The sequence below is a fragment of the Phytophthora infestans genome, genomic scaffold (genome assembly GCF_000142945.1).
Source record: "Phytophthora infestans T30-4 supercont1.69 genomic scaffold, whole genome shotgun sequence".
NCBI lineage: Eukaryota > Oomycota > Peronosporomycetes > Peronosporales > Peronosporaceae > Phytophthora > Phytophthora infestans.
The window spans coordinates 165,469-308,745 of record NW_003303690.1 but is presented as its reverse complement, the minus strand read 5'-3'; the positions used below and the strand labels follow the sequence as shown (position 1 = coordinate 308,745).

Below are 143,277 nucleotides of genomic sequence, written 5' to 3'. Positions count from 1 at the left end.
AAGTGCATTTTCGGGTACAAGAACGTATGAAAAAACCAGAGTGATTGTCGGTGAGTGTGGCGGCAACTCGACTTTTTTAACTTATCTAAGCACCACTCAAGCGGCTTTACCGCGGTGTTCGCCTCGCCGCAATGTCACTCCCTGCTTCGTAAAGCCTTTCATATGTATGCACACCGGTCAATATCATTCTTTTTGGACAAAGAATCATTGACAAAAAATAACTACAAAAAAAGCTTACATTGACGATAATATAAGACTTAAGTATCTGTACCGGATGAATTCCATCGCTTGTCTGATCCCGCTTTCACTGTCCAGTCCAGTGACATCCACTCCATAACGCTGGAGCTCAACGAAAAGAAGGACAAATACGTAGGTTTTATTGTAGAACTTAAAATCCTCAGGGACTAGCTTGAAAGCAGACATATTTCTCTGCATTCTAGCGTTTCTTGTCCGCACTGGAGTGTTTGTTCGAATGGTGTAAATCTGATCACAGTAAGAATTTAGTACGATTTCAGAAACTGTTTCACAGGCTCAGACTGTTTCACAGTCTGAGCAGCACAAACCTGGAATGTTTTCCTGCTGTATGCCTTCAGATACGACTCCAACGCGCCCCAGCTGTCGAACGCCGTCACATCCAGATCCGGTACGTCCACTAATTCGTCTTGAGGAGCGATGTCACCTCCGTCGCATCCTTCTGTTTCCGAATCGGACGAATTTTGACTGCTCGCATCAGAGTCTGATGCAAATTAAGAATGAGATCCCTTCTCGTGTTCGCATTCTACTGACGAATCCTGAACGTTCAATGATTCTTCATTTCTGCGTCTAGAAGAGTTGTGGCGACGCGAGGATAAATGAGGCAATTGCTTTCTTCGCTTGGTTACCGCTCGATCTCGGGCGGTAAGATGCCTTCTTAACCTCTTCTTCTTCTTCCGTGAGTTTGAATGAACCGCAATGTCGCGGGACTCGCCGTCGCTGTTAGATTTTGACGCAACGCTTGCTAGGTCTTCGTCACCCCCTTCGCTGAAACGGGGCTGGTGGCGTGGCATGGCGGGCGTCGATACAGCAGACGCCGGACCCGTGCTGCTTTTTGGAACGCTGGGATTCTTTTGACTGGGGAGGGGGAGACTTTTGACAGCCATTAAACTTTAGGAATGATGGTCTGCATCCGGGTGAACATCCGAAGATCAAAATGCACATCCGAAGAAAACCAAAAGATTTGTCCCCACCGAAATGGCCCTTTTAAATACTGTGCAGGGAGACACTCTCGTGCAGATAAGCATGATGTACTGCCATCTGATCGCTCTAACGGCAGGCACAACAAATGTTGATGTTGTCAACATCGCTATCAAATACCAGCCAGCTAAGTCGCCCGATATGAACGTACTCGAATTGGGTCTGTTTAACTTGCTACAGTCGGCTCAATACCGCACACCAACGTACAAGATCGATGCTTTAATTGCGGAAGCTGAAAAAACTTACTGTGATCTTTCTAGTAGGACTATAGATAAGTGCTTTTTGACAGCACAAAAAATACCAGAATCTGTCATTGCGTGTGATACATACAAGCTCCCCCGAGTTTCGAAGCACCACATTCGCAACGGAGTGCTTCCAACCTCATTGCCTTGCGACTCTTTGGCAAAAAGGGCCAGGAGACACTTAATAAAATGAAGGGCCACCAACTCAAAATTAGTATCTTTTATTTTATGATGAACTCTTTTCTACACACCTTGTTTTATTTATTTTCACCTTTTGCGAGATCTAAAATTTGTCAGATTGTAAATACATAGATGTAATTGGTCAAAAGCGTTTTTCAGGCAAACGCGGCACAGACAGCAGCTTTTGAAGAACTATGTTCACATCTTGTAAGACCGTGGCAAAATCGATCTCTTCTGAAAACCTCAGCAATTTTCCAACACTGGGAAGCCCACTGCGAAACCAGACGTCCACTTTGTCAAAACGAATGACGCTCTTTTGCTCTGTACTTCGTTGCTGTCTGACTATGATCTACCAAAAAATACTGCTTTATAGAGCTAAGGCAGGGCTTTCCGTAGTGGCTAAATCACACCATTAGTTTAATAAATATGTCAGCAAAGGAGAAGTGTTAGATTTAAGATGGAACAGAGTGGTAGCTCACTTCTTTCCGCCCTCATCTAGCTCAGACAGAAAGCGCAAGCAAAAACAGATATCGAAGTGGAAAAAGCAGGCAGCGTAGATACAAGCCGTTTGCGAAGGTGGACATGGCGCGTCGAGCCTCCGACCAGGACGATCTCGCTCACCTGGTTCTTGGACAGTTTAGAGTCTCGTAAAACCTGCGCAACAGGATCCATGGTCTTGCGGAAATAATCGCTGCACAAGTCTTCGAACCGCGCGCGCGTGATGGTCGAGTTGAAGTCCACGCCGTCAAACAGCGAGTCGATCTCGATGTACGCCTGCGCCGAAGTGGACAGCGTCCGCTTGGCGCGTTCGCACGCCGTACGAAGACGACGCAGAGCTCGCTGGCTCGACGTCATATCCTTGCGGTGCTTACGTTTGAGCTCGGTCACGAAGAACTCGACCAGACGGTTGTCGAAGTCCTCACCGCCCAAGTTCGTGTCACCCGCCGTCGCCTTGACCTCGAAGATCCCGTCTTCAATAGTTAGCAGTGAGACGTCGAACGTGCCGCCTCCGAGATCGAAGATCAGCACGTTGTGCTCGCCTACTTTCTTGTCGAGCCCATAGGCGATCGCAGCAGCCGTCGGCTCATCAATGATACGCAGCACGTTCAAACCAGCAATATCTCCAGCATCTTTAGTCGCCTGACGCTGCGAGTCGTTGAAGTAGGCCGGGACCGTCACCTGGTTAGCTGCTGGATGTGGTAGTTGGTTTGATCACGAGAATGCACACGCCGTTCGCTTAGGACAGGGGGAAACCGGTATTTTGCCAGACTTGGAGCATCCCACTCACAGCAAATATTGTGTTATCTTCGGATTTGCTAGGATTTGCTGATATCTTCCATATTCGAACTCGGCACAGCGTATACTCTGCGTATATCCCTCGCACACAAATAATCCCTCCAGCAAATTCGTGGCGCCAACGGACCCAAATGCCGCCGCACCCACGCAGCGCTCCAAAGCGCCCCCTATTGGCAGACGCTAGCGACGGTTCCAGTGACGGCGCCACATCCAGCGGCTCTTTGCGTGAGTGGGAGCCGTCACTAAGCCCACATCGTGTGGAAACGACGGGGACGAGCAGTGCTAGCGAGGAAGCCGGACCAGTCTGTGTCATCGCTCCACCTCCGGGGAAGACGCAGTTCAGGTTGTGGGAAGAATTCGAGGCATACTTTGCGCAGTACCAAGCTCGGTCGTTCCAGGTACAGTTAATATTTTTTTTAAATTATATTCAGTGTTATCTAAGCTAATTGGTTGGCATGTTATCGATACAATATTAGATCTACCGTACCAGAACGAATACCTCAGTCCCAGTACGGCATTATCGGATAGATGCCCAGGGAGATAAGGCGTGTAAGATTCCCGACGAGTGGGATTAGTACGCAAAAACATACGTGTGTACGCATTACGGCAAATTCCGATCGCAAGCCACAAGTAAGAGGTCTCGTCAAGAGAGTCGAGCTTCTGGATGCTCTGTCTAGGTATGTTGCTGCTGCAAATATGGATGTCGGGTGTGCTGCGAAAGATACATGATCAATTGGACGAAGCCAGATTCATTCGGGCATGGTATGGTTCATTTGGGCATGGTCTGGTTCAATCTGGCATGGTCTGGTATGATTGGGTATTGACTGGTTTGATCGGACAAATCTACTAATATCTGCTGGCAATACTTCGTTGTTTTCAGATCAATGTGTACGTTCAAGAGATCAACAAAGCTACCCATACATTTGCTCTAATGATTACGCAGTGCAACCTTGAGCACAACCACACATTGAACGAGTACGCTTTCAAAAACCACTCGTCCAACCGTGTGTCCCTCGATGAGATGAGAGTGCTTTAGAGGCAGTGGACGAGCTCCGCAAAGCTGGCGCGAAAAAGACAAGCATTCTCAAGTTTATCAAGGACAATTTCGATAGCAATCCGAAGCCGCAGGATGTTCACAATTTGGTTTGCAAATTAAAGGCTCGCGAACAAGGATTAACCCCAACCTCTAGTTCAAAGTGGTTAACGAAGTGGATGACCGAATTTGGTGATGCTCCTGGCAGCGTGGGCGCATCTTCGTGGACGATGTGGGGGAAAAGGTATGATATACGACGTTTATGTTTCAAATTTTATTATGTTATTGCCTATCTAACCGTTTTATTATGTTAGAAATTGGCAACCTGTACTACGCCTCAAACCAAACACATGCGATCGACCTTCTCTCATGTTCCGGAGGTTCTTCTAATTGACGCGACGCATGGAACCAATCGATCCAAGTACAAGGGCTTCTCTTTCATGGCACACGACACTTTTGAAAAAAGGCCAGTTTGTGCAGCATGCCTTACTCCACAACGAGCAGTGGGGAACATTGTTGACTGCACTGGAAGAATTAAGACGAATAACCCGGCTTGGACGCGTCTTCAGTGCGTGCTCATCGACAAGGATTTCACGGAGCTTTCTGTTTTGAAGACATCATTCCCAGGCGTCACTATTCTACTCTGCCAGTTTCACGTATTAAAGTACTTGAGGAAAGGCAATTTTATCATCGGATTACGGCTCCAACACGTGGCAGAGGGATCAGCTGCGAGGGCTCATGAACCTCCTGGTACACGCGAAGACGGAGAAGGAGTACATGGGGCATTTCCGGTACATGCTGCATGTGTGCGAGGTTGGTCGTTCAAGGCCGGAGTCTTCAGATTCAATCGGGCAGGATAGGGCTACAAACAGATCGAATCCCTCTCCGGTCGGGGTGAATCTGGCTACAGTCGGGCAGAATCTGGCTCCAGACTCCGTTGAACCCGCGGATGTGGCTGCTGCGACAAATGAACCCACCACCCACCCATTTGCTGCCTATTTCATCAAAACCTGGGGTAATTGTCGTAAGTTATGATGTGCATACAAGCGGCAAAACACCGTCACTCTCGGCAATAACACCAATAATAGATTAGAGGCACCCTGGAAGCAGTTGAAAGAGTGGGTAAATTCGTTCATGGCTGTGGGCGAATGCATTGTGTCTATCATGTACTATCAAACGCTTCAAGAACGACGGTTCATGGATGAAGTCTACAAGAAGGTTAGCATTCATCATGTTGGATACGATCAAGAAATGACTCTCGTGGCTAACCTTGTCAGCGAACACGCGTGCGAGCTGATACAAGACTAAAACGTATACGCAACTTGGCCGTGCATCATACAATTTTTCGGAACGGAGCAGGGCGTCTATATTATGAAGAGCACAAGCACTGAGGAAGATGCCCTTGACGAGAGTGAGACCGAGTATACTGTTTCTGAGGCCAACTGGACTTGTTCGTGTCTCTTTATGAGCACGCGTTTGCTGCCGTGTCGTCATGTTTTCTTTCTGAGAAGACCAATCGGCAAAAAAACTGTTATCCCGACACAACTTCTCAATCGTCGGTGGATATTGTCTTCTGTTAGGTCCTCGATAGAGTTCGAAAGCTCAAGTGACAGCTGTGCGTCCATGGAATCTTTCGCTATTCGTCGGGTTGTGGCGACGGGTGATCGACCTTGGGACTCAAACCGCAAGTATCGTGAGGCGCTGCCTATCGCTAGTGAAATTCGTGGTTCGATGTCTGGATTGGGAATGGCACAATACCGAGAAGCGATGGAGTATCTGAAGAACGTTGCTCGTTGGCTCAAGCATTGTGACTTCGGCACCTTATCCAGTCAAAAACAAAACGATCAGCTATTAGACTCTCCTCCTTCTACCCAGCCAGCTGAAGCGAGTTCAGCTATTGAGAGCAGCCAAGTCGAGGAGTCTGTAGTCTGGCGAGTCTGGAACTCAGTCTGGCGAGTCTGGCACCCAATCTGGCAAACATCTCGAATTGAAAACCCGAGATTTGACAACGACTCTTCGAGAAGTAGGGAATGAAGAATTTCACGTAGCGAGCCCTCCTAGACCCCGCGGGCGCCCAAAGCAAACAGCAAAGTCGAAGAGAGCTGCTCGTAGAAAGAATGCCACGGTCGTCCAGGAGGACTCAGATTTGTACGCAGCGAACCTGAGCCTGGCTACAGTGCGAGATACTGTTGAAGGCGTGCCTACATACGATACATCTGCCGCTACCCTATCGCGATTCAAGCTGTATGAGTTCATTAAAACTCTCAGGGCTCCAGTAGCCCAGGAGAGAGCGAGCTTACCACCGGCGAAGAAAATATATCCTGCGGAATCCATAACCCGTGTATTTCGCAAAGACTTCATTGAGAAGTGCAGTGCCAAAGTCTCAGCCCTGCAGAAAAAACATAAAAGATTCATCGGGTGTTAATCTATGTGAGCAAGAAATTGCGGTGGAAGTAATCGGTGTTGGAACATACACTACCGAGACGTTGGGTGTAATGAAAAAGTGGCACAGGGCGATGAAAAGCATACAACACGTGGACAAAGCTATAAACTGGATCGAGACTATTGATTTCACGCTACAGATTCCCGAGCATTTCCAAGTTAATCCAGACCCAGATATACTTGCTAAGCTGAAGGCCATCCCACTTCTGTCCGTGCAGGTACAGTTAACGTACATTTATTGATACAATGGATTTACTAACGTTGATAGCATCTTTTCAAATATAGGCGGAAGCGCTGGAGCTCGTTGGCAAGTCGCCCTTGGGTGATTGTGCCGTTAACACTTTAGTGCTGAAGCTGTTTGCAGAAAGAGTAGACACGATTGGAGTCGACACGTCCATCGCGGGGAACGTTATGAATGGCTATTTATCGATCTATACGATGAAGGGCGTGTTTGTAGGTGTTACGGGTGAGAAGATTTTGATTTCGATCATCTACGGCAAGAATCACTGGTGCTCCGTCATGATTGACCTGACATGTAAAGACGTATTAGTCTACGACCCGATAAATTCCAGCTACGGAGTGAAGGTTCGCCCCCTTGCTGAAAAAATGGTGACGATGCTACCAGACTTCGCCCCAAGAAAGTACTGAGTCCGAATGTACGAAAGTGATCTTGGAGTGCAAGTCGATAGCTACGATTGTGGCATGTACATGCTGTTGGCATTCGAGATATTTGCCAGTGCTACTGCTACGCGTGCGCTAAGTAGGAAGGAGTTGCAATATCTACGCTATCGGTATCTCTGCACGTGCATTTAGCTGAACAAGTTTTCAATGATTCGGTCTTTTGTTTGTGTGTGTCGATGGCATGACTACCTCCGGGTTATTCACCCTGCACTTTGTCTTGAGAGTTAGATATCCTCAGCGCAGTCTGCTGAATGTCTTGCAGATTTCAGTTTCGAAACCGACAGACATCGAGTTCCGGTTATACGTATACTCCCGAAGACACATCAACTGATGACGTGTCCGGCTCTTCCCGAGTCTGGCATATTCGGGCATGCTAATCGGGTGTATTCCGGTGTAATTGTACTGTCTCTTGTTACCCAGTCTGGCTGAATAACGAGTGCCAATTCGAAAACATGCATGGTCGCCGTGCTGGGAAGCCGATACAGTATTACCGGAAACGACGATTACTGGTAGTTTGTCCTCTCTGCCAGTACCGGTATTGTAAATTCATTGCCGCTTTGCAGTGAGTCTACAGATCGTACTTAAGTGGGCATTAACTGAAGCTATAATAAGTCGAAAACAGATTTAGTCTGCAGACAGCGACGGTAAAATCCGCCCGATATCTGAGCACTATCTTTCATATAAAATAAAAATATTACGCCCGACAGGAATACCCGCCTGTAAATTTGATTGGATGAAAGTGGTACAATCCGATAGAGGATGAAGAGCAGCGCCTCGCACGGATCCTGGCGGAAGCTGACGAGGACCAAGTAGCTGACGCCCCAACTGCGGTTGGCAGAGGCGGCGAAGCGGACCCCCGAATGCATGGTGAAACCATAGCGGCGAGCGAAGTCTAGACGGACGAGCTGCCGAAGATCTAGGGGAACGATCGGCCCAAGAGAAAGACGAGAGCTTGTTTGGCACGTCACCGCGAGCAGAGGAGAATCGGAGAATGTTTGTGACGATGTTGGGGACGCCTCAGGGCAGAGCTAGCTTCCAAGCGCTCCTTGGGACTCTGGCTGATCGACCGACTCCCACAGAGGAAGCATCCACGGTCCAGGGGGGCGCAAGAGATCGAGACGACTAGTTCTAGAACGAGACGAGGAGTGGCGTTCTCGCTGGATTCGTCCCGACCGTCGCTGAATCCCGAAGACGAGACTGAGCGAGATGTGTCCTCAGCCGCGTCACCCGATTACTCCCCGGAGGAGGATTTTGGAAGACTATATGAGAGCGACGCCTCTGCGTCTTGGTCGCACTTTCGAAGTACGGCCGGATTTCAAGCTGAGCCTCCGAGCGAAGTGGAACGTCACGGTGCATCAAGAGCGACTTCGCAAGCTCCCACCATGACAGTACGCCGTGGAACGACGTCCGCAAGTCAAAGCGCGACGTCTGTAAGCCGAGGGACGACGTCCGCGAGTAGTGGAACAGCTCCTGCCTGGGATGGAACGACGCATACTAGTGGAGGGTCGGCGATTGTGGACCCTGGTCTTCAAGCCTTTATCGTCAACCTTATCGGTCAGGCAATGCAGCAAATCGCTATGTCGAGTGGATCTGTAGGGACACAACGTTCACCGTCGAAGGATCGAGGATCGAGAACGGTGAAGGCTTCACCCAGGTACTCTAGTAACGAGTTGGATCGACTGTTGCAGTCCCCGAGGAGTGGAACCCGTAGTCTTGGAGGTGGGAAGACCGTGTATCGGTCACCCCTTGAGACTCGGGCCAGCGAGCCTATGTCTCCTATCCATTCGTATGAGAATGTATCCGCTCGAACACCCCGAACGCACGGCGGAGGCGGAGCGTATGGCACGCCGAGATCATACTCGTCCTCCAATCCGTTTGATCCGATGTTACCGCCGGGTTGGAATCCGATTGAGATGACACCTACTTACCCATCTACGCCTATGGCACGCCTTCGATGCATGCCGGACTGAGAACGGAGGGAACTTTGAATTGGGGAACTAAGCCGACTAACAGGAGATCGTTCCAGGATTACAATGAAGATCCGAGACTCCTTGGAAACGCGGAACTCGACCGAGAACGCTACCAGAGGTATGCGACGCCCCGCCCGAACACTCCCACGGATCAATACGCTGAACGTGAGCCACAAGACTACATCCAAGGGCATGCTCATGTGGTTGGAATTCCAAACGAGTTGAGGAATGCAGTCAAAGTGATCGTTCCATTTTATTCGGACACGGCCTCGAGCGAGCGAGCAGCGGCGTTTTGGTGCTCGTTTGAGAAGTGCACGATGGGCATGGACGATCGACTGCACTTAACGGCTTTTGGACAGTGTCTGAAGGGTAAAAAGGGGCAAGAATGGTGGTACAACTCGAGGATCGATAAATTTGAGCTGCTTCATTCCAGGTTTCCCAACCGCTTCGTCTGTCTGGCTCCGGCGCAAACGTGGACCCGTCTTAAAACGGCGGCTAGAAAACGTGGCGAGTCTGCCGAAGAGTGGAGTGATCGACGCGAAACTATATGCGACGCTCTGAACCTGTCTGAACCCCGCATGAGGTACGAGTTTTTCTTTGAGGGAGTAAGGAACAAGTAGATGCGAGCGATGCTGAACGGTAACATGATCGGGTTAATTGAACAAGTCTGTCGCATTCTGTTGTTCAAGAATCTTCACTTGCCTATCGAAGAGGACGATGAGTTTCCTGAGAAAGGAAGGAAGCTACCGAGCACAAAGAATGTGCCCTCGACGGGTTTACAAGTACTTCAAGAGCTACATCAGCAGAATCGGAACGTGCAAAAGAATTCGGGGACGAGTGATGGATACATAGGCGCCGTTACTATGACCGATCTGAAATCGGCTAGTCCATCAAATCTAAACGGAAGTGTCGGTGCCGAACTAGGAACTCTCAACATTCGTATGGCCCTGACACCCGCATGGCGGAAGGAGAGGTTGTGTGTGGTCGCTGTGAAAAAAAGGTGTGTTGTCGCTGTGAAAAAAGGTGTGCAGTCGAGAGACGTGTCCTCGAGGGAGAGGCCTGTGTAATCGCTGTCACCAATTTGGTCACTACTCCATGGAGTGTAACTTGCCTAGGAGGACGGGTGGAAGTCGATATGGAGATCGTCGTGTCACGGACTGTTTTTGTTTGTCGACAACCGGGTCATAGTGTGACAAACTGTCCCGAAATCGAGAAACTGTGCAGTCTCACGAGGAACGCCGAAGTGACCGAGAGGGCTACCACACTAACTGGGACGTCCCGACCATGAAGGGGGCAAGATGAAGGGGAAAGAAGTGTCGCTCTTTCCTCTTGCCAGGTTGTCGACACATAGGGAGATGAAGGATCACGCTTAAGTGAATTTGGTGAGCATGAGAGGGCTTCCGGGGCTGGTGTGACTAATGAAGTAAGCGCTCGGAACGTTCTCGTTGCGAGCATGACGACTGAAAATGCGGATATTGAAACTGGGACGAGCAGTCTAACAGAACGGACTGGCTCAAGGCAAGATGAGAAAGAGGAAGGGTCTACGGAGAGACCTGAAATTGGAGCGGAGCGTGAGAAAGGAACTACGGAACGCTCCTCCATAACGATGAAAGGGGAAAGTGGGACGAAGAATCGTTCCAATTGGTCACAGGACGTCGATCGAGGGATAACGGAACGCTCCGAAGATGCGTTGAGGACCAAAGCGGAGTGCAGTAGAAGAACGGAAGCTGAAGTGCTGTCCCACAAGTCTACACGGGATGAACAGGCACTCGAGACTAAGACGGAAGACGTGATAAGCGTCAGAACAAACCAGCTTGCGGAAGTGATCGGATTGGTGAACGCTCTTCAGAAAGACGTTGACATTCCCGAAGCAGAGCTGGAATCGGAACGTACTAAGGCGACGGACCCTTCAGGCGAATATGATCGTCTGTTTACCGACGAGAAGCTGGATATGCTCGAGCGTTGTGACGATCCGGTAGTGAAGAGTGAACCCGAGGAGTACGACAAGGAACTGGAAGAGCGACGGTTTCCGCTGGACGACCAGAGGATTCGGTCCCGAGTGAAGCAGAATGCTGATAAGCAGGAGAAACCGTCACTTGCGGAGATGAGTGAGCTGCTGGGAATATCGGAAGAAGTGCTAAAACGCACGAAGGAAGTCCTTACAGGAGAGATGAGGGAACCGGCGTACTGGCGGGATTGGTACGAGAAGACACTAGAGAGCTCTACTGTGGTCAGACGGGCTAATCGAAACTTTAAAGACGAGACTGGAATGATGGAGACTACGTTGCCTGTCAGCTCCATTACTGAGGACGAGAACGTAGGCGTCGCATTGAAGGACGACCCCGCCGAACGGGAGTTCATACGGAGCGTTTGCGTTGGGTACAACGAGTCTCCAACTGCGGTCGATGGGAACGAAGAAGGAACGTCGTTATCCTTTAAGTGGCGCTCCGAACTCTGTAAGAGAGTGTATGTGATACTCAAGCAAGAGTGGATTGAGGACAAGAAAAGTCCAGTAGAAGAGACTGGTCCTGGGAGCGAGAGCGGAACGGAGGCTGACGCTCCCTGGCTACGAGGCAAGTCCGAGGTAAACGATTTGGATGAAGATTCCCTTCGTGGCCACCTAGAAAAAGTAGGTGAAACGATGACCCGATCGTTCCAAAATCAAGCGTGGACTGGGCTCATTTCTATTTCCGGACCGAGGCTTCTACCATCCGTGACAAGTTGCGCGACAAGCGAGGGGCGTCTAAAATAGAAGGACCCGTCGCTGTTGCCGTTGCACTAAAACGACAGAGGAAAGTGACGTTTGAGCTTCCAATCGAATCGTCGGAAGATGAGAGGCTGAAAATCGCCGGTGAACTACCCGACATCTATGCGATAAACGCGCGAAGAGCTCAGCGGGTGCGAAGGTCGCCGCGATTGCGAGCCGCGAGTGAAGACAACGCCTCTCAGGATGAAGCAGGTGTTGTGCCGGTTAGAAAACGCGTCATTTGTAGTGTTGGGGGACTGAAAGCTGTTACCGGGGGCTTCATCGACTGTTGTCCGTCGGAGATGTTAGCAGACACTGGAGCTGTGGCGAGTCTCGTGAACAGGCGGGTGCTGAAACGACTTGGTCGAGCGTCGGAACCTCTCAAATTCTACACCGGAAGCTTAGACAGCGTTTCGGGACATGAAATTCGTGTACGTGGCATGATCGAGCTTCCCGTGACGCTTGGGACGACCGATTTGACGCATCCGTTTGTAGTGGTTGACCATTTGTTCGTTGATGCCATTTTGGGAACGGACTCGTTGCGCTCGTTCCGAGCCGTATTGGATCTCGAAGACCAAACGATGACGCTGAAAGGGGCTGGAGATGTAATTGTTGGGCATCTCACGACTGGAAGAGACTTACGCGGTCACGACGACCTCAGCGGTGCGCTTAAAGCATGGACACCTAGCGCTAGTCAAGTCCAAGGTTCGGGGACGTTGAAAGATCGTTCCACTGTTTTGGTGGAAGGCATCCCTGGGACGGATGAGAACTTACGAGTGACCAGACCCCTGTGTACGGTGATGAACGGGATTGCCCTAGTATATATTTGTAATGCGTCTACGGAAGACGTTGAAACTCCGTCGGGTGCGTACGTAGCGGCTGTGCCTCTCGTTCCCAAATCGGCTTTCGGTGTGTAAGTCCGAAGTGGAACGACGAGCGAGATTAGCGCCGTGTTAAGTGCTACCGTAAGCAACAAGTGGGCGAAGGAGAAGACTGTCGAAGTAGAGATGACTGCTGCTATGCGGAACGAAGAGAACGATGTGTTTGAAGTAGATTTCCAGGATTCGTCGCTTGGAGCTGAACAAAGGAGACTGTTTGCCGAAATACTAAGGGACCTGAAGGATCTATTTGTCGAGACGTCCAAGAAGCCGGGACGTACGGACCTCCTGAAATTCAACATCGATACGGGTACGAGCGCGCCAATAAAGCAACCTTCCTATCGTGTCTCGAAAGCCAAAGGGGACGAAATGGAGGCTGCGATTCAAGAATGTTTGGAACTTGATATAATCAGACCGTCGAATAGTCCCTGGGCTAGTCCTGTGCTGATGATTCGGAAACTCGGCGGCGGAATTCGATTCTGCATTAATTATCGGAAGCTTAATGCGGTCACGGTAAAGGATAGCTATCCTATGCCGTTGATCGATGACATTTTGGACGTCCTTGGAGACGCTAAGCTATTTTTTACGATGGACATTGCGTCAGGGTACTGGAACGTTCCGATGAAACTGAGCAGTATGGAGAAGACGGCTTTTACAAGCAAGTTTCGGCTTTACGAATGGCTCGTTACGCCTTTTGGATTATGTAACACCGTTCTCGCTTTCGAACGACATGGAGAACGTCCTGATCTACCTGAAATGGAGGACGTGCCTTGTCTACCTGGACGACTGTGTGGTGTTTAGCGACGATTTTCCAGCTCACCTAATCCGGGTAAAACAAGTGTTGGAACAATTCCGTGCGGCAGGATTTAAGCTGAAAATGAAGAAGTGCCACTGGGGACGTGACAAAGTAGCGCTCCTAGGACACATAGTGATACATACGGGCACATTACTGAACCCAGAGAAGGCGAAGGCGGTGATGAACATTGAAGGCCGCATGATCTTCATCCTGTCCGTGCTTTCCTTGGATTAACGAGTTACTTCCGACGCTACATACCCGAGTTCGCTGCAATTGCACCTCCTTTGGAGCGACTGAAGCAGAAAGAGGCCGACTTCAAATGAAACGAATATCGTGAAACGGCGTTCCGACAACTCCAAAGGGCTTTAGTGAAACATCCTGTACTGGTATATCTTAACTTAGACAAGAGATATAAGCTCTATGTGGATTCGTCGCATTTGGCGATGGGGGCGTGTCTAATGCAGGAAGTTGCCAAACGTGACCGAGCGGTTGCCTACGCTAGCAAGATATTGGTAGGATCGCAACGTAACTGGGTCAACAAGACCTGTGGCACCACCGAGATTGAATGCTGGGAAATTATCTGGGTTACGCGAAAGTTCAAATGCTATATCGACCACGGCGAATTTGACCTGTTTACGGACCATCAAGCACTTATATGAATCTTTAGTGACAATACGCGAACGTCGAATGCCAAGTTGGCACGATGGGCTGCGGAGTTGTCACAACTGACGTTTTAAGTGTATCACAAGCCTTGAACGTCCATGGGGCATGCGGATTGGTTGTCAAGACTTAATCATCGCCCTGAGAAAGGAATAATGAGTGCTGTCATGATGAATGATCTCTTGAACGAAGAACGAGACGATCCTCCTGATGATCTTGGAACGTTCCCTTTGGAAGAGACTGATAACTCGAACGTGACGGACAGTTCAGCTCCAGTCGGGGAGCATGCCGAAGATGTGGTCCCTACCAGCGAGCTCACCTAGGAAGAACGGGAAGAAGAATTACAAGCAGGAGCCCCACCATTTCTACCTTCTACTATCGACGTGTTTGGGTTGGACTATGATAAGTTCGTGAAAGAACAGGAACAAGTACCGTGGATGCGTGCCATGAGAGCCTTCCTAATGAACGGAGCTTAAGCCTTGCATCCTCAACTCAGGGTGACAGTGCTGAAAATGGCTCGGCATCACTTAATGAAGAATGAAGTCCTACTGCGTCTCGTGTACTTAGGGGCTCGTGCCGGCCCTGCTCGGACCGTGACCATTCTTGTCGTTACATTACCGTTTATCAAGACAGTTCTGCATTATGGTCACGCGGAAATGTTCTCTGCTCATTTGGGGGAGACTAAGACCTTGGACAAAGTAAGACGCCATGCTTACTGGCACGGATGGCGGAAAGACGGGGTCAAATACGTGAAAGAATGTTCCATTTAAAGTGGGGGGTAAGGTCGGAGGCCCTGGAGAGCCGGGCTGATACAGAAGATGCCAATTCAGGAGCTATCGGGACCGTTCTCGCTACTGGTAGTTGACGCCGTCGGTCCGTTGGTGGTCACACCGCGAGGTAACACGTATATCTAGGTGTTTGTGGACTACTTCACGAGATGGGCTGAAGCTTTCGCGGCTGCGTCTCTGGATACGATCTCCTATGTGAACGCCACGATTGAAGGTGTTATTTGTAGACATGGCGTCCCAGAACGATTGCTTAGTGACCGAGGAACGAACTTCACGTCCGATTTGGCACGATCGTTATATCAGACGCTAGGGATTAAGAAGTTGTTTGGAGCAGTTTACCATCCCCAAACTCAAGGACAAGTGGAACGATTTAATGGAACGTAGTTGAGGATGCTCAACGTGAGCGAAACTCAGACCAACTGGGACATCTATTTGCATCGGGTCTTATTGGCTTATCGAACTGCTTACCATGAGACCCCTGAAGACACGCCTTTCTTCAGCTTGTACGGTCGTGACCCGGTCCTGCCGATCGACTTAGCCTTTTTCAATACTGGGAAAGACTGGAAAAGCAACGAGGTCGCAGCGTATCGGAGGAAGTTGTACCTGTCGTTACGTGACTCAAGGCAAAAATGGAACGACATGAAAGGAAACGACTTGGGTGACTCTGACGCCACTTGGGAAGGGGATGCCAGCGGACGACGCCGGAAAGATCCTTTAAAACGGGCCCAGTGTCATCCAGAAATGGTGGAAGTATTGGGGGAGTGGCTCTACGGAACGGAGGCAGTGCCGTCTGTCGTGAAGTTTCCCGAGATTATGGTGGAAGCAATGCTGATCTGTGCCGTGGCGGGCATGGTAGTGTGGGTGGTCACGACCCCTTACGCAGTGTGGGGTGGGCATTTAGTGCTAGCATGGTGGACGGTTGCTCCTCCGTCTGTTTCTTTTGGTATACTTGTAGTGACCGAATTGTCACTACCGTCCGAAAAGCCAGCGCTCAAGCGCTGCATCCTAAAGAATATGCGTGCATATTGGTCACGCTAACGTTCCTCGGCCCAATGGATGTATTACGGAACTACGAATCCCGCTTCGCCATCTTCGGACAGTTGTGCCTCAAATGGTGCGAGGCGTGGCACCAATCGATCTGTCTCTTCGTTCTCGATGTGATTCAACTCATTTGGACGTCGTGCTGCCGATATACAAAGGCGATAGCTGAAGCTGTGGCTGCCTCTATCGATCGAGTGGGCGAGTACCTGATCGGTACGTACCTTTTGGGACAACTGTTAGCGTCGCTCGTGTTCTACTTGCCACGGGTGGTTTATGAAGGCGTGGAAGGGGTGGATGGGCGCTTCTTTAGTTACTTTAGTGGTGAACGTGATACTGGAATTTTCGATCGTGTGTCTCTACGGCAACGTGTCTGTCCTGACACTAGGCTGCTATAGCCACGCTTCGAGCTACGCTTGGGCTTTGCGAGTGAATGGAGCCGACTGTTCGGGAATCACGACCGCTCAACGAGGTTGGACTAAGCACAAAAGCCGAAACGAGGGTCGGGAAGGGAGAGAGAGAGCTAGCCGCGACCTTTTGCCAGCAAGTCCTAATGGTAAAGTGTCGCCGGCCCCGGGAGATTCGAATTCGACCCCGATTGGAAGGACGTCGATCATTCCGGATCTGGCAGCTGACTCGACTATCGGATCTGCTGGAGAGGACGAGGCTCGGCGAGGACACCGAGTGACAGTCGGGGAGAAATGTCACGGTCTTCGGCTAGAGGAAGGATTCGCTATTCTGGACGACTGTCTACGGCACTTTAGTGCGCAGCGCAAGAAGAGCGTCATGCCCGACCAGTCTCGCTCCTCGACGCAGACAACCTCGTCCGTAGTCTAAAGTGACCAAGAGGTCCAGACAGGGGGACGATGGTGAAGTTCACAGCAACAACTGGAGGTATGAGAGCTGGTAGGAGGTACTTTCGTAAAGTAGAGAGCTGGTGAGGAAGCTCTCAGTCGTGAAATTCCTTCTTTTACGAGAATCGCTCAAGAAACAGAAAAGTAACAACTTTATTTTACTCAACTATTACGTCAAAGTTCCTACGTCGGCTTATATAAAATACACGACCCCGACAAGAGAAGGAGACCGCATAACTAGACAATGCTGTTATCTGTACACAATCAGATTATGCTAAAATGTGTGCTTTTGTCATGTATTAACAGCTCGTAAAAACTGTCGTTGGGTCGGTGTTTTTTTCTCCAGGATTTTGCGTCATCGAGTGACCGTCGTGCACCCGTCGCGCAACTATTTGCAAGTTTTAAAATTACCTGTTGCACTGCAATTTGCAAGGGGGGGGGGGGGTCTCACGTTTGATCATCCTTCGCATAGTAATAGTGCCACCTTTTGTCGTCGAACGCAGGGTCTCATTTGCTGGTCGGGCACATGGAACATGTCTACGTCACTCAATTCGTGTGGGCTTCGCAGTACGAGGAGGTGCAACAAGGTCAAGAAAGTAGTGGACAGACGGTTAAGCCGCTGATTCACGTATGAATGTGCGTGTCAATCAACTAACTAGTGACACCTATACTTCGAATTACAGCGCTCGTGGCTGAAGTAGTGGGATCAGATCTACTTTGCAAGCTTGGAAGTAAATGACGTAAGCGAGTAGAATGCGTTCCAGCTCGTCACGCGCGATACGAGCAAGTAACACTGCTGCGGTTTGTTCGTCCGGTCGACGAAGACCATCGCGCTCAACGTCTCTCCCTGGACCTTGTACACAGCTGACCCCACGGCGCATACGAGCAGATACTTCTGAAGCTAGACCTCGACATAGCGTCGCTGATGGGCGGGAGACGGCGGCAGGGAGATCATAGTTTTTTTTTAAATGACTCGGTCGCGAAGATGACAGGGAAAGGTTCAGCGTCGATGCAAGCACGGATTGTCACAGCACGGGGACACGGCAGTCGCAGCAGCGCGTGTCGGGGTGATGGCTTCGCATCTGGACAACTGCGCCGGTCGTGACGTCTTGCACCAGCCTGAACGTGGTTGGCGGTTCGCTCGGGAATTGCATGCTTTCAAGTGTGCCAAGCGTGCCGTTGTCAACACCCGCTACGATGCCGATGTTCTGAGTCACATGGACTGGAAAGCCAGCAATCAAGTCCAAATAGGGTGTCATACATCCGAAGCGATTGTCATGTTAGCTAAGCACGTATGCAACGTCGCTGCGACTGAGCTTGTTCAGCACGCCGTTAAAGCTGACCACGACGTGGATTGGAAACGCCTGCGCTAGCAGCCGCGTCACCGTCTAGGCAACAAAAGCGAAATTAACCATGAACCCCTTCGCTTTCTCGGGGATCACAAACCCGCCGGCCTTCAGAGTGAGCTCGGCTTCAACCTCAGCGTCCAACGGCTGACGACGCGGCTTTTAAGGACCTCTCGCGTCCACTCACCAGCACGCATCTTCGCGCATCCTCGACTCCATTAGGGGTCGCTGCGAAAGTAGGCTGACTCATCGAGTACGACCTCAGTCGTGAACCACCTCAATAGCTTAAAACCCTCTATGTCGGCCGTCGACGGGTGTGGATTGGTGGTTCGATCAAGGAAAATTGCGTCGGCACCGACGGGCGGCATTTGCAAGAAGGCGCCTACGAGAACAAAATGCACACCGCCGAATGGTACGTTTGGTACTAGCTTGTACCTGCGCAGCAGCTTATCCAGCTTCGACCACTCGATCTTCGACATCATCGACGTTTCATCGATGACGAGCGCGTCCAGCGTGGCGAAAGCTTTGTCATCGATCGCGTGCTTGATACGCATGAGGAAGCTTGCCAAGGTTTGTGCACCAATCAGAGTGGCAGATTTTCCGGTGAGCGCTGTCTTCGTCGGCGAGCTTTTGCCCGTTCCACCGACACCGCCGAGAAATATGCGCAGCTGTTCGTCTCTGAGCTTCGCTTCAAAGGCGTGCCTACCGCGGTCGCTGGTGGTTCCACTAACGAATTCGAGCCTGGTCTGCTCCTGCCGCAGAAACGTTTGAAGCAGCGCGGTCGCGATGATCGTGAATGCGGCGTGCTGCCGCTGATTCAGTGTGAACGTGCGTGTTACATCGGTGATTGTTACGTAATAGGTGACGTCCTGCTGGTGTTATCGACCACCCTGAACCGATAATACGGCTGCTGGGTCAAGAGCTATCGAGAGAAACTCGATTCGACTCTTCGGTAGGGCTCTCTTGTTGGTAATACTCGGACGGCTCCAATTCGTCTATCTTAGACGTCTCGACAGATCGATTGAGCTCCTCACGAGAAAACGCCGGTGCCTGGTGGAATGAGCCAATTGTGCTCACAGCTGTCTCGGCGACCGGTGCTAGCAGCGGGTGTTACATATTTGCGAGGAGGCAGCGAGAGCGCTAGGTCGCGTTGTTGTCGGAAAGCCTGGGAACTCGTCCCCAATCATGCAGGTGATCCCCTGAAGGATCCTCGCATGCCGATTCGCTTCCATCGCCCATTGCGTCAACTTCGTGGCGAGTCCCCGTGAGGTCATCGTTCTCGCACAACACGTCGGCGTCGTCGTGCTCGCGGGTAACAGCCTCTTGTGTCTGCTTCTCGACGCGGTGAAAAGTCGTCAGGCTTACCCGGATTTGGGAGACAAAACTCGATCGCGTGGGCTTCTCTCGTCGATAAGCATCTACCAGGCTGCGTCATTCATCAGGTCATCGACGCGATCTACTGCGGCACGAAAAGGGTGAAGCAACACCAGACATATCGATTGAGCTCCTCAAAAGTTAACGCCGGTGCCACATTGTCTGGGCCTCTCAATATTCGAACTCGGCGAATCAGCATCAACATTCGACATGCTGATGTCGGTCACGACCGGGTCACTATCGGTTCGGTGCGTGCCAAGGCAGTGCGTGTTGATCAATAGGCACGTAGACAGAACTTCGACGTCATTTACACCGTGTGGCTTCGCTTGCGCCGGAAGTGCCACATGACGAACTCATAGAGACTTACGCTGTCGAGTGCGTGCGGACGATAACAGTAGTCATTCAGCAACGACGCGGCGCGGTACACCGCGACCGAGGTGTCGCCGTCGGGCGGCTCGACGAGATCACACGAGTGCTCGTCATCGTTATCGTTCGTCAACTCCTTCAAGATGTAATGCAATGGCAGAAGTGTGCGGCGAGAACTCATATAGCAGCACAAGACTCGCACGAGATACAGTACCGCGAGCGAACCGACGATCTCGCGGCGATTAGTAGCCGCGAATGCGAGTGACGCCACACATCGACGCCCGGCACTCGCCCGGTCTAATTTCGTGCATTGGTCGAGCTGCTGTCGGGCCTAAAGTCTTCGGAAAGGAAGCTACCACAACGACCGTCCGGGACTCGATCATCGCTTACAGCTTTGTTACATATTTCGTCACATAGTATATCCGCAGGAGAGCAGCAGCACCACAAATCATGACTTGGATGGCATGGCTCGACTTAATGGGGACATCATAGCGGTGTTGAAGCCGTTCATGTACTCGTATACGAGGTCGTAATTCCTAGTTCATCGCTTCAGCCGGTTCCCCTCGAGCACTAAAGGTTTTTTTTGCTCATATGTTCCCGCTCCCCCTTTTCCGGTTTGTCCGAGGTCATCCAGGAGAAACGCGGCCAGCGGCCGGAAGCCTCCATTCGTCACTTTGGTATGCTGAGCTCGCGACGGTTTGCTTTTGCTGAAGACGAACTGTTCATGCTAGTTGCCTTCGACCACATATCGCTGCAGAAAAAGTACATTCAGGTCGCTCTCAATTGCAAGCGGGGCCCAGCACGTTTCAAGCCTTTCGGTGACATGTCGGAGGCGGACTTGGCGGAGGCGTCCCAACAGAAAGAGCCCCACCGACAAGGTCAAATGGCTGTGCCGCGCGGTGACCAGTCGACTGCAAAGAGATTACAGCACACAGTCGATATCAGCGGAGGTGCGATCTGGGGCAGTGATGCCGAGCGTGCGCAGTGCCGTCGACGAGCGTATGCCTACCAGGCACGCTATGGTCAGCCCACGCTCTTCGTCACACTGACGCGCAGTGTGACCGATTTGTTCATGATGACCCCGCACACCGGTCTGTATTCGGTTGACACTCTCTTCGACGCTGAGCTTGCGGGAGCGCCCGCCAAGTTGGTGATGCAGACTGCAAGCTTAAAGGATTTTTTTGTGAGCGCGCGATTATTCATGCGCAACATGGACGCTTTTGTTGATCATGGTCTTGGCGTGAATCCTGCGTCATGAAAGCCAAACCACTCGACGGGCTTTTTTTGGAGAAGTTGAAGCGGACTTCGGTATGGTCGAAACGCAGCGGTGAAACGCTGCACACCCATTTCCTCGTTTGGCTGCCAAACGAGCCGCCAAATTCCGCTGCATTTGATCGAGCCGTCGAGACGCACGGCGAGGAGTACTACCGAAACGTTGGGAAGTTTGCAAATAGCGTCGTGACGACATCACTTCCGCTGGGTCTTGCTGAGTTTTGTCGCGAGTCGTACGCGCATTTACAGGAGCTGTAAATCTCAATTGAAGAGGCATGACGGGAGCCGCTGCTGGTTCAATGTGGTCAGTGTGGTCGTAATGCGAGCTCCCAGCACGTTTTGCGTCGCGTGATTCTTCATCCTCGTCGGGAACTGTGGCCACCGCTGCGCCGAGATCATCGGACCGAACTTAGGGTGGCGGTTGATCGCGAAGTGCTTTGCCGAGGCTCGACCCCCCCCTCACCCCCCCCCCCAAAAAAAAACGCAATCTTCCGCCCCGAAAGCTACTTGGCGGGCCGCGAAATCAACTCAGACGCAGATGGAAACCAACTTCGGTCGCTGAACCGTCCGACACAGTGCAGCAAATGCTTTCAAAACGACCAGTTCCGCATCGACTCGGGCGCTTGAGCCGTGTTAACAGTGCCACCAGCTTTTGACGACGCTCGGTGGTCGTTACTCGTACATGCCTTTGCTGCCTCGGTGCTGGTGTACCTCGTCAACCTACGGAACAAGAGGAATTCCAGTACGCCTAGGTCGCCTCAGTACGTCAGTCGACCGTTGTCCTCAGGGATCTTACGTGCCGGAGCAAGCCCTACACGGTTGGTCACGCGGTAGCCGAGCGGCGTAGGGTTGCAGCGGACGAGGTTACAGGCACCCAGAGGCGTATGGATGCGGAAGTTTTTTTTTCCTTAAGCTCCAAGGCTACACCTATTACGGACAAGTCGTTGGCTACGACGGAACCACGCTGTTGGTGTCCACCTTCGCAGAGGCAAAAGCGAGCTCAATTGCAGACTCTGTCTGGTGATGTCTACCCTGTGGTGGCTATGGTTATGGGTCCGAGGCGCTGGTCAAGTCGAGCATGGCCACAAACTCTCCTCGATGATGTGCACGACTCGCTGATCGAACGTATCCTCGAAGGAGAGGAAGGTGAATGTAAGGGCTGCTTACGGACTTGGAGGTAAATCGGAAACTGACATTGATCGTTATGTTCTCTGTGTTTGCTAGCTACCTCGACATGCAGTGAACGGTTGGCTGTGGAGCACTGTCGGCTCCGCTGCGCAAAGCCTTGGATATGAAGCTGGCTGTATCGTCTTGATGTGTGGCTGGACTAATCACTTGATGTTCTTGAGCAGATCCTTACATTCCCCCCCGACTTGACTTAGCCACGATATCTTGAACCTTGAAGCCGCAATATGAAGTTGAAGTTGGTAGTACCGTAACCCTTCTGGATACGGACTAGTACCGAAAAGTCCCTAACGAAGAGACTTTTGCAAAGCACGAGCTGCGCTGTTGCGTTGACGAAGGTCCTTGAGTAAGTCCTTCCAGTGGCTCACATGCTTGATGTCACGCTCACGCTCCCAAGTGTTTTCATGAGAGGGAATCCCATGCCACTTGACCAAGTACTCTGGCTTCCGGTTGAACATGCGCTTCCGGATCAGAGCTTCGACAACATGGAGTTTTTTGCCATCCTCGTCGAACACCACCGGTGTTGACTTTGGGATCACACGCCCACGGAATTGGTCCGGATTGCTGTTGTAGACCTTCAGCTCATCGATATTGAAGCGCGCGCTGAGATGCTTGAGATTCGCGGGTAGATCCAGTAAGGCAACATTGCCATGTAGCTCCAGAATGGTATGGTAGATTCCCAAATGGTACGTATGCGGAACTGATCGGATTAGAGATCAGGATTTGAGACCTGAATTATGAACAGACTGAAACCAAAGAAAAACACTTTTAAAGGGGAGAAGATGAAGCATTTACCGAGGTCTTCTGGTTGCTACACGGACATATCTACAACGTAGCACTAGTGAGTGTACTACCGTCCGCTGCGGGTGTAGCAACTGCCTCCAGTTCCTCCAGTGGAGGATCCACGTCGCTGTCAACGTCAGAGGGAATGTCCACAACCTGTGGTAGCTGAATGACCTCGCGAGGAACACGGCGGGCTCGCCCACGAGGAACATCAGCAACGCGGCGTACGTACTCAGCTGATATAGCCTTGATCACCGTCACAAATGTCGCCATTGAAGGATGCGGGGTTGGGAAACGTGTATTAAGCTCCCTGTTAAACCTCTCCAGGGGATTATTCGTTCGTGCGACCAACTCGTTGTTCATGCCGAATACGTTCCAGACATCGATGGTATACTGCTCCAGCCAAGTGCGGTTGAAATACCCCCAAAAATCGGCCCATTTTTCAGTAGAGTAGGTCACGCCAGCTTGAGCACAGCGCAACTTGATCTCACGCTTTACCCACTTAATACCTCGCTCGATGTGAGCAGGATCAATCACCGTCAGGGTGTCTAGGACACCACGTGTCATTGCAATCAGACACTCTTCCTCCGGAATAGCATAGCGCTTCATAGCCCGTCGGAGTGCTTGTTTCAGATGAAACAAGCACCCCAACACAATTGCGTTCGGAAACTGTGTTTGTAGTGCGTCCAACAGTGGCGCTTCGAAGTCACAAACAATTTCGGCCGGTTCGAGTTGCTGGTCCGTTGATTGTACGATAAAATGAATCATATCCCAGTAGGCGTCGCCAGTACGCGAGGTGCTCAGAATGTAGAACACCGGCACGAACACTCCAGAGGCTCGGTCGTGGACCATGAACACAACGCACTGTGCGTAACCCGGCGGGACACACCGAAAAGTGCCATCCACAAACAACGTGGTACCATGATAGCGTAGTAGCGCGACCAGAGATGGATGCGCCCACCCAAGCAAGCGGGAAGGCTTGTTCAAATCGTTGCGGTTAATGGTGACGTAGTGAAACTGGAAAAAGGAAAGCTCCTCGTCTAGTGCCAATGAAAGCGGAGGAATTTCAATAGAGCCGTGAACATTGCTAGAGTAATGCGCGCTTCTTGCTCGGTGTACTCGTCGGACAACTTGTTGCTCTGACAACCCACGAACAACGTTGGGATTGTCAGCTGAGTAGAACTGGCGTCGCAATTCTTCCCACACTTGGCGCACAGGCCAAGCGACGTGCTCAATCGCAAGAAGGTCGGCTTGAGCTTTCATCTGGTCCTCAACGTTGATGACGACGTTGGCAATGGCTTCGATGCGGCATGTGTGCAGCTTTACAGCAGCATACGCCATCGATGCAATAGTAAACTCCAGCTTTCCTCTGCAACCTTGGCGAAACTTAGAGCATCTGTACACAATTTTCCTTGAGGACGACCATGCCTTGCAGTACTTATAGCCCTTGTAGAAGCATGTCGTCCGCTCACCACGTCGTGGCACAGACCCCACATCATTTGCGAGTTGCTGTCGAGCTTGCTCGAACAGCAACTCAGTGCTAACGACGTCCTCGACCGGCTCAGCTGGCTCCACTCCGCCATCCTCCGGCGCGCCCTCAGCCGGCTCAGCAGGCTCCACCTCGGCATCCACCGACGCGCCCTCGTTTGCCTCTCGATTCATCTTCTCCACTGACCAACGCACGAGCAGCCTCGAGGCTGAAGAAGTGCGTGAACTTACCAATCATTTTCAGATCCCATGTCAGATCTCCAGTGAGATAAATATCTGATCTAGAATCTGATCAGTTCCGTATACGTACCTTTTCGGAGCTAACCAATGGTATATGGGCCGATGAATCGTGGGATGAACTTGCGCGAACGTAGTGACGTATCAGCAGTAGCATGAGAGATGTTCAAGTCCTGTGTGGACAACAGCGCTAGATCCCCAACCTTGAAAGGATTGTCGGCGCGGCGCTTGTCATAGAACTTCTTCTGAGCAGCTTGAGCATCCATCAGATTTTGTCGAGCCCGCTCAATCACTTCCTGGCGATGATGCACGAAACGCGAAGCATACTCCACTCTCGACACTGTTACAGGTTCTCCATTGTCAACGGAACTCAGAGGATTCTTGGGTTTCCGACCGGTGTCGACAAAGAATGGAGACAGCTTGGACGAGCTAGACACTAAGGTTGCGTGCGCGTACTCAATCATCGGCAGATACTCGTTCCAATCGTTGCCGTGATATGAGATGGAGCATCGCAGCGAGTCCTCCAACGTCCTGTTTTGGCGTTCAGTCTGGCCGTCGGCTTGAGCACGGTGCGCCGTGGTCATCGCAGTCTTGATCTTCATCAAGCTTGTCAAGGCCGACCAAAACTTGGATGTAAACTTTGGGTCTCGATCGGAAATGATGGTCGACGGGATGCCATAGTATCGGATGACATTGTTAAAGAACAGCTTCGCTGTATCTTCCGCAGTAGCCGTTGTGTGTGTCGGGATATACACTGGCCTCTTGGACAACTTGTCAACAACCACCATAATCGCATCGAATCCATCCGATACTGGTAAATGCGTGATGAAGTCGGTAGAGACCACGTCCCAACATGCCGATGGCAATGTAATTGGTTGAAGCTTGCCCGCTTTACGACCTGTGCTAGACTTGTATCTCATGCAGGACTCACAGCTTCGAACGTACTCCTTGATGTCAATATCCATGCCAGGCCAGTAGTACCACTGCGCAGCGGCTAACTGCGTGCGGCGAACACCAGGGTGTGCCATGATGGCGGCATCATGAACGTTGTGGATGACATCCAAGCGCAGTTGTCGATCATTCGGTACGCACAAACGTCGAACGCTGTCACTACCCTTCAAGTAGATCAGTCCATCGAGCAACTCGTAGTCGCTGCTATTGGTCTTGGTACGCCATTGTTTCTTGTAGGCAGGGTCGCTCGTGTAGGCCTTCTGATACGACTTCTTCGTGGCCCTATCGAGTTGGATGGAACTGACCGTCGTCGTAGGGTCAACTGCCGCAGCGTTCATCTGGATCTGCTTCTGTGAAGCCCCAACAACACATGCAGGTGATGCCGGGTGCTTGGTGCTTAGCATAATCGCTTGATCGCGCGACGATATGCTCAGCAGCTTATCCGTCGTTGCCATGCGTCGCGCACTGGACTGCCGAATAGTTTCACATGTAGCGCAGGAAAATCGGAGGGCACAGACCGATATAGTCGTGATGGCATCCTTGTCTCCTCCCCCTGGCGTAGCTGAAGCCGTCGGTGGACGTGAGAGGGCGTCAGCTACCACGTTCTGTGAACCGGGCCGGTGATGTAGCTTGAAGCCGAATGATGCAAAGAAGTCAAGCCACCGAGCCAGTCGTCCAGAGACTTGGGGGTGCTGTAAAAACCACTTGCAAGCCGAGTTATCCATGACAACGTCAAAATGGGTCCCATGCAAGTAGTGGCGCCACCTTGTGAAGGCTTGCTTGATTGCAAAGAGTTCTTTTTCATGCACGGGCCAGTTGAGTTCGTGAACGCCGAGCTTCTTGCTATAGAAAGCCACTGGTAAATCATGCCCGTCGTGCATCTGCGAGAGAACACCACCGACGCAATCGTGGCTGGCGTCTGTCGTGACAATGAAGGGCCTGCTTACGGACTTGGAGGTAAATCGGAAACTGACATTGATCGTTATGTTCTCTTGTTTGCTAGCTACCTCGACATGCAGTGAACGGTTGGCTGTGGAGCACTGTCGGCTCCGCTGCGCAAAGCCTTGGATATGAAGCTGGCTGTATCTTGATGTGTGGCTGGACTAATTATTGATGTTCTTGAGCAGATCCTTACAGTGAACCTCTGATGCCCTCGGACCTAGCTGATCATCTACCCGAGGAGCTGTCCAGTATCACCGATCATCGCGTAAAACGGGTTGACCCTGGCACAGGTGAGGCGTGTACCGTCTCCCTTGCGTACGGCTTAAACTATGTCTTCTACACGAGTAAGAGATCGTCGGAGCAAGGGGCTCCCTTGGCAGATCATTCTGCATCGAACCAAACGAAGCCTCGCCAGGTCAGCACGCTGTCGCTACGCAGGATGGCTTCTTCGACCCCTTGGTGGACGACGACGAGAGCGTCCGCGTCCCGGAGCTACTAGACAGCACAAAACGCATGCTGCCAGAGGCAACGGATGTTCGGAAGATCCAGCCGAGAGGGGAGCAGATCGGATCAACCGGGTACTTCCGGCCGACTACGGCCACTGACGCTGCCCTCACGACCGGTCGCGAGACGGGTAGATGCACAACCAGAGCGAATACGCAAGCGTTAGAGATCATCGAGCTCATTAGATGCCACAGACCGCATCTTCTCGGAGCTTATCTCTCCCAAAATGGGCCCAGCGGCAGAATACCAACGCGACTTCGGGAACTTCCATCTCGGACCGATAATGCGGCCCCACCGGCGAAGCGACCACGGCTGGCTTTCTCTCCATCGGCAGAACAAGAGCGGATGCACCAGCTACTGACATCTACACAGCACGCAGGTAAGTCAAGCGATGTGTTTATTGAATTTGTTTTGGGTATGGACCAGTTTGCATGGCACCCGGGTACGCTGGCGAGCGTATACGACCTTTTGGTTTGGATACCATGGCCTGTCAATCTCTCAATTCAGACGCTTGGGAGCGTTCGACCAGTATAGGACCAATGTAATACCAGCTAGTTTGAGCTCTGACTTCTCTACACCTCCGCCACCCGCCCCGGTCCCAAAGACATCGAGCGAACTCGGCGCGGTGACTCGCCGTTTTGTGGTCTATACGCAAGCGATGTGCGATGACGCAACAGTTCAGCTGGCTGCGATTTCGTCACCGAGCTGGAGGGGTGGGGGCAGCTTGCAGAGGGCGATCTGTCAATGCTGGTCTGGAGGATTAACAAGGTACTCGAGAAGTATCGCAATGCCGCCTCTCATGACCTCGACTCTGGTAAGGGTACGCGTGTTAGCATCGGAAGTCTCCTCACCACTTCGAACTCCGAGCTTTATGGACTAGCGGTCGTGTCTTTCCGAGAGAGGCTTAGTGAAAGCGCTAAGACCCGAGACAAGGGACCGATGCCCAAAATTCAAAGCCGTCCCCGAGATTTTTCACGAGAGAAATGTTCCGAAGGACGTTATTGAGCATATCCTCACATGGGACAGCAAGGAAGTATACCTCCACTTTTTATCCAAAAGGGGCTGCAGCTCAAAAGACCCAGCAAAATGCACGTTTCAAGACCGACTTCACTTCTGACCTGCCGAGATACCGACGTGCGTACGTGAGTACATCGCAAAAACGCTGGGTGGTCTGCGTCAACGGCCGACGCAAGCCTGGGGAGCCAGCGGGTCCCACAACTGCGGCCAGTGTCTTTGGTGCCCCAAGAAAGCGTGCTGGAGCGACTGCGCGCAGCGTTGGGCGCGTCGGGATTGGACGATACAGTGTACGCGATGTGCAGTACAAGACCCACTACCGCACCATTGTCGTCTCAGTGTTTGTGTAAGTGAATGGCATTCGAAGGCTTTTTAGTAGTCGAAACGAGAATCTCTTTCACGTCTGAGAATGATTGTTCATACATGCTTAGTGAGCTCGAGAGCATCCTGCTTTTCCAGCGCGGAGTCGACCGAGAGAGTCTTGGTCTACACGTTTGCAAGCAGTGCGATGATAACTTGAGGAAGCGGGACATCCCAAAGTTTGCAATCAAGAACGGGTTTTGCATCAGCTCACTACCGCCCAATCTGCAGCAGGCGACGCTACCCAAAGATGGGATGACCCAGCTCGTTATTGCAATCGTCATCACCAGGGTCATGCGTGGATGTGCCCATCGCGCGATCTGTTTCCATTGGCTTACGTTTGACGCGACACCGGGACCGCCAGCGATGTTGTTGCCGACACCAATGCGCGGCTTGTCCTCGTATCGTGTCGTCATGGTGGGACCGTTTACTACCATCCAACAAACTCGGGTTCACAAGATGGATCGCGTGCGACAAATAATGGTTGAGGTCCTGCTACGGTTTTATCGCGCCCACATCTGGATGTACGCGCACGTAGCTGTCGATTTCTCGCAGCTAGCCGAAGACCAAGTTCCGGTCGATATGTTAGATGAAGGGCCCAACGCTAAGATCGATGCTGAAGCCGCTGATCTCGAAGATAGCCGGGTTGGGGGCGTCGCCGACAACGACTCTACTGTCGCCGAGGCCGAAGTGGTGGAGCGCGTGGTGGTCGCGTCTGACGACCGCGAGGTCGCTACTTTGAACGATTCTTCCGCCACCGACGCCCGCACAGGTTCCGAGGAGATCGCGCATACGGCTGTTGAGATTTTTAAAGAGACTTCATCAGCTCGACAAGCAATACTAACGTCATCCGCCGTGCATGTTGACCGCTCGACCCGCGGGTACCGGCATGTATCTGACGCAGCAGAGCGGTTTTGTTGACGCAACTCCCAACGTGCGACCACCAGTGCATGTTGAAGAGGTACACCAGCACCGAGACAGCAAAGGCATGTACGAGTAACGACCACCGAGCGTCGTCAAAAGTTGGTGGCACTGTCAACACGGCTCAAGCGCCCGAGTCGATGCGGAACTGGTCGTTTTGAAAGCATTTGCTGCACTGTGTCGGACGGTTCAGCGACCGAAGTTGGTTTCCATCTGCGTCTGAGTTGATTTCGCGGCCCGCCAAGTAGCTTTCGGGGCGGAAGATTGCGTTTTTTTTTTTGGGGGGGGGTGAGGGGGGGGTCGAGCTTCGGCAAAGCACTTCGCGATCAACCGCCACCCTTAGTTCGGTTAGATGATCTTGGCGCAGTGGTGGCCACAGTTCCGGACGAGGATCAAGAATCACGCGACGAAAAACGTGCTTTTCCAGCTTTACTTTCGCACGAATTGGGGCTGTAGAGTAGTTCATTGAGGCGTTAAGTGCCTCCAGCGGGGTGTAGCGTAGATGTAGCCCATTTAACGCAGTCTCGCTTAACGACGAATGAGCAGACCGTCAGCACGTTTATCAACCTTGGGTGCCAGCTTCTTGATAGTCGTTCTGTCCATGCGTGCGTATTGTTCGTAACAGTCGGAGCTCCACCGACCAAAGTGTTTGATCATAAGTCGATCGACTCCCTCCGCGAATAGCGCTGTAGGACCTCCGCCCCTGAGCGAATGTGTCCCGTACTCCAAACGCTGCTCGCCAATGTCCTGTGCCGCTTGCTTGATCGCCGATGACATCGCATCAGCAGAGAGCGCACAATCACGAGTGATTGAGCAGAGTAGATTATTATTGCCGAGTCCATTCCGGTTTCCGTGATCAACAAGGGACCACGCCGCTTTTACCGGGCACAGCCATGATGACAATGATTTTTCGAGCGACCTGGTTATGCCGAACCCGCGTTGATCCGTTTTACTGCCTCTAAACTTGACTTGGACGATATGAGGTGTACCCACAGACGATGTTGATTTGCTTTCTCTTATCCAGAACGTCACGTCTCGACGTTGAATTGTGTAGCTGTTCTGTTTTCCTTTGTCGACGAGATACTCGGACCGACGGAGTAGGAAGAAAAATCCCACGACCCCCCCCCCCAGAGAACGCGGTTGTGGGTGCTTGAAAGGACGCAGTTGGCACGGAAGCGTCGAAGTAGAATAGCGGACACTGGTCGTTTCCGGCGAGGAGCAGGCGACATCCGCGACATCCCCTGCATTGCCAGTTGGTGGCCAGCGTGAAGTCCGACTGGATATCCGCAATATCGCCGATGATACCAGCTGATATGGCCGAGTTTGGACAAAATGGTGGAGGTGTTGTTACCTTGCAATTTAGCGCAGGGTTGCCAGCATGGAGTACAAACGAGATGAGCTGGGTAGAATCCATTTTTCGGTCACCGCTAAGCCACTGCGAGGCACCGCGGCTGGTGCACCACTGGCACCACTGCCGCCACGTCGACTTGTACTTCCGATGGCACGAGCTGGCCAATGCATGGGACTGTAGCCTTGCGAGAAGGTCTTGTACGGGTACCGTGCCGATGGGGAAACTGGTCTTTGTGTCCATACACGCGAAAAAATAGTCCAACGGCGGCGAAAAGGATCAGACCACGCACGAGAACCCGCGTCTGCGGCGTAGTTCGCGGCCCCCGGGAGGTGGTAAGATGAGATGCGGAATCGTGACGTAGCCTCACACAACTCGATAGGACGAAGGAGCTCTTGTGCGAGGGGGTCGTCACTGCGTAGTGATTCGGACCAGGCCACGGTACTGGTGTTGGCCGACCACGCTCGAACGGTGGTGAAGGCGCACACCGACGACGGCGTCCAGTCACTTCCCCAGACCACTGCAGCCAAGGTGACACAAAAGAGCTCACGAACGTTAATTGAGAGTCCACTCTCGCCCGAGCTCGAATCAATCAATCGGCACTCGTCCTCATCGAAGCGAGCTTGAATGTAGCGCTCGCGTGCTGGGTCGAGGACAGCCAGACCTTGATTTGAGGCATCCATATATACGTGTACATCTGGCACTGGTTCAGTCCAGAACAACTGGGTCGGAAGACCGCGCCAGTCGCCACGCATGAGGATCGATCGAAGCCATGCGAGGGCTAGACGCAACGAATCGGAGACAGGAATGCGACCACGCCTGGGGGCACACTTGTAGGATGTGTGCAAGCGCTGATGAAAAGGTATCGCTGACGGGAGGCAGATACAGACGTGCCTTAGGCTACCAAGAAGGCACTCCAGGTCATGGCGACTCACATCACGACGCTGTGCCATTCTCTCGACACGCTGAAGAGCCTTGTTAATCTTCGCTATCGGCATTGACGCCGTTTTGAGCTCGGTATCGAATTCCAGCCCCAAAACTTCCAGGCGCGTCGACCATGCGGAAAATTTGTTCTCGTTGCTCGCGGCCCTAGTATGGCTCGTATAGCGAGACAAAGTGCTGTCACCGCGGCAGATAAACGTGCCGGTATGTCAGTTCTTACGAGGACATGATCATCCACCCATTCGTAAGGAAAGAACGGCTCTGAATGGGGCTCAGCTCCCCCACTGAGTGAACGGGGGCTATCGCTCCGCCGAACACTACATAATATGGTGGTGAGCCGAACCACCCAAACGGCGCGGACATCTCGACGACAAGTGCATCGCACTGGGGTAGACGCCCGCCCATCCACCGGACGGCCTCGCTCACCAGCATTAAATGCCTAAAGGAACTTTTGACATCGCCTTTCATGATGCACACGAGCACACCCGGATGAGCAGCAGTGCACTCATCAATGCGACGCGCGATCGTGGCCACTGACTTAAACTGGGTACCCGGGAAAGACGTCGAGTTGGAGGCGTCGTTTGCTGACTTACCCCGCGGGTACGCCAGATCGTGGATGAGTCGAACTTCAATGGACGGATCCATATCCTTCTTGGGTACGGCTCCAAGCGGACTAAAATGCAAGGAGGCGGCGATGTCATCGTCGAGCAGTAGGTACTGTCCAGCAGCTTGGCCCTTGGTTATGCTTGATAGGACGGCACCTAGGTGCCTGTTGGCAGACTGGTGATTGGCAGGTGGAATACATTCGTGCGGATCACGCTGCAGCCACCGTGGAGATATACCTTCCGAGGCAATTGATTGCAGAAGTTGTTGGTGGCGGTTACCCTGCAACAGGACCTCGTAACGACGAGGGTATATGGCCTTGTTTGGGCGCCTATCTTCTAGTGTCTGACCTCGCACTAGCTCAACCAACAGGACAAGAGAAATCCGTGGTCTCGCGCAAGGACGGAAAGAGAACGTTGCCGTACATAATCCACTGAGGCTGAGGTTGCTGGTTTTGTCAGCTCAACGGTGTTTGGTATTTCGATCTGGTAGGCATTAAGAGCGCAAGAAATGGCCAGGTCTCGTCGGGTTTCAGCTGCGCACAAGGCGTGTTCAAGCGATCCTTGCACAATACTTGGGTCCGGCAACCCGACCAGTCGGGAGAGCGTTTCCTCTGAAGATGTGGGTACTTCGAGCCGACGTCTAGCATGTACGGGGATGTGGAAAGCCTTGGCGCTGCTAGGTTGACCCGTCAAAGTCGGTCGTAGAGCCGCCCGTGTGGTACACGGGCCGATCTGAAATGTGGCCTTCGGTGAAGGTTCGGCAGACAATTACTGGTTCACCCGGTGGGTGACCATATGACGTGGCTTACGCCGACATCGTGTTGAAGACGCCGTGTTTACGATTGAGGGTGGACACTGTTTTTCACGGTGTGAATCAGCAGGTTCCATAACTTGTGCCAAATCCAGTTCGATCTCCCCTTCGGGATCAAACGGATGTGTTTCCAGTCTAAGCTGCGCTTGGCGAACGCATGTAGATGTTGAGCGCACGTCAAGCTCATTTACAACATCGGTAGCAGGTTCGGATCTTTGCCTATGTGCTGGCATTGGTGTCGAAGGTGCAGCCAAATGATACCGTCTCTCTCGGTGCCGTATGCGCTCTTCCTGTCGGTGCCTTTCGCGATCTTCAGGTGCTCGTTGAGCACGGTACCGACGCACGGCTTCGGCATTTCGGCGCCACCGGTCCGTCGCCTTCTGCTCCGCAAATTCAATGCTGAGATCTCTGGGGTCACCCATGCTATTTGCTGCAACGTGAGGGCCTCAACATCGCGTTGAAATGAAAAATCCCATCCTTACGCATACAACAATTCGTGCTGTGCAAATGAACCAGGGACGCGACGTTCTCATGCTGAGCGCTTTATTATGACTGCGAAGCTATCTAAAGATGTTGACCATTAAGAACACACCCTTTAATGAATGAGCGCCTACATTATCGGGTCGGTGTACAAGAAAACTGTCCAGTGTAGTCTGCTTTAAGCGCTTGGTCATTGTGGACAGCTCACTCGATGACCACCCACCGTGCTGGCGTTAATCTTGTCGTGCTTCAATGACGCCACGTCATGGTACAAATATGCACAGGCACGTGATGCTAACGTAGCAACAGACACATAAGCCACATAGTACACGTCCCCTGTTTCCCTCAATATTCAATCTAACGAATCGCATGATGGGAGCAGTCAAAGCAATAGTCGAAACTAAGCTAGTCACCCGCACTTACATTTTGAATAGTGAATACACCACATCGCTCCCCGCCGCAATGTTCTGCTTCTCAATCCTGCAGTTCAAAACACAGCAGTGGGACATGAACCGCAGCACGCCCCCTCTGTGTGTCGACGACCTCACCAGGCGCTAGCTGCATCATGTACCAGCATATCCAATCCGCATAAACCTACGGCAAGTCCGTCAGCGGGACAAAGCACTTGAGTCGTCAAATCCATTTCTATTCAATCGCCGCTCTGCACCACTGACAAACTATCCGATACTCGCCGACGAACGTATTATCTTCTCCAGCGTGAGCACACCAACGCCCTTGCGACCCCAATCGACCACCTCAACCGGCAATGCTGAGCCCACTCGGAAGCTACGATTCATGCACTTGCTCCCGCACGGGCAGTATCGGCGAATGAATTCGTACCCCGTCTACATGAGCGCAATTCAATCCGGTCAATATGTGGCTACGCGTTAGCACACTTCACGAAGCACTTATCAATCGATTCAAACAGCCATCGAGGCAACTAGCCACATCTTGAGGTCCCACCGCGCATTTGAAAATCCAGATGTCGTCTTAGAGCATGTCATATCTATTGCAAATCTAACGAGCGTTGATCACGTAGCCAAACCGCCATGGCACGTTCCTTGCGCTGTAGATAAATGCTTTAGGTGATGATCTCGATCAACCTAAATGCGCGGTCGATCAATGAATTAAATCATTCAACCTATGTATACGACGTACAGCTCCTCAAACGTCAAGAACGGCGCAACGATCAGCCCCCCTACTGGCAACAACACCGTATCAACGAAGCTGTAGCATTTACCTTGAAGTTATGAGTCTGGCCTTACCTCCACATCAACCACCCAAACAAAGTCTCCTGGCCCCATCTTGCACTGTACTTCTGATGGAGCGGTTGGCCATTCCGCCCCAACGCAAACGACCGCGTCGAACTCTACGACTCATTTTTTTTAATTCGTCAGCCACAAGCAAAAGGAGTCAACTGCACCGCCTATCGAATCCGATGAAGCGACAAAGGAGGTCGTCAAGAGCGCCGCCGACACCCACCACGCTCGAAATCACCCACACCAACACCATGGATCAATGTGGACGCTCCAATGTACGAACCCCCTTTTAAAAAAGTTGAACAAATGCACCCAAAGGAAATCTTTACTACAATCAATGGTACGTACACGCTTCAGCCGCCCCAGTAAACGCGCTCACTAACATGACGTACTGTACACACAGAGATTCGTGACTTCATTAACTCAAATGACATCAGCAACCTGGGCGTGAGCTCCAGCGCTCGGATCCGCGCGAGCCTGCTCTAGATGAGCGCAGATAGCGTACGACGCTTCGATCACGACAGGAATTCCACACACATGTATTTTCTCCGCTTCTACCTGCGAGTAGCGGGTGCCGGAGCCGATCGAACAACAGCAGCAGGTGCGACACCTTGCTCTCACCCTGGATGGGGTCCATGTTACCACCCTCACTCTCGTCACAGAAATACCAGGACACCCAGAGATGCAGGCCAACCAGTTTCTAATCACGACTTCATTGTACGAGATCGATCTAGCTGATCCACGCCTCCCAGGCGATGGATCGTGATCACATTATTACGAATAAAGACGAGAGCCCACCGCAGCTGCGTGCAGCTTGACACCAAACTGCACAACATCACGATCGTGACGAAGGCATTCACCCCCTGAATACCCGACATGTGCTACCTTTGTCTCTCATTTTTTTTTCTTTTCATGATTCATCCAATACCCACCTGCTCATTATCATCAGTCAGCTTTTTCTATCTATATTCACCGCTCACGTATACCAACCCTATCAATCTTGCTACGATAACAGCGACGCAAAAGGCTCTACACCAAGACGTACTACAGATCGAGTCAAACACGGTGACGCATTTCTTTAAATTCAAACTAGGTACAAAATGTCGAACCAGGACCATCGTCCGGTAAGCCATTCAAAGAGCTATGTTATGGGCCGTGAAAAGTTTGTCATCCTGCAACCTTACGCTTACCTCAGCAAATTGCGCAGCCAATGATGTCCGTCATTTTAACAACCTAGGGTCTCATAAAGCTTGACGTCCTGCAACGTTACGCCAACTGAGCAACGTTGCACAAACAGCGATGTCTGTCATCTGTTTTACAGTGTCAGCCAGCAACATTACTCTTTTTTCAAAGTTGCGAAACCAACTTAAATGGCATCGTGCATACATAAATCAAGTTGTATGTTACACACCTAACGCCAGTGAGTTTATACAAGCAGTAAACTGCTCGTCAACTTGCCGACAAAAAGCGACCTGTACTCCAGCCTCAAGGAAATATATAACATTGTATCCTCTGTTAGGAGCTCGGTAAATACTATGCATTGTCTTAAACTTTATTATCTTAAAATGCGATTTGCGTTACTGACAGCGTCTTATAATAAGCGTCGTGTGGCCCGGAGGTGATCTCGTCATGAAACTCAAGAGCAGGTATGAGCTAAATTATGTAAAACGCCTTCAGCTCGTAAATTATGTAGATTCAGGAGATCACGTAAAAGCGATAGTTTAACCCCTCTAACCCGAAGAATATTCCGGATTCTCCGGAATTGATAATATATGAATTAACGTATGCCTGGAAATCAGTACAATATATACTGCTACAAGCCTGTTCCCTCGACACGTGGTACATTTGAGGTGACTGATTGGATAATCTATGCTGCTGTGCAGGGTAAAACCAGGCAAATAAAACAGTCGATTAAGATCTCCCTGTAAAACCGTTTCTCCCTGGACAACAACGAGCCATTGAATGCACACCATTCAGCACAAAGCCATTCCCATTCAATTTTTACTCCTCGCAAGCGTCACTATCAACCTCTACGCGGCGCTTTTTCACAAAGCGAATCTTGTGCTGCAGCGCTGCTGAGATCGCCGTACCGTTCTTCCACGTCTGATGCCAGATCTGGCTGCAGGTGAGGTGGTTTCCTCGGTCCAAACCACGCACCTTATTGCAGAGCGTCACACTTCCCTTCTTGTCGCGTGAGCACGTCGCACAGTAGAAGCTAGATTCGTAGCTACGCGTACCAGCACCTGCATGCACCGAGCAAACGTTACAGAGCCACTGCCGCCGCTTCGCTCCGCTCATTTCTTTTGTTTTCTCCAGTGTGTGGGCTAGCTGAGGCAGTGGCTCTGTGACCAAGTCCTCTAAGTCATCGCCAGCAGTAAAGTCCTCCTTGGTTTGACTGAGAAGATCGGCGTGAAGGCGCCGCATGAACGCTGCGTGAGTTGGCACCGACTTGTTGCGTTGCTTCATTACCAGTTTGTGTACAATGAACGCATTCACCATTGCGATGTCTACTAGCCCAAGCAATATTGTCTTGTAGTATTTGCGCATTCTGATTGACCGCTGTATGGAGTAACGCTGCAGCCGCAGCTGGTTGTGAATGTCCACGCCCCCCCCATAGCTTCGTGGTACTGTAGTCACGGACTAGCTGCGGACAGGGTACCGTGCTAACAGAGCCGTCTACCTCCCTGCGCGATATATGGGCGAGCTGAGTGGAGCAACCGGTGGCGAGGAAACGCACGGGTTTGTTGTCCATCCACGTAAGCGCAACGATCTCTGGGTAGGTTTTCCACACTGCCAAACGATATATGCCTCGACGCATACGCTTCGGCCGTCGCTCCTGTTTGAATTCGATGCTCGTACACCACCCCTTACGGTCCTTTCTGATTGTACCGACATGCGAGTGCCCCATACTCAACAGCTTGTGTGACAGTGGTATTGAAGTATAGAAATTGTCTGTACAGATAAGTTGCTGTGAAGGCTGTCCACGCAGCACTTTGTTCAAATTCGACACCACGGATCTCTGTGCCACGTTTTCTTCGTCAGCATTAGCTTTACCGCAGTAGATCTCCAGTCTAAACCAACCAAACAGAATATAATCAGTTTTGCCCAGAATTAAGTACGTAACATCCGGAATATATTACGAATGATCCGTAACAAAAGGAAGCGCACCGTGAACAATACGCTGTCTTTGCACAGCATGTCAGGTAGAACTTCGTTCCCCGCTTGTTCGGCTTCATTGGCATAAACTGCCGCATTGGTTTGCGTCGGTGCTTCATAGGTACCATGCCCTCGTCAAACGAGATATGGGAGCCGAGTCGATATCCCCGCCAGAACGGCTTTTGTAATGCCTGTAACACAGGCCGGATCTGGAACGCACGGTCACCGCTGTCAGCTTGTTGAGCGTTATCATTGAAGTGCAAGTAGCGAGCAATGTCTTCAAATCTGTCACGACTCAGGAATTGTCCAAATGTTCCTCGCGACAACGCACCTTCAACTTTCGTAATCCAGTGTCTGCTGAGGCTCTCACGCCGTGTTTTAGGTGTACGGGCGATCAGAAGGCCGATGAATCGGACGAGTTCATGGGGTTGGACTGGGCGCTTCCTCAGTAGGTTTGCGTTGTACTCGTCCACGCTCAGCACCATCGTCGAGGGCGTGATTTGTCGCCGGTGCAATGTTTGAACTCGCATAGCTTCTGAAACCGCTGCGATACTTTCTTGACGATACTGGTTGGTTTCAGCTGCAATCTTTCTCCAGAGCTCTTTTGGTAGGAAGAAGTAGAAGATAGACAGCGGGTTTTCTGCGTAAGTGCAAGCACTCGTTCAACCGCAAGCGCTCCAAGTCATCACGGGTCAGGCCAAATTCAACGGAGGTGTCGTGGTCAGCGTCTTCCAGTAAGAGCAAAGGAGGCATCTCAAAGTCGTCATCACTCAAAACACCGGCTTCCAGTCCAGCGTCTTGCTCATCATTGTCTTCATCCAGCAAGATGCCTTCTTCATCGTCTTCCGGATCGGAGTCAAGAGAAAGCTGCCAATCGCCCTCACCAATGTTCAGATCATCCGTCCTTAGAGGACTTTCGCGCTTGAGCGCGTCGAGAAAGTCTCCAGCGTCAAATTCATCCAAAGCGACTAAACGAGCAACGCATCTATCAGGTTCCACCACAGCATCCGTCATATCCGTAACAGCTGGTTCCGGACCATCTTGAGCTCGCTCAGTATTATCCGTAGTAGATTGTTCAGTACGATCCTAAATCGTCATAATTGTTCTCGATGTTGAAGCACGGATCATCAATTCAACAGCGCTGTCCGTAGTTACCTGCTCCGTATCATCTGTTCTTGATGCGGTAACACCCTAATAACTTGATCAGGATCAACCTCAATAGCTTCCGTAAGAGCAGAGGTAGCCAAGTCTGCAATATCCGCAATAGCCACAAAGTCAGCTCGTCGTATACGTGTCAACGTATCACATTTCGTACCGGGACAGCGTTGCTTCTTGCCTGGGGGCCTCGAATCAGATGCGGCTTGGCGTTTATCAGACGCAGGGTAATCACCAGCTGGCTTCCGTGCCGGTTTTTTCTCTGCAGATGTGGGTGGCTTTCCGGATGCGGCCGACGCCAAAGTGTCCAACGAAGTTCCACCAGTAGTCCCTGCGACAGCGAGTGGTTCAGATGGATCATTCAAAGCACCAACGGCGGGCTGTCTGGTGTCGTCAGGTTGAGATTGCGCCTCGGTTGATGGGGTGGGTGGTACCAGCGGAGGAAGATCGAGCCATCCTTGGCTCCGGCAATACTGCAGTTGACTTGCTTTTCCTGATCACAACTCAGTTAGCACTCACATGTAGCCTTAGTCACGATACACTCACCTTCAAAGTAATCGACGCCTTCGTCCCTTTGACGTTACCCTCCTTCGGTACATAGCGGTTGTCGCTACTCAGTCCGGTTGGTTTCTTGTATTTCCAGCCTTGTTGACTCAACTCGCGCCATATTTGGCGAAACGTCTTCTCCAGTACGACAGCCAAGTTTTTAAGTGCGAATGTGCTTTCCGGGGCGCTGATTCCGTAATGAAAGGCTGGGGTGCATTCTTCTGTAGATTTATTGCAGCAAATCTAATGTCGCAGGCTTCAGCTACCAGTACAATTGACCTGTCGAAATTAATCCCATCCAAATGGGTATATGCGGAGTTTTCTCGAACGTTGCTCCGATATGGACATTGCGGAGCCATATTAACTCTATAAATTGTATTTCGGATAAATTTGCTGGAATAATCAGTTTATCCACGTTACTCGGACGACACTTTTGGATTTTTTCTTTGTTGCCCTTGCAGCAGAGTTTCCATTGCTGCCGATGCATCCTTGGCTAAGTCCGAAGTGAAGCTTTCTGGTCAAGAGCTAAGAGGAAACGAGCTGCTAGTCCATGTCTCAAAATCAACCAGATTGTCGATCAGGTCAACAAAACTCAATAATAAATTTGTAAGAAATGTGCCCAGCTCGAGTGCTACGAAAGTGTGTTGCAAATCCAAAACAACGTTATATTCTGCTTCTGCTGTCCCCCCCCCGCCCCTAATTAATGATTAACCCTTTTAACCCGGTGTTACGGAACCCAAAATATAGCGACTTTCGTATTTGGAAGACTTTTTAATGTATATTTTAGCGGATGAGTCAACCGACGCTAATCAAACAACAAATCTATCCGAAATTGCATTATAGCAGGTAAAATATTAGCTTTAATAGAACTCTATATATCGAATTAGTAGGGGCATTAAAATGCAAGGATTTAGACGAAGCGTGATCATATAAAACCCAGAGAACTAGCTGCTACTATCTGTATTTTATTTCACCACCACCCCCACTAGGGACACCAACTTGGGACTAAAGGAAGGCTGGCTTGAGCCATCACACAAGGCATTATAAGTCATTCCAAATTCTTGAAACGGGCTCAGCCCGCACTTGTATTTGCAATGTCATCACCAGTCTGGACAAAAAGCTACGCTATCTAAGGTCATCAAACCGCAAAATAGCAAAGGGTCTGGCACGCTTTTTACTGGACATTGTTCCGGTTTTTGTAAATTCGGTGATTCTGTACGTACTTCACAAGCATCTTTGCGACAGCGTCGTTGCTCATTTCTACTTGGCCTATCTTGAGCTTGATGTCCTCCATCCTGTGGTTATCCCACCTCTTAAACATTTCGCCCCGAACACGTTTGCTTTTAAGCATTGCCCGGATAGTTTCCGGGGCGAAGTCGAATGCTACACCCTCAGGAATCGTCTCACCTCTCGTGCTAAGCCCTTTATGGGGCCAATTTTTAAACGGCGCCTTGAGCCACTCCCTGAAACCAGAAAAGTTGACGACGCGCTCTTCTTCTGCGGCTTTAATGCTCTCAACACCATGATTTGAGCTGTAGTCTTGCACACGCTCATCGTAATCGTCTTTCACACGGGAAAGCTCGATTCTTAGGTGTCTGGACTTGCCAAAAGCCGCGGCGTTTGGATAGAATAACCAGGAAGGTGCTGCCTAGGCGCATTGCTGAATACAAGTATTGAATATTGACGCGAATTCCAGCTGGAAAAGACAAGCTCAAAACTAAAGGCACTGGTCTTATGACCGTCGGTGACGATTCACCTGTTTGTGATTCGGTGCATGCGTCTATCTGCTTATCTATTTTTTTTTGTCCCGTACATCTAAAAAAATTGATGACGGTAAATTTGGAAATGCCCAGTTGGTATTTTTGTACCGTATACATGTCCCCAGTACTGTGCATGTACGACGGACGCTGATTGACGATTTTAAGACCAACAATATTTGTGTTCATAGACTATTAATGGATGCTGCGCCCAACTGCGAATCGACACAAACTGTTTGCAGTAATAATGGACTCGGGTGTTAGCACCGTTACATTTTTTTTACATTGCGAACCTTGCCTGGCCTATCCTTAGTTACTGCGACCCCATCTTAACCTTAATTACCAGAATTAAAGATAAGTTGCAGTCGCAAATGTGTTAACTGTAAATACGTGTAAGGGAAAATGCAAGTTTCGTTTATGTGATCAGTTTCGCTCACTACCCCTTTCAATTAATTATACATGTAATACGATTCTGCTCTCATTCGATTTGATTGGTTACTCCTCAAAACCTCTATCATTTGATGTGCATTACTTTATTTGAAATCATGCTGGTGGCGTCTGCAGAAAGAAACCCACTGAGCGGCAGACTACACTCCTGGACACAATCATACGCCTACCTCGTCGAGTGCCCATAATGTTTATCCCTTTTGTGATACACCTATCTAAATACACACCCAATATCTTTATTTTCCAGAGGGCGCCCCAAGCGCCCTTAAGCGAAATCACTTAAATAGTTTGGTACCATCTCTTGTAAGATGCATTGACGCTACATCATGATAGAAAAATACATCTTAGTTAAACCATGCTAGACAATTACGAATCGCACATTTGTCGTATTTTTATTGACGGAGCACAATGAGTTAAAATTTTACAAAAGTGCACACCAGGCGACCTAATCCGGTCACTTCTTTTGCAAAAACACTCTAAGGGCGCACTTGTCGCCCTTATGTCACGAAAGGGTTATTATGTGGTACGGTTTTTACACAAGTTGCAAAACATGCTTCGAAACAGCAAGGACGTGCAAAGGCTCGCGTTTTTTTGCACTTCAACCCCTTGACCTCCAACGTTGTATCTTACGACATGTTCATTTTACAATGTTGTAAGATAAAATATTCAGCGACTAGCAATAGAAACTGGCTCTACATCAGAAACCCAGTATTTTAATCTAGTCAAATGAAAACAATAAGGTCCGAGAGGTAAGATAAAAACAGAAACGGTACAGAGCAAAGGTACTTGTGGAAAGAGAGGGAAAGAATCCAGTCGATTTGGTCTACACTGCAGTGCAGACCCACATAACAGAATTTATCCCAATGGGACGCCACGGTCAACGAAGACCCCCACCACTGCCACCGTCACACACGACATCGATTTTAGCCATTTGTAACGACAACTTGCTGCAGTGGAATGGACCACCCGACACCAAGAGAGATCGAGATGGAGTGGAAGTACAGAAGCTCGGATGGATCGACAGTGCTCTTTGGAAAGAGTGCAGTCATCGAATCCGGGCGTTTAAAAGAAGTTGATAGTGGGGACATGGAAAGCACCGTCCACTAGAAAAACGTGACGCCAAGTGCTCCTTTGATCGATAATGCGTGTTCTGAAGAGACTTTTCAGGTAGAAGTCGCGCAAGAAGTCGTGTAGACCGCTGATCGCTTGGCTTCAGCTGCCGATAGTGTCCGTAAAGATCATGTGGAGACTGCTGACGACGTGATACATGCGTAGGATGACATGGATCGGTAAGGGTGTATCAAAACGATACTAATGCCCAGTAATCACAGCGCACACTGAATGACCTGTTCAGACTGTCAAGCGGTTCTTAAGTAGATCTGTCGCAGGCAACAGCCACGAATTCCTCCTATTTGACACTAAGTCAGATGGAGCAGCAGTACGACGCTGCAGCAGGTCTTCAATTGCTATCAGAGGCATCCGGCTTAGCGAGTGACACATAACTCGACCTGCCACCTGTTCCTACATCAGACCAAGTGCTACGTCCGTGTCGTGAGCTGAAGAGAGATGTCAACTATATACCTGACACGGAGAACATGCACGCGTACGAAACTTCAGAACGAGGTCGAGTGATGATAGCGTCGAGGACCATAACGACGCCAGAGACGAGCTCGGTCGAGGTCGTAGTGATGCTCAAGACGATGGCTTTTCAGATGAAGATGCTGTCGAGATGGATGAAGCTTATGCTCAGGCACTTCAGATCGGCACTTACTCGACAAGATGTACAGCAACAAAAGGCGACATTATGTGCTACAGACTGGGCTTCGTTGTCATCCTAGCTCGATATCGGCGTGCAAGAATGTCTAGAGCTAGTTATTGATGAAGCCAGACCGGTCGCCGCCCCACGTGAGGTATGCCGCTTACCTTTTCTTACGCTATTCTATTTCATACCAAAACGCCCTTTGAGAGATGGTAAGCACCGAGACCAATAGGTATGGATTGAAACAAGTCCTCGGCGTGCAGTACGGATACGTGGAAGACAGCCTGATCGTTGGTGCGAAACTCTAAAGCAGATCCGCCGATGATTGAAGGCTAAGCCCGAGTATATTAAAAATAACGAGATTTCTCACGTGATCGGTTTGCTAGTTGCACGGATGTTTTGTCCCCAACAGCGACGCTTTGCTGTACCTTGGACAATGGCACAAGATACTGATATACCTGCCGGGAGGTTTTGTCGCTTTATGAGCCGGAAACCGGGTGCCAATACATCCTGAGGGATCTACACTTCGTTGATTACGAGAGCGACCGCTCATGGGATAAGTTGTGGAAGCTCCGCCCTGTTCTCAATAGGCTGCAGCAACGCTTCCTCGCTGGTTGGACTCTTCCTTCTGTTTTCTCCTTTGACGAAGGGGTGCTACCGGCAACCTCCAGGCGGAACATGACGCGGATGTTCATGTCCGACAAACCGCATCAGTATGGATCAAGAATGATTATGACCTGCGACTCGAGGACTACACACTGCTACATGTACTGAATTTGCATGTCGTAACTTATGGTGTTTGTGTGAAATGATTTAGCACCGAATGTCGTATGTTATCATACTCGATATGTACGCTGGTGAACGAAGAGATCCTGACGCTGCTTGACGCAGTCGACCACAAGACTGGTGCTACTGCAGTTGTAAGCAACTTGAAGGTCGTGCTTGACTCTACTACAAGGCATTCATGGCACGTAGCTGTCGTTGACCGATTCTACTCTTCGATCCGGCTAAATATCGAGCTACTTGGCATACATGTGTATGTCATCGGCACCATTACGCCCAATTGGCTTAAGTACGACAAACGCGTCAAGTAGAAGCGTCAAACACGACCACGTACTATACAAAGCGGAAACTTTACCTTCTCTCGCACGGTCGCTATTCCAAGCATGGTGGCTTTGCACTGGTGGTACCGCAAGCAAGTACCATCGGCGCCGCTATGGCAGAGTCGAGGATAGTCCGCAACGTTAAGCAAATTAATCCAATTACTATACCCTGTCCTGCCGCCTTGAGGGACTACCAGCGTTGGATGGGCGGAGTTGACGTCCACGACCAACTCCGCCTACAACACTATTTACTCCAAACGTCTACCAAGTTCAATAAACACAACAAAAGTGTATTTTTGGGGCTTGTCGGCCTTGCGCTAGTCAGCGTCTACGTATCCCAAAAAGAGGCTGCGAGAATCACCGGAACGGTTGCGATGAAGACCGGAGAATATTACAGTTCTCTCCAAAATCAACTCCTTCAGCGCAAAGCAGCAGACGTTGCTGGCGTCGTGGTGCCCCTCGCCCAACAAGCTAGAAGCGCAAGTGCACTCCGTTGCGCCTGACCCACGCGCCGGAACAGAGTGATTACTGGATTTCTGTAACGGGACGCAAAAACGTCGTCAGCGATCGTGTAGGGTTTGCGCGCTTTTGCGTACCGACACGAAGAAGAAATCTTTTGCTACCACCTACTTCTGCGAGCGCTGCTCTATCGATCTCTATAGTGAAATTATAGGTAGTGACAATATGCCTATCCGCATGTGTTTTAACGATAGTAGATCATATGGAGAGCACTGTGTGGTCGTCGCGATATTACTTTTAGACATTCTCCATCAATATCGATCAAGCAGAGGTGCGAGTGCAACACGCTACATATAATAACATTGTGGATACCCCTATGCAGCTACTTTGTGCTCTCGATCCCCAGTGTCTATTTCCATGTTAATCGCCCACAGAAACTGAACCCTACAATTTTCTAGTCAAAAATGACACATGTTTTATAAAGGTTTTTGTATTGGAGCGATTGTGGCCGTAAATTGTGACCAGCTTGACAGGCCTCTTTTTTATGCCAGCCTACCTTTAAAGAGGAAAACACGAGCGTTAGCACATCCATCTTATTTTGAAGGATGCATTATCCTTTTTATTTTTCTACAGCTACCATTATATATTACTACTAGTCATACTCAGTTCATATTACCTCGAAGTATGCATTAATACTTTGTACTTAGTAAAATCAAGAAAAGTAATGCATGCGTAAACTGTACGCGCCTAAGTATTTAGCCCAAACAGCTGTTTTTGCGAGGTTTTATTCTGATTCTTGGGACCTTGAGGATTTATATCTAGGTTTTGGGAGAAAAAAAACTATTATGGCCTTGTCTCCAATTTAATGGTAGAACTTGTTTTCCACGAAGCAGCTTTTCTGATTGATTCGATGCAACTACGTCGAGCTCTCGATCCCTAGTGTCCATTTGATGGACCACAGAAACTCAGCTGCCTTTTATGCCTTAATTGGACACCTGCTGCCGGTAAATAGTGAAGGTCTCACAAAAATGAACGAAGCTGGTATCTTCCCTTACTTGTAGTGGTAACGACCATTTCAGAGACAGTCTAGCTTCGCGTATCAGCTCCTGCGTAGCGCTGTGTGTCGAAGTCTCCTCCAGATCCACGTTGTTTCTCAGAAGATGAATGATGATGATTCCTAGGAATGAATGCGCATGGCGCCACGAAGTCTATTGACAGTCAATACACGACCATGTTGCGATGTCCGTCTCGGGGTAGCAACACTCTCTCACATTTTAATTGGCATCCGACTACACCCCACGAATCGCCATGAGCAGCTTCTCGATGTTTGAATCTGTAACCTTCACCATCACCAAAGCCGTCACCCCATTATTGAGTGGGAGATGCAGCGCAAGTACGTTGTGGCTCACACTGAAATATCTACCACAATGCCAATAGCTAACCTGCTCTGCTCGTTTGTAGCTCAGCTGCGTGCTTCGAATTCATCAAACAAAATGCCACTCGAAACGACCCTGCCTCTGTAGTTGCTGCTATCGACACCTTCGCGGCGAACAACACCATGATGAACGTTGGCGCAACTAAAGGCGCCATCATTGACGCCAAAAATCGACAGAAGACACCACGAGCCATGGCCGAGATCGGCGCTTACACGGGCTACAGTGCCGTGCGCTTCGCTAACACCCAACGTGAAGCAGCGAAAGCGGCTGGCGTCGACTCCCACTACTACTCTTTCGAGTATTCACCGGAGTTTGCAGCGCGTGTTCGTGAGGTACCTTGAATGAAGTGTATTTGCGCGTCACTTGATAGACTTACACTTTTTGTGTCTTCAGATTGTCTCGTTCGCCGGATTGGACGATCAAGTGACGATCATTCAAGGCGCATTTTCGGACCAGCTGCACCGTTTGGAGGGCAAGTCTGTTGACGTGGGGTGCGGCTTATCTGCTATACAAAATCGGATGCTTTTCAATACAATTTCCATTGGATGGAAATCGATACTTCTGTATGTATTATGCAAAACATGTGGTATTAGAACTACTATGGCTATCACCACGATGTCGTGAGTCACGCTTCGACTAGAAAAGACGCGCTGTAACGTTTAGTCCTTCGTGGTGGCACTTGTTAATCAGCGCAGCCAATTGATCCACTTCCAGCAATTCCCTAGCACCATTGTTGAACTCAACCGCCCAGTTATAGACACCTCTTGGCCCAATACAATTTTGCCAATCCACAACTCGGCCAGGTACATTTCTCAACGTGATTTTTCCTTCGGTGTCTTCAACGGGAAGTTGTTTGGTCACGTTCCACCCAATTGGAAAGGATGGTTTTTGAACGAATTGTTTTTCCAGTTTTCCAACGTCGAAGTATCTAGAGTCGTCCTTGCTCAGACAATTTGTTTTTTTCCGCTGACCCCCACTCTGTTTCCGAACAGGCATGAGAGCGGTTGCTGTTTGCAGGTCGTATTGCTCCATCAGGGCAAGTGTTGCAATAACATGACTGCAAACCCAGATAGTAGTCCAAAACCCCTTACAATCACAGCGATATCGTGACCGAACAGCCAGAATCTGTAAGGATAAATTGTAAAAATTATTTTTTGCATCTCAACATTTTACACAATGTTACCTGATCCGACGGTACTGTAGGGGTCAAGCTCAGCTGAAAGTCTGAAGTAGGTGCATCTGGATGTACTAAAACCTCGTGCAATGAGGCAAAACAGATTAAAATCAGGAACTTTGGACCTCTTCCGTAGTTTTCCTTTTTTCGAGTCGAGATATCTGTATGACATACAAACATTGAAAGTTATGCTGATATATTAAGTTGGATAAATGATGAAAAAAAAAACCTGGAGACTCGGGCATCGGTGACTTCCACTCCATGGTTTTTAGGGTAAACAGCGTATTCCCAAGTATTGAAAACAATGGAGCTCAGCTTTGTTGGGGAATCCAAGATGAGGTATTGCTTCCTATGATTTTTTTCACGAAAAAACACTCGTGCGTGTTCAACCATTTCGCTGGGAACAGGACCTAAAACAATTTTTTATTTAGTCAAACATATTATGATGGAAAAGTTAAATATTACCTTCGCAGAAATGACCGTATCGGGAAATCTTTTTGTCACTGTTCAGCAAAAGGATCGCTGGGAGAGTGTCATTCAAAACGACTGAGGTCGCTGCATGTAGCTGCGGAGTACACACCGTTTTTATCACTTTGTTGTGGGATTCGATGGGGGTTTGTGACGGCAAAACACCAGGCACAGCAGAAGTAGCAAACCATGTACCCCATAGAGCGCCCAAATACTGGCTTTTGAACCAATCCGCGTACGCTTGTTCGTTTTTGTCGCTCCAATATGTAACTATACGCTCAGCCATTGCCGTAAATTGTTCTTCGATACGCGCTTGCTCGAGGAGGTATATATTCATCTCGACGTAAGAACTGTAGAATCCAGAGTCATTCAATAGGCCAGCTTTTTCGAACGCTTTTCTGAAAAGGTTTGGATAACAATTAAGTATTTTGATACCAGGCCAGATGGAGGAAAAAGCTGTAGCAATGTAGGAAGCATGATCTTGGCTTCCGTACTTTAAAACCAAAGAATCGTTGAAGTAATCAGCGACGAATCGCTTAGCTGTAGAGAATAACGTTTTGTAGGCAGACTCATGCTCCGTACGCACAAATATGTACATCCAAGGTACAAATGAATGTCGGTAACGTTTTCTTTCATACACAGAGCAAGAACTGCCAAGTGCTACCAGAGTCCAGCGATCTTTAATAAACGTGAATAATATACATGGGTTAGCAGCTGTAATAAATATTTTGTAATTATTTAGTAATAGCACTTACTGAAATCGATGCGGTAGGTGCCATCGGTAACTCCAACGAGACCGGTCTCTCTTTGATCACAAATACATCGGTACAGATTTCGAAAAAGACGTCGCGATGTGAAAATAACACCAAACGAAGTTTCTTTCCCAGTGTCACCATCAAACTTGTGATCAAATGTGTTCAATATAAGTAATTCATTTTGAAAGTCGAGACTTTGTTGAGTAAATGCCGCCAAATCCATAAACCCATAAATCCCCAAGCTTCCGAAAATCTTGTCAGCCGTAGTACACATGTGCAGGTGGGCCCACTCCATCAGAACTGAAAAACTTGAAATATCCCAATTATTTTTAGTTTCTTCTTCATTTCTGTTCTTCAGTTTGATTTCGTCTGGAATCTTGGCTAGCATGGTTGGGTCAAGTTTATATTTCTTCTGTAGTAGAAGTACGCATCGTTTTGGACCTGCTCCACCTTGAAGAATGCTATCCACCTCTGGTTTTATCTGCATGTCAATACCAGACCTCTTTCGGTGCGTTAGCAACTGGCTATGGGTACCACTAGATTCTACTTCGTATGAAGAAGTCGTTATGGAATGAGAAGAGTTGATCTCTGAAATCTTAACGATCCGTAGCCGACGAGAACACGCCTCATGCGAAATGCAAGTGTAGACACTCTTGCGACGTTCTGTCGGCCCATACGTGCGTAGATGGCTGTATTCAGATGTATCAGCACTGTGTAGCGCTGTTACAGCAGCATCTTCTGTAAAATGGGTTGAGATAAACCGGAATGAACTATGTGCGACGTTAGAAGAATCACCCTCAGGCGGCGAGACCTCTGGTTCTTGTCCATCGTCGCTCATGACTGCGGTTCAGCGTCTGTTGGCGAATGCGCCGTCTCGTGTCATACCAGGATGTCTAAAAATATCAATACTGTAAAACATTTGTGCATCCGGACCTTTTGTCCATCCGGACGCCAGAATTAGCCAATCATAATGATGTAGCTATTTGAAAAAACCTTACTATGGAGCATTTGTCCATGCGGACCTACCTATTTATACCCACTCTACTATTTATGCACAGGATAAAGCCGCGGTGAAACTACTAGCAAGCAGACAACCAGCCTTTCACATTCAGAGCCTGCAAGTGCCAGCATGGCAAGAGGGCGGAGCCGCGCTCCTGGTGGCGCTGGGCGAAAGCCAAACGGCTACAAACGCGAGTGCGAGAGCTACACTAAAAAGCTGGACGTAATAAATTTCCTTCGTGACAACAATGATGACATGGATGCTACTCTCGATAGATTTTACTGCCAACTCATCCCAGCAAAACGCGTATCAAAGCGCAAGCGGATCAACGAGTGGTCGAAGCAGCGTACACACATTGAAGCCATGGTTGCCTCCACCGCTACGGCAAATTTGAGGTCTTACAGAGCCCCAGGAACAGCAACAACAATCAGCAAGTCTGGAGAAGAAAGCATTGTTGAGTGGATTAATTCGCTACGTGGTGAGGGTATCCCTGTGTCCCGTCTAATGCTTCAACTTCAAGCTCAGGAAGTTGCCCGTGACGAAGGCGTAGCAGATGGCGTTTTCACTGGGAGTTGGTGCTGGCAGCAGGGGTTTCTGTCTCGTCATGGCTTGTCTTTGAGAACAAAAACTCGTCAAGGCCAGAAAACCCCTGCTGCCATGGAAGACGCTGCCAACAACTTTTGGCAAGAGGTAGAGCAAGCAAAAAATGATCTTGGTGTAGATAAATTCTACAATGCAGACCAAAGCGGCATTTGCTTCGAGTATCTTCCCAAGCAGACGGTGGACAGAAAAGGTGTCAATACAGTGTGGGTCAGATGTGGTGGAAAGGACAAGGAACGCCTGACAGGCATGTTTCTGGCAGATTCGACTGGAAAACAGTATGACCCTTTTTTCGTGGTTAAGACTGAGCCCTCGCGCAACCCCGACAAAGCGGCCTACAACTACGTGGCCCAACATGGCTTTGGAGACTCCTTGTGGAAAACAATGCAAACAATTCAGAGTGATGCTGCTCTGCAAATCTATGGCAACAGCTCTGCGTGGTGGAACTCAGGCTTATCCGTCGCTTTTCTGGACTACCATTTCGCAAATCGAGATGAGGCACAGCCGGTACTGTTGCTTTGGGATGATTTCTCGGCTCATTGGACTGATGAAGTGCTTGAGCATACAGAGCTGCTAAATATGCACCTTCTTAAAGTTCCTCCTGGATTAACTTCTGTGTGCCAACCAGCTGATATATCCTGGTTTCGACCACTTAAAGAACGCCTTCGAAAGCGCTGGGCTCAGCACGTGTCGGAGCAGCTACAACAATTCCGTCAAGGAAATTCAGGCGGCAAATTTCAGCTTAATCCTCCCTCTAGAAGCGATGCTATCTACTGGGCTACGGCAGCGTGGAACGCTCTCGGCGCTTCGGTGATTCAAAGAGGCTTTAAACGCCAACTTGCGGTAAGTCCGGCAACTGAGCACGAAAACCAACTCGTTGAAGCGTTGGAGCGACTGCAACTGGTTGAAGAGACCGTCAGCGAATCTGACGATGTCATCAACCAGTTCATTAACGAGACAGATGATCAGCAGTAGTGGATCTGCAGGAAGATTTGCATTTGGCATAGGAGTAGAGAAAAGGTAAGCTTCAAATCATGAGGTTTTTCATTTGTATGCAATCTTGTGCGTCCGCATGCACAAATGTTTTACAGTATGTTGTAACACACACAGCTGTAATATAAATAAACGGGACAGAGTACACGTTTTGTTGGTATCTGATCGACAATCTGATTGGTTTTGAAATCAGGACTAACATCTTCATTTTCTTTGAGGCCTTGGCCAGAAAGCTTCACTTCGAAATTAGCCAAGGACGCATCGATAGCAATGGAAACAAGCTGTAAGCGTGTCTCGGGCTTGGTGCCATCTTAAAAAATAATAATCGGAAACATGTATTCGAATTTACACCTTTTTTTAAATTGTAATGGTTATAGCATTAAATATTGGTGGCTATATTTTGAATGCTTTACGGCACTAATTTTGTGTTCTCTGCACCTTCTTCGGCCCGCTAACTTGTAGTTAGAAGATTAATTGGGCGCTAAAGACTGTTTTGATACCCACCGTCGATTGAAGCAGGGATGCGAATTCGAGCACTCGTCCAGTACAATAGTTGATTTTTGCAGGTGAGGTATTTTGTGCTCAGTAGTATCCGGCTGTGATCAAGTTACATAAAACTAATGATAAATCACTAAAGCTACCGATAAAATCTAGTTTCGGGCTCATCTTTTGGGCTACTTTAAAATTGTCCAGATTATTATTTAAAAATAATTCGAAAGTACTTGCCCGGCCCACTTCAAAATGATGATTTTAGTTTTGGGCTAAAAACTCTTAAACAAGAGCTAGCTGGTAGACGCAAGGCACACCACGTCATAGCCCGGAGTACGGCGCACAGGAACATATTTTTTAGGTTGTAAGAATGGTAAATATGCGCGTGGACGCTGCGATCAAAACCGCCGTGCTCAGAAAGTCAATAGTTTTTTGTCGCAATTCATTCAATATTTAGCGATATTACACCGTACTTTAAGAGTGGCTAAACCGGGCAATTAACAACAGCTGGACGCAGTTTCAGACGCATGGACTTACTAGAAGCACCGCGAATAAGATGTGTTTGGGGCGAGGTTTATTCGGGAAGTCGAGAGCATTTGTCTAAACCAGCTATTTGTATTGATTAATCAGTGATAGCCTAAAAATTATTTCTAATTTAGGCATACAGCTGACTGTATCCTTTCGTAACCGCATCGGTGTCGACTACAACCGACATTGGCATTCGGGCATTACGTCCAATGTGTTTCCTAACGCGCGGAAGCTTGAAATCGTTACTCCCACCACTAGCCATTTTAGACTCCATCACTTTCTGCAAAGTGATAGAACACTTGTCAAGTGTTTGCCACCTGAGCTCGTCGAAAGCTTCCTCAACCGCCGTAATAACTTGTCAGAGTCGTAGGTAGCTTTTTGATACTGTATAGCTTGAATAGCCGAGAAGTAACCCAAATCAAGTACATTTAGGTAAAGGTGACCGAGGTGGCTGATATCGTATCTTTATCCTTCAGCCATCAACCATCCCAGCATGTACTAATTGAGCATCACCTTCTAATACGTGAGGCCTTGCATTATCCTGCTGGACGACCACGGTCGAGCCTCTGCGAACTTAAAACAAAAAATAATTATTGGGCTACTACAATTAAAATTACATTTAAAAAATACATGTCAGTTTGGATCGAATTGTTGGAAATACTTTTTCGACAAGTAGTTCGCGGTAAAGAGCTTGTGTCATCGACACACGCTTCGTAATTAGCGTACCGTTAGGACGATTAACGGAGCCACGAACCGCCTCGACCCTTTTAACAATAGGCCAAATGCCAATCTTACCATCAAAGTACTGTTTCTTGTAAAAGTCGTAGCGAGGACACGCGACAGCGGCTAAGAACATGATTTTACCTATGTATCGCTTGTTTGCACAGGATTGATAAGGCAACTGCTTATTGGCTGTCAGGTAATATCTCGTGGCCACTTTGTTGAGGTTAAACTACTTTTCATCTACATGCACAGTATTGTACGTATGATGCATGCGGTACATTTGGGCACCTAAGCCAAAACAATATAAGCAAGATAATTAACACCTGCAACAATTAAAAGGTTGAGTAATAATACTTTTTGAGATGTTACAGTACCTAATGCCATCTCGCCATGCGATAAAACCCATTGTACTGTAGTCGTTTTGTCTTGTGAGCATCAGTAAGAGTAGGTTTAACACGAGAAGATGCGCGACGTAGAGTCCCATCAGCAAGATACCGCTGTAGCGTAGTGCGTGGTATACCAGATGCAGCCACCAATGCTCGCTGGGTTTGCCTCTGGCAAAGCGGCACCCCTTGGACGAGCTCCAGAACTTCTTGTACGGACAGGCGCCTCCCGCTCTTGAGTTGCACTCGCTTCTGGGCGAATATAAAGCTAGCCTTTTGGTGCGACTTCTTGACGCTGTTGAGACACATATCAAAAGCCTCCATGGCTGCACAAACTGCCGCACTGAGTTTACCGTCGACGCTCCGTTCAGCAATATAAACAGCTACATTGAGGCGAGTTTCAGGCGCAATGTCTTGTTTCCCAGGCGTTCTGGGCATCGTGTCAAAACCCAAACTGCGCGGTTAGCTTTACGCTAGGCCAACCATAATTTTAGTGGCCCGTAGCCATGCAAAACCAGAGTCCCTTTTGATCCAATAGAAATAATTGTTTTAGCTATGTGCGATCAATAAAAAAAACAACTATCATGTTGAACGGGCCGGAGAAGTACGACGTTTTCTCTGTGTTGGACTCATCCTCTAAGTTTTGATCAATAAATGGGCTTGGTGCTCGTAGTACTAAGAATAAAACAATGATGATACATGTACTTTCCAAAAATCGACTACTTTACTAAGCATAGTGATTTAGTAGCTAGCAAATAAAACAACATATATTGTGTCTTTCATTATTTCTGCGGTCATAATTCTGTCGCAATTCCTATATCTCTATCATTGCTAAAACCGGCCGCATTTATTTAATTCCGCCCTAAATACGTTTAAAAGACGGGCCTAAAACAGCGCCAACGGTTGGCACACAAAAATCAGAGCGCGCCAAGGTAAGAAGAACTGATACAAGTGCGCATCAGTGTTAAAGGACCGCGGTAGTACTGACCTCTGTCTTGGGTCCTTGTGTAGCAATATACTGCAGCCTGAACGTCGCCGCCGTCAACCACTTTGACAGTCAGTCGCTGTGTGTTCTCCGCTGTGTCGCTGAGCGCTATGCCGCCCGGTAATAATCCCCCCCCTCCCGATTGGTAATCGGACTCAGAGTGTCAGCCTAGCGAAGCCCGTCCGCTAACCTCGGCATCCTTGTGCTGCCCCCCCCCCTCCCCCCCGTGCGCCCGCCGGTACGAGCTGTTCTTTGTATTTATACAAGGATAAACATCGTACATCGTACGTTGTACATTACAACCTTCTGAAGCTGTGTATCTGTGTAAGGCAGAGAGGTGTGAGCGTGATGTAAGTAATTTACTTAAGAGAAGAATGGTATGACCTCTTCAAATAACAATTGTGCTAAATTACACTCGCGTCTCTGCTTCGTGTGTCATCACTAGTGCGTACTAACAAATCGAGAAAACTGTGAATACAAATAATCTAACTGACGTTGTTTCCATCTAGGTGTAGTAATTATGGCCTCGCCGCTGCCTACAACAATGGCTGTCGTCCTAACGCTAAAAAGGGTGGGCGCGCCATTTGGCAGCAGCAGAACAAGCTATGACACACCTCATACGATGGAGTTCGTGCTCAGTGATGGATACCTCGGCTTCCGTAGAGTTGTTCAGTGTGCTACCAAACTTTTCCTCCACTGCCTCCTGCAGCTCCTCAACGTAAAGACACGGATGAACACGAATATAATCCTCTTCAAACATTATCGCCTCTTTAGACCATCTAGCCGATTTGTTCTTGCTATCTTGTGGTAACACGTTTCCCTTTGATTTAAAGAGACCGTTCCACCGCTCAAAATATCGCACTGATACTCCTAAAACACAGGACGCTATCGCTATACTAATGTCGTACATGTAAACGAGGACGATTGCCCGCCACCAGATCTCGAGACCGTCATGGCAGTCCGCGGACGAAACAAAACTGACATCAAACTGAGATCGAAATACCGCAATCAGCTTTCTAAACCAAAATGTAATACTGGTTAGAAAAAAATTATTCGCTCATGCTAGGAGAGACTTCATATATTTTCTACTGTCGAAGTGAATTTAACGTCGTTAATTGAATAAAAAATTGAGACGAAGTCGAGATCTGCTTTCAGTTCTCAATTTCAGCTTCAATGCAAAAAAATGTTTCAACGGCCAAATACATGTGTAACGATCGGAAAATGAAACCAATATTTACGGTATTTAACATAATTGATTATTGAGCCTAGTCGTATTGGAATGATCATTTTTGTCCTGTCGAGGAGGTTCTAGTTTTACAAACATATAAATCTTGAGTCAAATACAGGCAGTACAACATTATTTTTGTATCTTCAATTTAATAAATTATTATTGAGGTCGAGCATATTGAAAAGATTAGATCTGTACAGGGTAGCAGACAAAGTATTAACCAGTGGAGCTGTCATTGGAGGAACATCGTGGTGACGTCCTCCCAGTATGAGCACAGCTCCCAGTATGAGATGCGCTCATACTTGGACTAGCCCGTTCGTAGCTTTATGTGCTTTGGCCTTAATCTCACGGACAGCACCAGAAAGTTGCTTTACCCAGTATCAGCGAGCAATTTACCCAACAGTGTTTAAGCTAGGCAAATGCATAGGCTAGCATTGCATTCCAAACATTAAGCACTCTCAATTATCTATGTGACGGCTGTCAAAAGCTACCGTGGACTAAAGGTCTCTTACATGTCATATATCGTTACTTATAACTCGGTTAACGTTTTGGGACGAAATAAAGTCTGCGTATCCCTCCCTGCAATTTAAATCCTAATTGTTTTTACTGTAATTTATACAGTGATTTACAGATGGAGCTAAAATACCGGTACTGGTCAATGTATTTAGTAGACGTTGATGCGCACATAGCTTAGAACCGCTCGAAGCGTAGCAATATTGTACCACTTGATGTTTGTAGTCCAAGTTGAACTCTGCATTCCGAGCACTTTCTTTAATATAATTAACTACAAAGTAGAATTCATACTTCGAAGTAATATGTATTAAACTACTACTAGTAGTAATATACTTGTTTAAAAGTAGCTGTCAAAAATAAAAAAAGATAATACTGCTAGCAAAAACCAAAGAGTTTTACTGTAGTATATTAGTACTACGTAGTTCGGACCGGTGTCACACAAGGCCTTCATCATGGGTTATCTTTCTTTGCAAGGTGCAAGTAACCATTCTTCTTTAGCCAATCATCATACTTCGTCAGGAACCGCTTGAACCCTGACGGTGTCGACCACCTGCCAGTGTATAATAGGGTGGACCATTGGTTCTTGACGTCGTCATAAGATTTTTTCTGCGCAACTAGCTCCTTAAACCTTCGCTCGAGAATTTTTGCCTCCTTCCCCAGGTACCATGCTTTGATACGTCTCAGCTGTTCTGCAGCTTTCTTGCCAAGATGTTTAGGTGTCTCAAGGGTTTTCTTGCCGATGGACTTGGTTTTCTCCGTTATTGTATGGGAGACACCTCGCTCTTCTGCTTCATCCCTGTCTTCCATCTTGCCTTCACCCCTCAGGACTCTCTGGTCATGCTTGGAAAGATTATTGACAACACCGCTGCGCGAAGTCGACTTGCTGTACAGTGTGCGCTTCTGTGGCTTATTCGTCTCGAATGAAGAGGCTTCACCACTTGAAAAAAAGACGACCAGAGTCGCAAACAGCGCCCACAGGATCAGGCGCATTATTGTAGTAGCCTTGTTGCAGATACCGGTGAGTTCCAAAGTGGCTATCATTCCGGCAGTTGATAGTTCCATTCGTCACTATTCATAAACATTATGGCACATGAACAAGAATAGTTGGTTAGGGGTGAAATCAAATCAATCCAGATTTTTTGTCATCATAAACATTATGGCAAACTCCAGTCTGACGGTATAGAAACCTTCCAAGCGATATTCTTTGACGTTGCATCGTACTACGGAGTAGTATTGAACTGCTTCGAACATTCTAAAATAAAATACCATTGCATGTGTAGAAAATACCAGTTTCAAAAATTAAAACGAGAGCTGCAAGGTGAAGTATCTTTGCATTCCCTATTTGTGTTCTTAAAACGAGGACATTCTTTAATACAGTACATATGTACTAATCGCAATCTTTAAAATGTGACGCAAAGTAGAAGCACGCAGCACACTGATAGCTTTAGCTCATAGGTTCGCATTTGTAGAAAATCAGCTCATTGCTAAGTACGCATGCGAGCGTGCTGATTGGATTGTAAGAAAGCAAAGAATCTCCGATTTTCTTTTATAAATTACATTTTATTATAGAAAATTGGACAAAGTTTCTGTCCTTTTAGGCAACAACGAAATTGCATACGTGAAAGCAAAAAGATGAATGAGGAGATACATCTCTACAAACCCATCGTTATTAATAGTAGAAAAATTGCTAGATTGTCGGTGAATGCGAAGCAAAGAATATTGAAGAAACATACGTGCCATTCAAGATTCTGCAACTTATGTAGCCACTTTGCGTTTCTTGCGAGCAGCACGGAGGTTCGCTTCGGCTTCCTTCTGGGCCGCATCCTCTTGGTTGTCGTCTTCGTCATCGTCTTCGTCCAGCAAGTCCATCTTGAGCTCCTGGCGGTTGCCGAACGTCAGCGCCACGTACACCTTGACTCGGACACGGTCGAACACCTGCAGCTTGCGACTCTTCTGCACCAACGTGAGTGTGTGACGAGCTCCGTCGAACTTGACAACATCTTGGTCGTCCTGCTCGTCCTTCCCACACAGGAAGATCATGCCTTCAATGCCGAAACGAGGCAGTAGGACGCCCACTCCGTTGTTCTTGACCTTGGTGATGACGGCGTCTGTGCGCGTGGGATACTGCTGGAAGTAGAGCACCGTGTGCAGAGTCACGGACGCTCTTCCTGCCAGTTGCGCCGCGTGGTGTCGACGGTTAAGTTGGTCGCTGATCTCGTGCAGATGCGACTTGTTCTCGAGGTAACTGGGCAGTGGAGCCACGCCGATAGCGGCAGCCAGCAGGCGATGCACCACCACGTCAGCGTACCGACGGATAGGCGACGTGAAGTGCGTGTAGATGGGAGCAGCCAGACCGTAGTGATGGAACTCGGGAGGCGCCACCTCGCCGGAGCTGAAGTAGCTCGCTGGCATCATACAGCGCGTCGTCATGATCCGCAGCAGCTTGTTGAAGTACGGGTTCGCCTTGTCGCCGTGTTTCCTCTTGCTCCCAGCAGCTTCCTTGTCGGCCGCATCCAGCGAGTCTTGCAGTTGCTTGGACGTGTCCACGTGCAGCTCCACACCCACAGCCTTGGCCTGACTGCAGAGCAAGTCAAACTGGCGCTTGGACGGCGCCGGATGCCGACGCAGCATCGAGAACGTCGGGAAGTGACGCACGATCTTCTTGGCCACTGTAATGTTGGCCAGCAGCATGAACTCCTCCACCAGAGCGTTGGTGTCTCGCAGCGTGTACATCTGCACGTCCAGCGGGTTCTGCGTCTCCGTGTCCAGCACAAAGCGCACTTCAGGGGACGCCAGCGTCAAGGCGCCGGCCTCGATACGCTTGGCGCGTAGCCGCGTCGCGATCGTGTTCAGCGTCTTGATGCCGCTTCCCAGCAGCTGTCGGCGCTCAAACTGTTCGTCACTCTCGCCCTTTTTCTTCTTCTTCAAAGTCGAGTCTTGGCCGTACACGCCACCAGCCTCTGGGTCGTCCAAGAACTCCTGCGCTTGCTGATACGACAAAGACGCCACGGACCGGATCAGACTCTTGCAGAACTGTACGTCAACGACCTGCACGTCGCTCTGTCCCACCAGTTGGAGCTCCCACAGCACACTGAAGGCAAAGTGATCTTCCACGTCCGTCAGCGAACAGAGCTTGGTAGTCAGCAGACCTGGCAGCATGTCGAGACGCCGATCCACCAGATACGTCGACGTGCCGCGGTCCGCTGCTTCTTCGTCCAGCGCGCTGCCAGGAGCCACAAAGTGCGTCACGTCGGCAATGTGGACGCCCACTTGGAGGTTCCCATTGGGCAATAACTTGGCATGCAGAGCGTCGTCGATGTCCTTACAGTTGGGCGGGTCGATGCTGCACACTGGCAGGTCACGTAGATCTCGGCGTCCTGAGGCGTTCTCGGGTGTAATCTTCCAGTCCTCAGCAGGCAGACAGCGCATCACTTCGTCACTGAACTGGTCGCACGGGATGTCGTGCTCCAGAAGCAGCACAGTCGTCTCCGTCTCCTTGTCGCCAATCACGCCCAGTGTACGCACGTAGTGGCCCAGAGGGAACTTGCTGTATGCCGGCCACGAGTCAATCGCCACCAGCACTCGCTTGTCCATCAACGCTTCCTGTTGCCGCGTCTGGATCTTGATCTTCGGCACCTTCCGGTCCACCGGCACCACCAAGCAGCTACCCGACGCATTCAGCGTCACACCATCACGAGGAGCCTCCAGAGAGCAGCAGAACTTGCGCCAATTGCGCTGGATAATGCCCACGACACGCCCAGCAGGCTTGGCGTGCTGCGACGCATCACTCTGCACCAATGCCACTTGTTCCAATGACACGGTAGGCTCCGCCACGCCCACAGGTTCCGGTTGGGCATCTTCGTTATCCTCGTCCTCCTCAGCAGCTTCCGCAGCCGCCGTTCCATTGGCAGCAAACGAGTCCGACGGCTTCTTCCATTGGTCTTTCGGTAGCAGTTGAATCGCCACCAAGTCCCCATCAATCGCACGGTTAATATGCTCTCGTCCCTGTAGCAAAACCGGGATCTTGACGCAGTTAGCGCCGTGAATCAACACGTGACACTCGAGCCAGTGGTCTCTGTTGCATCGGATTGTTCCCTTAAAGAAGCGCTTGTTCTTAATCCCCGCCAGTATCTCAGCAGCCGGTAAATGCTCCGGGTACAGCTTCTTCTTGCCTCGTCCTTTGGTTGTACTCACACCCTCTGCAGTCAGCGCCTTCTCCTCCGCAGCTGAAGCAGACAATAGATCCAGAAGCTCTGGGTATTTATCAGCTACAGGTTTCAAGAACTCTGCGATGGTTTTGCCTCCACAAACACCAAACTTCTCAGCCTGCTTGAGATCTTCAACGTCATTGGCTAAAAATTGGACCTTGACATCCTGCCGCTCAAGCTCGGCTAAGTGGCCGGCGTACCATTTCCAGGCAGTGGCTACAGCGCGTTCATTACGTTCCTCTTCCGTCTCTACAAGAGTGTCCTCCGAAGTGTCCTCCTTGTAGCCTCTTGGCAACATCTGCTTCTTCTGGACAAAACACGATCTATGGTGCTCGTTAGCGAAGACCACGAAGCGTCTGTCTGCGTTCATTAGTAGAGCGCGTAGACGGTTGTAGACGCCCAGGTCTTGGCGCTTGACGAACTCCCAGACCGTCTCTAACACTAGAACGTCCGCAAAGACTTCTCGTTCTGTAGTGTCTTTCTTTGTTTTCTTCTTATGCTTAGCACTGAAATCCAGAGCATCCATCTGCAGCAGCACTGTCTTCATGGATGGCAATAGATACACTCCATCGCGTGGATTGTCGGCCAGAAGCGTCTTGGTCGTGCCTAGAACGTGAGTGGCCGCTGATGCATCGTCGTCGGCGCTACACAGCGAGCAATGAGGCAGCGAGCAGCTCAAGTCGTCGCGCAGGTAGCGCTCGCGCACTTTGCGCACTACGCGACCGCGACGCGTGGCCACATTCAGCTCGTCTACACACCAGAGAAGAGGTGTCTCGACGTCCGCCATACTCGACTGGTAATGGTGCAAAGTGCGGTTGGTGGTAAGCCATTGGGCTTTTTTATTGGGGAAAATTGAATGGCTACACTAGTGAGATTGGCTGAAACCTACTTGAAAATAATGATTGCGCTGTCCAATCAAGATTCGTGTTGGGTAGAAGCTAATTGTTGCCAAATCCGGCTCACAATACCATTTCAAAAGGCACCTAAATAACATATTATGTGGTTTCACAGCTTATTAATAGCTCTCCGTGAAGTGTCTACCTGTTTGTATCAAAGAAATGATTTTGAATCAGATAATCCACCGCAAATTGTGCAACACACTCCGAGATGGTCAGTGCCGACAAAGTCATCTCCCGCGCTGTGGGATCGTAACGCTCATGCTGGTCCCATCGCGCCACTTGAGCCAATTCGGGGCCAGCAACCCCTATCGAGTCCAGTCACGACGATATTACCACCGCGCCTTTAACTTGTTGGAAGTGTGGACAACAGGTGATTTCGAAGAGACGATATCCTTCTATAAGCCAGGATGAGCTTGAATGCTCTAGCCATTCGAGAATTGCGACGGCGAGGGACAGCTCTCTTAGCTTCGAGGTGCTCCAAGCAACGCAGAACATGAGTGATCATGAACTTCAAAGCAGTCATGTCGGTACGGCGTTCCTGCTCAATGCTTTAGCAGCCTTGGCGACAGTGGCGGGTGGATTGATCATTTGTAGCCATCATACACTTCGCTTAGCCACCCCGATGGCTCTGGCTACCACACTCAGCATCTCGGGAGGAGTCACGATCTTCTTGTCCATCGTGTTGAGCTTCGGGTACTCCGTGCTCGATTTCACCAAAGCTTTTGAGCCTGAACACTTGGACGGCTACAATTCCCTCAGCGGAAAGTCCTGGACGGCAGCAACAATCTGTATGGGCGCTGGGATAATGGTCGTCTACGGCGTGGACTTCATCGTACAAAAACTCGCACCGAGTATTGGTCCCGACACACCGAAGGAGATAAGCAGCAGGAGCGAAACGAGAGTGTCTGACCATGCTAGCGTTCACGACAGCATTTCGCTGGAATCGCCCCCAGACCAGGGGTTCGTCAAGATGGACGAGGCTGCCAAAGAGAAGCTACAGCGGATGGGGATTTTGAGTGGAATCGCCATCGCGTTGCACAATATCCCGTCAGGTATCGCCACGTTCACCGCCGGAATTGAAGACCCAGCGATCGGTCTATCCATGGCAATTGGCGTCGGGCTCCACAACATCGCGGAGGGTGTTGCGGTGGCCGCACCAGTGTACTTTGCCACTGGTAGCAAGTGCAAAGGAATCATGTGGTGTATCGTAGCCGCCATCGCAGAGCATGTCGGGGCCTTTATCGCCCTCGGCATTATTCGTAAAGATGACAACGATTTCGCCCAAGCAGCTCTCTACGGCGTTATCTCCGGGATGATGTCTACCATTACGATGAAAGAGATTTTTCCAACTGCCTACACCTACGCGAATGGTCGCATTCACCTCGTTTCCAATGGTGCCCTAATGGGCATGGTCCTGATGTCCTTGAGTCTTTACTTCTTCAGGTACGTGGGAATAGGAAAATAACAAAAGTAGTCCATGCAAAAAATGTACCTAATTAAAATGTGGAACAATTCTCCATTTTTAACTTGAGCGCATTTGCCACATATTTTATTTAGCATCTAAAATACTTTCAATATTTACGCAAAAATGGACAAAAGTGTTTTAACGATGCGCGAGTTGTCGTCTCGGGCGTGTAGCTCACCCTCCAAGGCTCCATCAGCCCCACTGACTGGCATGCGGTCACCCACGAAGATCCGCACTCCAACTAAGTTGGTGCGGTCTGGAGAGGCTCGCTGGGCATCTAAAGCAAAGGACGTGAAGAAAAAGTTATTGGGGACCGGAGACAACACATTAGACAGCGCCTGGCCACCTCCCAAACGCGTCAAACTGAGTACAACTCTGGGCACTATTCAGTCAGAGACACAGACGTCAGCTAGTGACGCTAATGATGCTGTAGAAGAGTCACAGGAAACTACGGAAAGCACAGGTATTGTGGACGATTTACACCGCCAAGTCCAGGTAGCACAGTGCCTCGAGGAAGACCTACTGCGAGACAACGCCCGTATGAGGCTCAAGGTGCTGAATTTGCGAGATGAGGTGGGCTATTACTACAGCCTTCTGGGCAGAATTGAGCTCATAGCGGCTGACAATAGTAACCAGGAGCAGGAGCAGGTTACACAACTAGCAAGCCAGTTGCAACACATTGTCAGCGGGTCGAAGTCAGTGGACGCGGTGGTAACAGTGGATAACGGAAATGATGTGCGACAGTAATGCTCTTGTTATGCTGGGGTTACGCGGTGCTGATTGCCACGGAGTTGGCATCCGGGACCCACGTGAACAGTCCAGTGGAGCCTTGTGGAGAAGAGCCTTGGACTATAGGTATTCGTCGATGAAAGTAAGCTATTCAGATGCTCTTGGGTCATCTAATGAGTAACGAACCTGACTTGATGGCGCCCCTGGCGATGATTTTCTCGGCGGTGGACACACTCTTATCGTCATATATTTAGTGGAGAAGAAATGGTGAGTAGGACGAGACATGTAGTAGATGACGCCAGCTATGTGCTTCACATTGGATGTTGCAACAGAATTGTGACCCATGTAAACTATGGGGATCTCAACGTACCGTTGCCCGCGCCAATGTGGTAGTGTTGACTCCACGAGAGCGTTCTAAACTAAAACAACACAGTTTTTTTTATAAAGCAAGCTCTTACCGTACCAGGAAAAATTGCTTCGTGTTTGAGAAAGCTGGCTGAAATCGTGCTTTGAGCTTCTGCTTATAACATGATACACTTTTCAAGTTCTTGTAAAACGTTATCACCCACTTGGCCATAAAACGCCTGATAGTCCATCAACGACACATGGTCTACTATATGACAGCCTCCAACGTGTCTCGTTTGGCTGAGGGAAAGCGCTTGTTTGTCCAATCCATACTCAGATTTTTAACAAACTCTTGCGTGAGCTGGCCAATCAGCACTTTTTAAACATTTTGAAACATCTTGTACAGGCTACCTACCTTCAGAGAAGTGTTTCCAGTCTTACAGTCTGTTAATACCAGCAATGGCCCTATCTTCATCGACTGGATCACCCTCAGTGCCACGACGCGTCGGAAACGTCTCTCGTACTTGTAGCCCGTTCCCTCTTGTTGCCCAGCAACACCATTCAGTTCCACTCGTTTTGGTGTTCGAGTGGTAGCTGACCCAGCGATGTCCGATGAGAGAAGAGCCGCTGTAAGCACTACGGAGAACGTATGTACTCAAGACGCATTGAAAATTAGACAGATTGGAATGCCAGTGAGTCACCCTGGGAAGCAAATTGCAAAATGACACTGTGCCGCGAAGGAGGGCTTTCAAATCCTACGATAATCCAAAAGCGCTCTTCAACGCATCGATCGATAAAAAACAGCAGTGGACAAGGTCATTCTATGTAACCTATTATCGTACATGTACAGTACACACAGTGGCAACATCAAGCAGCTAATAGACAGAAGTTCATTACATGTAGCTCTAAACACTGTACGAAAACAGTAGCCAAAAAAAGTTTAGGCCATGTGTACTGTATTCGTACCGAACCAGGTACTATTCGTGACCGTATCTGGAGCATAAGAGCGATATATAACCGTACAGTGTAGTAGAAGAAACTTGTCGTTCATGGTTAAATGCAATGTGAATTCAGAGTAGAAGAAACTGTATCGTTGGCTAACTGCAATGTGAATACTGTACATGTACTGGTATTGTTAACTAGAGTTTACAGGATGCCTACGTTTTCATTGCACGAGAATTCGTCCTGTAAACCATTTTACCGTAAACCGTACCCACGATTAGTCCAAACTTGAGCCCTTCCCGTTCTCTTAAAAGTGCCGTAACCATCGGTACGGATGCGTCAGGCGATTGCGTTATGCTGGTTAATGTGAATACATGTACTGCTATTGCTAACTAGAGTTTATCAGGATGCCTACGTTTTCACTGCACGAGAATTCGTCCTGTAAACCATTTTACCGTAAACCGTACCCACGATTAGTCCAAATTTTAGCCCTTCCCGTTCTCTTAAACATGCCGTAACCATCGGTACGGATGCGTCAGGCGATACGTATGTGCTGCAAAACATGCGTTATTCTGGTTCTGATTAAATACAGCGCCGAGTAGATCGTACTAATAGTCTGTGAATTACACACAGGGCCTTGTCTGTTACTGTAAAGCTTGGGGTCTGAGAAATGAAGCGCAGTACTGGGCCCCGCTCCCAGTTCTTGTGTTTCTCACTTTACAAATCTCCATCCAGGCCTAAGGCAGCCTAGTCGACAGTAATTCTCCAAGGTGTGATGCGTCTATGTACGTTTCATGGCGGTGGCTGCTGCAGTGGTATATTTCACGCAATGCGCTGCCACTGATCAAGCTCACCAAGCTCCCAATCGTCTGCTACGGAACTACGACGGTGCTGACACTGAAGAAAGAGCTCCAGGCGTCGTCGGTAAATGGCACTGGGGGCCCTTTTCCAGTGCAACGTGGGAGATAATGTTGACAAACGAGGAGTATCAACGTAAGATGTTCGTGAAGTGGAACAAATATAAAATGGACAAGATCAGGGAAGAGATTGGAGAGGATGTTATACGGGGGAACAGTAAGCTTGCTGAGATGATTGTGAAACATGTCCGGACGCGTAACTACGACTAGGACATAGTTCTGGGAGAAGGGAATCATGGTCGAACAGTGTGTATGCCTAGTGGAAACATGTATTACGCACGAATCTCGTCATTTCTTACATTGAAAGCCTTCTAGTATGTGACTCAGAAGCACCTGCAAGCCTACAATGGTCGATATTTGCTGTTTACATTGCTACAGTACAACGTGTTGTTGCTCTCTGAATTTTATACCCTGAGTTTTAGGAGGTGACCAAAACCTATCTCATTTCTTACTCTCAGATCACAGTAAATTACGACCGCCGAAGTTATCAAATTTGCGTGAATGTTGTCCGTAGCTTACACCTAGCGCAGATGATTGCAGGGGAGCTGAAAGTAACGAAAAAGCAGCTGGGTATTGGTGTGTTAACCCTTTCGTTAAAGCCATGCACTCGATAAATAAAGCCCTTAAAGGATATTTAACCCAATAAAGGCCGTATTCTGTATTCGACAGAAGAAGGAATATTGCAGGTTGTAACCCCTCTAGCCCCGCGATTTAGGGCAAAAGTTACCCTGTATTATACAGGATAGTGTTCTATCTTGATTTTACTATTTGCGGAGTTTTGCGAAGCTCACAATCCTTACTCCTTATCTACCCTGTTCCGTACAGGTTATCAGCCAATGTACGGGATCGTGTACTCTATATTAACCAGGATTAACACAATGAAGATGTAGAAAAAAATTCCAAAATTCTACAAATGCATTCACTCAAACGGACTACAATCATTCCTAGTGTAACGCGGTTGACACTTCATACAGCTTTGTATTAGATGCACGCAGTTTCAATACTGCCTACGTCTCCTGCACTAACCTCTATTTCTGCCTCCCTTGAAGATTCGTTGGCCGAGCTTTCTTCTTCATCGCTGTCATCAATATTTTCTCCAGTGCGGAGCGAGCTTGAGCCGCTTGGTGAGCGCATGCGAATTGTCTTCAATCCAGGGGGTATACGAGCACCAGCGCCCCAAAGGTTGTGTCAAATCTGGCTGCAAGTTGCTGAGCTTATTGATCCCGACGGGTCGTGCTGGCGAACCTTTTGGCCTAGGTAAATCTTTCCTCGTGCCCCCGACTGGCGATTCATCCTTTCCTCTGAGCACTCAACGCAGTAAAACGTAGTCTCCCACGGTGTCTTTGCCGGGCGAAGTAATGAACACACTTTGCATCCGTACTGACGTCTTTTGCTCGATTCTTTTCCGGTTTTTGCTCTTGTCGTGCGAAAAATATCCACTTGGCGAGGTGTGTGATGGGCCGGGAGTGTGTAGCGAGGGTGTGTCGACAGCACAACGCTTGTACCAGCCAAAGCTTCGACAGATGGGTCTCCTTCGAAGTCGGCAACTCCCACGTTCAGCAATGCGACTTGCATAGATCTCATGAATTTTGCGTGCGTGGGTGGAGCACGACCTGGGTTCAATCTTGCTTTGACGTGGCGATGGATGATGTAGGCATTGACTAACGCCATGTCAATGAGTCCGAGATAGATAGTACGATAGTACTTCTTCATTTTCATCGCTCCCTGTAGTGTACACGATAACAATTGTCAATATGAAACTAAAGTAATGTAGGATACAAATGGTAGTACCTGTATTGAATATCGCTGGAGCCGCAACTGATCTTGTATATCTGCGCCTCCCATGCCTTCTTGGTAGTCCTTGACGAGCTGGGGTGATGGGACGTCAACAGTGTCAGCACCTGCACGTCTTACCAAACTTACCACACCAGTACCGCAGCCCGTGGCAATGAAGTGAACGGGTCGGTTGTTCATCCACGAAACGGCCACCATGCTTGGCTCTACCTTTGACTGTGCAATTAGATACAGCCCTCTCTTCATCTTCTTTGGCCTCTTGGCTTGCTTGTATAGAATCGTGTTGCAATATCCGCGCCGGTTCGTCTGAATGGTGCCCACGTGATAAAGACCCCGTTGTAGGAGAATCGAAGACAGCAGCACGCTCGAGTAGAACCGATCCGTAATGACGAGTCGTTTTTTCGGCAGTCCGTCGAGCACAGCATCAAGGTTGTGAATTACCGCGTTTGGTCCCTGGTTCAGATCAGCACTCGATCTTGAGTGCTCTCGTGATTGTCTGCACCATGCGCTCGGCCGATCCGTTAGCTTGGGGACGATATGCCATGGTTGCTCGCTGTCGCTGCCCCAGGATCCGGTTGAATGCTCGAAAGAAATCGGACATAAGGCCTGGCTCCCGATCATGCCTAATCATCTCGCTAGCTCCAAATCTTCGGAAAACGCACTCCTCGTACGATTCAGCAATGGTTTGCGCCCTTATTGGCGCCAAGAGAAAGCGAGTAAATGATTTAATGAACGATGACGCGAATCGTAGTAAGCAAAGGCTTCAGGATAGTTTTGAGTTTGATAATTCGACCTCCCCACAGTCTAACGAGATGAGTAGTAAGCTCAAAATGTTTTGGACCATTAGTAATAATTGGCACTACGAATCCTACGTACTCAAGGAGAAGGCTATGATGAAGAAAGTGTAGATGAGAACGGTGCTAAGCTCTACGATAAGGTGACTTCACGGTGGATTCAAAGTTTTATGGAGAATCATGACATCGTGTTGCGAGTTTAAACCGGCAAAAAGCAGGTCAGTGTAGCTAAGCAGGCTGCGATAGATCAAGAAGTTGCGCGCCACCTAGGTAAGGTGAAGCGTGCATTTGAAGATGGGAAGAAATTGTGGAAACTATCGATGAGCCTCACTTTGTAGTCGACTTTGACAACAAGAAGACGCTCGGGTTTGTCGGCGACAAGCAAGTTAAGTACGCGGATGATGTTTCAGTCGGGGAGGGCATCACGATGGCCGTGAGGATATCAGGTGGTCCTGGAGCACGAATTATGCCTCCAATGATGATCTTCACTAACAATGACTCCAAATATCCGATCCGCGGCGTGAAGGACGATGTACCCGGAGTTTGCTATCGTACGGGCCCTAAAGAGTGTATGGATAGAGAGTGTCTCGGCAGTATATCTCTGAGAAGATAGCGATGAAAACAGATCGCCTAGGCCGAACGAGGACCATCTTCTTGGACAATTGCGCATCTCATTTAGGCGAAGAAGAATGCAAGGTCGAGCTGGCTACTCTTAATGCCAAGCCACAATTCTTTCCTGCCAACGCCACGGATCTGTGTCAACCAGCGGACTCTTTCGTGATTGCCAAGATTAAGGATGTTTGGGATAGCCTGTGGAGCGATAATAAGATTGACCTTATCGAGGGAGAGCAGTGGCAGGATACAGTCAGAAAAGATGGATCGTGGTCGGGAAATCTGCGGAATCCGGGCCAGAAGTTTTTCCTGTCTCTTGCTGATCAAGCTGGACGCGAGGTCAACTCGCACAGAGATAAACCGGCATCACCTACGCTCGCAAAGCTATAACAAGAAGTGGTCTGTCCTTGGACCTTGATGGAGTACGGAGAACAACACAATTATTTCCTCATCTGCAAGAAATTATTCGAAAATACCCGGATCATTTCGCTTGAGACGTTGCTGGAAACACAGAGTTGAACACAAGCGACAAAGAGGAAATACCATCGGCGACGGTGATCGGTACTCTACCTTCTGATATGATATATGCCGACATTTAGATGTGAGATTATTTTCAGGGCTACATATAACAGCTATGAAATATATTATGCCACCCACTATTTAATGGGAGTTCATTAATACTCTCATGGAGATCAATTGCTGTGTGAGATACAATAATTTCAATGAGATTCATTACCGTGACCACTGTAGTTATCGAGAATATGGCACCGTCAGCAGCAATAACTAACAAACCTTCTCGTCGTTGCCGCGAAAGGCGATTTCCTGTTTAGCTAAGAGGAGGCAAATATTGAGTATTAAAGTAAGTCGCGCTCGGTTCTGAGCTCGCTGACTATTCACTTGCTCTTGTAAGGCGAATCACACATCATTTTCAGCCGTCCTACGAGCTTCAAACTCTAGAGCAGCTGAATGGTGTCTGGAGGATCTTTGACCAACGTGCTTTGTAAATCCATCTTTGCCCGTGGCTTTCTTCCAGTTTCGATATCCTTTGTTTGGTTGAGCATAGACCGTAAGCTCGCGTTCTGTCGTCATCACTTCTCGGCTAAGATAACAATGCAAACAGTAAGCTGCATTTGATGTGGCTGAATATTCAAGCCACCGGTCTTTTCAAACCAAGAAGCCGAATATGACCGTAAGCACCCGCCTACCTTGTGTCCAGGATAGTGGGGTAAATGTGGTTGGTGATGTCCCATCGAGACATAGGCTTGAATCACAGACCGTAAAAGACCGGGATGCTCTACTAGTTGCTTAACGAAGAATATATTTGGCGGCCTATGAGCCGGGTCGCACTTTACGAAATCTGCAGCACTACACTCCGTTACATTGTTTTAAAAAAGGAAAATTTCGAGCACCAATCAGATGCCGCACGATGGTGCTCGGTGTGCAGTTCCTCTGGAGGAGGCAGCACGGGGGCTTGGCGAAGCGTATCGCCTGTGGCTGGTAGTACTACACGTGACTTCTTGTTGAAGTACGTCGTGATCGCCGGCTGATGTCGCTTGCTTGACATCACTGGTTGTGCAGCACTTAACGTATGAAAGACTGCCAAAAAAAATTCAACTCCCCCATTTTGACCCTCGGTCCGCCCCTAATCCCCGGCTCGCTCTTCATTTGCGCTGTCTGGAATGGAGCGGTGCGTTTCTACTGCAGCTCAAGCGAAGAACAATATTGCAACTTAATCTACCAACCCTATGCTACATCTTGCTGTCCATAGATTCATCGCCATGCACTTTGCGAAACATCCCGAGCTGATGGAGGGTCAGAGGATCGTGAAATTTGGCGCAGCTTCGTGGTTTTTTCAGTGAAAACGACATAAGATACGAGGGAACTTACAGACGATCATTGTTAATTATTCTACAGGGTGCTGCCGTCGCTTGTGGTACTCCATTTCGGTGCAAAGTTGCATGTGATGACAGGTGAGAGGGGATCAATAAAAGTGTTTCTAAATCTCTTTACATCTTGGAGTGGTCTTTTGCAGATTACCCGAGCGACTCATTGTTGAAAAATGTTGAAACGAATATCAAGCGTAACGCACATTGATTGAGGACTGGGAGACGTGACGTACGGGAACATCTCTGGGGCAGTGACACAGCTGCGCTGCTGAAATGTCTTGATGCTTCGCCGTCTGCCGTGTTGGACGAGCAACAAGCGTTTGAAGCCCCAGACGACTCGACAAAGCTCGATTTGAAGTGGCAGTTGTTGCAGAGTGTCTATGGCTGCATGGCCTGGTAAGTTTCGAGTGCTGACTTGAAGTTTGAAGATGGTCCTTTTTATTGTTGGCTTCCCAAGCATGAAGACTTGCTGAAATTTATCGACGCGTGTCTGTCACCTGGAGGAAAGGTGCGACACGTTCTTCTTCTATGTGAATCGCATTGGCTGTTAATGTTGTGATCGAAATTTTCTGTGTCTTAACAGGTATTTGTAAGTTTTTGCCCACCACGCCCCAGGCCACGAAGAGCACGATTTATCGTTCTTTATCGAGGCGAAAAAGCTGTTCGGGTTCGACGCTGTCCATCTGGACACGCTAGCTTCCCCGCATATCTTCAATGCCGACAAAATCGTCGGCCAGTATTTGCACATGTTCAGCAGGTACAAATAACAGTGCAATTATCTTCCAGATCCCATTACATGGCGAAAAAAATGCATTGATATAAGTACTATAAAATCAATAGAGAAAAGTACTTGGAACTCACATCCTAAAACAATGTGGATATCATTATCCCAAGAATGTGGCGATGGACAGGTCCGGCAGCAAAAGGCCGTCACGTCCACAGCTGATTGTGTGACGCTCAGTCGAGAATTGAGGGTTGTTCTCAATAAACTCGAGATAGTCGGGCGCACCAAGTCTCACCACGCTTTCTGCGGCGATAACAGAGCTGGGAGCCAACGTTTGACTGCCGATAATCATCTTCAGATCGGACAAATTGACCGTCTTCTCGTGGTCGATGAAGTACAACTACACAAAAAAGCACTGTTAGCGAAGTACTGCGACAGCTGCAGACAATTTAGTCACGTACGTCGACGGTCTTGCCACGCAGCACTTGATACTGCTCTGAGAGCGCCCCAACATACACCGTCACTTGATTTAACTAGCCCCGTAATCTCTACCATCTCACGTACGCGAGCAGCGAATACTGGCGAGTTTTTAAACGAGTAGTAATGCGACTCCTTGCCGACGACCTCACTCTGCAGACTCGCGGACCTCACGGTACTGTAGCCAGTGTAAGCGCCCAGTTCTGCCATCACGACTGACTTTTTCTTGCGCATCTCCTCGTCAATCACGGCTCGCTTGACTTGCCCGGTAAGCTTTTTATTCGGTCGTAATTGGGTATGGTCTAATTGTCAGGTCAGATGGAAAACCAGACCGCTAATCCAGGCCCTACCAAATGCTGTACCTTTTGTAAATGCAATTTGGATTAAGTGTAGAATATAAGGTGCATCCCTCCGGAGCGCATTGTTACTAGCGCATATGTCGTTTTCTAGCTGTCCTACTCACCTGTCATATCGTCGTCGCCGCCATTTCCAGCCTCGTCGTCGTCATCGCTGACGGTACCGTCCGTTTCACCTTCACTGGATGCACCGTCATCAACATCTTCTTCGCCTCCACTTGAGATCTCTTCTTCAACAGGAAGTTCAACCGGTTGCGGTAGCTGGATTGACTCGCGAGGACATCCGCGAGCGCGACGATCACGAATGGCAGCAATAACAGCAACGTGGCCTCTAGCCAATGCCTCAACGGTGGCAGCAAAGGTCGTAAGACTCGGATGCGGGGTTGCAAACGCCCTGTTTAACGCTCGGTTAAACCTTTCTAAGGGATTGTTAGTCCGTGTAACTAGTCGCTCACTCATCCCATGTACATTCCACAAGTCAGTCTTGTACATATTGAGCCAAGTACTTTTGAAGTAGGACCAAAATGCTCGCCATTTTAAGCGGGCGTACGCAACGTTAGCTGCTCTACAGCGGTTTTTAAGCTGCAGGTAATACCTCCAATCTCGATTTGTTCTTCTGGCACTACTGTGAGCATATTCATTACCCCGGGGTCATTGCGATTGTTGCAGCACTGTTTGAAATACCAAGCTTGCGGATTTTACGACGAACTGCCTGTTTGAAATGACACAGGCAGTCGATGATGTCTGCTGCAGGAAACTGCACTTCAATTGCGTCAATTAAGGTCCTCTCAAAATCGCATACCACCTCCCTAGGTTCCTGTTGCTGGTCAGTAGCTTGCATGATGAAATGGAGAAGATCATAATACGAATCCATTGTTTGTCGTGTAGTTAACACGTAAAAAACAGGACAATAGTACCCCGTAGAGCGATCGTGCACCATAAGTACCACATATTGGCAAAATCCACGGGGCATACATCTAAATGTGCCGTCAATAAAAATCGTAGTCCCCGAGTACTTTAGCAAAGCAATCAGCTCCAGGTGAGCCCAGCCGATGGTTCTGCTGGGATTGCCGCTGTCATCAAAGCCACTAATATAGTGGAATGAAAAACGTTTAGCGGTTGGTCTTGAACGCGTGAAAGAGGTGGAAGCTCAATTCATCCATGAATGTTGCCGCCAAAATGACGGTTGCGTGCACGATACACACGACTTAGCACTTGCTCGCGCGATTGTCCAACAATGACTTGCATTTGGCCTCCTCCGTAGAATTGTTCCTCTATTTGAGACCAAATAGTCGTGGCAGACAGCGCAATTTGATCGCGGGCCAATTTATCGACAGCGACTTGTATTTTCCTCACATTATCCACCGGGTCGTTAGCGACTACATCTGCTTCTGCACGGCATGTATGTGGAACGAAATTTGTAAACTCCATTGTGTTTGCACGGAGCTCAACTTTACCGTTGCACTGTCTGCCACGGTAATAACTGCATCGGTATACAATCTTTTGGCGCGATGTCCAAGCGCAAGTGTACTGGTACCCGCCCAGGTTGGCGATTGTAGCGTAGCGATCACTATGCACATCAGCTGAGTGAGCTACTACCAAGGCTGGTGGGGAACGAGCAGCTGGTTTTGTTTCGAAGATCATGTTTTCACCAGGAGGAGCTCTTATTGGGTGAGTAGCTTGGGTTTAAGGAGACAGGCTGTGCACAGCGGCGGGATGCAGGCTTGGATTAGTAGAGGACATGGTCCAGAGCAGTAGCGGATTAGTTGTTGAGTAGGAGAAGTAAGGATTGGAAGTGTCAAACTAAGAGCCCTGCCCGATCGAGAGTGCGTAGTGGTTACAGAGTGCGTAGCGGTTACAGTTTTGATTGGGATGCTGGCAACTTCTCTTCCCTACACACTCGCCACTTTTAAGTGGTTACACAACGGACTACAGCTACCTGAAACATAGCTCTGACCAAAGCTCAGACCCCGCTCATAGTTGCTCACCGTTCCATTTGTAGATCCCATGCCTCAAATCCAGGCCCAATCCGGACGCAACCTCAGAAATAATTTACCACTTGTCCAATGTTCATCATGTGGTTCGTGGACGCGAACTCGTCGATGCAGTTAATGACGAAGGCTGGATTGCCGCGCTCTGCGTGTTGTTTGACGTATTCAAGGCACTTGGCCGAGCTGGAGTAGTCGGGTCATTCAGTTAGAGATAATCATACATTTCACAGAGCAAAGAATAACGCACTTCTCGTCCGTCCAGCGGTCAATCTGCTTCTTTGTGGGCCTGAGGCCGTTGCCCCACGGCTCATTGAAACCTGGCTGTGCACTCATAATGGCGGTGAGCTTGCGTGGGGAGATGGTGGAGGGGGGGGGTGCTTGCAGTGCAGATTGGAAAATGAACAACGACTCATTCATCCGAGCCGCTGCTTTGAAGGGGGCAAAGCACCCTAGTGCATCGACGCATCAACAAATGCTTCAAATGATTAGGACTAAGCCTGAATGCTTGCCAACTACAGGACAGGAGATCGCAAATCTAAGATGAAATTTGTACAGCTGTACGACACAACAAAGCTGATCTCGTTCTGCTGCATCAGGCCAAGTTCTTCTGTGCATGTAGCCATTTTGGCTTGGCTAAGTTAGTTAAGAAAACAGACCATTTCTGTTTTTAACGCAGCGCAAAGTTATTAAAAGTAGCTTATTTCAGCGCAACAAAATTAAAAAGTGTCTTAATGATCCACCGTTTATTGATGTTTGTCAATTTGCCGGCTAAATCTGGAGCTGTCGGTATCAAATATCGGACAGCAGCATGTACAGCGTGAGTATCCCGACTCTGGGTTTCTACTCCCCGTTGCCAGCGCTCGTGATAGGACGAGTCGTCCGTGTCAAGTCGATGGGAGGCAGCATTCTAGCAATCACGACATCATTAGGTGCACGATCGGTACCGTTGCGAGACTTCTTATCGAACAGAGACTTGAGAAACTTCATCTTGAGCCGTAGATCTGGCGGTTAAAGCGGACGACACGCGGGAGATGTAAGAAATGAAGATGCTGCTTGACGTATGCAAATTTGCGAATGATTCAATGGGGCAGCAATGGCAAATAAACATTTACATGAAGTCCATCGGAATGCATGTAGATCATGCGCAAATGTTTGTGGCAAGGGAATCTTCCCGTCTTGATACCGGTACATGTACCGCGATCAGCAATGCATGGGCTGTCCGTGCTCAAGCTGGAGCCACGAAACGGCACTAAATTTATAACCATTAGTGGGTCGCTTTGCATTATTAGAGCGTCTCTAAAGGTCGGTCTCCAAACGATCGTGTACATCTGCTAATGAGAAGATGGCGGAGCGGAAGCGTTGGGACAAACAACAGGACTTTCATTCTTTCAGTAGCTCCTCCGCCCTTGAGGCTAAAGCAGCCCATGTCCTCACAAAGCAGCTTCAATATATAAAAGTACTCGAGGAGAGGAACCGAGTGAAGAAGCGGCTAGCCGCCGCCTCATAGAAGTACGATCATCTTCACGAACGTGAAAAAGCTTTCGTAACGGCGTTTAACGTCCCAACACGGGCTGCACAGTCCACTTCGTCGTCCTCCATACACTCAAGAAGCACCAGGTTGGCCACGACGATTCTACCCACAAAACTACACGGAAATGTATCCGATTGGGTGATACTATTATCTTATTGCAATGGGTTGTTAGTAGTACTATGGTATGTATAGTATTGTAATTAATATCCAGGCAGATATAGGACGGCTGTGGAAGCTTCTAGAAGCTTCCATCTGTCTGAGCTGCGGGGGCGGCACTTTTCTTTTGACGCGCTCTCCCCCAAGCTCCCCTGACTTGGATAAACTGGTAGCACTAGCTGGTCCCAGCAACCTGATAGCAAAGAGCCCATGCCGACGAGCGCGCAGCTTCAAGCCGAGATCGACCGGCTGAATCAAGCGATGGCGGAGCGCACGCGAGTGTCCAGCAACTTTTTCAAGTTCACCGGCAAGAGGGGGGGGGAGACGTACGCGAATGGCTGTTCTAGATCGAGAACGCCTGCCGCATTAACGGGATTGCGATCGACGACGCGAGCCCACGAATACCAGGTCGGCGACGGAGAAATTGGCTTCGGGGTGGTTCCTGCACTGGGCTTCGACGACGCAAGTGGAAGAGCACACGTGGGGGGTTTCCGTGGGCATGTGCTCCAACACTTCGAGGCGTCGAATTACCTGTCAGTACTATGAGAAAGCTCCAGTGTCTGAAGCAGACAGCGGATATCGAGACTTACAACGGTGAGTACTCAGCCCTCACCTTCCGATTCGAAGGTATGAGCGTGCTTGACCAAGTCCTGTTCCACGCAAACGGTCTTAAGCCTCGCACGCGAAGCTACGTGAAGCTCGAGAAATCCTGAGACACTGAGTAACGCCGTGGACTTAGCTGTCAGGTTTGAGGCGACATACTTTGTGGAGGACGCTAGTGAGCGCAAGGTTCGTCATGGGAACACAAAGACCTCTAATGACCAATCCCAAGACAGCAAGAAATCGTCCGATAGAAAATCCTTCCGAGGTTCAAAGCGATCTCGAATTTGAAGAGCAAGGAGACTCGTACCTGTCACTTCTACAACAAACCTGGCCACATCAAGACCAACTGCTTTGCGTGGAAGAAGGATCAAGGGAAGCAGGGAAACTAGAAGCCACGACAGTGAAAGAGGTTCCTGTCGTGGAGGAGAAAGTAACCGGAACAGTTAAGTTTGATAATGTCAGCCTTAATGCTCTGAGTGAAAACCCTCTAGTCTACAAGTCACGTCCACTGTTCGCCGTCGGCGGTGATATCAGTGTGGCTGGCAAGATGAAGAAAAAATTGAAGATGCTTCTAGACTGTGGTGCAACCACGATCTACGTGTCGCAGCGGTGGGTAGAAGAACACCAGCTGAAGACAACGAAGTTCAGCGCCAAGAACATTCGATTCAAGCTAGGAGACAACCAGATTGTGGAGGCCCAGCTAGAGGTACTACCTTTATGTATCATTGTCTCCGGATTAGACGATGCGTATGAATGCGTCGCAGTTGTCTACGCGATACCTGAGGAATTTGACTACATCTTTGGAATACCATTTTTCGAGGACATGCAGCCCCAGATCGACTGGAGACGTCGACGAATCGAAGGAACAAAAAAGAGAACTTTGCGCTAAGAACGAGTGGGTGAAACCTGTGGGCCAATCGAGGAAGGCGGACCGGTAATTGCCTCCGGGCATCGGAGATCTGTCGGAGCGAAAGGCCTGTCGGCGAAACGATCCGATTCCTGTCGAGGTGCCGCGCTGGAAACGGGTGTGAAGCCCGCGGTCAATCCCGTTCGCGACTCAGAGCAGAGTGAGACCCCACGAGTTGCTTGCGAGCGACTGGAAGACGCGTCAGCTGGCAAGAGCACAAAGACGAGAGGAAGTCGTCGAGACGCGACGGTACCGCTGCTGGGAGCAACGATGCCAGGGAAGAAATGTTCGTCGTGGAAAAGTTGTTCCCGATGGGAATCACGGATGAAGCTGGTGTATAGACCAAGTTCATCATGAGAAAAAAAACTGCGAAAGTTTCTGAGAATCAAGACCAAGTCGATCGATGAACCAGACATCATGTTGGTTCTGACAAACGAAATGATCAAAAACGTCGCTCGGTCCTTGGAGCGGCGAGACCAACCCGACAATGTCGGATCAGCAAACGCTCAACGTTATCTGGAGACAGACCGGCAAAGTTTCCAGGCAAATTCTGCCTTTGACTTGCTGACGAAGTACCTGAACTCCCTGGAGGCCTTCCGGAGAAGCGTGAAATCGAGCACAGGATCAGCGTGAAACATTCCAACCTTGCAATGTACCAACAACAGTGGCGGCAGTCACCTGAGCATCAACGTGAGATCGTGCTCTAGATTGAAGACATAGTAAAGAAGAAATTTATCTGACCAAGCATCAGCCCACACGCGGTGACAACCTTCTGCGTCCGGAAAACAGTTGGGTGTCGGAACGTTCACGATTATCGGTACGTGAACTCCAATACGATACGGCAGAGCATACCGATGACAAGGAAAGGAGACATACTGGACGCCATGGCCGGAGGGTACTGGTTTTCAGCGATGGACTTGATGTCCGCGTATTACCAAGTTCGTATGCGTGCAGAAGATATCAAGCTCACAGCGTTCCAGGCGCCCAACGGACTCTGGGAGTACCTGGTACTGCCAATGGGAGTCTGCAACGCGCCAGCGACGATGCATCGATTGACGTCGAAACTCTTTCGCGATCTGAAGAACACAAAGTCGCTCTACGATGACATCTACATCTTTACGAAGACTCAGAGATTGAAGATCACTTGAAGGCTCTTCGCAAAACATTGGACATCTTGTGAGGCAACAAGTTATACGTGCAGTTGTCCAAGTGCGTCTTCTGTGCCGACGAGACTCCATGCCTTGGAGATTTTGTTGGAAGAAACGGCGTGCGAATGGATCCAGATAAGGTGCAGACCACCAAGGACTAGCCAATTCTAAGAGCGCAAGAGGGGCTTCACAGCTTCCTCGGCTTAGCTGGATATGTCCAACGATTCTGTCCATACTACGCGAAGCTGACAGCAAGTATGTTTACTTTGCTCAAGAAGAAGTCCAAGCGCAATGCGAAGATTCGTTTCGACGTAGAGCAATTGAAGAGCTTCAAGGAGCTGAAGAAACGGCAGTGCAATTCCCCAGTGTTGCACTTGCTCGACTTCAATAGCCTATGCATTTACGTACGGACGCTAGCAAGGTTGCAGTCGGGGGAGCCCTCTTCCAGATTGTCGATGGTGTTGAGCTACCCATTGCTTACACCAGTAGGAAAATGAAAACCGACCCGACGCAGCAGCAAGAACTTCTGGCAATTGTTCACGCGCTGGCAGCTTTCCGGATTTACTACTTGGACAAGCCACCAATCGTGAAGACGGATCACAAGCGTCTTGAAGGTCTCTTTACTCAGAAGATGGCGAATCGTCGTCTTCCGCGCTGGTACGATATCCTCGCGGAGTATCAGCCAACATTCTCATACCTTCCAGGTAAGAACGGAATCGCAGACGCGCTTAGCCGAAGACCAGACTTGCAACCGGAGACGAAGTACTTTCATGACTTGAGTGTGACCAGCTTCAATGATGTGTCCTTCTGTTTTGCAGTCAGCGATGTGACCACTGACAGCGAGCTGATAACCAAGATCAAAAAGGCGTACAAGCGAAATCGGGTAGCAAAGGCGATGTTCACAGCAACCTAGCGGCGTGCAGATAGCCAGCAGCCGAAAGCCAGGCGACAAGAGAAGAAACAATATCGCTGCTATTCGGAAGACAGCGGCCTGCTGTGGTACCAGACTCCATCCAATGCTGGTCCACGTATCGTCATGCCCAACGATATGAAGTTGAGGCAGGTGGCATCAGTGAGTGTCACGATTCCAACTACAGAGGCCATCCGGGTGCGGAGCGGACGTACTTGACACTGACTAAGAGGTGGCACTGAACCAAGATGTTGAAGTCAATCCAATCGTACATTGCCGACTGTGAGCCTTGTCGACGAAACAAACCGAGGCTAACGGAGCCACCCGGACTGCTGGAACCATTGCGTGTTCCCGACGAGCGGTGGAGATCGATTTCTATGGACTTCATCACCGACTTGCCACGAACAAAGCGAGAGGTAGATTCCATTTGGGTCGTCGTCGACCGACTGACAAAGCGATGTCACTTTGTCGAAGAAGGTAGATGCCGAAGGCGTTGCCCGCCTCTTCATCGACCATATCTGGAAACTTCATGGAATACCAACAAGCATCGTGTCCGACATAGACAGGAAGTTCGTTTCGATCATCTGGCAACACGTCTTCAAATCAATCGGAACAGCGCTCAAGATGCAAGATGACAGTAGCACATCGAGCTCAGGGAGACGGCCAGACAGAGCGGATGAACAGGCCACTTGACGAATATTTGCGGTGCTTCGTGGGACCTGTTCAAGACGACTGGGATATTCGTCTTGCCAATGCTGATCTCGCAGTGAATTCAACCGTGAACAGTAGTATCGAGATGGCGTCTTTTGAAGCTGATCTCGGATACGTCCCACTCAACCCGCTTCAACTTGCGGCGGAGAATCGTGGCAAGGCCCCCACAAGTCGACGTTGTGCTGCGTTCAATGAGCGACAAGAAGCTCTTTTTCGGCGGTGTCAGGAAGAACTAGCGGAAGCGCAAGAACGAATGTGCGATGTGTACGACCGAAACCGGGAGGAGCAAGTCTTCGAAGTTGGCGGCCGAGTGTATTTTAGTACGAAACACTTAGATCGGAGACAAACAGGATTACCCAACTCAAGCAAGCTTGGTTCGAAGTGGATAGGTCCCTATACGGTGGTGAAGAGGTTCTACTGTATAATTACGCGTACGAGCTCAACATCCAAGTCGGACACAAACTTCATCCAGTCTTCAACACCGGATCTTTGAAGCGTTACAAGGACGCCACTCGGATGTCGAGGCCCCATGATGTCGCTCTAGCCGACGGCGCAGCTGGACAACTCATCCAAAGCCTGCTTGGTAAACGAGCTCACAAGCAACGAATCCAATTTCTTGTGGAGTGGGTGGGTGAGGAGAAACGCACTTGGGAGCCGGTCTAGAATCTCTCACAGGTCCCGAATCTCATTGCAAACTTCGGAGCATCCAGGAAAAGGAAACGGCGAAGAGGATGAGCGGCAAAGTCAAGAGTACAGGGGCCCGAGAGCCTACATGTATCCCACATTACATTTCCTACAACTTCTGTTGCTTCTTCTTCTCGCGGCGGGCTTTCTTTCAATTTGGCCTGGACTTGCGTTTCCCGCGGCGGCAACGATACCCTAGATTAAGCTTCATCATTCCCATCCATTTGACCTTGTCGAGATACTCCAAGTTGGTCAAAGGTTCCGGGGTCACAGGCGGTTCAGCTCCATCCAGTACGGAGACAGCAGTGGCTGGAAGCTTCGCGAGAACAGCAACGCAGTGTCCGACGAGGGCATAACCAATACTCGTGCGATGCACTCCTTCACGCAGTGTTTGGACAAACTTCTCGAGCAGTTTCATATTCGTGTACGAAGTATCAAGTGGACTCTGGAAGAGAAGATCGTAAATCCAACGAAAAATCGTTGCGCTGAAGAACGCGAAAGAATTCCGTAGCTTCCGCATGAGAAACACCGTCGACAGTGCTTGGGATCACGCACGAAGTCTACCCATACCTCAGTGGCCGTGGATGCAAGACCAGTATCACCAAGGTGAGAAAGTGCCGCGCGGAACGCGTCCATGAAGCAGCCACCAACAGGAGAAGCCTGGTCACGACGCGCAAAATGCTTCTTGTAATAATAGGCGAAGGCACCTGCCCACAGATCGTCACACCATTTACCACTTGATCAATGCGCCGAGCAAAGCGTTGGTCGAGTTGCTGTTTCCATACCCAGCTCAACTGAAGCGGAGTAATCTGCCATTCCACCAGGAAGCAGCGATGCGGAGATTCACCGCGAACGTCGTGCAGCTGCTCAATATTGACTGGAACCGAGTAATCCCATGGTGCCGCCGGGTCGTAGTGATTGACACGACCTGCTTCGCCGGAGCTGACGGCAAAGCATACGGATGCCAGTTCCATAATCAGCGCTGCGCTTCCAAGCGATTGAGGCTACCAACCGGTACATTCTCCCCATCGCTGTCATCACCCAACAGGCCGCTCACTGAGGAAGTGGAGGATGGTGGACGCGCCGCGTGCTGACCGTCCGAGCCGCCCTACTCTGATTTTTCATCTGAGCTGCCGAAGAGCGGACCCAATGCAGTTTATTCAAGCGGGTTACAACTGACTCGCCAGACACATCCGACGCGTTCTTGCCGTCTGCAATCGTCACCTCCATGCTAGTGTCCAACGACTTGTACTCAAACAGGTCGTTCCGGTGTTGGGTCATGTGCGACGTCGCACCGCTATCAATCAGCCACCCGGCCGAGCGTTTCCCCCCAACTGCAAACACTGCATCGTCTTGGCTACCCTTCTTCGTAGCAGGACAGTCCCGCTTCATCTGACCCACTTGGTCACAGTTGAAACACTTGCCCTTGAAACCAACGTTCCGTTTCGGACCGTTCCATTTTCGATCGTTCCATTTTTGACCGTTCCCTCGGCCGTTCCGGAACTTGCCTGCGTTCCCATTCACTTGGAACGCCTTCTCCATGGTTTCCTTCTTCTCGAGTCGCTCGTACTCCTTCAACAGCTTTTCCTTGGCCTCGATGAGCGTCACACCCTTGGCGTTCTCTACGATAGACGATATGAGCTCATATTCGGCGGGGAGGCTGCTCAGCAGTACCACCAGCTGACGTGCCTCGTCCATGGGCTCTCCCAGCGTCTGCAAACCGACGATCAGCTCATCAAACGCATCCAGATGCTTGGCCATAGACGATCCGCTCTCCATCTTGAACTCGTGCAGTCGACGCGTCATCGTCACGCGGTTGTGGAGCGTGGTGCGGTTATAGAACTCTCGCAGCGTTCCCCAAGCTTCTATGGAACGAGTGGCCGACCGAATCTTAGTCTGATGCTGGAGTTCCACTCCCTGAGCGATGATGCCGAGCGCCTTGGCATCATTGACGAGCCACGCCTCGGTGATCTCGTTCTCCGGCTTGACGGCTTGAATATGCGCAAGCAGGCCCTTCCTGGCTAGCGTCATGCGCATATTGTACTCCCAGTGGAAGAAGTTCCCACTCCCGATGAGGACTTCGGCGCGCTTGGTCGTCGTCATATTTTGGAACGTTCCAGTAGAGTTGAGCGTTTGCGGCTGTTAACCTGTTGTTGTTGTTAAAGGCAAATGCCGAAGTGAGTAGATTAAAGTCAATTAAATCTGTCCTCTAAACTTCAGTGCTCCTGGCCATCCACCAGATTAACCGGTTTGGGACCGGTCCAGTTTGGAACGTCACGCCGGTTAGCCGAACCGTGCAGAGTTGGTGCATATCAACAGAAAGCCACTCGCATCTAAGGAAAGAAGAGTCGGTCAATATCTTTAGCGTGGTGTTGTCTATGTTATGCATCAGCTATATCAAGATTGACTTTTTATCTGCGAAAAAATAATTAATTAGCAAAGTTCGGTTTCGGTGTTAGGTTCGCTTTCGACACTTTCGTTAAGTTCGTCTTTTGGCTTTGGAACGAATGTAATCTCTGTTCTTATCGTCGTAGCCTTTCTGGTACGCTAAGCGAGTCTCGCGCGTCTTCAGGTAGTAGCGCTTCTGAGCGGCTCTGATGCGCTCCTTGTGCAGTTGATACTGTTCAGGTGTGTATGTCATTGGACTTTATATTATACTAGAACATTTTATTTGTCAGAAATAAAAAGAATTTTATTAATGCAGAATGCCGCAGCAAGAATCAGCTGAAATAACTCAAAGTAGGAATAGATCGAGCAACCTGGCTAGCCACAGCACGCGCCATCTCCAAGTCGGGACCTAACATACTGGCGATGTCATAATATCGTTCGATGCTCTCACGGATCCCACTACTCCCACTAGCCTCGCTGATGGACGGCAGCAATTGGGATAGCTTCTGACGCTTCACAGGTTTTTCAAAGCACGGAAGGCTGACCTCGGCACCTGCACTCGGTGACTGGTCAAGCAGAGTCCTAATCACCGCAAATGCTTCACCTGGCGCGATTAAGGTTGTAGTCTCTATGATGGCACGGTCGTCGCTCTTCCTGGAGACCCAAAAGAATTGCCAATGGTTTGTCAAGTTCGTGAGCAGTGCCATCACTGATTCTTCAACGATGATATCCAATGCAATCAATTCCGACAAAGCCTGGAACTCGGACGCTGTTGTCACCACCTTTTTCACTTCGATCAACATCCTCACTCCAGGCAAATGAGGCAAGTAATGTGGAAACTTCTGGGCTATATCACTCAGCACAATCATATCCGTGCGACCAGCAAGAACAATATCGCGACCAGGGACTTCAACGGTGAGGATGTTTACGCCTTTTTCCACACCAACCACGCAAAGCTTGTTATTCGTCAAGACATCGCCAATGTTGGCTACCACGTACTCACGATAAGGTTCCTTTTGCTGCTCCTCGGTACGGTCACTTTTCCACTTGAATTCCTTTGCTGGAGTCGGAACTCCACCGGCAAATTTAACTGTGTCCACAGGCGAAATCCGAATTTTCAAATCGTTCAAAAGGATGTTTCCCTTGGCTGAGTTCATTTCTAAGTGGACATATCGCGTACGCTTGGACAGCACAGTGTGCTCATACACTTTGTCGACCTTATCGAATAGACGATCCATCCTGGAAGTGTCACTCGCTGAACCACCAGCCCCATCTGGAACCACCACCAGCACGTGGATTTCATCGGTGGATGGCGGCAGCATCCCCACCAACACTTTCTTGAGGCCGGACTCTCCCTGCAGCTCCTTTTCTTCTTGCGTTAGAGATTCGACGAGAGCAGTCTTCTCCCCCTTCTTCAGCTTTTTCACATCTTCAGTGACGCTCGACAGCCACGCGCCGCCCTCCGTCTTCGCCAGGAAGAGCTGCAGGTTCTTGGCGTCGCATGTGATCGTCGATGCGTTCTCCTTCTTGATCTCCCTCTTCAGCGCGCTCACCTTCGCACCATCGCCGATCTCCACATCGAACGAGCTTCCTGCCTGGCCTACAACCGCGCACTGTAGTGAAAGCAACACCATCTTTCCTTGAATTCTGGAATGAAAGAAAGAGAGAGTACTTAAGCGAAAAATGAGGGTGTGACGAGGTGGTGTCATAATGTACTTTGCCACCTGGTTGTGCGGACGCTTTACCTGCGACACTTGCGCTCTCGCTGGTCGAGTAGTCGCCTCGTTAGAAACTGCTCCTCGCACTTAGAAACGATTAAACCTTTTCTCCTTGTTAAATTTAATGTAGAAAAAAAACTGGCTGAGTTTTCTGCTGGATATTACTACTTATGAAGTAAATTTACTTTCAGTTGAGTTTTATTTTTGGCATGTTTTAGAAATGCCATTAGCTGTACAGCTCGAAATGTATGGCGGTGAGCTACAAAGCAAAAACGGAAAGTGGCTCAAAACTGGAAAACACTACTTCGAAATTGTACTTGGAACCATCCATTTCCTGACTACGAAGTGTTCATGAATTAAATACAATTAATACTACTAAACGAAGTTTATTTTTAGGAGGCGGCCTTAGCATCAGGGGTATCAATGTCATGGCCAACTTACTACTACTATGCCTGATACTGATTCTGCAGTGCTACAGTGCTTACCTATGAAGAGAACACGGCTAGATCAAACTGCAAAGTGATTATTTATAATGCCGATGCGACACTTGACTTTCATAATCGTGAAAACGTGTTCGGATGTGGGGCGATAAAAGGAAACGAGAACGAGCTCTAAGTATGGGTTTTGTAAACGTCGGTCATTGTTACCCATATGTACCATACCGTATTCAAGTTCTGGCTCTTTTCGAATGATGCGATAAAAGGAAACGTGTTAATTCACACCGAATCTGCACGGTTCAGCTAACCGGCTGAGCGTTCCACGATGGACCGTTCCCAAACCGGTTAATCTGGTGGATGGCCAGGAGCGCTTGACAAGAGGACAGATCTAATTGACTTTAATCTACTCACTTCGGCATTTACCGCTAACAACAACAACAGGTTAACAGCCGCAACCTCAACTCGACCGGAACGCTCCTCGCAAGAACGCTCAAGACCATGACGACTACCAAGCGCGCCGAAGTCCTCCTAGGGAGTGGGAACTACTTCCATTGGGAGTACAATATGCGCATGACACTAGCCAGGAAGGGTTTGCTTGCGCATATTCAAGTCGTCAAGCCTGATAACGAGATCACAGAGGCGTGGCTCGTCAACGATGCCAAGGCGCTTGGCATCATCGCCCAGGGTGTGGAACTCCAGCACCAGACCAAGATCCGGTCGGCGACGCGTTCCATGGAAGCATGGGAAACGCTCCGCGAGTTCTACAATCGCACCACGCTCCACAACCGCGTGACGATGACGCGTCGACTGCACGAGTTCAAGATGGAGAGCGGATCGTCTATGGCCAAGCATCTGGATGCGTTTGATGAGCTGATCGTCGGTTTGCAGACGCTGGGAGAGCCCATGGACGAGGCACGTCAGCTGGTGGTACTGCTGAGCAGCCTCCCCGCCGAATATGAGCTCATATCGTCTATCGTAGAGAACGCCAAGGGTGTGACGCTCATCGGGGCCAAGGAAAAGCTGTTGAAGGAGTACGAGCGACTCGAGAAGAAGGAAACCATGGAGAAGGCGTTCCAAGTGAATGGGAACGCAGGCAAGTTCCGGAACGGCCGAGGGAACGGTCAAAAATGGAACGATCGAAAATGGAACGGTCCGAAACGGAACGTTGGTTTCAAGGGCAAGTGTTTCAACTGTGACCAAGTGGGTCAGATGAAGCGGGACTGTCCTGCTACGAAGAAGGGTAGCCAAGACGATGCAGTGTTTGCAGTTGGGGGGAAACGCTCGGCCGGGTGGCTGATTGATAGCGGTGCGACGTCGCACATGACCCAACACCGGAACGACCTGTTTGAGTACAAGTCGTTGGACACTAGCATGGAGGTGACGATTGCAGACGGCAAGAAGCTGCACGTCGCAGGAACTGGAACGGTCAAGTTGACTGGTTTGGACGGTAGACGCATCCGTATGGTGGACGTGCTCCACATCCCCGGGCTCGATAGACGCTTATTGTCAGTCGGGAAGCTCGCGGAACGCGGTATGAGTGTGGAGTTCCAGCGTTCCAGTTGTGTAATTTGGGGACGGGACGCTGCAATAGCGTCAGGGAAGAAGGTCGGTAAGGCGTTCCTTTTGGACTGTCAGCAGGAGGTGGCCCGTTTCGTGGAATACGCCGATGCAGACAGCGAGTGGGAGCTTTGGCACGCTCGCATGGGTCACCCCAACAAGGACGCACTGACGAAGACCCAGCGTTCCACGACCGGTATCCCGCAAGTGAGAAGGAGGTGCGAGACTTTGTGCGGTGGATGCATGAAGGGAAAGCAGACCGTGACGGCGTTCCCGTCACGATCACTGACGAAGACAACGCGTGTGTTGGAAGTAGTACACACGGACGTTATGGGACCAATGAGAACGCTCTCAAAGGGGGGTGCCAAGTACGTGCTGACCTTTGTAGACGACTACTCAAGGTATGTCGTGACATTCTTCATGAAGAGCAAGAGTGAGGTGGGCAGCAAGCTGAAGGAGTTCAAGGCGCTGTATGAAAATCAGTGGGGGGAACGATTGAAGTGCCTGCGTTCCGATAATGGAACGGAGTTTGTGAACAAGACGGTATTGGAACTCTGTCAGCGGAATGGCATCGTGCATCAACGCAGCGTTCCATACAGCCCTCAGCAGAACGGTGTTGCGGAGCGCATGAACCGTACCATCATGGAGAAGGCACGAAGCATGCTACACTACAAGTCTATGTCGACGGAGTGGTGGGCTGAAGCGGTGAGTACTGCAGTGTACCTTATCAACCGTTCCACGAACACATCCAACTCGGATGTCACGCCATATGAGTTGGCGCTCCAAGTGAAGCCACGGATGGAACACCTACGCGTGTTTGGATCACAAGGGTACGCTCACGTGGATGACGTGAAGAGAACGAAGTTGGAACCCAAGAGCTTCAGGTGCACGTTCCTCGGATACGCAGAGAACGTAAAAGGGTATCGTGTCTACGACTTGGATGCATCCAAGGTCAAGGTGTCACGATCGGTAAAGCTGGACGAGCGTGAGGTGGGCGGTATCTATGACACGCCGTCGCCAGCTTCTGGAACGATCATCCATGTGACAAGGAACAATGACGATACCGTGGTTCCGGTTTCAGAAGTGGAACGACAGTCTGTTCAAGATGAACCGATGGAAGAAGCGGAAGAACCTGCTCAAGACATTGAGATGGACGATGTTGAACCGGAACGGAACGCCGGGCTACCACAGCTACCCGCACCGGAGGAACGCCGTTCGAGCGGACTGGAGCTGGCAACGTACCGCTCACAACCTCCTGCGTTCCAAGAGGACCGGATAATTTTCCATCCTGAAACGGAACGCTCAACCCGACCTCGGGAACCGGTGTTTCTGCTTGGGAACGGCTACGATGACGATGTGGAACGCCAGTCTGAAAGAGGTAGTGATGGACCGCCGTCTCCGAAGCGTCCTAGGATCGATGAAGACTGTTTACTCGCAGAGGCAGTGTTGGCATACGCGGCCAGCATCGGAGGCGTCCCGGATACGCCGAACACGTACGCAGAAGCTATCGCCAGTGATGAAGCAGCTGAATGGCGTCGGGCTATGAAGGCTGAGTTACACTCTCATTCCCAGAACGGAACGTGGACATTGGTTCCATGTGGAACGGCTACGCGTTCCATTGGATGTCGCTGGGTGTTCACCAAGAAGCGTGACGAAAACGGTCGTGTTATCCGTTACAAGGCACGCCTAGTAGCTCAAGGGTTCAAGCAGAAGTTTGGAATCGATTTTTTTGAGACGTATTCTCCTGTTGCAAACATGAACTCGATTCGAGTTGTACTCGCTGTGTGTGTGGCATGCGACTACATTATGGAGCAACTGGATGCTGACACAGCGTTCCTAAACAGTGGTTTAGTGGATTTGGTCTACATGGACGTTCCACTTGGTCTCAAGAACGCTGAAGGCATGAAGTGCAAGCTGCTAAAGGCCATATATGGTTTGAAGCAAGCTGCAAGTGCATGGAACAAGACTATCCATCGTGTGTTCCTGCGGAGCGGTTTCAAGAGTTGTGGAGCCGACCAGTGTGTCTACGTCAAGCGTTCCAGGGACGCATTCGTGTACGTGTGCCTGTATGTGGACGACATGATCATTGCGGCGAAGACACGCGAAGAGATTCGCGAAGTAAAGGGCGCTCTGAAGAGTGCCTTCAAGATGAAAGAGCTTGGCGAGGCAAAGTTCATCCTGGGGATGGAGATTGATCATGATAAGGCAGCTGGAACGCTGATGATCAAGCAAACTCGGTACATTGACGACATTGTAGAACGCTTCAACCAACGGAACGCCAAGATGTTGGATAACCCATGCGCGTCAAACATGAAGCTGTCGAAGATGATGTCGCCAGCCACGGAGAAGGAACGACGTGAAATGCAGTCAAGACCGTACCGTTCCTTGATCGGATGCCTGATGTACATCACAACATGCACTCGACCGGACATTGCGTACGTTGTAACGCAGTTGTCACGCTTCCTGGAGAATCCTGGAACGCAACACTGGAAGGCAGCGATACGGGTCCTCCAGTACTTGAAGACAACTTGGCAGCACGGTATCGTCTACCAAAGTGGAACGCAAGGTGTCAAGGCAGAGGCGTTCACGGACGCAGACTGGGGAAGCAACATTGACGACAGGCGTTCTGTATCAGGTGTCATGGTCATGATTGGGAACGCTCCGGTTGTGTTCAAGTCCAAGTACCAGAGAACGGTTGCACTCAGCTCAGCGGAAGCAGAGTACATGGCTCTGAGTCTGTGTACGCAAGAGGTACTGTGGACACGTGCTATTCTCAAGGACATGGGTCACGAGCAAGTGGGAGCGACGCAGGTCTGGGAGGACAATCAAGGTGCTATCGCTCTTGCAAGTAACGCTGGGTATCACGCTAGGACCAAGCACGTGGACATCCGACATCACTTCATTCGGGAGAATGTGGAACGCTCTACGATCAAGGTGGACTACGTCGACACGAAGCGCCAACTTGCCGACATGCTGACGAAGGCGCTTGGAACGAAGTCGCTAGCGTTCCTTCGCGAGGCAAGCGGGATCAAGAAGAGGAACGCCGCTGAGTAGCGATCCTTAACGAAGACGAACGCCGTGCAGTAGCGGTGAGTGGGAGTGTTAATTCACACCGACTCTGCACGGTTCAGTTAACCGGCTGAGCGTTCCACGATGGACCGTTCCCAAACCGGTTAATCTGGTGGATGGCCAGGAGCGCTTGACAAGAGGACAGATCTAATTGACTTTAATCTACTCACTTCGGCATTTACCGCTAGCAACAACAACAAAACGAGCTCTAAGTATGGGTTTTGTAAACGTCGGTCGTTGCTACTCATATGAACCGTACCGTATTCAAGTTCTGGCTCTTTTCGAATGAACCATCATATCCAGTACAGACACATACAGTACTGCACCCCGTTTTCGGGAAGGTGGACCATATAGGATTTGCAAATAAATAAGATTTTAGCATACAAAATATGGTTCATTTAGATTCAGGATCATCATATCCGGAAATTTATCGAAGGTCCAAGGGCACGAAAACGGGGTGCAGTTCTGTACCGGTACTGCGAAATCGACTCTCACCCAATCGTTTCACAATAAGTATTGGTAATCAACGCATGCAAACTACATGTACGCATGCGTTGTTCAATCCCTTGCGTACCGCTCGTTCGCGGGGGGCCGTCGTCGTTTGTGGAAGTGTTTGTAAGCAGCCACTCATTCACTGTGCAAGACAAAGAGCACCCCGTAAAACAAATTAAATAAAGGAGAAACATCAGTCCCAATTGTTAGTCTCGCATGACACATTTTCCTACAAAATTGTTACATGTACAAACATGGATCTTAATTATTATACTAAAGCATTGGTGTACCGTAACCTCACTGCTAAAAAGCTCAATTGATGTACAAAACGCTGGTAAATTTTGCACTTTTTAAAAGTATTCTGGCCAGAAAAATGCATGCATGTGGAAATTTGAATAATAAGTCTGTGGAAATTTGAATAATAAGTCTGTAGAAATTTGCTTACAGACATTAGTTTAAAAATGGTGTGTAATCATAGTAAAACTTGATTTTCTTTTCTCGATTTGAACAGTGTTGTATTATTGGTAGCGCGTGTTTGCCCTGTGGCCATAAATTACTCTACCAAACAAAAAGGCAGTCGTTTTCGGACAAGCACATACGGTACTTGAGTCTTGCCCAGGAAAAATGGTATGTTTCTCGCTGAGATCCTGGTATGTATTTACATGTTGATTTGCGCATGCAGGTTATTTACAGCGAGAGTGCAGCGGTCTGTGCTGAGCTCTCTTCGCATGTGATTATCTTGATTGTAACCACCCTTTTTGGAGGATACCCCCCCCCTGGGGGGGGGGCGCATCCTGGGGCCTTCGGGTTTCTAATACCTAGAGCGTAGTACCTGGTACGTCGGTGGAGTGTAGTATTAATAGCTTAAACGATTACACATGTGCACCTTGACCGTGCGAGTGCGCGGTGCCGTCCATTACCTATCGCTTAATAAAGCTACCGGTATTGCCGAGATCCATTCTTTCGGACAAGCACATACGGTACTTGAGTCTTGCCCAGGAAAAATGGTATGTTTCTCGCTGAGATCCTGGTATGTATTTACATGTTGATTTGCGCATGCAGGTTATTTACAGCGAGAGTGCAGCGGTCTGTGCTGAGCTCTCTTCGCATGTGATTATCTTGATTGTAACCACCCTTTTTGGAGGATACCCCCCCCCCTGGGGGGGGGGGGCGCATCCTGGGGCCTTCGGTTTTCTAATACCTAGAGCGTAGTACCTGGTACGTCGGTGGAGTGTAGTATTAATAGCTTAAACGATTACACATGTGCACCTTGACCGTGCGAGTGCGCGGTGCCGTCCATTACCTATCGCTTAATAAAGCTACCGGTATTGCCGAGATCCATTCTTCAGAATATCACGGATACCGGTACATGCAACCAAGCTCTCGTATCACCAGATGGTGCGATAAATCAGTGCTACAGTACCTTTTGGGAAACAGACTGCATGCACCCTGTACAACAATACTGTACATGTACTGGGTCATAGGATAATCAAGAGAACAAATCCATTTCTAGTATCAGACAGAAGAATGCTGCCGAATACGTACTGTACACTGAACCCAAAATGAGCAGCTTTAAATGCTTAAAGTTTGTACCTTGACGCTACTTAGAACAAGCACTGACTCCAAATCAATCTGGAACATTCTCGTAAAAAAACACTGTTATCTTGAACCAGCTCGTAAAAAAACGCTTTTACGAGAATGTTCCAGGAGTCTATCAGAACGAGATTTTTTCTCTTGATTAGAAATTAACGTGTCCTTACATTGAACTTATCATCATTTTCTGCACTAAACTTTAACAAGTACCGTATTCGGTTTTTGTCATCATTTTCTGCGTTAAACTTTAACAGGTACCGAATTCGGTTTTTGACATCAACGTTTGAACAAACTTGGTGCACAGGTAATTTGCCAGAAGGTATTTTTATGCGGGCCCTCATCCGGAGGGCCCTCGCATAAAAAGAGCAGTAAGGAAAACTACAGTTTACCGGTATCTGTACTTGTAAATACCAGTATAAACCGTTCCCGTTGCAGAGACCGTTCCCGTTGCAAATCGTTCCCGTTGCAGAGACCGTTCCCGTTGCAAATCGTTCCCGTCCCAACGACCGTTCCCGTTGCAAAAACAAAAACGTTTTTCGCATTCACTTTCAGATTCTATGCAAACTCATGAACTCGGTCACCGGGCCCTTGCTGCCGAATGGATATCTGGCCGTGGGCCTCGTCCTACCGGATCGCGTTATACCTACACTACTAGCCGAAGCTAAGGCCCGTACGTACACTGGGGTTTTCAATTGTGTCGGAGGTGGCGACGACTCCTACCGCCAACAGTCTCGCGTGGATAGTGCTGCGTTGTCGCCAGCTCTCTTGGAGCTGCGTAAGGCGCTGGCTGTAGTCATTGGAATGCTGCACCCGGGTTGGAAGCCAGGCGTATTCTCGTTCATGCGCTCGAAGCCAGGCGAAACAGAGCAGGAGGCCCACCAGGACTACCAAGGCGACAACATAGCTCGTGCCCGCGCAGCCCATCCCGGCGGTGTTCCAGCAAGCATGGTGCTAGCTTTGCAGCCCAATACGAGGCTTCGAGTCTTCGACGGATGCTTCGCTGCCAGGGACGACAGCAAAGAGCGCATTGTGGAAATTCCCGTGGGATTTTGCCTAATCTTTAGAGGAGATCTCATTCACAGCGGTGTTGCTTTCATCAAAACTAACTACCGTGTACACTGCTATCTAAGCTACGACGACGTGCACTGGACACCTGATGTGGTCCAAAATGTTCTTCCGAGCCATGGTGTGTGTGGTTTCTGCGGTGTCAAGATGCTAAAAGGGCCTGGGCTGCGCAAACATCGGTATTTGTGTGAGCAGAATCCCGATGGAGCTTCGAACCGGTTGAAGCGAAAGCGCGAGGGCAAGGAGGGTGTCTTCAAATGCGAGTTGTGCCCCAACGTCGAATACTCCGTGGCGAGTAGTTTGCGTTCGCACAAGAGCAGAGTCCACGGTAGCGGCCAGTAGGTAGAGTAAATCTCATTACATCGCATTAGGGTTTAGGGTTCGGCTGCTGGTCAGTAAAGGGGATACGGCCGGCAAAACCCCATGAACGCGGTGGTAGGAAAGCGTCTTCGAAACTTAAAATTACGTCTCCTTCGTAACTGCCGAACTGTTGCATATCAATCGGGGGCAGACCTACCATTGTAGGTGGAGTAGCAGGATGACTCAAATCCATGCGCTCACTGAAACTTGGCTCGCGTCCAGTTCCTCTTTTGCCTTGATTCTTTCGATGCTGGGCTTGTCGTTTTCCCTTTCTAATCGTGCGGATTGTAGCTGGTTCTTGAATTCTTGGCACAGTGTGCTTATCTTGATCCCTATAAATCCACCAATGCCTGTCGAAATCATGAGGAGCTAAGAACCGTTGCCCGTTGGACTCGACGATCGAAATTAATTCGTGCAGGCATGGTCTGCCGTGTACGACACGGAAAACACCTGAGCACTTGCTACGCTGAACCCCGCTGTTTACTATCTTCTCCGCATCTTTCCACAGCCTCTCTGTTTCTCCAAGAGCTGCTCGTGTGATAATACGAACTACTCTGGAATAACGGTTCTTCTGGAATATGTGAGGTGCAGTGACTGCGTTTTGCTCCATAAGTAAGCGCGTCTCCGACGCCGCGATCGTCCACCACGCTCTCCGCCACTCCTGCTATGGGGAAGGAGGCCATAAGGTGAAGGACATGGCCTTTGGAGACTTCTACGACGCTCTTGCTGTGTTACGTGCTATCAACACTTGCCCATTCTCAACCGAGTGTATTCGTCGCATGCGAACAAATTCTCTCTTATGATTGGTTAAAGGGGAAAGTGGTCGCATGTAAAAGAGATTATAAAAAGGCGTCAATGCGACGAATTCGTCGCGTGTAAAAATATGATCGCATCAGAGCGAATTGGGTCGCACGGAAAATCCTCCAATCAGAAGCATGCAGTCTTCTGGTTTCTACCGTATTCTACATGCTGTGTTACGTGCTATCAGCACTTGCCCTCGTTTAGCTCTACATTTCCCGTGCACCGATGGTGAAATGAATGTTGCCGCTGCTGAATTTCGCACGATTAGTGGAGGAAGGGCAATTACGGGCTGTATTGGAGCCATTGATGGATGGCTGTGTCCGATTCCTGAAACAGGGTACGTAGCCCTAAGTGTACCCTGGTTAAATGAAGTGTATGACACGTCATACCTCGGAATATGTGGTACAAAGTACCAAGGTCGTTCAAAGCCAACCATTGGTTAACGACATTGCATTTCTATAGGTGACTTATAGTTTGTATTAAACCCAAGCTTTTATCTACCCATAAATATACTCAGTTTACATTCTACCTTATTTAGGTCACTTCGCTCTCTTTAATTAAAGAGGGGACCTGTGAACTGCCGTTCACTGAGAGTTTGTATACTCTCGGAAGATAACTTCCTCTAGCGCAAGGTGCTGTGTGACCCCGTCACACTTGGTAGCACTCGTAGTCAATCCACGCCATCGCGGGTAGACTACCTGAACCTCCGAATTTCGTTGCCATGGATAGGAACGACTTCTCCCATATGAACGACTCTCAGTTCGAGTCGGTTCGGAAGATGGCAGGCATCTTCGGGATGGAGGCCCTGCAGAGCCTGGTGGTATCAACACCGGCTGAGCAGCTCGATCGCGTCAATGCATTCGACGCGTACGAGCAGGGCCTCATCGCGCATGTGCGGGAGAACCTGCAGGCTCCGGCGGCGGAAGCAAACCCGCCTCACCCGAAGCCAATACGGCTGAAGGTAGAGCCGTATGAAGGGAAGGAAGGCGAGAACCTTCACTTCTGGGTCCGAGAAGTAGAGCTCGCGATGGACGCGGCTCTGATCTCGACCGAGCAACTGCGTGTTGCTTTTGCACTCTCCAACCTTAGCGGTCGTGCTAAGAGTTGGGTGTACACTCGGGAAGCGACATCCCCTGGGTGTTTCACATCCTGGGCTCAGCTGTGTGAGCAGCTTCGAGCCGCGTTCTTCCCGGCGAACTACGAGTACCGCCAGCGTTCGCGCTTCCTCTCGTGTAAACAAGGGAGGCGCGAACTGACGACGCCAAGCACTGCTACACCCAGGAATGAGGACGGGTCTGTGTCGATTCCGTTATTGCAGCAAAAAGACGCCAAGATGATGTGTGGCATGTGCTTCGGAGATGGCTCTCTGCATGTGTTTTCTCTCCCTGACTTTAAGAAGCGAGGCGTGTTCCCCTACCTCACGTTTGCCCCGCAGTCTTTGGTGATCACACTGGAACACTTCCAAGGGGGAAGGAACAAGACAGTCAAGTTGTCAGCCCCCGTTCTTGGGCTCAATGCGTCGACGTCGTCAGCAAACGACGGCCCCATCAAGAAGTCGCACACGATCAACTCGCCAGTAGCAGACATCGTCATTCATCGTGTGGGACCAAGTTAAGGGCAGCACAACGCGCAGTATCTTTCTCGCATGGTAATGCTGATGTTTCTAGCCAATGGTGACTTGCTCATGTACTCGACTGCACCAAAGTTCGAGAGCACGAGTACGTGCAAGAGATACGGGAGCTCACGGTGTCCCTATTGGGAAATCCACGCAACGAACACGTCATGATGACTGTGTTCATGGACGGCCTTCGAGTGGGCCCCGCACACACTCAGCTGTTCCAGGTGCAGTCAAGCACCCTTGAAGAGGCGATTCAAGTGGCTCTTCAAGAAGAGTACAGCCATCGCCAGGCGCGTACGCCGGCCTCAGCATGGCCTGGGAGTTCCTTGTCGGCTCCCGGTCGAACAAGCCCCAACGGACCAGATCCCATGGAGCTCGGGTCCACCGAACAGCGTGACATCCGCTGCTTCGGCTGCGGGAAGATGGGCCATTTCAAGCGCGACTGGCCCGCGGAAAGACTCCGCAGACGGTCCTTCCCCAAGCCCGTCCTTAATCGCTGGCAGAAGCCAGGGTCCCGGGGACAGGGGAACGCCGGGAGCCAGTAGGGGCGAAGCGCCCTACTGGGGAAGAACTAAGTCTTCGGGATGAGTGCGCGTACCACGGGGACTTAGCCCCTGAGAGTCTTCGCACTCTCGAATCGGCGAAGAGCAGCGGCGGGTTGCTCGTAGTACACGGATGTGTACGGGGATACGATCATCCCTTTAGAATCTTGATCGATTCTGGGGCGTCGAAGAATTTCGCACGCCGCCAGACGGTTGCTCGCAACAGCAACAAGTTGTCCGATGCTTTGAGAGAAAGCAAGGACAACGGAACAGTGTCAGTGCGACTGGCCGACGGGAAGGTCGTCATTGTCCCCAACGTCCAAGTGGATCTGGCCGTAAGTTTGTAGACTTTGACAGCCTCGAACAGTTCACTGCTCGCGATATGGATCCATATGATATGATCCTGGGCATGCCCTGGCTTGAGAAGCACGAGCCCTGGATCGACTGGCGAGGCAACCGCCCTGCGCAGTCCGACAGAGCATTGGTGAGTCATGTTTCCACCTCTGTCAGGACCCGGGGCGCCCGCAAGGACTGCCAGGGTACCAAATCATCCGGCAGATGCTTGGGAGTCGTCGACGTATATGACGACTCCGAGGATGTTTTGATGGCGGCAGCGCCCAGAGGAGACGCTGGCCAAGTGGGTAACTTAGGTCCACAGGCGGGTAACTTAGTTCCGCAGACAGCTGCAGCTGTCCCGAACACTGAGAACAGCGTGTTCAGAGTGGGTAACAGAGTTGCACTCACGGTCGCCTAGACCTATACTGAAGAGGAAGATGCCGGACAGGCTTCCTGTGTGGGTCTCACAGTGCCACACGCGGTCGCCCAGACCTTAACTGAAGAGGAAAGCGTTGAACACGCTTCCTGTGTGGGTACCACAGTACCACACGAGGCCACGAGTGCCTCGGATTCCGTAGAGACGACACCCCTAGACGTGGGCAGCAAAGCTCCACGTCACGGTCGCCGTCGTCAACGACGCCGCCGCCGCCTCAAGTCGGATCCGAACTTCGTTCCGATCGACGTCGCTTTAAGCGACTCGGAGTCCAGGGCCCGGGCTCCTCCAACAAGGCCGGTGGAAGAGTGTTATCACATCTTCGATAGCGAGACGGGTTTACCCGTCAAGGCATCTGGTGTCCACTTGGAGCCGTTGCCAGAGGTTACCGAGATACTGAACCTCGAGGAAATGACGGCTGAGTCTTTCCTGGCCAACCTTAAGGCTGGAGAGATTGCTGATATGGTACTCATGAGACATGAGACCACTCGGGAGGAGTTGAACTCCTCCTCTGTCCTGGACGAGAACGTCCTGGAAGACCTGAACAAGCAGCGTCAGACGCGCTTGGGTTCTGAGATTCTTAAGAACCCCAAGGATCCGGTGTATCCTTTGGTGACGGAGTATGCGGACGTGGTGAACAAGCACCCACCGACCCAACTCCCACCGGATCGGGCGTACGGCAAGAGATCGATCTCGTGCGTGGCACAAAGTACTGTGTCACAAGACAATGGCCCCTTCCACTCGAACAGAGCGAGATCATCGATGCCTTCTTTGCTGCGAAGGCGAAGGTAGGCATGGTGCGAGAGTCAAAGTCCCCGCACTCGACGCCAACTTTCTGCGTTCGGAAGCCGAACGAAAAGCGGCGTCTAGCTCACACCTATAACAAGCTGAACAATGCGACGGTGTCGTCCCAGACATCAATCCCACGAAAGGATGTGTTGTTGAACAACATGGCCGGAAGCGTACTGTACAGTGCGCTGGATTTGGTAGACGGATACTACCAAATCCTGATGCGAGAGAGCGACATCCCGCTCACTGCGGTAAGCACTCCAAGCGGCATGCTTTGGGAGTGGCTCTTCATGCCGCAGGGCTTGTCTAACGCCCCGGCGACGTTCAATCGCCTGGTGATGCAATTGTTCCGCTCTTTGCGTACCTGTGTACAGACGTACTTCGACGACATATTCGTCCATAGCCGTGCCGAGGGAGGCAAGACGGCCACGGAGGTGCATCGAGGACACCTCCGTCGAGTGTTGGACGTGATGCGGGCGAACAAGCTCTACGCCAACATCGACAAGTGCGTTTTCGTGTCAGAGATTAAAGTTTTCAGTTGCTTCCTAATCAACGTGGGCGTTCGAGCTGACCCAGACAAGGTCAAGGCCATAGCAGCATGGCCGACGCCCAGATCCCAGAAGGATCTTCGAAAGTGGTTAGGCTTGGCCAACTACCTTCACAAGTACAGCGCAGAGTACACGGGCCTCGCTAAGCCCTTGTCGAGCCTCCTTTAGAAGGTCGTCGACTGGCGCTGGGAGCAAGAGCACCAGGATGCTTTTGACAGCATCAAGGCCAGTCTCCAAGAGGCCCCTGTCCTGGCCCTGCCCGACGAGATGAAGCCGTTTAACGTCGTCTGCGATGCCTCCGATTACGCCATCGGATGTGCATTGCTGCAGGCCGACACGGCTGGACATGAACGAGTCATCTCGTTCCAGTCCAGGCAGCTCAAAGCCGCCGAGCGGAACTACCCTGTCCACGACAAGGAGCTCCTGGCAATAATATATATGCCCTTGTGAAGTTTCGTGTTCACCTTCTGGGCTCTCGGCCCTTCGTGATCTACACAGACCACGCATCCTTGAGGACGGCGACTAACTCGCCTCACCTCACCCAACGAATGGCGAGGTGGCTGTCCTTCTTCGCGGGGTACAACTTCCGCATCGAATACAAGCCGGGCAAGCTCAACGTACCTGCGGACGCCCTCTCTCGGCGTCCTGACTATGAGTTGGCCCACATCACGCGGGTGACAACGGATCTATATGATCGGATACGCATGGTGTATCGGGACGATGAGGCTGTCGCGCCTATCGTCAAGTTCCTTATGGTAGGAACGAGCGCGAAGTCCGACTGGCTCTCGTCGCGACAGCGCTCACGGCTCCACCGATATGAGTTGAAGGATGGCCTCCTCTATTACCGGGTGGAGCCCAGTGAACCTCCACGGGTGGTCGTACCCAGCGACGAGGATCTGAAGTTCGATATCCTTGCGGAGGCGCATGACGCGCCCTCCAGTGGCCACTTGAACCCCGAGAAGACCTATCTGTAGGTATCTCAGACCTTCTGGTGGACCCACATGTACAAGTGGGTTGCCCGGTACGTTAAGACATGCGAAATATGTCAGCGGGTCAAGCCCGCAGGGCACTCTTCGGCTCCACTACAGAGCCTGCCTGTACCGGCTGACTGTTGGAAGTCGATGAGTCTTGACTTCATCTTCGGGCTTCCCGCCGACGGACACGGCAACACCGGAATTTTGGTGTTCGTATGTCGGCTGAGCAAGATGGTACATCTTGCTCCGGTTCCCGTCCGGGTTACGGGCGAACAAACCGCAAGGTTGTTCGTTGATGGCGTGTTCCGATATCACGGTCTCCCGGAGACGTTTGTCTCGGACCGAGACCCGCGGCTCACTGCTGCGTTTTGGAAAACGCTGTTCCCTTTACTGGGAACTCGTCTGCAGATGTCCACTGCGGACCATCCGCAGACAGACGGCCAGACAGAGCGCGTCAATCGAGTGCTCGAGGACACTCTGCGCAGTATGTGCGCGGCAGCACCACGTACGTGGTCGACGCAGCTTCCAGTTGTTGAGTTTGCGCTCAACAACGCGGTGCACGCGTCCACAGGGCTCACGCCGTTCTACTTGAACGGCTTCCGTCACCCCAGAGTGCCTCTCACTCTTCGAGGAGACACTGACTTCTCTATTCTAAGTGGGGGAGAGGCTCGGAAAGCCCTTTCCTCCCAGGTCTCGGATGTGAGACCAGTTTCGCTGCGGAAACAGGTGGAATCCTTTATGGATACCAAGCTGAGCGTTGTCAGCAGGGTCCGCGATGCCATGGCAGCGGCCCGAGATAAACAAAAGGAGTACTCAGACAAACATGGAAGAGGAAACTTAAGTATATTTAAGGTGGGGGGCTTAGTGTTGCTAGACACGAGGAACCTACATCTTGACACTGTCAGCTATGTCGGCAGCAACAAGCTGAAGCACCGCTTCATCGGACCATTTGCAGTCCTGGCCAGACATGGTGCGTCGTACACCATAGACCTTCCAAAGTCAATGACGACGCACCCGACGTTCTATGTCGGACGTCTTAAGCGGTACTTTGACCCGCAGGGGGTTGCCGACTCGCAGTCCCCCCTTGACCCAGCTCCTCGAAGCGAGGGCCGGTCACAGTCGTCGACGAGGGCGTCGGAGCAGGCACCCAAGCCTCGGTCGGGACGGCAAGGCTGCGGTCAAGACCGTACGCCGGAGGGGCTTTATACGAACGGACCCCGGCGCCATACGCCGAGTACGCTGAGTACGCCGGGTACGCACCATACGCGTACGTCTAGGATTGTGCCGCAGGCGGCTCTGGACGTGGCAGCAGAGCCTCGATCCGTTGGATCATGCGAAAGGCCTCGTCCAGATCGGACGAAGAGGCCCGGTGATCCGCCCGCAGATGCAGGCTCGCGACCTCTCGCTTCAACAGGTCCAGGCGGCCCGCAAGACGAGCGCGCTCGCCCTGACTCCCGGTCTGGGCGGCAGCATCACCGCCAGTCCCAAGGCCAAATGCAATCTCAAGCACGAGGACATGTTAACGGAGGCGGTCAACCTCAGGGCCCTGTGTCGGACCCGCAGCCGGAGCACTCGGACGAGAGTGGCGTTCGGGAGGCGCCGAGTACTCGTACTCGTACGAGGGCACCTTAGCCCCTGCTTGACCGAAATGGAGAAGTTTACTTCCACGTGGAGCGGATCCTCCAGAAGCAACGGCGTCGCGGTAAGCGACAGCTCCTCGTGAAGTGGAGGGGTTTTACCCACTCCGAGAACTCGTGGGAGCCGATTGAACGGCCCCTAATTGACTGCCCGAAGGCTGTCGCAATCTGGGAGCAGAAGCGGCGGCAGCTTCATAAGTACTCCGGGGCTTCTTGCCCGAACGGGGTACGGACGATGAAATCATTCCGTACCCGCGCTCATCGTGAGCGCTGGAAGCCGCGCGCTTCAAGATGTCCCTTGGCAGCATGCGCTTGATGACCAAGTGGGCAAACAAACCACGAAGATCACGCTGGTCCAGGATGCGGGACAACAGCTGATCTTCATGGAGTTCCCGTAACTCCGTGGGTGAGTACTTAAGAGACTCCACCCATGTCCAGAACATGTCCTCACAAGAACTCCACGTGGGACAGCTCTCGGGCGTTACCCAGGAGTATCCTCAAAGAGGATAGAGACCACCCCGGGTTTTGGGCCTCTTACGACAAGTCGTGAAGACCTTAAGAGGGATGCGGTGTGGCGCGAGAAGCACACACCGAGCAGCCTCCAAGTTGTCAACGAGCAACTGTTCTTTCTGAACAAGGGCACGTTCGTAGATGCCCCTAGAGGTGTGGCCGTCCACAAGGTCACGAGGAGCGACGAGAAGCTTTAAGAAGAGGTCAGCCCCAGAGCTCTCCTCGGGAGGCCAATACCCTCTTGAGTTGATGGCAGCTCCCTGGCTGACGGGTGCCACCACCGAACCCCCACGCACACGCTGGGCAGCTTGGAATTCCTCCTGCTGCTGGTCGAGGTCATTCGAGACCTCCTGGGGCTCAGCGATAGCACCCTCCTCCTCCTCTTCTTCCTCTTTCTCCTCCTCTTCACCCGAGGAGTTGAAGATACTATGATAGGTGTGTTGAGTCTCCTTCTCCTCGCGGAGTGGAGACTAAGAGGCTATACGCTTCTTTGAGGGCTTGGCGCCATCGACTTTAGATGCCTTAGCACGCGCAAGACCCTCGGCAAGCGAGAGACGTTTGCGAGGATTCTCTTCCTCATCGCCACCGGCTTTGGGAGTGCCCTTAGCCTTGACGGCCGGACTCGCTGAGCGCACAGACGTCCTGGGACTGTGATCACCTTGATCACTAGCGAGCGACTGCACGCTGTCATCCTTGTGCTCACTGAGCACTGGGCTGTGCCCTCCCACAGAGCCCGCAGGAGCATCGTGCGTGCTCTCGGACTCGGCTTCGTCCTCACTGCCAGAGTTGAACTCACGTTCTACGAACCGAGGGCTCGGACGGTTGTCTGGAGAGGCCGAGGGCGACGGGCTGCGGCGCTTGCTTGCTCGCTTGCCCACTACCGCGTCACCCGAGTAACCGATCGCCTCGGAGGCCACCTGAGTAGCCTCCTTTAGGGCCGAGCCTTTGCCGTGAATCTTTGTGCTCTTGGCTTGCGCCTTCCCGGCAGCAGCCTTGGAGCGTGTCTTAGCACCGCTCTTTGCAGTGCCACGAGGCATGAAAAACGGCCGAAGTGAAGACCTTGAAGAAGAGCGCACAGACTGCTGCTCGAGGCTCTAACTGTGAAGTGAGCCTCCGCCGCGCTCGCGCGGCCAAGTCGATGGTTTTCGACTTTGAGAATGAGAGTTTGTGACGAGCACCTCTTCATTCTGATTGGTCGGTAAACCGAACCTAAGTGGGGGAGGATGTAACGGGGTACGTAGCCCTAAGTGTAATCTGGTTACATGAAGCGTGACACTTCACACTTCAGGAGTATGACACGTCATACTTCGGAATATTTGGTACAAAGTACCAAGGTCGTTCAAAGCCAACCATGGGTTAACGACATTGCATTTCTATAGGTGACTTATAGTTTGTATTAAACCCAAGCTTTATCTACCCATAAATATACTCAGTTTACATACTACTCACCTCGCTCTCTTTTAACTAAAGAGGGGACCTGTGAACTGCCGTTCACTGAGAGTTTGTATACTCTCGGAAGATAACTTCCTCTAGCGCAAGGTGCTGTGTGACCCCGTCACACACGCCGCCGTGAATGTGGTCGTGTGGTCGCTTTTTTGTCGGGGCACTATCAACGCTATGGATTAAATGTACAAGCTAGTGCCAATCATCAATGCAGTTTTACTGCTTTGGCGTGCCGAGCTCCTGGTGGAAGGAATGACTCAGTAGCTTTTCTTAAATGGTCGGTGTGTGAGCAGTTAAAGCGTATACGTGGTCCATTATGTTGTTGCGGATAATGCATACCCTCAGACACGCGTTGTGATGACTCCATATAACCAAGCGCAACTGCGAGGTAGACCCGATCGATATAACTATAACTACTACTTGAGTCAATGCCGGATACGAGTGGAAATGGCATTTGGCCTTTTAGTGAATAAGTGGAGAATTTTAAAGAGGTCCCTGTGCGTCAATTTGGCTAATGCTTCTAAGGTAATTCATTGTTGCATGCGTCTTCATAATTTCTGCATTGCCCAGCATCTATTGGAGAGACCGGATACGGCGGAACGATCTACCAGAGCTCTAAGACAAGAATTGCGCAATTGGAATAGGAGCAAGGACTTGTCATTCTTGGAAACTCATTTCGAGACAGACGGAGGGGAGGTAGTTGAACTTTCGGATGAGATAACACGCGATGTCATCGTTAAGTACATTGACAACAAGGAGCTGCGCCGACCAGAGCACAACATTGCAAGAAGACGTGCTGAAAAAGCTCAATAATTGTTTCTAAAATGCAACTATCATCATTTGTTTCGGTGTTTTTGGCTCGCTAGTTTGAAAGAGATCTTAGCTTGTCGATCAGGGATTGACGTTCTTGCAGTAGAAGGTTTCTGTCCTCCTCCAAATAGACAGGCGATCCTTCACGAGCTCGGCTAGCTGCAATTTCCTTGTCGACGTCATTTAGATGACGACGAATGTCGTTCAGCAGCGATCTAACTGCACTTTTCTCTTTGAGTTGGGATCTGGCCACCTCTCGGTCTCAATCAACTTTGGCGTGCGCTGCTTCTACCCTGCGGTCGCTTACATAGTTGTCAAATGCAATAACAAGGCGCTTGAGTGTCTCGGCGCTCTTGCGCTTTGATTTGGAAGGGGTTGTTTCCTTGGTACTTGACTCCGAGGTTTGCGAGGATTTATTGTTAAAGTGTCGAGTTTATCCTCAGGTAGCAAGCCTCCTTTAGTACGTTTGTCAGCTCATGCTTCACCTGCCAGTATATACCATGATTTTTACAGTGTGTAAGTATCATAAAGCACTGCAAAACTATACAATTTACGTACTGTCAGCCATTTTTGCAAGTAGAGTACGTATCCACGGCCTTGAACAAATTTCTGAACTCGTTTTCGTGCTGGACTGATGTTGTGAACTTCTTTTCAGCAACAATGTAGTGCTTATTGACGTCCTTCCACATCTCGAAAAGCTTTTTCGCTGAAAGGGCTTTAGTCACTGAGGGTCTTTGAAGAAGTCGTCTTCAAAGTGGAGAGGATTTACCAGGTGATCTTCTTGCGTACGTAGTAGCGAAGGCAGTTTGAACGTCAGCCCAGAAGCAGCTTCTGTCAATGACCTCTCTTGTATCCAATGCTGCTCGTGAAGGCTCATCTCCTAAACCAAATTCATTAGATATATTATTTTCGATAGTGATATAGCAATACGTCGTACCCGACTGACTGAAACGCGTGGCGAATTCATCAGAGAATAGCAGATCTAATAGTCGGTACATGCAGTGCCTAGTCCTGGCACCGACCGAAGTTGAGTCAATAGTGCTGGAACCGATTGAAGCTTGGAGCATGTCGTGGTGCATGAGTATCGTAATGCGTTCGTCTTTCTTGAGATTTCCCTTCACTATAAGTCCTCTACGAGTGCACTCCTTTCTAACTTCGTCTGCCTTCCATGACGAGTAGTCGACAGAGACACCATTGTTGCAGCTCTTTTCCTCTTCAGATTCATCACGTTTATCAAGCTCAACTTCCACCTGAGACCGTGCCACGAGAGACTGGAACGACTCTGAGCTGGGTGGGTGTAAAAACTATACTCCAAGAGGCTGCTGTGCTTATCCACTGTGAAATCCAGCATACGTAGCGGTCTCTGGATGCGTAGGGTCAAGTGAAGGAGCCGCAGAGCACACTGAATGTGACGAATGCTCGAGAATTTGGCTCAAAGAGTGTCGCTGGACGCCCTGCTGGGGCTTTTGAGCTGACTCGCTAGGGACATTGGTAAATGAAGACATTCTTCACAGAGAGCGTCAGTTTAGCACTTATATAACCCAATTCATTAATGGGAACTCACCGTGCGCGTCTTGGTTGCTTGCCTGAGGGGGCGTTCTGGAAGTGGAGTTTTCCGTACTGAAAGGATCACTTACCTCTGTTAGGTGCGATTTTTTATGCAGCTGGTTTTACCGCGTCGCACAGATCATTCTCAACCGATGCGGTCGCACGGTACAGAAGTGAGCGATGCGATGCCGTGCGATGCGCCCGGTTGAGAACGAGCCTTTGACCGACCTTTAGAGACGCTCTAATGATGCAAAACGACACACTTTAGTAATTTTCACAAATTTAGTGCTGTTTCGTGGCTCCGGTTTGAGCACGGATAGTCCATGCATTACTGATCGCGGTACATGTCCGGTATTGAGACGGGAAGATTCCCTTGCCACAAATATTCGCGCATGATCTACATGCATTCCGATGGAATGTTAATTTGCAATTGCTGCCCATTGAATCATTCGCAAATTTGCATACGTCAAGCAGCATTTCTTGCATCTCCGGCGTGTCGTCCGCTTTAACTGCCAGATCTACTGCTCAAGATGAAGTTTCTCAAGTCTCTGCTCGATAAGAAGTCTCACAAAGGCGCCGATCGTGCAGATAATGGTGCCGTGGTGACTAGAAAGCTGCCTCCCATCGACTTGACACGGACGACTCGTTCTATCACGAGCGCTGACAACGGGGAGAAGAAACCCAGAATCGGGAAACTCACGCTGTATATGCTGCTGTCCGATATTTGATTCCGCCAGTTTGTGTCCAATTGACAAGCATCAATAAACTACGAATCATTATAACACTTTTTTTCATTTGTTAAAATAACTAAGCTCTGCGCTAAGAAATTATAAGTGTGTTTTATTTTTAGCTTACTTAGAACATTGCCAAAATGGCTACATACACAAAAGAACTTGGGAGAACGAGGCCAGCTTTGTTGTGTCATACAGCTGTTCGAATCCCATGTTAGATAAGCAATCTCTTGTCCTGTAGTTGGCAATCTCTTGTCCTGTAGTTGGCAAGCATTCAGGCTTGGTCATAATCCCTTCAAGCATTTGTTGATGCGTCGATGGACTGGGAATTCTCTCTGCTTTGCTCCCTTCAAAGCAGAGGCTTTAACGAATTAGTTAGCTCATTCTCCAATCTGCACTGCAAGCCCCCCCCTCTCCATCTCCCCACGCAAGCTCACCGTCATTATGAGTGCACAGCCAACTTTCAATGGACCGTGGGGCAACGGCCCCAGACCCACAAAGGAGCAGATTGACCGCTGGACGGACGAGAAGCGCGTAATTCCTATCTCTGTGAAATGTATGACTATCTCTAACTGAACGTCCTGGCTATTCCAGCTCGGCCAAGTGCCTCGAATACGTCAAACAACACGCAGAGCGCGGCAATCCGACCTCCGTCATCAACTGCATCGACAAGTTCGCGTCCACGAACCACGTGATGAACATTAACCAAGTCAAGGGAGCAGTGGTTGACGAGGAGATCCGCAAGAAAAAGCCAGTCGTGATGGCAAAACTGGGCGCTTACACTGGCTTCAGTACCGTGAGGTTCGCGAGTCTGCAGCGCGAGGTCGTCGGCAAGGAGTCGCATTACTACTCGTTTGAATACTCGCCAGTATTCGCTGCTCGCGTTCGTGAGATGGTGGAGATTGCGGGGCTAGTGAATCAAATGACGGTGTATGTTGGGGCGTTCTCCGAGCAGTATCAAGTGCTGCGTGGCAAGACCGTCGACGTACGTGACTAAATTGGGGTGCGGCTTATCTGCTATACAAAATCGGATGCTTTTCAATACAATTTCCATTGGATGGAAATCGATACTTCTGTATGTATTATGCAGAGCAGGTGGTATTAGAAATTACTATGGTTATCACCACGATGTCGTGATTCACGCTTCGACTAGAAAAGACGCGCTGTAACGCTAAACCCTTCGTAATGAACCTTGTTAATCAGCGCAGCATTGCCTAGCACGATTGTTGAACTCAACCGCCCAGTTGTAGACACATTTGATCCAATGGAAAGTTGCAATCGACAACTCGGCGATGCAAATTTCTCAAAGTGATGTTTCCATCGCTGTCTTGAACTGGAATTTGTTTGGTTTGCTGTCATAGTTGATTCAAGTTTATATTTCTTCTGTAGTAAAAGTTTGTATCGTTTTTGGACCTGCGCCACCTTGAAGAATGCTATCCACCTCTAGTTTAATCTGCATGTCAATACCATATCACTTTCGGTGCGTTGGCGACTGGCAATGGGTACCACTAGCTCCATCTTTGTATGAAGCAGTAGAACTGAACTATGAAATCTTAAGGATCCGTAGACGCCTCATGCAAAATGCAAGTGTCGACAATCTTGCGACGTTCTGTCGGCCCGCACGAGCGTAGATGATTGTATTCAGATGTATCGACACTGTGTAGCGCAGTAAGAGCTGCACCTTCAGTAAAATGTGTTGAGATAAACCGGAATGAACTCTGTCTGGCGTTAGCAGTCTCACCCTCAGGCGGTGAGACCTCCGGATCTTGTTCATCGTCGCTCATGACTGCGGTTCAGCGTCTGCTGGTGAATGTGCCGTCTCGTGTCATACTAGGATGTCTAAAAATATCAATATGTTGTAGCACACACAGCTGTAATACAAATAAACGGGGCAAAGTACATTAATACCACCTTTTCACTATTGAAAAGCATCCTTTTTATAGAAGTGTTGAATTCCATCCTTTTTTGTATTGAAAATAATCTCTTTCCACTAAAGTGTCTGCAGCTGTCGCAGTACTTCGCTAACAGTCATCGACCACGAGAAGACGGTCTATTTGTCCGATCTGAAGCTGATTATCGGCAGTCACACGTTGGCTCCCGGCTCTGTTATCGCTGCAGACAACGTCGTGCGACCTGGTGCGCCCGACTACCTCGAGTTTATTGAGAACAACCCTCAATTCTCGACTGAGCGTCACACAATCAGCTGTGGACGTGACGGCCTTTTGCTGCCGGACCTGTCCATCGCCACATTCTTGGGATAATGGTATCCACAACTTTTAGCATGTGGGTTCCAAGTACTTTTCTATTGGTTTATAGTACTTTCATCAATGCATTTTTTTGCCATGTCATGGGATCTGGAACATGATTGCACTGTTATTTGGACCTGGTGAAGAAAACGTTAAGTTCACCTGAACCCGCCTGAAAATCACCGTACACTATGCATGGAGAGGTCATTCTCGGACGCCCCGCTGCGGCAGCGCGCACAGCCGGGTGGCGCATCCGGCGCGATGTGCTCCCGCCGAGGATGAGCATGCAAGGTCCACTGACTGGGGTGGGCCACACCCAAATTTGGGCCACGTTTAGGTGGCACACTCCAGTCAGTATCTCGCGGAAGCTATCGACGAGCAGCAGCAGCGCCGCCAACCCGGAAAGCCGCACGCGCCCCAGCACACACCAGAGCAGCATGCCGGGCCTCAGCGCCTCTGAGCTGTCTACAGAGCCTCTGTGTGCTGGTGACACGATCGAGTACTACTGCCGTTTCTTCGTCTGTGGAGACCCCAAGGGCTTTCGGCGCGCCGTCGTCACTTGCATTGACGACAGCGCGGACGTGAACTTCCCGGTCGATTTGGACACCGGGGACGTAATCCCGGGCGACATGATGATGAAGCGAGTCATTGCTGCGTCTGGAAAGCAGCTAGATCCCAGTGCCTCGCTCTGGAGGAAGCTACGGACGTTCAAGCTCGTCGCAGGGACGTTTGCAGCTCCATCGAGGGCCAGCGCACTCAATTCAGCGCTTGCCGGGGCAATCAATGCTGCAATCGAGTCCGTTCGGGAGGCGCTACGTGATAAAAGCGAGGAGATCGTTCCAGAGACACCCCAGAGCAGCGCGTGCAGCTCTCCCGAGCCAGCGCCGAGTTTGAGCCAGGTGGAGCTGCCCAGCACTCCAACCCGGCCGTTGGCGGCGGCAGCGAGCGGTGGTAAAGCTCCAGCACGGTCGGAGAAGAAGGCACGAAGCGAGCAAGCGTACGAAAGATCGTCTATTAGGGAGATTATCGACTTGGTGTCGTCGTGTGATGAGAGTGGAATGCTTTCCGGTGCTAAGTCTGCCGAACCAAGTCCAGCAAGCGAAGTTGAGGCGGCTGTGTATGTGCGGGCGATCCCGAACCGCCACGCCCGGGCCAAGATCCGCCACCAGGCGAAGAAAACGCGAGGGCAATGGCACGTCCCGAGATCGAGAAAGCGCCACTATCTGGCAAAGTGCGCCATCACCAAGAGCGGCTCGGAGATCTACCACGCGAAGACGTTACAGGCCGTCAAGTTCAAGGCCTTGAAGAACAGCCCTGAGGTGAGAGAGCAGCTGGAGACTCTGCACGCTGGACGGGATGTGTTCCAGGATCCAGCAGCGAAGCAGGCTCGCACGCTGCTCAAGACGGTGCCATGGCCGTCAGACGTCGAGCCCATTTCGAGCTGCAAGCGCAACGGCGTTAAGTTCCCGGACATCGGGGCAGTCGACGCATGCAAGTGTTTCGGCGACTGTTTTTGGGATACGTGCTCCAACGTGGCGTCCGCGTCGTTCTGCACCCCGAAGTACTGCAAGCTCGGGGCGAGGTGCAGCAACGCACCGCGGACGCTGGACACGTTGAAGCTCTTCGACACCGGTCGGGTAGGCCTCGGGGTGTACACCAACACGGATCTCGAAGTCGGCGACGTCCTGGGTGAGTACTGTGGGAGCTGATGCAGTGGTGGAAGGGCAACCACGGGAAGCCGTCATGGAGAACAGTGGCTACACGCTGCTGTACAACGCGAAGTCCGTCAACAGGAACTTCGTCTACGTGGATGCCTTGAATTGCGGCTCCATCACGAGGTTCATCTCGCACGCCTGCGAGCCCAACGCAGCTTTTATCGAGCAACAGACGCGGTCGAGAGTCCGCGTGCTAGTGAAGATGATCAAAAATGTGTCTGCAGGCGCCCAAGTGACTGTCCATTATGGTAGCCAGCGCTGGCTCAAGTGCGCGTGCAACAAGTGCTGGAAGAACCCGAGCCTGCAGGACGGCAACGTCGCCCAACACAATCTTGCAGAAAAATCAACGTAGTTCAAGTGCAGGAAAACTTTAAGCTCTGTTGTGGATGTACTCACTTGTTCAATATGCATTGGCCCTTGTCAGGCTCCGTGCCGCTATAGATCCTCTCCTACGTGCCCATCCGCGAGTGCTGGGTCAGTCTGCAGATAGTGCAGGTCCGATTGCTCGCGGTCGACCCCCCGCAGCGTCGGTGCCTGCTGCTCCACGCTTCTGTCCAATACGTCTGCTCACGAGTATGCGCCGACCTGCACCATCCATGCGATCCGTAGCCCGAAGCGCGAAAATAAGGTGCACACAGGTGCCGAACTTGAAGGAGTAATTACAGGGACACCACTTCCTCCGTAACCGAACGGGCCACCCATACGGTGGCTCGTTCTGCACTTCCATCCTGGCGTAATTGACACCCATTTGGGCTGAGACGGCAATCGCCTCCTCCGTGGTTCGCGTGGCCCCCTCCACGACGATGCGCTTCGCGGGATACTCGAAGACGTGGACGACTCCGGCGTCCCCCACGACGCTGTCCGCGTCGCAGTTCCTTAAGAGCAACTTCTCCCGAACGAGCTCCCCCACGCGTCGAGTCAGCGTGGGTACCGCTTCAGGCTCCGTTCGGAATGGTCGCTGCCTGGCCGATTCGTGCATGCAGCTGTCACTCAGCTCCTTCAACAGCATGCTCATCTTTAGGCGCCGCCGCAACGTATAATCCCGCTTCAACACCATGTTGAATTGCTCAGCAGGATTGTTCGTTGTGGCAAAGCCACTCGGCGTTGAGTAGCATTGCCACATTGAGAACGGTCCACGCAGCCACTGCGCCTCTAGGTAGTCGCAGAAGTCCACCAGCCCCGGGTAGTTCCTCCAGGCCCACAAGAGCTGGTCCCGCAGATAGGAAAAGCTGGTCCGGTCACGGGCGAAATGCATGTCATACAGCCCTCGCACTAATGCACCCGCTAAGTGCGAGGGTAATCCCTTCATGTGCTTCTCCACATTGGTCATGACGTGGAAGAAGCACATCAGATACTCCATGCCAGGGTTGCTCTGGAGCACTGTGAAAACCGCATTGCGCTGGGCTTGTTCAGCGTCGCCCATGACGTATCGCGGCATGAGTATCGGCTGCGTGATACAGATGTAGAGCCGGCTGAGCGCTGCCAGACAGCTTTCGTAAATTGGTTGCAGCCTCTGGGACACCACAAACAACGCCACGAGATGGAAGCTGCGCGCACGATCGGAAATGCCGATGACGATCACCGGATACTCCGCGGTGTTGATCTTCAAGGTGGCGTCCATGTGCAGTACGTAATACTTGGAGGGCAAGGTGAGCCTTCGCACCAACGCGTTTGTTGTCAGCCCCACAACGAAGGGCTCCTCGTCTGAACCGTCGCCGATGATTGGCTTCCCGCTCTCATCGAGATCCCACGCAAAGGTGAACGTGTCGTGGTCGCCCTCGCTCCCGGTGTACGCTCGGCTGTGGATCCACTGGCTGAGGTCCTCCAGCCGGTCGTGGTTCTCGAGCTCCGTCTTCGAGTAGTGATTGCAGAAGTTCTGCACCTTGTTCAAGGGAGGGAGGTCGTCCGCAGGAAGCTGGAACTTCCGGGCCATCGCGTGCTGGATGCGCAACGGTCGCAGCCGCTGATTGGCGAGCTCACGGCAGAACTCTTTCTGCCTTCCAGACAGCCTAGCACGCTTGGGAGAGGAGGAGGCGGTGAAGTGATCACCTAGCTCGTAGATGTAGAACTCACCACTGTCGGAACAAACGAGGACCTTGCCCCGCCACGAGCAGGTGACGCCGCTACAGGTCGCCGACTCGCACATTAGCAACTTGTACCGCATGCTGTGGTGCGAGCCGGCGCCACAAGCCGTACACGGCATTGCGCTGTTCTTCCCCGTGTTGTGCCTCTTCATCCTGCTCAGCATGGCTTCCGCATCGTCGGCACTGAGCTCGGTGCCCACCTCTCTCCACGGCAGCGTCCGGGGCATCGCTCGCTTGCTCTGCTTCACGAAATGGGGGGGGCTCGGTCTGATTGGCCGCAAGTCGAAGTGGAAGCACACGCTCCAGGCCCTTTGCTGCGCGCACTCAGCTCCTTCCACGCGCGCGGGGGCCACGTTCATGCACGAAACGGGTGCTTTTCATGCATCGTGTGGCGGTACCAAGTCATAGTGTGCCGAACAGCATCTTTGTGTGGGAATCGCCATGCCACTGTACTGGTCAGGGTCTAATGGTGCCAAGACGCATTATCGTGAGTTTATCCACGTTTGCGGTGCCGTCACCATACTTTAGGTTGCTTTTCACTCGTTCTCGACCTGGTGAGCATGTACAAATACTGGTCGACGATTCTGTCGGCATTGAAGATATGCGGGGAAGCTAGCGTGTCCAGATGGACAGCGTCGAACCCGAATAGCTTTTTCGCCTTGATAAAGAACGATAAATCGTGCTCTTCGTGGCCTGGGGCGTGGTGGGCAAAACTTACAAATACCTGTTAAGACACAGCAATTTCGATCACAACATTAACAGACAATGCGATTTAGATAGAAGAAGAACATGTCGCACCTTTCCTCCAGGTGACAGACACGCGTCGATTGATTTCAGCAAGTCTTCATGCTTGGGAAGCCAACAATAAATAAGACCATCTTCAAATTTCACCTCAGTAATCGAAACTTACCAGGTTATGCAGCCATAGACACTCTGCAACAACTGCCACTTCAAATCGAGCTTTTGTCGAGTCGTTTGGAGTTTTATACTCTTTTTGCTCGTCCAACACGTCAGACGGCGGAGCATCAAGGCATTTCAGCAACGCAGCTGTGTCACTGCCCCAGAGATGTCCCCGTACGTCACGTCTCCCAGTCCCCAATAAATGTGCGTTACGCTTGATATTCGTTTCAATGTGTTTCAACAAAAAGTCGTTCGGGTAATCTATAAAAGACCACTCCAATATGTAAATAAATTTAGAAACAATGTAATTACTCCCCTCTCACCTGTCATAACAGCCAACTTTGCACCGAAATGGAGTGCCACAAGCGACGACAGCGCCCTGCATAATAATTAACAATGATCGTCTGTAAGCTCCCTCGTATCTTACGTTGCTTTCACTGAAAACCCCACGAAGCTGCGTCGAATTCCACGATCCTCCGACCCTCCACTAGCTCGGAATGTTTGGCGAAGTGCGTGGCGATGAATCTCTGGACAGCGAAATGTAGCATTGGATTGGTAACTTTAAATTGCAATGTTGATCTTCGCACTTGAGCTGCAGTAGAAACGTTCCAGACAGCGCAAGCGAAGAGCGAGCCGGGGATGCCACCGTCATCGTCCGCTACTGAGATGCGAAAGTGCGGCGTCGAGCTCCCCACGTCCAGCTCCTGCATAAAGTCTTCTGGGTCGTAGCTATTGTCTTCTCCGTTCTGCAAGAACAGCGTGCCTACGACATGTTGGAAGATGATGCGCATGCGCGGGATCACTCTGGACGAGGGAACGACGAGCAGCTGCTACTGCCGGAGGTTTGTGGCTGGAGCGTGGTACGTATTAAGTGGGGAACGTGAGGCTGTGAGACCTCCACGTGGAAGACAGTAAGGATAGGATACATGGGAAGAGTAAGACCGAATCCCACTCTCCCTTTTGCGTTGGAAATATACGACTGCGTTTCACACGAAGGCGCTGACCCGAGGGTCGAGCACTTCGAGCAGGTTATGAGCCCAATGAACGATGCCATAGATGAGGTCGCTCGCGACGACGCACCAGCGTCAACGCCAGCACCCGCTACCGGTCGCGAAAGGATCGGTATGACCGAAGACATAGAAGAGAAGAGCACCACCGTCACTCACGAAAGGGGGACGGTACCAATACCAACGACCAATGCCAAGCCGTCGGTAATGACCAAGCATCAGAGATGTTGGAGATCATGCGTGGTCTCGCTGGGAGACTCAAGAAGCTCGAAGAGTCCCAGACGAAGATCGAGAGACGGTTGGGTGACGGAGAGAAGCGCGCGCGCACCGCCGACCTACTCATGACGCCGCCGATGAACTCGAGTTTGTTCGCATCGGGGTTAGGTCGCGGGGCACGTATGCACATCGACTCGCTGGCGGGATCCCCAGAGACCCCGCTCACGACAACACCACGCCGACCGGCGCCGCCACCACAGTATTTCGGGCAGCACCAGGTGGGTTACGGTGTACCACTGTCTGATCTACAGCGGCTATTTGCCGCAGCGCAAGGCGGCCAAGGTGATCGACCTGGACCAGGGCCCCAGCAGCCACAAGATGCACGAGTGCAAGGTGGTGCTGGCGGCTATCCAGTGCAGCAAGGGACGCCTGCACGGTATCCAGATGCTCGCCAGAAGAAGTTGTCGATACGCCCATTCGATGGAAAATAATTGTACGTTGGGCTAGGCTCGGGTTTCCTGGAGTGGGGCCGCCGTTTCGAGCGCCAAGTACAGCTTGCGCAGTCAGCCTGTGGGTTCTGGTGGTCTGAGGACATGAAGGTGAACCTGTTGGGACACTGCCTGTCCGGAACCGCGGAGCGGTACTACAATAAGCAAGTGGGCGCAACTTCCCACACTGCAATATGTTATGGAACGTATGCTGGAAGCATTTAAGACGAATATCACGCCTGCGCAGGCGATGAAGCTCTTCACTGCACCTAAGGACGCTAAACGCAACTGGTCGGAGCACTACATGTACCTCGTAGCCATATCCGAAGCGTGCGGCGGCGGAGCTGGCTATCTTGCGCTTAGTAATATAGTGCAGTACACGTCTCCTGAGTTACGGACGGTGCTAATGGCCAAGGTCGACGCGAGCAGGACGAACTATCTGCAGCAGGCCGAAGAACTGGCTCACTTCGCGCAGGCCTGGGAGTTAGATCCGGTGAGGCACCGGAGCCTTGGAAAAGAGCTGGTGGGAGCAGTTGGCGAGGCGCGTGGTAGAGAAACGCGTAAATGCCACGAGTGTGGCCGAGTTGGGCATCTGCGTGCAGCGTGTCCGGAGCGTGGGCGAGGAGGCGACGGGGAACCGGATTTGACCCTTGCCGTAAAGAAGGACACGGTTGCGACCGAGGAAATGTGGATCCTGGACAGTGGATCTAGTAGACATCTAGTCAGTGACGAGTCCTGGCTGGACGAAGTGGAGGAGTGCGAGGACGTATGTGTGCAGCCCAGCGGTGAGCCGTTGCGAATAAGAAAGAAGGGCACACTGACACTCAGAGTCTCGGCATGCGGTGCCGAGCAGACACGCAAGCTTACGGACGTGTACTACGCCGAGGGCGTCGTACATAATTTGATATCGTACGGAAAATTAGACGAAAAAGTTTTCACACTGACCTATAAGAGCGGACGACGCGTCGTGGCCGCTAAGAATGGACAGCGTGTGGCTTTTGACGTTGAGCTACGAAGGAACGTGCCGATTGTGTGCGGATCGGTAAAGAAGAAGCACGAACTCGCGTCAGACGTGATCATGGCCGCGCTCACTGAGGTGGTGGCGGCGACCGACGGCGAGACGAGCAATGTGCAGAAGGGCACGCTGGTCGAGTTTCATCGACGTCTCGGGCACCTGAACTATGATGCCGTGGAGCGGTTGGCACGCGAGCCAAGCTCCGGCATCGAACTGACCGATCGACGGAGAGTGAGCTGTCTGACTTGTGCCGAGGGCAAGCAGACGAAGAACAGACAATCGAGCAAGGACTCTGGTGAGCACGCTCCCACAGATCGCGTGAGAGGCGTGATCTGTTCCGACCTTAAAGGACCCATGACCCCGAAAGATCGCCTGGGTAACAGATATATGATAAACTTTGTCGGCCACAAGTCGAACTATTGTGGGGTGTTTCTCGCCAAGACGAAGGATGTAGCGGCAAGAAAGTTCGAATAGTTCCTCGTCTACTTCGAGAAACGGTTCGACTGCCGGATTCACGTCTTACGAACGGATTCCGGAGGTGAGTACGAAAACGTGGATTTGTTTTGCAAGAGAACTGGTGTCGCACGACAGCGCAGCGAGGCGCGAAACCAAGTAAGCAACGGAAAGGCTGAGAGGATGCACCGGACCATTATGAATATGGCCAGGTGCATGGTGTTTGCCTGCGGATTTCCTCTCAGTTTCTGGGGAGATGCTGTTAGATACGCGGCGTACATTTTGAACCGGTCCCCAACCAGCTCCAACCCAGGGCGTGCGTCACCGATTAAAGTACTGACGAAGCAGACGCCGCAGCTAGGGGAGATAGTTGTTTTCGGGTCCCCATGTACTGTTTACAGGGACCCGCGGAAACAAAACTTTGCACAGAGAGCACAGGCAGGCATGATTGTCGGAATCGGAGAGGAAATAAAGGGCTACAGAGTTTACTTGCCAAAGGACAAGGTCGTGATCGTGACACAGCACGTGAAGAACATGGAGACGCTCGACAAAGAGCAGAACGAGAAAGTGCAGTGGCTGTACCTGCAGGACGACGAGGACATACCTCAGGAGGGGTCGGAAGCTGCTAAGGAGACGCCCAAGGGCGGTGTGGCACCTGCCGAGGCAGGGAATGCGAGTGGAAGCACTAAGAAGCGCTTCAAAAGGAAGAAGAAGAGCTGGACTAGGGATCGCCCAGTTACGCGTTCTGTAGTTCAACGGTCAGGAGGAGTCGGCCCAGACCTGGGGGGCCAGGAGAAGACTCCGCCCGACGTGGTGAACAGTTTAGTGGAGCCGGACCCAAAGACTACCGAGATGCAATCAAGAGTCGACACCGATCGCGGTGGCTGAGGCCATCGCGGAGGAGCTGCAGGCTCTCGAACAGAATGGTGTGTGGAAGGTGGTGAAGCTCCCGCCTGGAGCACACGAATTGCACGGAAAACGGGTATTCCAGACTAAACTGGATGCGGAAGGTGCGATTGAGCGGCTGAAGGCTCGCTTAGTGGCGTGTGGAAACGAACAGATCTTTGGCGTCAATTATAGTGTTACGTTTGCTGCGGTGATGGACATGAGCAGCGTTAAGCTGATTCTCGTGTTGGCCAGAAAATGGGGCGTGCCTGCCAAACATGGCGACGTCCCCAACGCGTACGTTAAAGCTGATAAAGAGGATGATTTAGTCATTTACATGAAGATTCCCAAGGGAAGGGAGATCTCGGACGAGATGAAGAGGTCACTGGGTGTTAGACATGGAGACGAGGTGGTACTCGAGCTGAAGAAAGCACTTTATGGTTTGAAACAAGCTGGGCGACTCTGGAGTGACCTCCTGCACCGCAAGCTAAAAGGGATTGGTTTCACTGACTGACATGTGTGTCGACTACAGACGACATGTGTAACGGGGTTACATGGTGTGGAACACACAGGGGTACGAAGTACCCGGAGAGTTAACAAACTCTCAGTACATAAGTTGGAGAGTTAACAAGGTCTCTCAGTACGTTGGCTGAAAGCCACACGTTATGCATTTGATTAGGTTTAACTATGCTAGATAGTTAAACAGATACATTTACCCCTAGGCGGCTTGGCCGCAATAATAGTAAATAAAACACTTCTGGTTTTGAAGCATAAAGGTTAAGGTATTAACTTTGAGCCCTGGTCTTGGGCTGTAAGTGTCCTTTGGATAAGGAACTTAGTATTAGTGACTCTTTGAGTCGAACGTCTTCCTCTGACGCTAAAGCTACGGCAGCCCCGCTGCAACATGGGCGCGAAGTGCTGGTAGTCGGCGTATACGTTGATGACCTACTAGTGACCGGAACGGGACAGGAGGCCGTGGATGCGCTCTTTGCGGAACTTGCAGACTTATCCATCAAGAATTTGGGAGAGGCCAGGAGGTTTCTCGGGATGAGAGTCGTGTACGATGAGTCGTATGGGTACGATCTCGACCAAGAAATCACGATCACAGAGATGCTGAATGAGTTCGACATGGGTATGGCGCACGGAGCGCGGATGCCGATTGGACTAGAATGAAGTGATGGATGTGACATCGAACTAGAGAAATTGCCGATCTCCGGTGCGTCCGCGGTTGCGACAGTGAAGAAGTTCCAGTCGCTGGTGGGCAGCCTACTCTGGGTAGCTCGCTGCACAAGGCCAGATATAGCTTTTGCTGTTCACAAGGCGTCGCGGCGAGCGCATGAACCCACGGTCACGGACTGGAAGTTGGCGAAGCGAGTACTGCAGTATCTCGCTGGGACGAAGCAGCTGAGACTGCGGATGAAAGGAGACAGAGGGCGGATGGAGCCACTGGAAGTTGTGGGCTATAGTGACGCGGACTTTGCGGCTGATAAAGGCGACAGGAAGTCGGTCACTGGTGGGCTCGTCACAGTAGACGGGATACCCATAAGCTGGGTATGCAAGAAGCAGACGGGTGTGTCCTTGTCTACGATGGAAGCGGAATTCACCGCAGCGTCGGTCATGGCGCAAGAGCTACTAGGCGTAAGAGAACTGCTTAAGGAGCTGGAGATCGCGTTCGTGGAACCGATGCCGCTACGAGTAGATACCCAGGCTGCGCTGAAGCAACTCGAAGGTGAGGGTGCTTCATCCAAAGCGAATCATGTGGACGTACGGATCAAGTTCGTTGGACATTTCACCAAGGAAGGCGTACTGGGACCGGAGTATCGAGAGAGCAAGAGGATGCCTACGGACATCCTAACGAAGGCGTTACCGGCCCCGAGACTTGATGAGCTGCGAGTTCAGGTGGGATTGCATTAAGAACTGAGAACACACCGCCAGGACGCAGTGTCGGCGAGGAGGAGTGTTGGAAGATGATGCGCATGCGCGGGATCACTCTGGACGAGGGAACGACGAGCAGCTGCTACTGTCGGAGGTTTGTGGCTGGAGCGTGGTACGTATGGAGTGAGGAACGTGAGGCTGTGAGACCTCCACGTGGAAGACAGTAAGGATAGGATGAATAGGAAGGGTAAGACCGAATCTCACTCTCCCTTTTGTGTTGGAATCCACGACTGCGTTTCACACGAAGGCGCTGACCCAAGGGTCGAGCACTTCGAACACGACATTGTCCTCGATCTCCATCATGACTAATGAGCAAAAGATGGACTACCGGCACCTACGGAACCGGCTACGCTCGTACTTAACCGAACGCTCGCAAGAGTGTTAAATAACCCAATTTGCCCTTTTTATTTCAATGCGATCAAAACCCAACTATTCCAAAACCCATTTTCAGACACAATCTTCGATCAGCGCGAGCGGCAGCAGAGGCGTCTAAGAAGGCGTCCAACTCGATCTCTACGTCCCATATACCCCCCAATATCGCAGCCCAGCGTCTGCTCTATCCGCCCATATCGCTGTGTCTGTCTAACTGTGTCTCCAGCTCATGGGGCAGCACTTTCTGTTCCACCGCGATCTGGTGGCTGCTACGGCCGTTCACCACGCAGTTAACTCGCGGCTCTCAAGCGATCTACAGGCAGATTTAGTGCTTGTCGGCCCCCAATGGCTCCGTATCTACCGCGTGGAGCCTTCTCCGAGCCCCTGGAGCGTCGTAGAAGTCTCCAAAGGCCATGTCCTTCACCTTATGGCCTCCTTCCCCTTAGCAGGAGTGGCGGAGAGCGTCCACGTGCTCAAATTCGACCGCAGTCTACTCAGAAAGAAGCATCGCTTCCTAGGAGGCGATGAAGTGCTGCTACTCACGTTCCCGCTGTTTAAATGGGTCATTGTGGGCTACGACAGACGCTTACGAAGTCTCGCGACGCTCGCCATGTTCTCCTTCGAGGAGGACGCTATCGGACCTGGAGCTACGCTGAAAGGAGAGAAGAATGGCCGGGAACAGCTGCTGGGACTCGCCACGCAAGCGTCCGCCCGCGTAGACCCACAGACACGCTGTGGAGCCATGCTCGTGTACTCGGACCAGCTGGTTATTGTACCCTTTCGAAGCGAATCGATGGAGTTATCGTTCTTCGAAGAAGACGACGAAGACTTTGACGATGGAGAACAGGGAGCGACAACTGCAGACTCGGAAGAAGAAGACGACGACGAGGAAGAGAAGAAACTTGAGGAGCTAGTGAACGAGAGCAAGCACAGAGGAGTCACGAGCGACATGAACAACACGCTGAACGCCTTACTGGACAAGAGCGTCAAGGTCGGAGCCAAACGCAAGAGAAACCACATGAGTGGCCTCATGCCGAACGACATAACCGGGCGAGAATTCCTCCTTCGACTACGAGAAGTGGAGATTACGGGCAAAGTGATCGATCTGGCCTTCCTGGACGGCTACTTAGAGCCCACGTTGATGGTGTTGCACGAGGAGAACGACAAGAACTCGACGTGTGGACGGCTAGCTGTGGGCTTTGACACGTACTGCTTGACTGTCATCTCCATCAACATGAAGACGAGACTTCACCCGAAGATCTGGACTGTCAAGAACCTCCCGTCCGACTGTTTCCGATTGATCCCGTGTCGTGCACCGCTTGGTGGAGTCGTGGTCTTGTCGGCCAATGCGATCCTGTACTTTAACCAGACGCAGTTCCATGGCTTAGCGACGAATGTGTTTGCGAGCAAGACGGTGAACCAGTCAGTGTTCCCTCTCAGCGAGGCCGTGTACGAGACTCCCGAGCACGAGACGGTGCAGCTGAATGTGGTGCTGTACGACTGCCAGTTCGAGTATTTGCAAGAGAAGGAGCTGTTGTTGACGATGCCTAGTGGACAAGTGTACGTGCTGTCGCTGCCCTATGAAGACACGTCGAGTCGTGGACTGTATGGCTTCGGTGGAGTATCGTCAGGTCGCAATGCGTCGCTATCGCTACGAATGCTTCGGTCTAGTATTCAGGCAAGCTGTGTGTGTATCGATGACGAGAAGCAGACGCTGTTTATCGGCTCACGGTCAGGCGATTCTGTGCTTTTTGCGCTGGACAAGAAGAAGTTGGTTACTGCCACGGAGGAAGAGCAAAAAGACGAGGAAATGCCGATCAAAGAGGTGGTAATAAAGCAGGAATCTGCCCCGGAGATCAAGTCGGAGCCAGCTGAGGAGGAAGAGGAAGACGAAGATGATTTGTTCCTGTATGGTGCAGCTCCTACGAAGGAAGAGCCTGCAGCTACGAGCTCTACTGAGTGTACTAACGGCGTGGGTGTATCGAGTGTGAAGACAGAGGAGAATGGCGCGCCTGAGCAAGACACTGGCTCGTACGACTACGAGCTGCGACAGATTGATGTGCTACCCAGTATCGGACAGATCACCTCGATTGAGTTAGGCGTCGAGAACAACGCAGACTCGAATGAAAAGCGTGAGGAGCTGGTGATCAGCGGAGGATATGAACGTAGCGGCGCCATCTCCGTGCTGCACAATGGCCTGCGACCAATTGTAGGCACCGAAGCAGAGCTGAATGGCTGTCGAGCCATGTGGACAGTGTCGTCGTCTTTACCGTCAGCAACCAGAAGCTCGGACGGACGGAGTTATAATGCGTATTTGATACTGAGTGTTGCTCATCGGACAATGGTACTGCGCACTGGCGAAGGTATGGAGCCTTTAGAGGACGACAGTGGCTTTTACACGTCTGGGTCTACGCTTGCGGCGGCGAATCTGTTCAACAAGCAGCGCATTGTTCAGATATTTAAACAAGGCGCACGTGTGATGATGGAAGTACCGGAAGAGGAGACATCCAATGGACAAGAGAAGTCTGCAAAGACAGAAGGTGCAGAGGACGAAGAGGAAGACGACGAGGATGACGGACCCAGAGTCAAGTTGGTGTGTACACAAGAGATCACGTTGGAGGGTGACGTCGAGTGTGGAGGCATGAACGTGGACACTTCTAGCGTCGGAATCGTGTCGGTGGATGTCGTGGATCCGTATATTCTTCTACTGTTGACTGACGGCTCCGTTCGTCTGCTGATGGGAGACGAAGAAGACTTGGAGCTGTCGGTGATTGACCCGGAAATCGACTACGCGGAAGGCATTTCTGAGGCCAATGGAAGTGCCGATATGTCCAAGCACGGCAGCAGTTCTGCGTGTCTCTTCTACGATTGGGCTGGTATGTTCGTTGAGAACGCGTGGGTAGAAGAAGAGCAGGAGGAGCGTCACGAGGCTACACAGAGCAGAGCAAAACGCGCAGAGGACGACGATGATATGGACGCGTTGTACAGCAGCAAACCGAGCCCCAAGGTGGCCACGACGAACGCTACCAAGTCGACGCCAAGCACAGCTACACCGAGGAATGAGGACGGGTCTGTGTCGATCCCGTTATTACAGCAAAAAGACGCCAAGATGATGTGTGGCATGTGCTTCGGAGATGGTTCTCTGCATGTGTTTTCTCTCCCTGACTTTAAGAAGCGAGGCGTGTTCCCCTACCTCACGTTTGCCCCGCAGTCTTTGGTGAACACACTGGAACACTACCAAGTGGGCAGGAACAAGACAGTCAAGTTGTCAGCCCCCGTTCTTGGGCTCAATGCGTCGACGTCGTCAGCAAACGACGGTCGCATCAAGAAATCGCACACGATCAACTCGCCAGTAGCAGACATCGTCATTCATCGTGTGGGGCCAAGTGAAGGGCAGCACAACGCGCAGTATCTCTCTCGCATGGTGATGCTGGTGTTTCTAGCCAACGGCGACTTGCTCATGTACTCGGCTGCACCAAAGTTCGAGAGTTTAAAGCCTCGAGCCAACGGAGAAATCGCCCCCGTCTTCCATTTCGTACGCGTGGGGACCGAGCTGATCACGCGCCCATTTCTGCCCCCCAAGGCGCGTACGAATGCGCACAATGAAGCTGGCAATAACCCGGAAGTCAACACTAGCGCAGTGCTAGCGAAACTTCGCGCCGGCTTCCGGTATCCCATGCTGACGTGCTTCCACAACGTCAACAATATGAGCGGCGCGTTCTTCCGAGGAGCTCACCCGATGTGGATTCTGGGAGACCGTGGCCACGCGTCCTTCGTCCCCATGTGCGTCCCTAGCTCCGCTCCGCCCAAGGCGAATGGCACGTCCAAGAACGCCGCGCCTCGAGTGAGTGTGCCAGTGCTGAGTTTCACGTCGTTCCACCATTGGAACTGTCCGAATGGCTTCATCTACTTCCACTCCCGCGGTGCGCTGCGAGTGTGCGAGCTTCCGTCCAGTAAAACGTCGACGATCCTGCCTTCCAGCGGCGGGTTTGTGCTCCAGAAGGCGGAGTTTGGAGCAACGTTACACCACATGCTGTACTTGGGCAGTCACGGTCCCGGAGGTGTGGCAGAAGCGCTTGAAGCGCCAACGTATGCTGTCGTTTGCAGCGCCAGACTGAAGCCAGCCGACGCAGATCGAGCCACGGAAGTGGAAGGCGCAGAGGAGGAGCTGGAACCGGAGAACTTGGACCCGAACGGGAACCCTCTCGGCAGTAACGTGATGGCGCCGACCGCCGAAATGTTCGCGGACTACGAGACCGACCACATGGCGCACACTGAAGAAGACGTGTACGAGTTGCGCTTGGTACAGACGGACGAGTTCGGCGAGTGGGGACGTCGTGGAGTGTTTCGTGTCCACTTTGAGCGCTACGAGGTGGTGCTCAGTGTGAAGCTCATGTATCTGTACGACTCGTCTCTGATGAAGGAGGAAGTGGCGTCGACGTCTCCGGAGTGGAACAAGAAGAAGCGTCCGTACTTGGTGGTTGGCACGGGCTGGGTGGGTCCCCATGGCGAGGATGAAAGCGGTCGTGGTCGCCTGCTGCTGTACGAACTTGACTACGCGCAGTACGTAAACGAGGAAGGCGGCGCGACAAGTGGGAAGCTGCCCAAGCTGCGACTGGTATTCATCAAGGAGCACAGACAGGGAGCCATCTCCATGGTCTCGCAGCTCGGCCCGTACGTGTTGGCCGCCGTGGGCTCCAAGCTCATCGTGTACGAGTTCAAGTCGGAGCAGTTGATCGGCTGTGCGTTCTACGACGCGCAGATGTACATCGTGACACTCAGTGTGGTCAAGGACTTTGTCATGTACGGAGACGTCTACAAGAGCGTGCATTTCTTGCGTTGGAGGGAGATGCAGAGGCAGTTGGTGCTGCTAGCCAAGGACTATGAACCTCTGGCGGTATCTGCGACAGAGTTTAGTGTGTTTGAGAAGAAACTGGCGCTGCTAGCGGTGGATATGGACGAGAACCTGCACGTGATGCAGTTCGCCCCGCAGGATATCGAGTCTCGCGGTGGCCAGCGTCTGCTGCGCGTGAGCGACTTCCACTTGGGCGTCCAAGTCTCGAGTATGTTCCGGAAGCGGGTGGATGCGTCTGGATCGGTGGTGTCGGCTACAAACGGTCGCAATGCAGCGCCTCTGTCCAACTACGTGAACGTCATGGGCACGTCGGAGGGAGGCGTCGGCGCTCTGGTTCCTGTCGGCGAGCGCGTCTTCCGTCGTCTCTTCACGTTGCAGAACGTTATGGTGAACACGCTGCCTCAGAACTGTGCGCTGAATCCACGGGAATTCCGCATGCTCAAGACCAACGCGCAGCGACGATGTGGCAGACCGGACGCTTGGAGCAAGAAGAAGTGGAAGAAGAGCTTCCTGGACGCCTTCGTGCTGTTCCGGTTCCTGCAACTGGACTATGTGGCGCAGAAGGAGCTTGCACGCTGTATTGGTACCACGCCCGAGGTGGTTATGCACAACCTGCTCGAGGTGCAGCACGCCACGTCGACGTTTCTCTAGAAAGATCCAGCTCGCTGCATCGGTACAGTAGTCGATAACCTGCTGGAAGTGCAGCAGCCCACTCCGACGTTTTCAAAACCATAAGAAGTGAATTTGTCATGCCTTAAAATGAACGGTAGCACTTGAACACCCTAACTAAAGTCCGTCTAACTTAAGTAATGTAAACCTTTGCGTGGTGTTCGAGACACATTTATCTTGGCGAATTTAAGCCTTTTGGTCTGTTCAATAGCTCAAGTGCTGAAGTAAATTAATTTACAATTTGAGCTGAAAACGTTGGTTTGGGATATGAGCAGAAATTATCTGAATTACCAGCTCAAATATTAGAGCTCCTTCGTGTAAAGGCGCGACACTGTCATAAATTGTTCGAGCGGCACAGTGTATCAGGTTCGAATTCGGTAGAAGCACGGTTGACTTTGACGCACTTACTCCAAGTCAATTCTCCTATAACGGTAAAAAAATCCTAAGTGCCGTTTAAAAAGGCATTGCTTAAACATTTGGAGATGCTTTTAGACTGGGCGCCTTTCAAAAATGGAGTAAACGCCCGCCTTATTCACTGCAGTTATGCCAGTGTTTAAACTCGACATAGAAGTCATGAGACGTAAATTCGGTCTCAGTAAACTCACCTACCCCTAGCTTTACGCCGCCCTCTTGCCTTAAACGAACATATTGACTTTTGTATAAAGTAAGGTGACCTGCACTCTAACAGATAATCCATCACTCTACTAACATATATCTTTTAAATTCCCGTCACAGTTGATTGTTAAACTGGACAGCAAGGCCACAAAGCACCGCCCCGGTATGTATTGCGATGGCTGAGGTGATGATAATATAATTTCTAACTGTAGCGTAATGTGAGCAGAGACTATGAAGCGCCGATCTCACTCGGTGTTGTTTTGGAAACAACGGTGCATTCAAGACACGTCGAGTGACGATATAAATGTACCGCCAAACGTGCATTTGGGGCCTCGAAGCAGTGGCGCCAAGTCCAGCAGCGCCAGTTATTTTCCAGTTGATTCAGAGACGGAAGAAGAACTGTTTTCTTTGTCGGGAACGATGACCACGACATGGGCAACACCGCGGCGAAGCCAGCGGCCCATAGAAACTGGTCTAAAGTCGCCTCCACAGCAAGATTCCCCCGGCATCTCTGTTGCGTCTCCAGTCCCCGCTCGCTTCATTGCCAGCCCGACAACTTTGTCCCCTGTGTTGCTCGAGACGCCACCTAGTCGTGCATCTCGACCTCCTTCAAGGTCCCGTCCAGTTGTGTGCTCTGTTCTTGACAACCGTTCCAGCTCCCGCCAAGACCGTCGTACCCCTCGGCTGGGCCACAGAACTCAAGCTGCGCGAGCTCAAGCTGAGCCATACTGTCGACGACGAGTGTCTCCACCTCGCCATCACGAGCACTCGACCATCACCTCTTGCGGTCTCATGCGTACAAGTCCGGATCCGACATCTCGTCTGCGGTCTCCCAGCTCTCGTCCGCGACGAGAATTCATCCCAGCTCGATGGCCTAGTCGTGTGGCCCACCTCAGGGATCAGTACAACCCGTTGGGAATTGTGTTCCCGCATGTTCCTCACTTTGGATCGTGCGGGTGCCGATCGGCTTGTCGTGTTGGCACATGCACCAACTCGCTCATGCATTTGTACTGCAATATCAACTGCTGCCCCTACTTGGGTCACTGGGGAACGGTCTGGTGGAGTCAGCCAAGGTGTTCCTGGCGCGCAATGTACGGACGCGAGCTCTGGGCGTCGTTGCAGCGGAGACGATTGGGGTCGGAGAAATTCTGGGTCAGTATCTAGGAGAGCTTGAGCACGTCAGCCTCGGTCGAGCTAAGCTGTACCTCCGCTTGATACCGGTATTAGAAATAAATGTGTTTACTTGATACCCATGCCGTAATCAAATGCATTGTTTCATTGGACTTGTCATCATTTTCTGCGTTAAAGCTTAGGGCAATGCGGGAAAGGCAGACTCCCCGCTGCTACCGGTATTAATACCTTCTGGCAAATTACCTGTGCACCAAGTTTGTTCAAACGTTGATGTCAAAAACCGAATACGGTACCTGTTAAAGTTTAACGCAGAAAATGATGACAAAAACCGAATACGGTACCTGTTAAAGTTTAACGCAGAAAATGATGACAAGTTCAATGTAAGGACACGTTAATTTCTAATCAAGAGAAAAAATCTCGTTCTGATAGACTCCTGGAACATTCTCGTAAAAGCGTTTTTTTACGAGCTGGTTCAAGATAACGGTGTTTTTTACGAGAATGTTCCAGATTGACTTGGAGTCAGTGCTTGTTCTAAGTAGCGACAAACTTTAAGCATTTAAAGCTGCTCATTTTGGGTTCAGTGTACGTATTCGGCAGCATTCTTCTGTCTGATACTAGAAATGAAAGTACTTTACGCACCAAGTTTGTAAAAAAAACGGTATTCGCACCGGTACATATACCGTATTGCGGAGTCGTGAAAACGTGGGGCGATAAAAGGAAACGAGAACGAGCTCTAAGTATGGGTTTTGTAAATGTCGGTCATTGCTACCCATATGTACCGTACCGTATTCAAGTTCTGGCTCTTTTCGAATGATGCGATAAAAGGAAACGAGCTCTATTAATAAGTATGGGTTTTGTAAACGTCGGTCGTTGCTACTCGTACCGTATTCAAGTTCTGGCTCTTTTCGAATGAACCATCATATCCAGTACAGACACATACAGTACTGAACCCCGTTTTCGGGAAGGTGGACCATATAGGATTGCAAATAAATAAGATTTTAGCATACAAAATATGGTTCATTTGGATTCAGGATCATCATATCCGGAAATTTATCGAAGGTCCAAGGGCACGAAAACGGGGTGCAGTTCTGTACCGGTACTGCGAAATCGACTCTCACCCAATCGTTTCACAATAAGTATTGGTAATCAACGCATGCGAACTACATGTACGCATGCGTTGTTCAATCCCTTGCGTACAGCTCGTTCGCGGGGGGTCGTCGTCGTTTGTGGATGTGTTTGTAAGCAGCCACTCATTAACTGTGCAAGACAAAGAGCATACCCCGTAAAACAAATTAAATAAAGGAGAAACATGAGTCCAGTCTCGCATGACACATTTTCCTACAAAATTGTTACATGTACAAACATGGATCTTAATTATTATACTTAAGCATTGGTGTACCGTAACCTCACTGCTAAAAAGCTCAATTGATGTACAAAACGCTGGTAAATTTTGCACTTTTTAAAAGTATTCTGGCCAGAAAAATGCATGCATGTGGAAATTTGAATAATAAGTCTGTGGAAATTTGAATAATAAGTCTGTAGAAATTTGCTTACAGACATTAGTTTAAAAATGATGTGTAATCATAGTAAAACTTGATTTTCTTTTCTCGATTTGAACAGTGTTGTATTATTGGTAGCGCGTGTTTGCCCTGTGCCCATAAATTACTCTCCCAAACAAAAAGGCAGTCGTTTTCGGACAAGCACATACGGTACTTGAGTCTTGCCCAGGAAAAATGGTATGTTTCTCGCTGAGATCCTGGTATGTATTTACATGTTGATTTGCGCATGCAGGTTATTTACAGCGAGAGTGCAGCGGTCTGTGCTGAGCTCTCTTCGCATGTGATTATCTTGATTGTAACCCCCCTTTTTGGAGGATAACCCCCCCCCGTGGGGGGGGGGGCGCATCCTGGGGCCTTCGGGTTTCTAATACCTAGAGCGTAGTACCTGGTACGTCGGTGGAGTGTAGTATTAATAGCTTAAACGATTACACATGTGCACCTTGACCGTGCGAGTGCGCAGTGCCGTCCATTACCTATCGCTTAATAAAGCTACCGGTATTGCCGAGATCAAATTCTTCACGGATACCGGTACATGCAACCAAGCTCTCGTATCACCAGATGGTGCGATAAATCAGTGCTACAGTACCTTTTGGAAACAGACTGCATGCACCCTGCACAACAATACTGTACATGTACTGGGTCATTGGATAATCAAGAGAACAAATCCGTTTCTATGCGACTCGCATCCATCCTCCTCTTCATTTCAACCATCGTACTGCTCGGAAGAGGAAACGCTCTTCCGGGCGACGACGTCCTCGGGGGCGTCTGTTTATCACTCTGCTGGAATCCAAAAGAGGTCTCTCCGTAATCATGAAGAAGAAAGAGGCTACAATATCTTTAGGATGACCGAGAAGGCCAGAATGGCTGCGCGACGTCACTGTGTATGACGAAATTCTTGCAAACCCCAACTACCTCACAGCTTTTGGAATGTGGAAACAAAATGGGTATTCCGAGAATAACATCTCGCGTGCGATGACTAAGCTAGGCAAGAATTCGGATGAGATCGAGAGTGTCTTGGCTAGCTACCGCAAGATGAAAAACGTGAAAGTAAGATAGAGCGATCTTGTTCTACAGTGCAATCACGAGGACGGTACCAACATATACCACGGTAGATGTGAAGGAGCAGCCGGAAGCAGAGTAACGAGTAGTGTGACTGGCAACAGCCCGCGCTTTAGAGCGATAATACACAAACCCGCACTATCGGTTATTCTTGCAAGGAAAAAGAATTTGCCCACTTATGAAAGTCAAGTGTCGCATCGGCGTTATAAATAATCACTTTGCAGTTTGATCTAGCCGCGTTCTCTTTATAGGTAACACTGTAGCACTGCAGAATCAGTATCAGGCATAGTAGTAGTAAGTTGGCCATGACATTGATACCCCTGATGTTAAGGCCGACTCCTAAAAATAAACTTCGTTTAGTAGTATTAATTGTATTTAATTCATGAACACTTCGTAGTCAGGAAATGGATGGCTCCAAGTACAACTTCGAAAAATGTTTTCCAGTTTTGAGCCACTTTCCGTTTTTGCTTTGTAGCTCACCGCCATACATTTCGAGCTGTACAGCTAATGGCATTTCTAAAACATGCCAAAAATAAAACTCAACTGAAAGTAAATTTACTTCATAAGTAGTAATATCCAGCAGAAAACTCCGCCAGTTTTTTTTCTACATTAAATTTAACAAGGAGAAAAGGTTTAATCGTTTCTAAGTGCGAGGAGCAGTTTCTAACGAGGCGACTACTCGACCAGCGAGAGCGCAAGTGTCGCAGGTAAAGCGTCCGCACAACCTCTAACCATTGGGTGGCAAAGTATATATCACCACCTCGTCGCACCCTCATTTTTCGCTTAAGTACGGGTGCAAATTTCTCTCTCTTTCTTTCATTCCAGAATTCAAGGAAAGATGGTGTTGCTTTCACTACAGTGCGCGGTTGTAGGCCAGGCAGGAAGCTCGTTCGATGTGGAGATCGGCGATGGTGCGAAGGTGAGCGCGCTGAAGAGGGAGATCAAGAAGGAGAAGACGAATGACTTCAAGGGTATCGACGCAGACAAACTGCAGCTCTTCCTGGCGAAGACGGAGGGCGGCGCGTGGCTGTCGAGCGTCACTGAAGATGTGAAGAAGCTGAAGAAGGGGGAGAAGACTGCTCTCGTCGAATCTCTAACGCAAGAAGAAAAGGAGCTGCAGGGAGAGTCCGGCCTCAAGAAAGTGTTGGTGGGGATGCTGCCGCCATCCACCGATGAAATCCACGTGCTGGTGGTGGTTCCAGATGGGGCTGGTGGTTCAGCGAGTGATACTTCCAGGATGGATCGTCTATTCGATAGGGTCGACAAAGTGTATGAGCACACTGTGCTGTCCAAGCGTACGCGATATGTCCACTCAGAAATGAACTCAGCCAAGGGAAACATCCTTTTGAACGATTTGAAAATTCGGATTTCGCCTGTGGACACAGTTAAATTTGCCGGTGGAGTTCCGACTCCAGCAAAGGAATTCAAGTGGAAAAGTGACCGTACCGAGGAGCTGCAAAAGGAACCTTATCGTGAGTACGTGGTAGCCAACATTGGCGATGTCTTGACGAATAACAAGCTTTGCGTGGTTGGTGTGGAAAAAGGCGTAAACATCCTCACCGTTGAAGTCCCTGGTCGCGATATTGTTCTTGCTGGTCGCACGGATATGATTGTGCTGAGTGATATAGCCCAGAAGTTTCCACATTACTTGCCTCATTTGCCTGGAGTGAGGATGTTGATCGAAGTGAAAAAGGTGGTGACAACAGCGTCCGAGTTCCAGGCTTTGTCGGAATTGATTGCATTGGATATCATCGTTACGGAATCAGTGATGGCACTGCTCACGAACTTGACAAACCATTGGCAATTCTTTTGGGTCTCCAGGAAGAGCGACGACCGTGCCATCAAAGAGACTACAACCTTAATCGCGCCAGGTGAAGCATTTGCGGTGATTAGGACTCTGCTTGACCAGTCACCGAGTGCAGGTGCCGAGGTCAGCCTTCCGTGCTTTGAAAAACCTGTGAAGCGTCAGAAGCTATCCCAGTTGCTGCCGTCCATCAGCGAGGCTAGTGGGAGTAGTGGGATCCGTGAGAGCATCGAACGATATTATGACATCGCCAGTATGTTAGGTCCCGACTTGGAGATGGCGCGTGCTGTGGCTAGCCAGGTTGCTCGATCTATTCCTACTTTGAGTTATTTCAGCTGATTCTTGCTGCGGCATTCTGCATTAATAAAATTCTTTTTATTTCTGACAAATAAAATGTTCTAGTATAATATAAATCCAATTACATACACACCTGAACAGTATCAACTGCACAAGGAGCGCATCAAGCCGCTCAGAAGCGCTACTACCTGAAGACGCGCGAGACTCGCTTAGCGTACCAGAAAGGCTACGACGATAAGAACAGAGATTACATTCGTTTCAGGAAGCGAAAGCCAAAAGACGAACTTAACGAAAGTGTCGAAAGCGAACCTAACACCGAAACCGAACTTAGCTAATTAATTGTTTTTTTCGCAGATAAAAAGTCAATCTTGATATAGCTGATGCATAACATAGACAACACCAGATGCGAGTGGCTTTCTAACCTATGATTACGCTCAGACACTTTATCTTGGAAGAAACGACTATCGACTAAAATATCTTACTGGTATCACGGCTGGCACAGCAACGCAAGGAGTAGCTCTTGTACCAGGAGCTAACAGAGATATCACAGGTATAGGAGCTCTCAGCTGCTCCAGTTTGACTGTAAATGGGTCTTCGATAACGTCAGCTCCGGACTACGTTCTCGGGATTGCAGGTGGTACTGCTCAAAACTCGAAAGCACTGGTACTATCCAGCACCGGATCTATCACAAGTGGAATTGTATCGCTAACACTTTCGGGGACTTTGTCGGCAGTCACATTGTCTGGAACACTATCAACAGCTGCTCAAACAAACATTACATCTGTAGGAACTTTATCTCTCGAAGTGTCACTTTGGTCAGTCCGAAGTTAAGTTTCTCGGCCATACGATTTCTGCCAAAGGACTTGCTGTTATACTCGCAAGACTGAAGCGATTGCAAAGTGGCCTACGCCACTAAACCAAAGCAACTTCAAAGCTTTTTGGGTCTCGCAGGTTATTACCGTCGCTTTATCCGTGATTACGCCATTATTGCGTTGCCTCTTGGTTCTCTTCTCAAGAAAGAACATGTCTGGAGCTGGGGTCCAGAACAGACGCGTTCGTTTGAGGAAATCAAATCTACTCTTCAAGAAGCACCCGTGTTGCAGTTACCGGATTACGAGAAACGTTTCATCGTGACAACAGATGCCTCTGGCTACTGTGTTGGTGGCGTTATCCCTAAAGTTCGTTCCGGTCAAGATCATCCGATAGCCTTCTTCTCGAAGAAACTTGGTCCTCACGAGATAAATTGGCCAACACACGAGAAAGAACTCTTTGCTATTAAAATAGCGTTAGACAAGTGGCGTCACTACCTATATGGTCGTGAATTTGATATCTACACGGACAACACTGCTTGCAAATGATTTTTGCACCACCCGAAGGTTTCAGCGAAATTAGCTCGCTATTTGACGTTTTTGGCACAGTTTACGTTCAAGTTGCATCACGTTAAGGGATACCTCAATGTGGTTGCCGATGCGTTGTCGCGTCAATCTTCGGAGCATGCGATCAATACGGTTTCGTTTCATCAGTGTACCACGCGCTGCCACACCCGTGCAGCTCGAAACCTGACGAATCGATGCGTTATTACGGACTACCGCAGTCTTAACCAACATTTGGTTCGACCACCCTCTCGCCCTCAATTTCGTGGGGAGGATGTTGCTGCTGGTTACTACACATGCCCTGTTCCGACCTTAACTCAAGCTTACCGACATGTACCAGTGGAAATCCCACGTACCGTCGCTGCGGCTGAGAATATTGTTGTGGCCACCAATGTGACCCAACAAGCTCAAAATTGGATCTCGCTCGGTTGGTCTGATTCGATTGGCAGAGAATTCGCTGCTGGATATCGCAATTGTCTAGATTACGGAGATCGTTTTAAGCACCCGGAACAACCATTTGTCAAACAAAATGGATTACGTTTCCGCAAGTATCAGACGATGATGCGCTTGTGTGTTCCGTTTACTCGGGACAATCATCTTCGAGCTTCCATCATCTCTTGCTTCCATGACTCCAATACTGCTGCTCATCCTGGAGCTCATCGAACGTACCTTCGCATTTCGCAATGGTATCATTGGCCCACCTTGGACCAAGACGTTCGGGATTATGTGCAAAGTTGTGAAACTTGCACTCGCTGGAAACACAGCAATGCTCGCAAGAATGGCAAGATGATTCCCATTCCGATTCCTGAGGAATGCTGGTCTGTCGTATCTATGGACTTTATCACTGGATTACCTGATTCCAATGGTTTTGATGCAATCTTGACTGTTGTCGACAAGCTGTCCAAGCGCCCGAAGTATCGTGCGTGCAACCGGACTGACGATGCACAGAAGACTGCGTATCACTTCTTTGATTGCGTTGTTCGCCATCACAGTTTACCATCGATCATCATCAGCGATCGAGATTCCAAGTTCGTCTCCAAGTTCTGGTCATCCTTGGCTAAGCTAATGGGAATTCGTCTGCACATGACAACTTCCTATCGTGACCAAGCCGATGGACAAACCGAACGCCAGAATCTGATTCTGGAAGACGCTCTACGCTGCATGATATCGTACCACGGACGTGATTGGTCGGATAATCTCGGAGCGATTGAGTATGCTCATGCTACTCTCGTCAGCGCATCTACCGGTGTGTCGCCCTTTGAAGTTGATACTGGACGCAAGGAACGGAATCCGTTGAATCCTTTGAGCAATACCAGTACCATGACTCAAATTCAGCGTGGAATTGCTGAGTATGCGAAACAGCTCCAAGCCAAACGCCAAGAGATCATTGATTTGGCAAAGAAGCATCCTCTTCAAGCCCAAGAACGTCAGAAGAAGTACTATGACAAGAAGCGATCATCGATCACGTTCAAGGAAGGAGACTTAGTCATGCTGGATACACGTCGCATTCCTTCCGCCCATGTGACTCAAGACATTGATGGATAAAGAGCTAAGCTCGCTGCTCGCAAGATTGGACCATTCGAGATTGTGAAAATGATCAACTTGAATGTGGCCAAACTAAATCTTCCGCGAAGAATGGGTCGTCTGAGCTCCACGTTCAATGTGGACGTGTTGAGTCATTACGTTGAAAACCCGTCGCGGTTTAAGACTCGTCCTATCCCAAAGGCCTCAAGACTGATTATTGACAACGACACTGGCACAACGATGCACATCATCGAGAAGCTTCTTCGCAAGCGTCAATTCAATCGCAAACCTGAATGGCTTGTGAAATGGCACGGATTGCCAGATCACGAAGCAACCTGGGAGCGCGAAAAAGACATTCGCCATGTGTCGCATTGGAAGGTTCTCGTTTTTGACTTCAACAAGCGTCAACGCGAAGACAAGTCCGGGTGGATGTAACGACGCACCAACGTCACAGCCAGCGATGGCCATGGCGTTGGTACCAATGCGTCCTACTTTCTTCTATTTCTTTCCTACTTGTCTTTGCTGACTGCCAACTGTCTTCTTAAGTTGCCAATGAGCGGCCAGGTAGACACACGCCTGACCGGAAGGCAATCACCATGTTTGGACGAGTATTGCCAAACATGACACTTCAATGACAGTCATTCTTTTTCATTTGAATTCACTATGGAGATTCTGACCCGGTTCAAATGAACCGCGGTTCACTACTACGCTACGCTACTTCAAGATTCGACTCAAGGACTACTTCGAATATAGTATAGTGAAATGCATATACTTACATAGGATACCAAGGGAATGCTAACAAGCACTTCCTCGTAGCCGACAAACAGCTAACCATTTCAATCTCACTTTCCAATTTACCTTCTTCGAGGCACATCAACTGCCTCCTACGCCTTGCCTTCGAGTCCCCTTCGTTGGACTCTTGCCGCCCTCCTCCGCTTCGCTCCTCGCCACGCGACTCGTTCCTCGTCGCTGTTCCTCTGCGCCGTGCTCTCACCAGTCGTCACACAAGCAGCTTAAATCACTAAGTGTGGATATGTATTCTAACCGTCTGGTTTCAGATTCAGAATTCAAGGATATTATAGTTCGTCTGATATAGAGCAGAACTTAGACGAACTTGTTTCTAGTATTCATGTTCTTCTTTAACCCACGCATCATTTCAAGTTCTGGGGGCAGCTATGGAGATAACGCTGACCTTAATGTTGCGGAACTAAAAGCAATTATGAAAAATCTCATTATTCGCGATCGCCCGCAACAAACACAAGCTGCGGTTTGGGCAACTGATCTTGAAAAGTCCATCAAGAAGGTAGATGCTTCGACCCAAACAGAGGGTGGTCGTGTCTGGGCTTATCCATCTAGCAGGAATAAAAAGACGGTCAAGACCTTTGCAATCTAATGCTTTGATGAATACATTGCCTATAGAGCAAAGCTTAGACGAAGTCAAGGTCTGCGACCTTAACAAAGTTATATCAGGTTATTCAATATTTTGGCTTCTAAATTTTTTATACGAGTTTCATGATCCGAAATCTTAGTGTTATCAGAGGCTAGTTGACTTATCAAATCAGTAGATGACGTTGATAAAGCATTGATTTTTTTCTGCTGTTCCAGTGCAAGTATATGGAGGTAGCAACATATCTTACTATAATCGACGCTGAGCTCAATGCCAGCTAGATCGACGGATGAATCCTCAACTACTAATGATTCATTTGGAAAAAAGTTGATGACTGCTCCTAGATTATTCTTCAACAAATCTTGAGCTTTGTATCCTATTTGAAGTGGGACAGAACTATCTTGAGATTTGTATCGATATAGCTTTGGTCTGATAGAAAGCATTCCATTCGTTATTAAAGTATTATTAAGCGTATCGAAGAAATTCTTTCTTCTTGCATCGGAGGTAGTGTAAACTCCTGCGCTGGCTAAAAAAGCCCCCGTCGCTTGGAGAGCTACAGCCACACTAGATACGGGGGCCAATCGTTGCAACCAAGCCACCGCTTTTCAAAAAGTAAGATACACCGTTTCCAACCGAATCAATAGTTTGACGTACATTGACAGTTACCTGCAATCCTGCGTTAGGCGTTGCTGTGCCAATACCTACTCTTCCAGCATTTGTTCCTCCCAGAATCGTCAATCTTCGAGAATTATTGGTCATGAGAACGAAATCATTATTCGATAACGTTCCAAAATACGCTCCATTGGTGCTAGTAGAATTCGCTCCATTATGCAGCTGTAAACCAAAGTTAACAGGCGACGAAGAATTAGATGATTCGCAGAATATTGGCATATCGTAACTAGTGGTGCCATCATTGAATGCGTTAGAACATTTAATACACATATTCCCACTATTCAATGTTACTGAAGCAGATTTCCATTAGTATAAGGGGTCGTTGAGTTAAAAATTAGTCGATTCTGAGAATTCACAGCTGTTAGCAATAGGTTACATCCATATGTAAATGATCCAGTAGAACTGCTATTGGCAACCAAATTTAGCGTATTCGTACTAGTATGGAATTGAGTTCCTTCACTCCCACCCCATCCGTTAAACCACCCAGATTGATAATTCGTTGTGAAACCAACCAATTTATTATTAGCTCGAATTTTTCTTTGTACTCGGCTGAACTAGTACCGCTCACCCCTGTTTGATCAACTCCTGAATAGTGTTAATAAAGGACTCAATTTTTGTATCGACTGAGTATAACCAAACCGCCGTCGTCGCTATCACGATAAATCGATAACAACTCCTTGTTCGCTGTTCCTCCGTAGAATCGAATGCAGTTTGAGCTGACTGACCCTATCCATTCCATTAGCGTCTAGTGTCATGGTTCTAGAACCTTGAAACGTACCTAAGGTTATGACTTGGTTGTAATTTAATTGCGCCGCAGAAACACTGACCGTAGTGCCGCGTAGTTGAAGAGTTGTTGGGTTGATATTGAGCGTGGTTGCATTCATTTCTTATGTTCCGGATTTAGAAATCGTATCGCACGTCAGTGACGCTGTCACCAATCCGGTTATTCCAGTAATAGTACCAGTGCATGTGAGATTACGATTTTCATTGAAATCTTTAGTCGGGTTAAGCACCACAACTTGAGAGGCACCAGCTGCCCCTTCAGTGATGTTAATGTAATAATCTTGACTAAAAGTAGTGCCATTGAATTTCAAGCTTGGAATATTTAATCCTGCTCCGCCCATGTCTAGAGACAGATTTGATAGTATACCAACGGATGTGATATTTGATTAAGCACCAGTCATGATCTTACCGTAATATCCTGATGATAAATTAACAGCCCCAGCAACATCTAGTTTATAGGCTTGGGATTGAGTACCGATGCCGACATTACTCGCTGAATTAATACAAAAGGATGGGGCTAATCCGATAAAACCGATACGAAATAGATTATATGTTGTTGAAGCGTCAGCAGCGTGATAATAACTAATAAATGCTCCATTATAGTTTGCTGCATTTTTACCAAAAACTATATCTAAGGCTTGAGTAGCTAGCATTGATGTTTTCGTGAATGCAATATTTCCACCATCACATGTTAAAGAAGTCAGCGTACCAACTGATGGAATAGTAGTCTGAGATGGTGTTGCAATAGTACCAATAATTGAAGTTGCTGTTAGGGTAGACAAACCAGTAAGAGATCGTGATGCACCAGTAAATATCAGGTTTCCCCCAATAGTAAGGCCAGATGACAGAACAAATTCTCACGACGTAGAACCTCGAAGAGAGTTTGAAGATGCTCAACATGCTCTTCCAGACTGGTGGAAAAGACACAAATGTCATCCAAGTAGACAACAATGAATCGGTACTTCGCAAAGAGTACCCTCATGAGGCGAGACCAAACACCAGGCATACCGGCCAATCCCATAGGAGCTACACACCACTGGTAAGTTTCAGCGTGCGTGCAAAAGGCGGTATACTTGCGACTCTTGAGCGCGATACGCATCTGGTGATATCCTTAAGCCAAATCTAGAACTGAAAAGATGACACAACCAGACATCTGATCGAAGAGTTCGTCGATGCGAGACAGTGGAATCTTTGGAACAATCGACTGCGAGTTCACATAGCGATAGTCGATGACCCAACGGATAGGCAAAGTCGAGTTTCCAGAGCGTACCCACTCAGAGCGAGACAGCTGATGTCCAGATGTAGGATCTTTCTTTGGAATCCCAAAGATGTTGGACACCCAAGGAGAATCAGAAACTTCGATCCATCCTTTCTTCAGCTTCTCTGCAACGAAGAGATCCAGTGCATCCTGCTCAACCTTAGACAGGCGGAACGGAGCACGACTACTTGGAACAGCATCAGGTTTCATGTGGAGTTCGAAATCCACACGACGTGAAGGCGGTAAACCATCCGGTAAAGTTTCCGGAAAGACGTCAGTAAAACGCTTCAATAAGTGATTGATCGGAACAGGAGTCGACTCACTAACTGGCGTGACCGCACAAATCTTGACTCGGTACACTTCCTTGTACACGTGTTTCTTCACGTTACGTTTAAAGTCAACAGCAGCAATCTCCACAGCTGCTTGACAAGCAACCGTTGATGGAGGTGCACAAGACACACTTGGAAACGAAATCTCATGCGAACGCCAATTGATACATGGCTGAAACTTGGTAAACCAAGGTTTTCCCAAGATGACATCATGGGCAGATCCAAGTGACCATTCCATGACTTGAAGTTTGCGAAAACGGTAGCGACCGAATTCAATAGTCGCTTGACCTTTCTTCACAGAACGCGCTTTCGTAGAAGTTCCATCGAACCGAGTGACTTGTGAGACACCAGACGTAGCGGTGTTAGCGACTAAATCTGGGCGAACAACATTGCACGTAGCACCACTGTCGAACATGATGACGACAGGTTTCCCATCACAAGTCCCTTGTTTACGAATGAGCTCGTTCTCACAATGCATGGACGACAAGGTGGACGTGGAAATCTTTTCCACTTCAACAATATCAACCTCGTCCTCGGAACGGGTTATAGACGCTCGTTCAGCAGCAGCAGCAGCAGTTGTAGGAGGAGAAGAATTAAAGTTCGCGGCAGATTGCTCGTGACGGTTCTTTCGAGCATACTTCTCCTTGTTCTTCAACTTGAAGCACTGCTCAATGACATGACCATACTTCTTGCAGTAACGACATCGCTTGTTAGGCGACGAAGAAGAAGCAGAACGGCGATTTCTAGTACTCCCTGAGTCAATTTCCATTGGCTCGGGTTCGTTCTCCTGAACACGCATAGGCGTGGCTTGCTTTTGGTGCGAATTGTTGTTGGACTGAGAGCGTGATCGGTCCTGCGAAAAGAACGGTGGACGATAGTTCTTACCGCGGACATGATGCGATCGATCATACTCCAAAGCAATCTTCATTGCTTGCGACACTGTTGTACAGCGACGATATTTCACCTCTTTGCGCGTAGGTCTGACTAGTCCACGTGTGAAGTAAGTGATCTTGTCCAACTCACTCATGTCTGTCACTTGCATGATGGCTTCACGGAAGCGAGAGATGTAATCTTCCAAACTAGAGCAAAATTTCTGCTTGAGCGCGTACAATTGATCACGCAAACGCTCTTGCGAATCCGGAGGCACAAATTCATCGGTCAACCTGGCCATAAGGTCCTGCATGTCCTTGATATCACGCTTGTTCAGCTTGTACCAAGCGGCAGCATTTCCTTTAAAGTTCGCAGTAGTAATGGCCAAAATTCGAGAACTTTGGTTGTCGTTGTGCCAATCGATGTTTTTGGCATCAAAGTACTGAGAAGTTGCTCGAAGTACAAATCAACAGATTCTCCCATCGTGCCATGAAATTCAGGCAGACGGATACCTTCCACTTTCACTTCACGCTTACTCATGGCTTCAAGCAGTTGTTGCTGCTTGTCAACCATTTCGATGAGTTTCTGCGTGATAGCATCAGTAGACCATCCTTGAGGATTCAAGGAAGTCATGGTTGATTGTCGAAAACTTCAGCGATGAAGTGCCGAAAAGGAAGTCGGGTACAGGTGGACAGCGACGAGGGGTGCATGTACTGAATTGATCCGGTTCTTATAGACCAGACACTTACAGTACACACGCAATCAACGATAACGCTGATGAAGGATGCGACGTTAGGTACGGGTACTAACTTGATCCGGTTCTTATAGACCAGACGCTTAGTGCAGTACACACGCAAAAATTCAACACATGCAAGCCGTATGAAATGAGGTCGCAACGAAGAAATCCGACGAATGTGGAGGCGAAGAACGACGACACACGCTCAACGAGCAGCTTTCCACGTGTTGCGTAGCGAATAGAGAAGGAAGAACCCCCTCCCGGACGAAAAACAGCAAGTTCTACCAGATGTGACGACTGGTGAGTGCACGGCGCAGAGGAACAGCGACGAGGAACGAGTCGCGTGGCGAGGAGCGAAGGGGAGGAGGGCGGCGAGAGTCCAACGAAGGGGACTCGAAGGTAAGGCGTAGGAGGCAGCTGATGTGCCTCGAAGAAGGTAAATTGGAAAGTGAGATTGAAATGGTTAGTTGTTTGTCGGCTACGAGGAAGTGCTTGTTAGCATTCCCTTGGTATCCTATGTAAGTATATGCATTTCACTATACTAGATTCGAAGTAGTCCTTGAGTCGAATCTTGAAGTAGCGTAGCGTAGTAGTGAACCGCGGTTCATTTGAACCGGGTCAGAATCTCCATAGTGAATTCAAATGAAAAAGAATGACTGTCATTGAAGTGTCATGTTTGGCAATACTCGTCCAAACATGGTGATTGCCTTCCGGTCAGGCGTGTGTCTACCTGGCCGCTCATTGGCAACTTAAGAAGATAGTTGGCAGTCAGCAAAGACAAGTAGGAAAGAAATAGAAGAAAGTAGAACGCATTGGTACCAACGTCATGGCCATCGCTGGCTGTGACGTTGGTGCGTCGTTACAGCTTAATGATAGAAGGATTGTCATTTCCCAATTCGAGCTCACCTTTTAGCTTGTCATACTCAGCTTTCAGAGATTCTAGTGGATCCTCAAGACGATCATGAAAGTTATACTGGAGATGAGTGATAGCAAGGATCTCCTTGAACAATTTTTTATCGTCGATACTCAGCTTATCATACGCTGCTTGATCGATTTGTTGCTTAAACGCGAGGGTACGAATCAGGTCCTGAAGACTGGCACTGATTTGCATTTTCGGCGATTTGGTTGTACAATGACAAGTGTTTTAGAGTCGAGATCGGGGATTCGAATGTACTTACTCCCTAACTGACGGTAAACGTAAGCGGAAGGGGTTGCTAGGCCTTGGATTTCGCTCAGGTTGTAAGTTCGCGACCGACGTACTACACCTTCGAGGGGTTTAATACCAGCGCCTCTGAGGCCTCTACCAGTGAGTTTGCTCTGTCGACCCTTGAATTTATCGGGGTCAGCATATTTTTGAGCACCAGCATAATTTGTAAACTTCAGCTGATAGCCTGCCTTGGTCGCTTTCACCGCGGACTGCGCTGCCTTCAGAGCTGATCGTGCGGATTTACTATTCGTCGATTCCACCAGTTTCTTGGCTTCTTCGTATCGTGATTGAGCCTCTGCGTACTTCAAGAATGCAGCTTTAGATTCATCATAGAGCTTTTCCATCTGCTCATTATATTCAAAGCTTGATCGACTGATATCATGAGCATTCTTGAGAATAGCTTCATTAATAATTGCAAGATTGTCCTCCAAATTCTTGCGACGAGCTTTGTTCAGCTTCTTCTCTTCCTCCCCATGTTCTCCTGCGTCGTCTAAGTAACGCTCCACTTCTTCAAACCCATTCAGTAATGAAGTAAAAGTATCCATCCATCTGATATTCTTCATCAACTCTTTCCAGGCGTTACCCGATACAGGTTTATGCTGATCATTTCTAATATGTAGAGGACGTTGGATCATAGGCTCGCTAAAGTAATATTCGCGATGAGGTTTTATGCCATGTCTAGTCATAACAATCGGCTTAAGACGGAAAGGGATATTAACTTTCTTCTCTTGAAGAATTTTGTAATATTCTGTGAGAATTTGCTTTCCGTCATTATCAGCATTAGTTAATTTTGGATCCATATCCTCATCGATTCCACTTAGAACTCCATGGCGAGGCTTTGAGCTGGCCTCTCCTGGTTTGAAATCCTGAACAATACGTTCTTCATCATTTTTACCGATAGATGACAGTTCCAAGCCCTTATCCTTTATCGTATTGATAAATCTATGAAGGGTGGCTTGCCAA

General features: G+C 50.0%; 15 protein-coding genes across 15 annotated transcripts; 8 read left to right on the top strand and 7 right to left on the bottom strand.

The window, feature by feature from the left end:
• Positions 1-2,376: 2,376 nt before the first annotated feature.
• Positions 2,377-2,815, top strand: PITG_18517 (uncharacterized protein; the record flags this gene model as incomplete). The annotated part of the gene is made up of 2 exons (XM_002997585.1): positions 2,377-2,705; positions 2,809-2,815. 2 exons carry the CDS (start codon positions 2,377-2,379, stop codon positions 2,813-2,815), a joined length of 336 nt encoding a protein of 111 aa, XP_002997631.1.
• A 77-nt stretch (positions 2,816-2,892) lies between these two features.
• On the bottom strand, positions 2,893-3,264 carry PITG_23130 (uncharacterized protein; the record flags this gene model as incomplete). The annotated part of the gene is made up of 1 exon (XM_002997584.1): positions 2,893-3,264. One exon carries the CDS (start codon positions 3,262-3,264, stop codon positions 2,893-2,895), a length of 372 nt encoding a protein of 123 aa, XP_002997630.1.
• A 26,844-nt stretch (positions 3,265-30,108) lies between these two features.
• PITG_18513 (uncharacterized protein) lies at positions 30,109-30,357 on the bottom strand (the record flags this gene model as incomplete). The annotated part of the gene is made up of 1 exon (XM_002997583.1): positions 30,109-30,357. One exon carries the CDS (start codon positions 30,355-30,357, stop codon positions 30,109-30,111), a length of 249 nt encoding a protein of 82 aa, XP_002997629.1.
• Positions 30,358-46,715: 16,358 nt separating this feature from the next.
• Positions 46,716-47,184, top strand: PITG_18511 (uncharacterized protein; the record flags this gene model as incomplete). Its single annotated transcript, XM_002997582.1, has 3 exons — positions 46,716-46,742; positions 46,790-46,800; positions 46,869-47,184. The coding sequence occupies 3 exons, from the start codon at positions 46,716-46,718 to the stop codon at positions 47,182-47,184; spliced, it is 354 nt and encodes a 117-aa protein (XP_002997628.1).
• Positions 47,185-57,132: 9,948 nt separating this feature from the next.
• On the bottom strand, positions 57,133-57,672 carry PITG_18510 (secreted RxLR effector peptide protein, putative; the record flags this gene model as incomplete). The annotated part of the gene is made up of 1 exon (XM_002997581.1): positions 57,133-57,672. The coding sequence occupies one exon, from the start codon at positions 57,670-57,672 to the stop codon at positions 57,133-57,135; it is 540 nt and encodes a 179-aa protein (XP_002997627.1).
• A 765-nt stretch (positions 57,673-58,437) lies between these two features.
• Positions 58,438-61,677, bottom strand: PITG_18509 (exosome complex exonuclease RRP44, putative; the record flags this gene model as incomplete). The annotated part of the gene is made up of 1 exon (XM_002997580.1): positions 58,438-61,677. One exon carries the CDS (start codon positions 61,675-61,677, stop codon positions 58,438-58,440), a length of 3,240 nt encoding a protein of 1,079 aa, XP_002997626.1.
• Positions 61,678-62,411: 734 nt separating this feature from the next.
• Positions 62,412-63,254, top strand: PITG_18508 (Zinc (Zn2)-Iron (Fe2) Permease (ZIP) Family; the record flags this gene model as incomplete). Its single annotated transcript, XM_002997579.1, has 3 exons — positions 62,412-62,489; positions 62,556-62,640; positions 62,743-63,254. The coding sequence occupies 3 exons, from the start codon at positions 62,412-62,414 to the stop codon at positions 63,252-63,254; spliced, it is 675 nt and encodes a 224-aa protein (XP_002997625.1).
• Positions 63,255-63,464: 210 nt separating this feature from the next.
• On the top strand, positions 63,465-63,969 carry PITG_18507 (uncharacterized protein; the record flags this gene model as incomplete). Its single annotated transcript, XM_002997578.1, has 3 exons — positions 63,465-63,621; positions 63,718-63,882; positions 63,941-63,969. The coding sequence occupies 3 exons, from the start codon at positions 63,465-63,467 to the stop codon at positions 63,967-63,969; spliced, it is 351 nt and encodes a 116-aa protein (XP_002997624.1).
• A 2,095-nt stretch (positions 63,970-66,064) lies between these two features.
• Positions 66,065-66,397, top strand: PITG_23129 (secreted RxLR effector peptide protein, putative; the record flags this gene model as incomplete). Its single annotated transcript, XM_002997577.1, has 1 exon — positions 66,065-66,397. The coding sequence occupies one exon, from the start codon at positions 66,065-66,067 to the stop codon at positions 66,395-66,397; it is 333 nt and encodes a 110-aa protein (XP_002997623.1).
• Positions 66,398-72,157: 5,760 nt separating this feature from the next.
• Positions 72,158-75,154, bottom strand: PITG_18505 (uncharacterized protein; the record flags this gene model as incomplete). Its single annotated transcript, XM_002997576.1, has 9 exons — positions 72,158-72,397; positions 72,562-72,776; positions 72,938-73,224; positions 73,475-73,577; positions 73,748-73,807; positions 74,288-74,400; positions 74,483-74,529; positions 74,887-75,004; positions 75,069-75,154. The coding sequence occupies 9 exons, from the start codon at positions 75,152-75,154 to the stop codon at positions 72,158-72,160; spliced, it is 1,269 nt and encodes a 422-aa protein (XP_002997622.1).
• An 8,986-nt stretch (positions 75,155-84,140) lies between these two features.
• Positions 84,141-85,503, bottom strand: PITG_18503 (Crinkler (CRN) family protein; the record flags this gene model as incomplete). Its single annotated transcript, XM_002997575.1, has 1 exon — positions 84,141-85,503. The coding sequence occupies one exon, from the start codon at positions 85,491-85,493 to the stop codon at positions 84,192-84,194; it is 1,302 nt and encodes a 433-aa protein (XP_002997621.1).
• Positions 85,504-105,151: 19,648 nt separating this feature from the next.
• PITG_18502 (uncharacterized protein) lies at positions 105,152-105,589 on the bottom strand (the record flags this gene model as incomplete). Its single annotated transcript, XM_002997574.1, has 2 exons — positions 105,152-105,297; positions 105,529-105,589. The coding sequence occupies 2 exons, from the start codon at positions 105,587-105,589 to the stop codon at positions 105,152-105,154; spliced, it is 207 nt and encodes a 68-aa protein (XP_002997620.1).
• A 1,080-nt stretch (positions 105,590-106,669) lies between these two features.
• Positions 106,670-109,131, top strand: PITG_18501 (catechol O-methyltransferase, putative; the record flags this gene model as incomplete). Its single annotated transcript, XM_002997573.1, has 4 exons — positions 106,670-106,842; positions 107,465-107,855; positions 108,535-108,556; positions 108,899-109,131. The coding sequence occupies 4 exons, from the start codon at positions 106,670-106,672 to the stop codon at positions 109,129-109,131; spliced, it is 819 nt and encodes a 272-aa protein (XP_002997619.1).
• An 11,284-nt stretch (positions 109,132-120,415) lies between these two features.
• PITG_18498 (uncharacterized protein) lies at positions 120,416-125,832 on the top strand (the record flags this gene model as incomplete). The annotated part of the gene is made up of 2 exons (XM_002997572.1): positions 120,416-123,973; positions 124,016-125,832. The coding sequence occupies 2 exons, from the start codon at positions 120,416-120,418 to the stop codon at positions 125,690-125,692; spliced, it is 5,235 nt and encodes a 1,744-aa protein (XP_002997618.1).
• Positions 125,833-130,906: 5,074 nt separating this feature from the next.
• On the top strand, positions 130,907-132,264 carry PITG_18497 (Crinkler (CRN) family protein; the record flags this gene model as incomplete). Its single annotated transcript, XM_002997571.1, has 1 exon — positions 130,907-132,264. The coding sequence occupies one exon, from the start codon at positions 130,913-130,915 to the stop codon at positions 132,215-132,217; it is 1,305 nt and encodes a 434-aa protein (XP_002997617.1).
• Positions 132,265-143,277: the final 11,013 nt, after the last annotated feature.